The following is a 134,270-nucleotide window of genomic DNA, read 5'->3' as shown; positions in this document are numbered from 1 at the left end:
CACAAGAGACTATATAGATTTTTTTTGGTCTAAATTAACGAAGTTTTTTTGTTATTTTTTTGTCTAGGGATAAGTCAAAGGCGGGTAAATTGATCTACAATCATCCCCAAATATTACAATTAATTAAATGTAGATTAAAATTAGTGAGTGAAATATTCCGACACTGAACCAAATGAACCAACCAATCAAAAACAATAAGAAGTCCCCAAAGTTGGTAAGTAAACAAATAAGAATTAAGTTAGGTAATAAAACTTTTGGGGACTAGTGTAATAAACAGCCCAATGAGTTCAAAATATTTATTGATTTTCATATTATATATTATAATATTGTTTTATATTTTGTACCATAGTGATTTCAAACAGAGATATCACGAATAAGTAAAGATATTCAGGGAGGGAGGGGACATTAGGCTGCTAACTACATTGGTACCCAAAGTTTTATAACTACGTTGACTCAAATACTTTGGGTACTTTTACGAAATTTTGTTTGGTTAGTTCAAACAAGTAATTTTCAAACCTTCCAACGAACAATTTTGATCTGCAGAAGGGGTAATCTTGTTTATCCTCATTGGAAATGTATTTTAGTTTTTCCTTAATTGTCTTATGCCTTGATATCACTGGAAATATTCACGAATGATAGCCCATATTCACAAAATGGCCCAAACTAATATCAAGACCAAAATAGATGTTTAATAATTCTTATATAAAAGTAATAGGATGTCTATCTGTCAGTGTGACTGTCTGAAGCTTAATATCTCGAGATAGCAGTTGGACCCATTTGGTTCTCCTTTACTTCTTAAAAGTCGAGGGGATACTTATAACTTTTTTTCTAGGGGTGGAAATTAGGGTTGGGCCGGATATCCGGCAAATATCCGGTTATCCGGCCAAATTACCGGATATCAGGCCGGATAACCGGCCAAATTACTACATATTAAAGTATCAAAAAAGGATATAGTCCCTTTCGTGGCAACGCACCTTAGGGGGCGATTCGTTGTATTTTTAAAATTGCTTTTAATAGGTTATTTTAGGTTAGGTTAGGTTACATTTGGTTAGGTGATTGCCCCGCAGGGTTATGCAATTGGCCCCGCAAGGTTAGAGTCCCCCGCGAGGGGCTAGAAATAGGAGGAAAGCTACTGTGAAAATACTAATAATCGCTCCTTCAGGGGCGTTGCCACGAAAGGGACTATTCCCGCAAAAAAATTTATTCATAAACTGGTGTTTTATATTATACTAGCGGCTGCGTTAGAAGGAACATGAAAGTGCAGAAAAATAACTTAAAACCTTACAACGACTTTTTTTATAAAAATTAAACAGCTTAAAACCATCCTGGGACCTATAAGAAGCTTCACTCTAAAGGAAAACCATATCGGTTCAGCGGTTAGCGAGATCCTTCGCTAGAGACAAAAAAAAAGCTTACTACTTTATATAATAGGATAAAATTAAGGTTAAAACTTAAAAATTAGGTAACTATTAAATAATCTTTCTTCTTAGCAAATAAATCTAATTAACTACTACCCTCAATCTTTAATATCAACCCCTAACGGTTGGAGGATGGGCGGGGAGGTGGCGTTGAATGCCTGCCCCCCCCCCTCCCTCTATTTTTCTATCCCATTTTCTGTGTATAAAAGGTAGAGGGATATAACTGAGTGACTTTCGAAAAATGGGTATGACACATATTTGAGAGTTGAAATTTTTTTAATATCTGCTTCCTGGCGGGCACAGGATGCCAGCAAATCTGGTAAGGTCATTCAGGTAAAAAGTAAAAATATTTTTTACTTAAACAAAGCATTTCATGTCATCTAATACTAAATTATCCTATAGTCCTACAGCCTCATATGTAATATAGGTGTTCAAGTCGATTTCAGGTTTCAGGTATAATCCTGCAAGTCCTGAACCTCCAGGTCTCCAGAAATCTTTAAACGGTTCCTGTGACCGCAAATTTTTACTTGAAGATTTCAAATTTTAAACTTTTTTATATATCTTCATGACATATTACAATTTCATAAAATCCGTTGCTGTTTACCTGCCAACCGTCGGTTTGCGGCTGGCAGCTGCCAAGTACTACTGCCACCGCCAAAATTTATGTTTGATATTTCTAATATAAAATTTACTTAAAGATAAACATATTCAGAAAAAATTGTTCTTCTAGCTTCAATAATAAGAAAATTACAGCCATTTGAGATAAAAATAAACAGAGATTTTTGTTGAAAAATATAAAAAGATTATATTGCCGGATATCCGGCCGGATAGTTTCAATATCCGGTATCCGGCCGGATATTGAAAATGGCCGGATATCCGGCCCAAACCTAATGGAAATCATCTTTTCAGATTATTTAATACACATAAAAAGGAGTCCGTTTATCTGTGGCTTAAGATTTCTATAGTCAATGAACCTATATGGTTCTTCTTTACTTGTTATCGAATAGAAATACTTTTTAAAGGAGACATAAACTTTTTTATAATTCAAACTGATTGAATAGCCGAATTCTTATTTCTTAATCTTGAGTTAATGCTAATTTAATGAAACCCCTTATATACCAAACAAATGACGTAATACAAAACAAATGAACAAAATTAGGCTAATACACAGACTAAATTACCAAAGGCAGGCCAGAACATTTTAATTGACAAATGGAAGGCAAGTATGCCGTAATTTCATATAGTCTTCAAAGCTTCAAATTTAAAGAATCGTGCCTGTATTTGATTACAAGGTGCAGGTTTGCATATTATAGAGTATAATACTATTTAACACCACTAGCGGCTTCGCCCCTAGCCTCTAGGGGCTTTGACCCAAGAGGTGATCAAAAAAAAATTTGGCGAAATTCGTATAAGGACCAAGGAAATCTTCAGCAAAAAAAATATGGTTTTTTTTTGTTTTTTGGGGGGTTAGGGGTGTCCCACCCCCCCCCCCCCCAAGAAAGTAGCCTAAAACCACCACAGGACCAGTAGGTATATTCCCTGAAGAGTAGAATCCAATCGGTTCAGTGGTTACAGAGATCTTAAGGGACGGACAGACGGACAGACAGACGGACAGACAGACAGACAGACGGACGGACAGACATCATTCTACTTTGTATTATAGATTGCATAGTTATCAAAATATGCGAGTTTAATGGATATATTATTACTTGGATGTTACACCAGATTCTCATGTTCTCTAATAAAGTGAAACTTGCGGTGGGCTAAAATAATGATTCCTCCCTTCCACCTCTTTTATTCCATCTTTCTCCCCTCCTACTGGATGAATGAATAAGCCAATAAACAAATTCCATGTTAGCAACCTAATTTGAAGACAATTTTCCCTCTGTCATAATATCCACGTATATAATTCGAGGATCTGATGTCAAACTATCTATAAGTGGCTAAAAAAATCATGGATAAAGAATTATAAAGAATGCCTAATCTACTATGAAGATCTGTGTGGCTGTCAAATATGCAGTAAGGGTCAAGATTGGGGGAAGATTAATTCGACAACAATTAATTGTTCTATATTCCTTATCAAAACTGATGACTTTACGTTGCTGTTAAAGCAGGGATAAAAAGATAGGACAATTGCCGATAAATTGATGTACATCCCCAAAGACAATACACAATCACTTCTGCAGATTAGAATTAGTGGTTGTAACGTTTGGACACTCAACCCAACAATCAAAACTCAATAAAAGTGCTCAAAGCCAATGAATAATAAAACGTTATTATAAAACTTTGGGGACTAGTGTAATAAACTGCCTATTAACCCCTCCCTCCTGACAAAACTACTTTAAATGTGTGTAGTGAAGGTGCATAATTATGGCAATAATGCAATTTTTGGCACCCTTAGAGCACTTTCTTATATACTCATTTCTTATAGTACACAGTGAAATTATTGTGAAGTTTTTAGATATAAATTTTCGGATCAAATATGGTATGCACAAAACGACTTAATTTTAACATTTTTATATCGCTATCCGCTGAAAGCTGTCTATGATACGATGCGATAAATAATTATAATTCAATGAGGTTTTATTTAAGTAATTAATTTTGGAATCCACAGATGTCCTCATTTTTTGGAAGACACTTTTACCAGATTTATAAGAAGAAAAAAATAGGAGGATACTTTTTTTCCATGGGAGATTTCTCTTGGGTGACTGGTTGTTTTCTCAGGACCTATGTGAAGCTACACTGCACAGGAGAATCATGTCGGTTTAGCGGTTAGCGAGATCCTTCGGTACAGACAGACATCTTGTTACCTATTAAAAATAACCTATTAAAAGTGTCTGACTCTGAGTATGACGTAAAAAAAATTAGCCAATGAGAGGACACTATAAATTTTACCATTGGTCAATTACAGTGTATACTGGCCTCTCATTGGCTAATTTTTTTACGTCATAATCAGAGTCAGACACTTTTACTAGGTTCTTTTAAAATCCAAAATTATTTGGGTTTTTTCGTAAGTGTTATCCTTTTAAAATTGTTTGCAATTATAATTTTGATAGCATGCTAATTTTCTAATTAACAAACACTTGTATTGCAAAAATGAGTTTGCAACTTCTTTGCAAATATAGAACACTTTTTAGATTAATGGATATAGAAAATACGTGGATAATATGACAGGTAAAAAATTGTCGTCAATTTAATTTGCTAACATAAAACTCAATTATTGGTCAGTTCGTATATCCAGTAAAAAGAGGTTGGAGAAACTGGGGTAAAGTGGTGTTTATATTTTAGTCAGCTGCGATTTCCACTTTATTAGAGAACATGATAATCTGGTGTAAGATCCAAGTAATAATATATCCATTTTAGATTCGACTAGTATAATCTTGAAATCGCCTCGAACCAATTAATATCCTCTGGATAAGAACCGGTTCTCAGCTATAATGAAAAATCATGTATAGCATCGTATTACAGACAATTTTTCACGAATATTAATATAAAAATCATTGATTTAATACCATTTTTTTATATGTTAATACCCGAGGAAAGCTGTCTATAATACGATACGATAATTAACTATTATAGTTTTATTAATTAGCTAGAACTGAGTTACTGGCCATTGTTTCCTATATCTATTGAATATTATTCGAGAAATGGTATATATGAAAACAAGAACAAAACTATTAGTAAGTAGCGCAGAATCATTTAACAGAACCATAACATTATATTGACATGCAGTAATAAATATCAAAACTAAATGACTTAATTTTGTAGATTTAATGAATTTTTATTCACGCAACCTCGACAAACAATAATTTATTTATTTTGAACCTAATCATTAAGTAAAAATACTATTTACAAAATGTACAAAAATTACATTGATAATAAAGATTATAAACTGTTATTGGTTTCAAGTACATTGATACAAATATCTGTTTCTTACAATAGAGGTAGAAAAGTAAATTTAGAATATATCCAAAAATGTATTTTTTTCCATTAATTAAAAGAACTAATTTTCAGGGAGTAAGGGAGGGGACAATGGGCAATTAATTCAATATAAGAGTTATCAAAAAAAGGGCATGAAATCCAGTTTAATCCAATAAATTTGTAGGAAATTATAAAGGGATTGTTAATTGAATAATATATTTCCATAGCGTCATGAAAAGTGAAATCACAACTTGTTTTTGATGAAATATATTGAGGTTTTTTGGTGTGATTTTTATATTAAAAGATTATTAGACCCGGCTAGCTGCTAGCAAGAATATGACTGCCCCTTTTTATTCTGTTTATTTCCCTTGCCCCCACCTCCCTTCTCCCTTCTCCCCGTCTGCTACATTCCAAACTAACACAACGAGTGTTTATTTCCCTTGCCCCCACTTCCCTTATCCCTTCTCCCCGTCTGCAATATTCAAAACATACATAACGAGTAGCGGTATTTCATGCGCAAGTCCCCAAACTCAGTCAGAAACTGCTAAATTCTTGCACATTCCCTTTAAGCCAGTACCCAAAGTCAGAGAATCCTGAAAATTGAATATTCGATCCATTGTCCTCTCCCTTACTCCCTGACTAATTTTGCTCTAAATTTAATGTATATGAATGGATGTAGAATATATTATTAGATGTTATGACATGGACTAGATAGTTGTCAATTTGGGTTGTTATTTCCCCTGTCATTTAATGATCAGTTCATTCTGTGTTTATATCTGTGCTTATAATCTTTAAAATCACAAAATTACTAAGACAGTTTTTTTTATAAAAAAAATTGAGTATTTGGTAGGTTTTTTATCTATTTTAGCGAAGAATGCAATATAAATATTACTCTGTTTAGTTATATATCGCAATGTATTATAGACAGCCTTCCGCGTATATTGAAATGATAAATTATAATTTTTAACCAGTTTTGAAAGCCCCGAGGTGCCGAAGACCATGGGCTATCAAAACTGGTATAAATTTAAAGGTTTTTACTTAAAATTGTGGAAAATTTTCTGTAATACAATGCTAAAAATAATTTTTCACTATGGCTTAGAAACAGTTCTAATCCAGCGGATATTGATCGGTTTCGAAGCTATAATAGAAATAATTTTCTTAGTATTTTAAAAATAATATAATGAACAGTCAAGTTCTGTAGCTCTATAGTCGTTGACAAGTAGCAAACTATACATGGTAAATAGGAGTGGAGTAATTTATACAGGCAGACAATTAATAATAATTTAGTAGTATATGTACTTATTATAGTCTAAACAATCTTCAAAGTCAATAAAAGTTTTTGGACGGTTTATATGAATGGTTATTATTGTTTACAAAATGTTCCATTTGGTCTGGTCAGGCTTTCTAGTGTAGAGTAAGATACTTAATGTACCTTTATAGATAACCTAGGAGAGAAAGAGAACAATATACAGAAGCAAATACTTTGTTCTAGTACAGAGTAAGATATTTCATGTACCTTTATTAATAACCTAGGAGAGAAACAGAGAGAAAGAGAACAATATACTAAGCATATACTTTGTTCTAGTACAGAGTAAGATATTTCATGTACCTTTATTAATAACCTAGGAGAGAAACAGAGAGAAAGAGAACAATATACAGAAGCAAATACTTTGTTCTAGTACAGAGTAAGATATTTCATGTACCTTTATTAATAACCTAGGAGAGAAACAGAGAGAAAGAGAACAATATACAGAAGCAAATACTTTGTGGTTTATTGTTTCATATAAACATAAACAGAGGGGTATTTAGGTTGATTTTCAATTTCTTGAGTGAAAGCTCTTTATAGTGCCTTTAAAAATGACGTCATACAATACACCAATGATAGGCCAATGAACAGATATATTTACCAATAAATATAAAATATTTAGATGAAGAAATATAGCCTAAAGCATGTATTAAAATTACAAATTGAATAATATAATATTTTAACAAAACCAAGGACTGTAAATTATCCAAAGCTTGGATATATGTTCTATCTTTGATAGGCTGTTTTAAACCTTGCTTTATAGATTGAAACTTTTCATCAAAAGAAAGACTAATTTTATAGTCAATTGTATAATACCCTTAAAGTAAAGAATAGCCGCTCAAATTAACATTAGTCAACCCATGTTCCTCACTATTATTACCAGAGCTCTATTTCTTTCGCAGATTTTAAAGTCCTAGAATTTTGATATATCATATCACTATGTCAAGCTATTTCTTTCCTAATCTAACTGTAATTATCAGAAATAATACAACTTTAGAAATCCTCTCTTGTGTTTTGTCACATTAGATTTTTAAGTATAGATTAGATTAGGTTAGGTTATATCAGGTATTTTGCAAAAAAAAAAAGTTTGGGGGAGTTATTGTGCTTGTTAGGCACTTTGAGTGAAAGTACCTAGAATTCTTTTTTTAATCATAAAATACGAATCTCGGTACGACTTCGCGTCATAACTAAAGACGTTAAAAATTGTTCCTACTGCTGCTAAGTCAGGTGCGCAACATAAATAGTTAGAGTAGGGGGAATGCTTTGGCCCAAAACAGGCGCAACTCACTACCAAGCACAGTTAAGACTTTTCAGACAAAGGTCGTGCAATCAAAGGGTTGATTGTCTGATTGGCAATTGGATGCATTACACCGCAATCATAGAGCTTAGGGCTGACAACTCTATCCCATATCCATAAAAAGCCACATAGTTACAGAAACACTGAAAAATTATCAGCGGCCTATGCACCCCCTGTGGAGTGAAAAGGGCTTGTTACTGTTTTTGTTTCCCCCCCCCCCAAAAAAAAAAGAGAAAAAATACAATGTCCCATCACCCAAGGTGACTAAATTTTAGAGTTGCTGCACTTTAAAAAAAATATGTCTAAACTATAAATCTATTATTAGCATATAAAGTCTCTTTTACATCATAGTCTTACCTATACCTCATACATTTTCTTTCATAATTTTGGTACCATAAATAAAAGGATGAAGAAAAGTTGTCTACAATTCATCTTGCAAACATGAAACTCATTTATTGGTCATCACGATCATCCAATAGGAGGGGAGGGAATAATGTAATCGCTATTTTAGCCCACTGCTTGTTTAAATTTATTAGAGAACATGAAAATGTGGTGTAATATTCAAGTAATAATATTCGTAAGTGACAATTTTACACGACTACTAAAATAATAATCATGATATTGATACAATTTTATTAGGCACGGCCTTCGGCAAACAAAACTGGTTTTAATCTTATAATTTTTATTTTAATGTCTGCAGAAACTGTCTACAATACGATGCTATAAACAACTAATAACATTTTCTCTTTTGAACCAAGATTAAATGTGAATGGTTCCAAAATGTTTTAAAGTTTGGAAAAGAGGCATCGTATTCTAATTTTGGTCTCTGGTCTATTTTCCCATATTTCATGCATTTCTTTACCCTCAGGCTCTGGCACAGCTAACTTTCAGGGATCTAAAGGGATAACATAATGGCCGATAAATTGATGTACTACTACATCACAAATGATGATTCACAATGATTTAAATTCAAAAGATTTACCGCTTACAATTAGTAGTTGAAACGTTTGGTCATTAAACTTAATGAACCAACCAATCTAAATTAATTTAAGAAGTCCCTTTTCTTAAAGTGGCCTAAATCATGAATTATCCCTGAACCTATGAGATGCTTCACTGTAAAGGATAGCCCAAGCGAGATTCTTTTTTACAAATACACACACAAAGACATATTTTTACTTTTATTTAAAGATCAAGACAATCAACGGAATAAAACCACTTTGATTTCACCAAATTTCGTCGAAGTGTAATAATCCATTCCCATACTATAAACCTCAAAAGTTTGATATAACAGTGCGCTGGGTCATGCTTACACCTAAACTTAAGGTTTGTAACTTTAGTTATCTATCGCATTGTATTATATACCTGGTTCTAATAAACAGCGGATATAAATCGGTTTCAAAGCCTTACTGGAAAATTAATTAAACTTTTCCTGTAGCGATAAATCAAATCTATAGATAACCACATTATTTTTATTTGACTACTTTTACATTTTCTTGATGAAATAGTTATGTATGGATAATAATATGTAGCTTCGCTTTGTAAATGATGGCATCCTTGTTTTCAATATCAAATCATATCAATAACACACAAAAATAACTTACATTACAATTAATATTATTACAATTATTTTAAAATATAAAGAGAACTATTATTTCAATTACTAATGTCACATAAATATCTTTACAAATATTCTTGAAATATACACAACATAATATAATATCACATACATTTATTAAATACTTGTATAAATAACTAGCGGCTACGCCCCTAGAGGCCTCTAGGTGCACTTTAGGTGGGGGAAGTCGAATTTGATAACCCAATTTCTTATTTTAGATTTAAAAAGAAAAATTTAAAAAAAATAGACCTATGAGAAGCTACCCTGTTAAGGAGAACCCGATCGGTTCAGCGATTAGCGAGATCCTTTGGTACAGACACACAGACAGACACACAGGCATCCTGTTACTTTATTTTAAGGATAGAAGCCTCTTGGGGGCACTTGAGTGAAGGGATGTAATTCTACCCTCCATTTTTAATTAGTAATTAAAAGTAACAAATAGTAAAATATGTGCCGTGTGACGTCATAAAAATGAGGGATGACAGGAGGGGGGGGGGAGGAAACCCCTTAAAAAGAGATTGATTTATATAAGTCACAAGGCTCATTTTTTAGGACAATTTGCAGAGCTTTAACAAAATTATTGTGTGGGGGTATCATAATGTATAACCTATTAATAGAAAGTAAATATTGTAAAAAAAAAGATTATTTCAAATTCATTTTTTTAATGATATTCATTATTTTTTTTAATATATCATATTTGATTTTTATTCTATAGTTATTTTCCTATTTTTAACATTATACACAAAAAAATTAAAATTATATTAAAACTAAATTTTCCATATTAATAGAAAGAAAATATTGATATTAATAAATTATTTTAAAACTTTGATTAATGTTTAATTAATTTTCTCTTCATAAATTTTTTTCATATATTTTCATAATGTTTAATAACAAAATTAAGAAAATTTAAATTCAGATAGTTGGGTAATTTTTATATATTTGGGACCTTTTACTTGCTCGTGTTAATTAACATCAGGTTCTACTTTGACAACAATTTGTATTTGGTCCATTTCACAGTGAGAGAGGCGTAATTGAAATTTTAATTACACTAAACGCCAAAGTTTTGTGATAAAGTTTTCGTATTCGTTGGCTCAACAACTTTAGGGGCTTTGATTCATTTTAATTGGTTGGTTCATTAAGTTAAGTGCATTTTTTTGTTTTTCACTGTTAATTTTGCTTATTGACATTGTCTTCGCTGCTATCAACAGTATATCTATAATTGCCTTATCCAATGAAAACCCCACCAAATTCATCACTATTTGACTCACCTACTGAAATACTAAAAACTCTAATTTCATTTGGTTTGTCCATAGTTATGCCCATGTTATTTGCATTTTGAGGTCCAACAAAAATTCCAAAATCATTGATATTGCCCATTTCTTGGTCAGGATTGATTCTATTTGTTCTTGTTAGATACTTTTTTGCTAATTCCAACGCATGATCTCTATATTTTAAAAAATAGAGAAATTGAAAAATAAGAAATGCCAAGGGTATCTTTATTCCATACATTGCCATACTTGACACTTTGATGGAGGAAAGAAGTAATCCAAAGCCCATTAATAAATGCCCAATTGTCACAGTTCTCAGACTACGCCAGGGAAGCTTTTTAAGCCGGATAGCAATATAACATTCTAATGCGAATGATGATGACAGGCAAAGGATCATTATTGGGTGACGTGTAACATGCTTGGTTAATCTAGCTTCTTGACAATATATCGTGGAGGTTAGGAAGACAGTATATCCTAAATAAATAGCTTTTTATAGTGCCTAAAAAATGACGTCATACTGGCCTACCATTGGTCAATTAAAATGTATAATGGTGATTTAGTTTGTATATTGACCTATCTTTGGTCATTTGTATTGTATGACATCATTTTTTATAGAGACTATAAAGAGCTTCCCTAAATGATCTTCACGATTGTACTTCCAGTAATAATTAAAAGTTCCGTAGGCAAGCCACAGAAAGAAAACTGTCGTTATTATTACCCTTGACATTTTTCTTTGATCCATTTCCATAAACCATCTGAATTCATGATAGATACAAATTCTACAGATAGACAGGATGACATAGATGACAACTGTATTTCCCAAACAGCCACCAGCAGATATAAAGGTTAGGATGGTTGCAACTTCCAGGTTTATGTCTCCGATTAGTAGCTTCCACATAACAGGTAATGTTGACATTATTATTCCTGCCTATATTTATCAAATCTTTTTAATTATTTTACAAGAATTAGATGACATATTTAACATTTAGCCAAATGTACCCAATAAAGGAATAAAAATTTATGTTAATATTCTTATTTTGAACTCTGCTGCAGTATGATTCTACAGGTGTTAGAGTATATTTTTGATACCTCTTTTAAAAATACTTCGAAACAGTTTAAATACCTATCAATTTGTCTAGTATTATTATAATACTAACGGCTTTGCCCCCTAGAGGCCTCTAGGGGCACTTTAAATGTTTGTTTTAAAAAAAATAATATGTAACATTTCTATGTTGCATTCAAGTCTCTACATAAAAAAAAAATATATTTTTTTGTGATTTCTTAGGAAGGTGTTAGTACCCTCTGACAAAATAGTTATATACCTACTGAGATGCTACCCTGTTAAGGAGAACCCAATCGGTTCTGCGGTTAGTAAGATCCTTTGGTACAGACAAAAAATAATTATTTAAAGGAATTGGATGTAGGAATTTAATTTTTTGAAGAATCTCCTTATTTAAGATTTAAGATATTTGTGATATTATAGATATTATAAACAAATGAAGAACTAAATTCTAAAATATATTATTGACTTGGGAAGTGTTTAATATATACATCAAAATAATGTTATGTTAGAAATTATTCAACTAAACTTTATCTAAAATATAAAAAGAACAGGTTTTTTCTTGCATTTAAATCCTATATATATTCTAAAATTTTAATTAAAGATTTTGAATTCCTGTAAATAGTTTGTAATAGCAATATCAAAGAAAACTACAATATTTTTTTCATGCACATCTAGAGAACCATGGTAATTTTTTATAAAAATTTCTAATACTAAAGAAGTCACCAGTATAGGTAGTGATAAAAAAGCTAATCTTAACTTTTTATCATCACAAAAGTTGGTAACAATACTAAAATTACTTTCCTTGGTATAACTTTTACTTAAATTTATATATAATGATTCATTTAATCCCTCATTTAAAAGCAAATCACTAAAGTTTAACAAATTTCCATAATCACTATAATTCATTTAATTTTGTTCTTTTACAAATTTGTGTTGTGCTCTTAAAAGTATCATATCTATACTGATGACAACATGAATAAGTTTGAAGTGGATTTCCAATAAAATTTCTTTATTAAAGGTTCTAAAAAATTATTATGTTACTCTTATTCTAACTCAAACCTAACTGTATGATCATTCTGGAAAATTTTTCTTATATTAATGAAAAGAGAAAAATATTTGAGTAAAGATAAAAATATTGATACAGGCTGGACCAGAAAACAGAGAATATTTATTGAACTATAAAATCCTTTTATATTTTTATTATTACCTAAATTTAGTTTTTGCCTAACAAAGAAAATAGTTTTGACTTTTTTGCAGGTTATTCTTATTAGTTTTTATTTTGAAAAATATTTGAATTTTTTACAGTTTCTTAAATCCAGGTATATATTGAAGTATAAATTCTTTAAGTGTGGGATTTTATATATAAACTTTAAGTCTTTTAATTTTACATCAAATTTTCGAGTTTAAAAGTATTATATGAGATATTTAACTTATTTTAGGGTATTTAAAAAATTCCTTGGAAATTTGACAAATATTGAAAAAATTAGAGAGTAAACAAAGAAATAATTTTGATAACGCATTCTACATCAACCAACAAGAATAAAAAGTTTAGAATCAAAAAAAAAGAAATATCAACTAACGTTCAATTATTTAAATTTTTTTTTCAAATTTGCTAAATTTTAAAAAGATAAATGACCTGTAGATAATCAGTGACTGCTTTATCAAGAAAAACCATAATATTTTTCTCATTGTGATTTAGAGATTCATGATATGACATGATTACTCCTCCAAAGACTAAAGATAGTATCAATATAGGTATTGTTATAAAGGCAATATTACTATCTTGGAAACTAGTAGCATTATATACCAAGTATGATATGAAAGCTTCACCAATATCCTCAATATCAATTAAACACACATCACTAAACATATTGTACTAATTTTATAACAAAATAATAAAGTAGTATGTTTATTCTGTCTCTAGCTTTTGCAGATTAACTTCAATTACTGAGATAGAAACCTTAAATTAAGTTAAGTAATCTCTTATTATTTCTCATTATGTTTGCTTTTTTCCCGTTTGTAGCTAATGCAGATTATCTTTAATTACTGAGATAGAAACATTAAATTAAGTTTTAAATTAAGTTAAATACCATTTATCTTTAGGTTTGCTTTGTTTGCACAAAAGAAACATTTTCCATAGTAAAAAATAAATAACAATTTTTCTACCAAAGTGGTTTGATACCATAAACTATTTTTTTTCAGATATATTTTACACATTTTTGAATCTTCTTTCCAGCTTCAAGGTCACAATAAGAATCTAGTTTATATCAATTTTAGATATGGCCCTAGCTGACAATACTAATTCTTTATCAAATAATGCTTGATTTTGATTTGACCCTGGATCACTGATTATGTTATTGATTTCTTTATTGTTGAAATTACTATGATTTTCATCTCCAATATACACATTACCAAATTCATTTGTTACATTGGTGTCTGATTCTAAGTCTGGAATATTGTAGATGTCCTTCTGGTGACCAATGAACACACCAAAATCATTTAACTCTAAGTCATCATCAACTGGGTTTATACTTCTAGGGGTTATAATGCACAATTGTCTCACCTGGGCATTTGCATATTTACGATACTTCAGTAAATATAAAAGTTGAAACATTAGAAACATTAATGGCATCTTTACGCCATACATTCCCATCTTACTGACTCTCATAGAAGAAGCAAATACACCAATGGTCATTATTATATGGCCAATTGTAATAGACCTAAGGGTTGACCATGGAAGCTTTTTCAATTTTATTGCAATATATACTTCCATTATGAAAGATAGTAAAATGCATGTTATAACAAATGGATGTCTTGTTACATTTTTTGTCAATTGGTTTAGGCTACACTGTCTAATAGATGTTAGGAATAAAGTATATCCCACATGATCAAACTTATGATAGATAAACAAATATCTTGGAATTCCATAAAGAAAGAAAATTAAAAGTGTTATAATCCAAATTCTCTGATACAGTTTTCTTTGATCAATATCCATGAACCATTCAAATTCATGTAAAATACACAATCTGCAAAATGAGAGGGTAGCATAGAAAAACATAGTAAACCCACCACAGCCACCCAAAGTTAGTAAGGTAAGGAATGTTGCAACTGGTAAAGGTATGTCACTGATGATAAGCTTCCACAAGATTGACATAGATGAGATGATAACTCCAGCCTTTAATTTTAATCTTTCTTTAAAATATTTTAAACACAATTTAAAAAAAACATATCAAACTAAATACTATCTTAAGGAATATAAGATTGAAAGGGATAAGAACAGCTTGTATTAGTTATTCAGTTATGACACTGCTTGATAAAGCTTATTGAAATCCCATGACTGAATTTTATTCTTTACCTAGTCGGATACCTTGCTGTTTGTGATCTCAACTAGTAGCATACCTAAATAGACATTATATTTTGGGACATTTTATTTCTGAGATAAACGCGGGGACCTGCAAATGATTTTTATGAGTATAATACACCTCTGGATGATTTAAAATTTATTTATTTAAGTTTTAAAACCGCTGATGACCAGACATTCTATTGTATAGCTATTTGTAAATAAGAGTAAAAAAAATATTAAATCAGAAGTATGGCTTTATGGTTTTCCCACAAAAGGCATTGAGGAGTAGAATCAGGAACTTTTGACTGTTTCAAAATTTTGTTCCTAGCCTGAAGAATCTCAAAAAATCTTCTTTCTTATTATTTTTAAATTTTAAGATATGACCTACCTTTATCTGTAAGCAAAGTTCTTGGGAGCTTAAAGCCAAGCCACTAGTTTTTGATCAAAGTATAAGAAAGACTTTAATTTCCTGAAGAAAATTTGTAATAGCAATATCAAGAAATACAATTATATTTTTCTCATGATTATCCAAGTACTTATGATAGGATCTTAGGATTTGTCCGTTGACTAATGCAATTATAAGTAAAGGAAGAGATAAATATGCAACATTAAGATCAGTATCACAGCAAAAATTATTATCATCAGTAAAATTCAACTGGGTTGTGATATTGTTTAATTTTGGGTCATTTTTTGAAATCACTATAATAATTTGTTAAAGTATTCTTTATTGATGTTGAGTTATCTTTTAAACATTGTCATTTAAATCAAATTTGAAAGAAATATTTTTAAATATTGAAGTTTATTTGAGTAAGTATGTGATAAAACTATCTAAAAAATTATTATTGATCTAAAAAGTGCTCTTAATAAATAATCCCTTTTTACTTTACAATGATATTTAAAATACCAACACAAAATATGCTAAAATTATTTTTATGGGAGACAAGGGGTAACTACCTGATATGTTTATCTTTAAATATTTTTAAATGGATTCCTTTTGAGGGCTGTATTTATAAGGATGGTATTATATCCAACCACGACCTACCAAATACAACCCTCCCTGGACCAATGCAAAACTGAAAATTGTCAAACAATCAGCCCAAGTGTTTACTAAATCTTACTAGACATACAGGTAAACTGACAACCTGACATATGATTTGATATGATATAATGTGAAAGTGTGTTCTTATGCCCCCCTCCTATGTATCACAGCTTATGACATAATTGTTTACCATTACTTCATCAAATCTTAAAGTACTTCCAATATTTTCTAAAATTTTCCACCAAATATAAAAAATATTGAAAGCCACTCTAAATAAGTTTTTAGATTGTAAATAAAATTTTTAAATTTATCATCAAAACGAAACAAATAAATTTATGACAGTTCATACACCAAATTAAATATTTTTATTTCCCGAATTATTTATTGAAAGAAATCACCCCAACAAGAAACCTTCCCTTCTTCTACTGAGATTTTACACTGCATCATTCCCCCAACTTCCCTCCCGAAAATTAAACACTTTAACTGCAGTAGAAATAATCCTATATAATTTTTTTTGCTTTGTACTATAATTACTACTTTATATATTAGGATTGGCAACTAAAAAGAAATAGAAAATAAAGTTGTCTGTCTTTTGAATATTATTCAAAATAAGGTTTTGACCTTGTCTATCATATTCAGGACATTGATAATATGAAATACCATATTTATTGACAATTAAAAAATATAGCAACAATGAAATATTGATATCAAAATAGAAATAAGACAAAGTTAAGAAATTTGTATACTATATTATGAATCTAAAATCACTGATGGAAATATATTAAACAGTAAAAATAGAGCTTTAGCTGCTTTAAAACTTTTTTTTTCTTTTCCTAGTAAAAAATCATATTTTTGAACACAAATTTGTCTCCCTAATAAAGTTTTTAAAAACTATGGATTGTTTGAAAATATTAACAGAATGTTCTTTCCAATTTCATGGACACACTTTATATCTAATTTGCATAAATTTCAGTCATGGATTTGGCTGATAACACTAATTCTCTATTAAAACCATCTTCACTTTGGTTAGACGGTGTATCACTTTTAACTTCTCGGTTTATGTTTTTGATTTCTTTGTTGATTGTTGCCAGACTTTCTTCCTCAATTCCAATATACACATTTCCAAATTCATTAGACATGCTGGTTGGTGTTTCGTGGTCTGGGATGTTAGAAATCTGTTGACCAACAAAAACACCAAAATCATTCAATTCTAAGGTAGCATCATCTGGATTAACTCTTCTATTATTATTAATACACAATCGTTTAATTCTTTCAAGTACAAATTCACGATTCTTTAGTAAGTATAAAAGTTGAAACATGAGAAATGATAATGGCATTTTAATTCCATACATAGCCATTCTGTTCACCTTAATTGAAGAAGCAAATAACCATATACTCATTATAATATGGCCAATTGTAATAGACCTAAGGCTGGACCATGGAAGCTTTTTCAATTTTATTGCAATGTATACTTCCATTATGAAAGATAATAAAATGCTTATGATAACAAATGGATGTCTTGTAGCATTTTTTGTTAATTGATTTAGATTACAATTTCTTATGGAAGTTAAGAAAATAGTAAATCCTAAATGATCACATTGATAGTAGATCATCAAGTATTTTGGGATTGCATACAAAATAAAAAGCAAAGTTGCTGTGAATAAAATTCGTTGAAACAACTTTTTCTGGTCAATATCCATGAACCATTCAAATTCATGTAGAATACACAGTCTACAAAATGAGAGAGTTGCATAGAAAAAAATAGTTTTGCCAGCACAGCCACCTATAACCATGTAGGTAAGGAATGTTGCAACTGGTAAAGGTATGTCACTGATAATAAGCTTCCACAATATTGATAGAGATGAGATGATAACTCCAGCCTGCAATTCAAATCTTTTTTAACATATCCTATTATATAAAGTAGTGAGCATTTTGTCTGAAGCAAAGGATATCGCTAACTGCTGAACCGATATGGTTCTCCTTTACAGTGAATCTTCTTACAGGTTCTGAGATGTTATTTATATTATGAATAAGTCTGGGTAGGTTTGAGGATATTTTTCTGCTCATTCATAACCCTTTGAATATAGAGCCCTTAGATGCTAGAGGCTTAGCCTCTTGTCATTAATAAAAACTGTTAAAAACACATATCTAATAACCAACTATTCATCTCTTATGTGATAAATCATTACCTAAACCAACCTTTTATTAAAATAATTCCTCAATTTGTTAGTGTTAGGTAGTAGACAATAGATTAAAAAGTGATAGAAAAGAAAAGTAGAAAAGACATAATTTCCTGAAGATAACTTGTAATAGCCATATCAAGAAAAACAATTATATTTTTCTCACAAGGATCTAGGGACTTGTAGAAAGATCTTATAATTTGTCCAGTAACTAATGAAATGATAAGAATAGGAATGGATAAATAAGCAAGATTAAGATCATTATCACAGCAGAAACTGTTATCATTAAAAGTAAAGTTACAATGACTATTGTTATAGGTCTCCTTTAGATCATTTTTAAGAAAATAACATGTATTATCTATTGTGACATTTTCACTGTCTGTTCTATTATCATCCAAATTAATTGCCATATTTATTACAAAGGAATTTGTTTTATTATTTATGTCCTGTTTAAGGTTTCCTAAAAACTGTTTTCAAAAATTTGAAAATGATAACAACTCTCAATTTCAAAACAGTAAAATATACTAGGTAAAGTACTTTTGTTTTGGAATATAATGTTTCATAGGAAGGGAATAAATACTTACTGACTAAATAACTAATACTGTATTTATAACCAATAAAACTAGTCCACACTACTAGAGTAGGTGGGGGGGGGGGGGGACTAAAATTAATATTTCAAATTCCTAAGTTTATATTTGCTTCTTTTACACTTTTATTTAGATCATAGATCTTTTTCTCATTTAAATTTTCAACAAGTAAAAATATGATCACATAAGCTAAATGTACAATTTTTAAAAAAATATTTTTTTAATAGAAATTTTAATATATTTTTTAAGGCAAAGTTTTTGTGCAGGCTATGGATCTTGGAGGATCTATACCTGCAGAATAATACCAAGAACCTGGTTATAGATTTTTATCTATGATAAAACTATTTAGTATTTAAAATCTAAACATTCTTAGAATTTTAAAACATCTGCCTCCCCCGCCCCCCACCACTCGCTACATTTAGGATTAAATATATATTTTTGTTATGCTCTCTCACTCAATCTTTTTTGTGTAAATGTTTTTAAAATTTTTTAAAGAGGTTTTAGTTTTATAAAATATATTTTAAATTGTATGTAACTAAAAATGTACACCAACAAACTTACTATAATTGGACAAAAATTGTAAAAAGAAAAGCAGCTTAGAAGAAGTCAGACTATAAAATGTTGGAACCGAAAAAAAATATGTTGTAAAAGAATTTTGAGCCTTCTATCTTTTACAGGAGCCAAGAAAATTAGTTGTGAAAAATAGAAGCGGGTAAAAAGCTGCTTAAAAGCAGTCCTACCGCTACGGATGTTTAATAATTTATTGTGCCCCATTTTGATGGGAATGTTGACAAAAAGTTTCAGCCTTCTACCTTTGTAGAAGCTAAGAAAATCACGTTTCCCCAAAACGTACTGGACTTACGTACTAGGGGAACATTTCTAAAGTAGAACGTACATGAATTTCAAAAAATTGTCAATTTAACCCATAACGGTCGGGGGGGGGGGGGGCGTTGAACGCCCCCTCATCCGGTTTTTCTATCTCATTTTCTGTGTGTGAAAGATAAAGAGGCCAAACTGCTTGACTTTTTAAGTATGGATATGACACACAACTGAGAGTTGGAATTTTTTGAATATCTCCATCCTGGCGGGCACAGGATGCCAGCAAACCTGGCAGGGTCATCCAGGTGAAGAGCAAAAATATTTTTTTGACTAAAACAAAGCATTTTATCATACCAAAATACTAAAAAATCCTCTAGTAGTACATCCTTTTATGAAATACAGGTGTTCAAGTCACTTTCAGGTTAGAGGTATGATCCTCCAGGTCCTGATCCTCCAGGTCTCCAGAAATCCAGAAATCAGGTCTCCAGAAAAGCCTCCTATGGCCGCAATTTTTGACTTAGAGACTTCAAATTTGAAACTTTTCTTACATGTCTACATAAGGATTAAAATTTCATGAAGATCCTCCGCCGTTTTTCCGCCGACCGCCGACTGCGGCGGCTGGCAGCTGCCAAGTACAGCTGCGGCCGCTGAAATTTATATTTTGATACTTCTAATGTAAAATTTACATAAAGATAAACATTTTCTGGAATAAAAATTTTCTTCTAGCTTCAAAAATAAGAAAATTACAGCCGTTTGAAATTTTTAAGTAAAAAAAGACCTAAAAACAAAGGTTGTTAAATAAAAGGGTGAAGGAAGCAAAAATTGACTTAGACTTGTAAAAGGTCGGAAATTCATTATCAAACAGCCCTCTAGCTCTAATAGCTCTAATAGCCTCCCGACCGATTAAGGTGCGGCAAGGAGCCCGACTGTAAAGAGTTAAAGACTTTTTAAAATCTTCCAAAATTTGATAACATAAAAGATTATAATATAATTCTTGTCTTGATCTCGTTCTCTCCTTAAAATAATGTCATTCTTGTTGCACTCAACAAATAATAAAATTATCAAATATTAACAATAGTGCTTATTTTGATCGATAAAGCTTTTCAAAAGCTATAATTATGGTTATTCCATCCGTATGCCCTTCTAAAGGACAGCTCTTTTTTAGTAATTTAGGCATGTCCTATCGATTTCACACTGTCTCAACCTCTTTTCGAGGAAGCCTTGTGTTTATCAAGATCGAAATTAATTTCCTTATTCCATAATTCCAGTCCAGAAAAATTGTCGTCTTTGCTTAACTTTCCTAAAGAGTTGCCGCATTTTAAGATTGTTTATGTTTTGGTGACGCCATGCCACTTCTGATTTATATGTGTGTGGATAAAGACATTCAGAGAATTGAGTCGGGCCTAACATTGGTCTCAGAGTGCGTGTATAACCCTAGTATGCCAGGTGCTTAAACCTAAAGAACTTCAGGTAGTTTTTTCTTCGTTTTCATATATAATTGTATGGCATATAGGACGGATTTATTAAGTTTTAAGGCTCTAGCCAGCTACACAAGAAACTTTATTATGATTCAAATATTATGTTTTAGTAATTTTTATGTGCTTATATTTATGCATTTAACAATGGTCTATAAACCAAATAATTTTCCTTTAAAGCCAAAGTACCCAAAGATTCTTTAACCATAAGAAAAAAAAGATTTTTTTAGTGCTCAAAGTTTTAAGTTAACGAGTAATATTTTATTCTGTTTATTAATTGATCTTGTAATTTCAGGACTTTGAAATAGTTTGTGTCAATAAATCTATACTCAAACCTGCTGTTGAACTTGATGGTCCTGGTATTGGGGGTTTTGCCTTGAAAGACTAAGATCTCTAGAACTTCCCGCAAATTCGGAAGTCACACTTAACCAAAGTGTTATGGTTAAGACACACACTTTGCATTGTGATTCCTAGTTAGATATGGTTAAGAAGCGTAGCAACTGTATCTACAAAATTTTTCTTAAACTTACAAATAATGTTCTACTTATTGAGTTCGCTTTTATGGATGTTCATCATTGTTCAATTAAATTCAAAATATACATTTTTCTAATATAAAAGTATTTCATCTTTTAGATATTATAAATTTATATTTTAACAAGGAGAGAAACTGCCAAGAGCAGCTCTGCTTCTAAATATTATGTTAGAGTATATGTTACAAGTCAAAGCTTTTACTATTTTGTATTTGTATCAGATTGTGCAATACACATTTATTCATTATTTCTCTCGCTCTATGTATGTCTATCCTTATAATAAAGTAACAGGATGTTTGTTTGTCTGTGTGTATATCTGTGTGTCTGTACCGAAGGATCTTTCTAACCGCTGAACCGATCGGGTTCTCCTTAACAGGGTAGATTATCATAGGTCCTGGGAAGGTTTATAACTATTTTGGGGGAGGGTACCACCACCCTCCCACGAGAAATCACAATCAAATCGAAAAAAAATTGAAATATTCCTGCCGCATAGTGTCGCTAGCGTATGAATGTCTCTACGTAGCGTAGTTGCGCTGCGTAGATACATGAATTTATTATTTAACAGCTGATTGACCATAGACAAATTATTTCTTAAATTAGATATTTAAAATAAAAAAAAACATTTAAATGCCACTAGAGGCCTCTAGGGGCTTCGCCCCATGATGGGAAGTTCAACCCCAACCCATCTTTTTTTGTTTTGTGTGTCATAATCTGCGTAATATTTATTTAATACCTATATGTGCGACAACTTTTTGCTGCCGAGAAACGTCAATTTTTAACAATTACAATAATAGTAATATTTTTTTTTCATTAGGGCTTCACCTCAAGGTGTGGTTGGGGTTTTCCCATCCCCCTTACTTGTTTTTCTTTTTAAAAAGGAGAAAAAAATTGGGGGGGGGGATTTTTTCTCTTGGGGAGGAAGGGGGGGGTAGGGGTGTCCCACCCCTCAACAAAATAGCTGAAAACCACCACAGGACCAATAGGTATATTCCCTAAAGAGTAGAGCCCATTCGGTTCAGTGGTTACCGAGATTTTACGCTACAGACGGACAGACCTAAAGCTACTTTGTATTATAGATTTATTTGTATTATAGATTTTTCGGTCTTGTTATTTGATAGAATTGTTAAGTGGATATAATATTTTCAAGTATGTGCTGCAAAATCAGAAAGTAAAATTTTCAAATTTTATGTGATAATAGTTATTTCTCGCATCGTATTATAAACGGCTTTCCGCGGATATAGAATGTATAATTATAAGATTAAAACTAGTTTTTTTAGCCCCGAGGTGCTGGAGGCACCGGCTAAAAAAACTGGTTTTAATCTTATGATTGTACATTTCTATATTCGTAGAAAGCTGGATATAATACGATGCTAGACATAGTTTTTTCGTATGGATGAGAACCGGTTCCTATCCACCGGATTCGAATGAATACGAGAAAAGCTTTTAGGTAATTTTTATTTAATCTAATCCTCACTTAACTTGTTAAAAATGTAAGCATCAATAATTCATCATTTAGAAAAATGAATATTTAGTGGTTTTTCTCAAAGTGTTAGTAACAATTAATTTATCCTCATAATAAAGTAACAGGATGTTTGTATGTCTATGTGTCTGTTTGTCTGTACGAAGAATCTCACTAACCACTGCACCGATCGGGTTCTCCTTAACAGGGTAGCTTCTCATAGATCCCGGGAAAGTTTATAACTATTTGGGGGGAATGTACCACCACCCTTTAAAGAGAAATCACATTTTTACGCATAGAGACTTGAACGCAAGAAAGATAGGTATCATAGAGACTTGAACCAAAAAAAACATTTAAAGTGACACTAGAGGCCTCTAGGGGCGTAGCCGCTAGTTTTTAAATAAATTGATAATATTATAGATGGGTGGGGGGAGGGTTTTTGGTTTTTTTTTCTTTTCAGCGGGGTTAGACATAAAACCCCTCGCAGGGGTTACGTAAAGGTTAGGACAAAAATACCAACTTCCTTATTTTCAAAGTATTTTTAAAAGCGAAGCTTTTCTAAAATTATGGCCCGTCAGTCCGTCACGGTTAGCTATTTTCGTTAATTTAATCATGTTAGAATTATCCTATCGATTACAAACTTTGCATGGTTATTCCTGTAGTAGTTAGGTACTATATAAAAAGCGTAGCAATTGAATGGTCATTACCAAAATGTTCGTATGTCCATTTTAAACATGTAGATTATTTAATTTGACATCAATTTTTTTATGTTAGAATTATCCGATTCATCTGATTTTTGGAATACTGATTCCTAATACAACAAGGTATTATTTGCGAAGCATCTCTATAATCAAGTACTAAAAATGTAAGTCCTTGAACAGTATTATATATTTGTGCAGTTTCACAACAAATTTACTTTAAATTTTGTTTAGAATTATGCAATAAAAATCTGCTTATTCAGTTCTGACACTCTACAGGTGTTTATGTTCGTTTGTCCTTCAATTTCAGAGCTTCGATTTTGTGGATGTTGTCGCCCTTGTTTTTCAAACAACAAATCAACTTATACAGTAATAACTACTCATAAAAAGATCAAATTTAAAAAAAAATCTATGAAAATCACTTGAAAATCTCAATTTTAATTTTAACAAATTCTATACTTCAATACATAATTAAATTGTAAATATAATACAATATATTATTACAATGCAGCTACTCTGTTTTATGTCAATTTTTGTGTTTATCATGACGTAATATAAGTAAAATGATCCCAGTTTAAGAAGGTACTATAATTCACTCTGTCTGTCCGTCAGTCTGTCAGTCCGTTTGTAACACTATGGGGGAAATGGTCTGTCGGTCATGCATAAAAGACATTGAAAATATTTCTCATTTTATTTCAGAAATGTTTCGTGATTTCTATGAATTATTGCATATTTATAAATTGAACATCTTCTCTGTAATTCAATTTGTCTGTTTGTCCTTCCATGAATTTTTAGTACTTTGCTACTTATGAATGTTGTCATCACTGTTTAAGTTTTGTATATTTCTCAAAATATAATAAATATATCATAATTAGTATCTTTTTGGCACTACCTGCGTTAATTTATTAATTCCTTTGTCAAACATTTTCCAGTATGGCTTCGAAACCGATTATTATCCGCTGGATTAGAAACGGCTCTCAGCCATACTGAAAAATCATACAAAGTGTTACAGACAATTTTTCACAAATAATAAAATTAATACCAGTTTTGTTAACCCGGGCCACAAAAAAGCTAGAGGCGCAAACATTGGGCTGTCTGCAAATTGATATCTGTCTGTCCGTCCCTTAAGATCTCGGTAACCACTGAACCACTGGATTATACTCTTCAGGGAATATACCTACTGGTCCTGTGGTGGTTTTAGGCTATTTTCTTTTTTTAAAGATTTCCTTGGTCCTTTAACAAATTTCGCCTTATTTTTTTTTCACCTCTTGAGGCAAAGCCCCTAGAGGCTAGGAGCGAAGCCGCTAGTAGTTTTATAACAGCTTATTCTTATCCATGGTGAACATTTTTGGGGACTTCTATTGAATTTTAATTGGTTAATTGATTCAGTAAATTGAGTGTCCAAACGTTTCAACAACTAAATGTAATCTAAACATTGATTTATCGGCCATTGTCTTATCCCTTTAGACCCCTGATTTACCAGGCTTGGGAATTTTCCGTCTAGCCATTTCAGGGATCTTAATAAGCTGGCTACAGTTACTTTATACTTATACTTTGCATTTTAGTCAATTTAATTATCTCTAAATGGCCTAAAACCTTTATTTTTCCTGCACTAGTAAAGATATAAAAAAAAATGCACAATCTTTTGCAATATATTTTATGCTGTCTAGATTGATATGTTATTACTTGGATGTTGCACCAGATTTTCATGTACCTTAATAAAGTGACACTCACAGCTAGCTAAACTAACGAGACCCCCAATCCATCTCCTTTTCTCCATCCCCTCGCGACCTACTGGATAAACCAACTTACCAATAAATGAGATCCATATTAGCAACCTAAAATGACGACAAATTTTCTCCTGTCAATATATCCACTTATTCTATATCCATTGCTGTCTAGAATTTTGACGAACAATACCAAATAAATTTACATGCTCCGTTCTATATCAGTGTGACGTCATCATGTCGTTACATCGGAAGGTTTTTCCCACCCCCCTTCTATTTTCATTCTAATTCATATCCCCTAAACCACCCCCCCCCCCCTTTCTTAATTTAAAGATTCTAATAATAGGACAGTTGCTATATGCACCTCTTTTTTTCCTCGCCACATAGAAAATTTATCTAAAACTCCGCGCTCCCTCCCAGGGATCAAAGGGATAAGACAATGGCCGATAAATTGATGTGCATCCCCAATGATGATACAAATACCTCTTTTATAGATTACAATTAGTGGTTGAAAAGTTTGGAAACTCAACTAAATGAACCAACCAATCAAAATTTAATAAAAGTCCCCAAGTCAACAAATAAGATAACTATATTATAAGACTTTGGGGACTAGTGTAATAAACAGCCCAATGTCCCCTCCCTCCCTGGCTCCCTCCTCTGTTATTCGTTTCCAATGCAAATAACATTTAAACAGCGCAAACAATGGATATATTATTACATGGATGGTGCACCATATTTTCATGTACTCTAATAAAGTGATACCTGCAGCTGGCGGTACCCTTATCAATCCCCTTCTACTTAATAAATGAACTGACCAATAGATTAGGTCTATATCAGCAACCTAAATTAATGACAAATTTTCCCTTATTAATATATCATCCACGTATATTCCATATCCATTTAAAGCGCAATCGTCTGGTTTTCCCTCTAACTCACCCCACCATCCCCCTCTCCTCACTCAGACTTTTTTAGCGCCACTCCGACCCTTTTTTCCCCACACTCCGGTGGTGCGAGAATGGTATTTTACCCAATTAATTTCAGTGTAAGCTTCTCCCTTGCAGTTGAGAAAAGAACTTTATGCAGATAACTTGTGACAGTGAAAAAAAAGTAAATGCTTTCGAAAAAAAAAAATTACTTACAAAAATATGTATATTAAAAAGTAATATATATTTTATGGTTTGTTTAAAAAAAGAAACAAAAATATTTACACATATCAGAATATTTAGTATAGATATCGAATACAAATTTTAAAATTTTTGAAAATTTTAAATTATAAATAAACACTTCAATACATAAGCTTATTTTTTTTAGATACATTTTAAGAAAAATAATTTCTTGAGTTCAGAAAGTATCTTAGAATTTGGACAAAGCTTCTAAAAATGTAATGTATTTATGATTTTTCTCTTAGATAAAAATCTTCTAAAAACATTAGCTTGGCTGAGTTATCCTACCTTGGAGATTAGGATATATAAGTTGAAAGGAATTTTAATGTTAGGGGGAAATTTGAAATCTGCATCAAATTTTAAGGATTTTTTTATAAAATTCGTTTTTTTTGTATAATTCTTTATCTAAAAGCGGAAATACAATTTAAGTTAATTAATTTTGACCAATAGGATAGGTGGATTGGAAACTACCTGCGCTCTAATTGGTTGAATGATGTACGTCACTTAAGCTTCTCCAATCAGGGCGCAGATAGTTTTCAATCCACCAATCACAGATGTCAAAATTATTTAACTTAATTTGTATTTGCCCTTATAGATAAAGAATTATACAAAAAACGAATTTTTTAAAAATTCCTTAAAATTTTATGCAGATTTCAAATCTATTATATTCATTAAAATTCTTTCCAATTTTTATAGCTTAATAGCTAAGACAAATAAGAGAAAAATTGATGTACATCCCCAATTATGACACACAAAATTATCCCTTCTGTAGATTAAAATTAGTGGTTGATTGTTTGAACACGCAACTTAATGAGCCAACCAATCAAAATTCAGCAAAGTCCCCAAAGTTGTTAAGCCAACCGAATAAGAAGGAAACGTCATTATAAAACTTTGGGGACTAGTTTTAAAACATCTCTCTGAAGAAATGGAGTTTTTGTAGATATTTGTTTTTATTTGAATCTATATACTTCCCGCTATTTGTAAAAATTGTGTATTTGGTACAAAACATCAAAAATATTTTTTAAGACACTTAAAAATTTAAAATAAATAAAATTTGTAGTTTTAAAATAGATTAAGGTACAAAAACCAAAGAATACGTATTTTTTTTGAGGGGCTGAGGGGCTGGGAGGCTTTTTTTCTGAGGTGATTAGATTTCTCTTGGGAGGTTGGTGGTATTCTCCTTTAAGTTATTTATAAACCTTCCCAGGACCTATGAGAAGACATACTAATTTTTTGTGTTCATCATTGGTGATGTCCATACATTTATCGGCCATTGTCTTATCCCTTTAGATCCCTGGAAAATATGCTACAAAAGCAAAAAATTCTCACTTTAGCAGCTTCCATTCAGAGCGTTTTACCCCTTCACCCTGATTTAATTAATTGTAATTGTAACGTAAAAATGTCTTTTATAATTTTTGATAAGAATTAAAGAATTAAAATGTTCTATTTGATAAGTTGGGAGTGGTTTTTCATTATTTCACATGTCAAAAGACTTGTTGTTTCATCACTTCCACTAAGAAGACATTTAGAATTGTAAATAATTGCAACATCCAAAAAATACTGATTTATTAAGATTTTTTGGGTGTAAAAGTTTTCACTTAAACTCTACTTTCAATATTAGTTATTAAAAGAAAAAGTTAAAAATTGGGGGACTACATTTTGTGAAGTTACCCTCCCCTAAACCTACCCTAGCCTGTAAGAAGCTTCACTGTAAAAGAGAACCATATCGGTTCAGCGGTTAGCAAGATCTGAAGCTACAGACAAAGAGACATCCTGTAACTTTTTTAACATGATTGTGATTTTGAGAATATGAAACACTTGGCTGACATGATAAAACACCCATAACATTTCTCAATGTTGTTTTCTTCATTCATTTATAAATTAAGTTTTTGTTCATAAAGTTGTGTGGATGAATATATATCTAGATTATTGAATAATTCATTTATAAATTAAGTTCTTGTTAATAAAGTTGAGTGGATGAATATATATCTAGATTATTGAATAATTCATTTATAAATTAAGTTCTTGTTAATAAAGTTGAGTGGATGAATATATATCTACATTATTGAATAATTCATTTATAAATTAAGTTCTTGTTAATAAAGTTGAGTGGATGAATATATATCTACATTATTGAATAATTCATTTATAAATTAAGTTCTTGTTAATAAAGTTGAGTGGATAAATATATATCTACATTATTGAATAATTCATTTATAAATTAAGTTCTTGTTAATAAAGTTGAGTGGATGAATATATATCTACATTATTGAATAATTCATTTATAAATTAAGTTCTTGTTAATAAAGTTGAGTGTATGAATATATATCTACATTATTGAATAATTCATTTATAAATTAAGTTCTTGTTAATAAAGTTGAGTGGATGAATATATATCTACATTATTGAATAATTCATTTATAAATTAAGTTCTTGTTAATAAAGTTGAGTGGATGAATATATATCTACATTATTGAATAATTCATTTATAAATTAAGTTCTTGTTAATAAAGTTGAGTGTATGAATATATATCTACATTATTGAATAATTCATTTATAAATTAAGTTCTTGTTAATAAAGTTGAGTGGATGAATATATATCTACATTATTGAATAATTCATTTATAAATTAAGTTCTTGTTAATAAAGTTGAGTGGATGAATATATATCTACATTATTGAATAATTCATTTATAAATTAAGTTCTTGTTAATAAAGTTGAGTGGATAAATATATATCTACATTATTGAATAGTTCATTTATAAATTAAGTTCTTGTTAATAAAGTTGAGTGGATGAATATATATCTACATTATTGAATAATTCATTTATAAATTAAGTTCTTGCTAATAAAGTTGAGTGTATGAATATATATCTACATTATTGAATAATTCATTTATAAATTAAGTTCTTGTTCATAAAGTTGAGTGGATGAATATATATCTACATTATTGAATAATTCATTTATAAATTAAGTTCTTGTTCATAAAGTTGAGTGGATGAATATATATCTACATTATTGAATAATAACCTTAAATACCAAATATTCGTAAGGTTATATTGATGAATGGAGAATATACGTGGATTGGATATTTGACAGGGGAAAAATTATCGTCCATTTATGTTGATAATATGGACCTCATTTATTGGTCAATTCGTTCAACCAGTAGGAGTGAGGGGAGTTGATGAGGATATCTTTATTTTAGCCAGCTGCGAGTATCACTTTATTAAAGTACTTAAAAACCTGGTGCAACTTCCAAGGAATAATACATCAATTCTTATCATCTTACTTTGTGTTTGACCAAAAAAAGGCATCATCAAGAATAAGATTTAATATTTTAAAAATTAACCTGAATTCTGGATGGCTCCTGTGGCCGCCAGGATTAATGGATCCAAGTTTTCACGAAACGTTGCATAATTGTGCCATTTGAAATGTCATAAATTTTGTAACTGTACCTTTCACACAATTAAAATGAATGACAAAAACTTTGTTTTAGGGAGGGGGGGAGTTGTTACACGCCAAAAATAGCAACAGTTAATATTATCTATAGTATCTCAAGTTTAAATTCATTTTTGTATTAATATGAAAGGTATCTTAGATTGAAATTATATTGAATACCTTTTATAAAGTAACATTTCAACCACTTTTCTGTCATAACTTTAATTTTTTTAATTTTTACGTTGTGATTTATTGATAAAAATTTGAAGTATGCACTTTAATTTGAAAATTTCTATAATCTTAAGAGCAAAAAGATTATAGTAATGGATATGTAATTACTTTGATGTTTGTACCAGATTTTCATGTACTACAATAAAGTGATTCTTCAAGCTTGCTAAAATAACGATACCCCTCATCTATTTGTCCTTGTTTAATAGTTAGTTAGTTGCATTGATAAATGGGTTAATAAGAAGAATACAAAGAATAATTTGTTACTCCGGTGAAATCAGGGAGGAAGGGATAGGAACATAAAAGATATTTTTGCATTATTCATATTTTTCTTCCCAGGCTAAGACGCATTAACATTCTTATATAGAATACTTATTCCAGTATAGCTTTGAAACTGATTGATATTCGTTGGTTCTCAGCCATACTGAAAAATCATATATTGCATCGTATTATACACAATTTTCCACTAATATTGGAATATAAATCATAAAATTAATAACAGTTTTGTTAGCCCGGGACTTTTGACTTTGGAAGCTATCTGTATTAGCCTTTACCATTATAAGTTTACTAGCCGCTTCGCCCCTAGCCTCTAGGGCCTTTGCCCCAAGAGGTAAATTTAAAAAAATGTTGTACATGTGGTGCAGCACCAAAGAGTTGGTATCCAAGAAAATAGCCTAAAACCACAACAGGGCTAGTAGGTATATTCCCTGAAGAGTATAATTCAATTGGTACAGTGGTTACCGAGATCTTAAAGGATGGACAGACAAACAGACAGACAAATAGACATCCTGTTACTTTAGTATAAAGGATTATGGTAAATTTAAATAGATGTTGAGAAACCTAAACCTTTATCCCTGGGATAATGTGGCTTACTAAGACTACCCAACTTACTTGATGAAAATTTCCTGTTGACATCTATTCAGAGATAAGTTTTCGTAAATAAAATCTGTAGAAATGTAAATAATGGAAATTTAATATATTCAAATTTGATTTAAAATGAAGTTACATAGGACACTTTAAAAAAAAATATTTTTTATTCTAATATTTTCAAGCTACCCAAGACAGAGTTGTGTTTAATGAATAATTAGGAAGAGAGTAAAGCAACCAATGAATGGATTTATTAATACTTGGATCTTACACTAGGTTATCATATAATCTAAAATTTTTCATTATGTTTATCCCCATCCTTGAGTTTAATGTTTTATCTTTGTTTATCTCTAGACTTTTGGTTTGGAATAGATCAAGAACGATCGTGTACAATGTTCATAACATTGGGATCTATTTTAAAATGTTTATATATTTTTACTTGCGACTACGAACCTAAAGGCCTAGATACTAGATACAAACCTTTCCGCGACCTATGAGAAGCTACGTTGTAAAGGAGAACCATATAGGTTCAGCGGTTAGTAAGATCCTTCGGGACACACAGACATCCTGATCTATGACAACATCCTATTTAAAAAGACTAAATAGGTAAAGCACCTTTTAAATTATGCAACCGAAAAGCTAAGTTTAATTTAAGTTTCTTACATTTTGATTAATTTGACAATAAAATTTGTAAATGTTTTTCTCTCGTATTCATTCGGCACCTCGGGGCTAAAAAATCTGGTTTTAATCTATTAATTGTACTTTCTATATCCGCGGAAAGTTGTTTATAATACAATGCAAGAAATAACTATTATAATGTTTAAGTTTTGGAGAAATGTTTTTTTCTTCAGAAAATACCGTCGCTTTACTTAAAATGCCGAGTAAGGCAAATAATCCCCTCCCCCTTAATTCAAATAAATTGAAAGTAAGAAATAGTTTCTTAGATTGTTTGTTCATTACTTTACGGGAGGTTAGGTCAGGTTATATTGGGTAATGGATAGCCCCTGAGGGTTTAGATCAGAGGTGGATTCTTAAACAAAAATTTGTCCCACTAATCGCTTAGTGGGGCAAAATTGTTTTCGTGAAAAATCCTCTAAAATCACATAAAAAATCTACAAAAATTAAATAAAATCTTATGTTAATAACTATTTTATGATTTTGTTTAATTTTTGTAGATTTTCAATGTGATTTTAGTGGATTTTTCACAAAAACAATTTTGCCCCACTAAGCGATTAGTGGGGAAAATTTTTTTTTAAGAATCCACCTCAGATATAGGTCCTGTCCTGATTTTTAAAAATAAGTAGTTGGGGAGGTTCAGTAATTGATGGGAACTATTTCATTGGCTTAGATTCATTAAAAGCTTAAAAAGAGGAAATATTTTTTTTATATCTTTCTATTTTTGGAAGTTTGCAAGTAACGTTGAGACATCATTAGGGATTTAAAGGGATGAGAAAACGGCCGATCGATGTAAATACACAAAACTAGCCTTACTTTAGATTATAAAAAGTTTTTGAAACGTTTAATGAACACTCAACATGATAAAACCAGCCAAGCAATATTCAATTAAAGTCCCCAAAGTTAAGATAAGACAATGGCCGATAAATTGATGTATAAACTCAATAATGATACACAAAATTACCCCTTTTGTTGATTAGTGATTGTTGAAAGACACTCAACTTAATAAACCAGCTATCAGAATTCAATTAAAGTCCCCAAAGTTGTTAAGAAAACGTTATTATTAAACTTTGAGGAATAGTGTAATAAACAGCCAAATGACCTCTCTCTCCCTGGACTACAAGATTTTTATTAATTAATTTATGACTGTATGACTATTAGGGATGTACATAAATTTATCGGCCATTGGCTTATCCCTTTAGATCCCTGAGGATAAATCAAAATCGTGCTTATCCTTAAACAGTTGTACGATGACCAATTATAAAGATAACAATGCAAAAATTAACAAGGATGACAACATCAATTAAATAAATAAAAAAAAACTTAATATAAAACTTTGGGGATTAATATAAAAAAACAAATGTCCACTCCCTTTCTGATTTTGGGTAACCTTCACTTATGTCCTGAGAAGGATTAAGGCTACTTGTATGTACTTTCTTACAACATCGAATAAATGAAACCTATATACTAGGGGAGCAGATGCTAGTTTTTCTTAATCAATGAAAAATGATTTGATCTAAAAAGTTTTTCAAGTAAAAATACATCTTTAAGACAAACTGTAAAATTTTAAGATTTTTAATTACTTGGATTATATTAAGGTCCCAAAGGATAAAGTAATATGGGAAAAATAGACTGTAAGTTACACTGGTACCCAAAGTTTCAAAACTACGTTATCTTATTCGTTTGCTCAAAAACTTTGGGTACTTGAATTGAATTTTGATTGGTTGGTTTTTAAACTAGTAAAGTCAAAACTTTTCAACCTATAAATTTTCATGTGCAATTAATGTTACCTAAGCTTCACTGTATAATTATGTGTGATATAAAAGTCAAAAAGATATATATGATAAGTCATCATAAATCTTTATTAGGTAAAAATGACTAGCGCAAATAAACCAACACTTGCTGACAGATACCAGGGAACTAAAGGGATAAGACAATGGCCAATATATTGATATACATCCTCAATGAGTAAACACCAATTGCCCCTTATCTAAATTAAAATTAGTGGTTAAACTTAAAATGGACACCTAACTTAATTAATCAACCAATCACAAGTTCCCAAAGTTGTTAGGCTAAAATAACAAGCACAAACAACTTTACACTTATTATTCCAAGAATGTACGAAACTTTAAAAAGTGCAAGAGCAATTGATCACTAAAATATTAAGGTACATAAAGGGAAAATACCGATAAATTGATGTACATCCCTAATGATGATACACAAAATTAGCACTTCTGAAGATTATAATTAGTTTAGAACTTTAATTATGGAGATAAATGCTTGTTAACTTTGATATTTGGCAACAAAATGCAACTATTTATAAAGTCATCAAAACACTATTTTATTACAATCTATTTATAGTTATCCCATGGATTAGAACCGGTTCTAATCCATACTGAAATATCATGAATGGTGTCGTATTAGAGACAATTTTCCACAAAATCAAAACCAGTTTAGTAGACTTGGCTAAACTTAATTATTATTTGTATTATTTCTATCCGCGGAAAACTGTCTATAACACGATGCAAAAAATAAATCTGTAAGATCTATTTTAAAATGTAACAGTAAAAAATTAGACAAAACAAGATTCCAGCTGGGATTTGCAGGGATCTAAAGGGATAAGACAATGGCCGAAAAATTGAAGTACATCCTTAATGGTGATACACAAAATTACCCCTTCTGTAGCATAAAATTAGTGGTTGAAACGCTTGAACACTCAATTTAATAAACCACCCAATCAAAGTTACTAAAGTCCCCAAAGTTGTTAAGCCAACCAATAAAAAACGTTATTATAAAACTTTTTGGACTAGTGTGATAAACAATGTCCCCTCCCTAGCTAATTCCAGCTGTGATTTGTTAATGTTATGTTATGTTATGTTGTTTGATCATTGCAAAATTTATTATTTGCTTTTCACAATTTCCCCATGGGGGGCAAAAGACGAGTACACATCCCTCTTCCTGTAAATTTTGTATGACTTTTTGTAAAAAGTGGAGAGATATTATGTTTTTTAATGATTTATCTTAAGTATAGAAGTATAGAGATAACCTCGACCAGAATAGATTCATAAAAAGGACGCATACCAACTATCCCCAACAAGGACGAAAAATCAACACATGAGGCACCAAATATTTTCGTTTATTAGCATAAACTTCATCAGGGTATGGTTATTTATATACATTTTGTCACAAAAAAATAGCAGTCTCTTCGTGCAGAATCTTCACAGTAAAATATAACCATATTGGTTAAGCAGTAATAAGCAAAAATATTATTTTAATAAAGCAATCAGCCACCCCTCCCCTCACTTAAAATACATGTTACGCCCCCATAAGGCCCCCTCTACATTCTGCATCTTTACTTACACAGGGGGGGATAGGACAATAGCGTAGCAATTAATCTACAACTCTGTCTTCCCAGGGAGGGAGGGGACATTGGGTTGTTTATTACAATATTCCCCAAAGTTTTATAATAACGATTTCTTCTTCGTGAGCTTGGTTGGCTCTTTAAGTTGAGTGTTCGTACGTATCAATCACTAATTATAATATACATAAGGGATAATTTTATGTATCTTTTTTGGGGATCTATATTAATTTATCAGCCTTTATCTTATCCATTTACATTCCTGCTGTCTTCCCCTACAAACATTTAGGCCATTTAGTCATAAATTTAACCATTAAAGTTGCCAGGAGAATATTTTATTGGTAATTAACCTATCCTTACAATCTCTGAGCTTTATTAACCCTTTACAGTCGGGCCCCTTGCCGCACCTTAATCAGTCGGGGGGGGGGGGGCGTTCAACGCCTTCCCATGTTATCTCAGTTCCTATTAGAGCTAGAGGGCTAAATTTTTTTGTGTAAGTCCCCTGTGTTATGATGAATTTCCGACCTTAAGTAAGTCAAGGTCAATTTTCGCTTCCTTCACCCTTTTATTTAACAACCTTTGTTTTTAGGTCCTTTTTTACTTAAAAATTTCAAACGGCTGTAATTTTTTTATTTTTTAAGCTAGAATAAAAATTTTTTGCAGAAAATGTTAATCTTTATGTAAATTTTATATTTCAAATATCAAAATATAAATTTCAGCGGCCGCAGCTGTACTTGGCAGCTGCCAGCCGTCGCAGTCGGCGGCAGGGCGGCGGATCTTTATGAAATTTTAATACGTTATGTAGACATGTAAGAAGAGCTTAAGTTTTAAATTTGAAGTCTCTAAGTCAAAAATTGAGCCCACAGGAGCCATTTAAAGATTTATGGAGACCTGGAGGATCAGGACCTGCAGGATCATACCTGGAACCTGAAATTGACTTGAACACCTGTATTTAATATGAGGATGTACTACTAGAGGATATTTTAGTATTTTGGTATGATAAAATGCTTTTTTTAAGTCAAAAAAATATTTTTGCTCTTTACCTGGATGACCCTGCCAGGTTTGCTGGCATCCTGTGCCCGCCAGGATGGAGATATTCAAAAAATTCCAACTCTCGGTTATGTGTCATACCCAAACTTAAAAAGTCACGCAGTTTGGGTTCTTTATCTTTCACACACAGAAAATGAGATAGAAAAAACCGGATGGGGGGGCGTTCAACGCCCCCCCCCCCCCCCCGACCGTTAGGGGTTAAAGTTATGAAAAACATGATTTCCCACGGCTTACCCCACCTTAGCCTCCCCTCTCCATGCTTTTTCATTTTTACAAGGATAATAATCATATTTGCTTTTATCGCAGTATCAAAAGCTAGAGATTTAAAGGGATAAGACAATGGATGATAAATTAATGTACATCCCCAATGATGATGCACAAAAAAAAACTTCTGTAGATTGTCATACACCCCCCTATTACGATAAACAAAATTAGCCCGCCTGTAAATTATTATATAGGGAGAAAAACTTTTGACTCTTTAGATTGTACAACCCAATCAAGATTTGATAAAGGTACCCAAAGTTTTTGAAGCCTAAACTTTGGGTACCAGTATAAATAACAGTCTTCAGACAATTGCTCTTATTTCTTTAAGGATAAGTGAAATCAAAAGACAACTTTGCATGGATCTTACGTTAGACAGATAATCAAATGAATGAACAAGCTGACATAAATTGATTATATAGTTGCTATGCTACCAAAAACTAAAGTCTACACAATTTTTTTCTCCCGCCTTTTTGTTGCTACGACACGGTTCATAGGCTAGGATAATTTCATTAAGTAAGCAATAATTGTATAAGAATAGATGTATAATACAGACAACTACCTGGTTCAAGTTGTAACTTGACTGTGTTAATATTTCCGACGCTTTTGGCTGATATTCAAATACCCAATTGAAAGTCGGCACAAGGTCACCACCCCATAAACATACAATAATTTTTACCCGTTCCCCCTCTATTCTTTTACTTTAATATTTAAGCACAAGCTGACACCCCTCTACACCCCCTACCGCACACCACCACTGAACTTATTCAAAATTACATAACTATTAATCTATTATCAATTAGAAAAAATTATTCATTTTGGCTTCGAAACCGATTAATATCCGCTGGATTAGACCTGATTCTCAGTCATAGTGAAAAATCATGTATAGCATCTAATTTCAGACAATTAATAACGAATACTGAAACAAAAGTCCTAAATTTAATTCAGTTTACTTACCCGGCTCTTCGGCCTCTGATTCTAACAAAACTGGGTTTAATCTTATTTTTCATTTTAATATCCGCAGAAAGCTGTCTATAATACGATGATATAAATACCTATTCTTTCTTTCTAAATGTAATCATGTAAACAATTCTGTACAGAAATCGCATAAATTTGAAGTATTTATGACGCACATATGTTTTTTTTATGGTTTTATTGAATTTTTAAAATTTATCTTCTTTATAAGTTTCCCTTTATTGATAAAAGCGAAGCTTTTCTATAAAACTTTTTATTCTTTTTTTTTTTGGGGGGGGGGGGTTATTTTTTTCAACGTCTCTCTTAGATGGTTGGTGGTACCCTTCTCTAAATAGTTAAAAACATTCACAGAACCTATCAAAAGCTACCCTTTAAAGATGAAATATATCGGTTCAGCGGTTAGCAAGATCCTTTAGTACAGACATACAGAGATCCTGTTACTTTTATTTAATGATAATTTTATGATTAAATAAATGAGTAATTACAACATTTTTTCGAATAATTATCAAATTTAAAAAAAAAATTTATACACACAAATTTATCAATGTCTTTAAACTTTATTAATCAATCAAAAATGTATTTATCTATAATACAAAGTAGTATATAAATAATGGATGTAGAATATACGTGGATAATATAACAGTCATGTTGCTAACATGGACATCATTTATTGGTCATTTATAGGACATCCTGTATAAGGGGAGGGGATGGGTTAATGGGTGTGGATAAGGTGGTCATTATTTAAGCCAGCTACAAGTTTCACTTTATTAAAATACATGATAATCTGGTGTAATATCCAAGTAATAATGAATCCATTATATTAATATTTGATAATCATTTTACGGAAGTTTATATTTTGTCATTTGGTCTCACAAATATTAGAAGTTTATGCAAAATCGTAAAAAAGAGGTACTCTATCTATTTACTGGCGGCTACCTAGAAGCCTCCATGGGCACTTGAGGAAGGGGGAGTTGAATCCCAAAACCCATTTTTTAATTTTAGTTTTTTAAAAAAATATTTTTTTTGAAAGGGGTTATTTTTTCTGGGGGCGATTTCTCTTGGGAGGGTGGTGGTACCCTCCCCCAAAATAGTTATACCCCTTCCCAGAACCTATTAGAAGCTAACTGTTCGGAAGAATTCAGCAGGTTTGATATTTTTGTGGGGGGGAGGCAGTTTTCTAGGGGTGATTTCTTTGGGGAGGGTGGTGGTACCCTCCCCAGAAATAAATCTGTAATGGACCCTACTTTTACATTACATTATATTTATTGAATATATCAAAATTAACTTCATAATTTTTACTAAATTGCAATATGCTGTTGTTTTTTTAGTAGTTTCTTTTCCTTTTTATAAAAACTTATATTTCGCTACTTTAAATTTTTTGCTGTATTAAATTCTACCAATCTATTTTAACCATTCAGGGTCAGACGAGGGAAAATTTATTCTTACATTCTTCTTTAGTAAAAGAAGCGAAGCTTTATAGTATGATGGTCTGTGCGTCAGTATGTCTATTCCACTAATAATTCAATCTACAGAAGGGTAATTTTGTTTATTATAATATACATGTACTCACTAGAGATCTAAAGGGATAAGACAATGGCTGATAAATCAACTACATTATCAATGACTATACACAAAATTACTCCTTTTGTAGTTACATTTAGTGGTTGAAAGCTTTGGATACTCAGTGAACCTACAAATTATAATTCAATAAATTTCCCCAAAGTTATTGAACCAACAAATATATAAGAAAACGTTATTATAAAACTTTGGGGACTAGTTTCATAAACAGCCCAATGTACCCTCCCTTTATGGGTACTCTCAATAATTTAAAGTTCATTGTTCAGATCGCATATAAATTAAAACGTTTATGGATGCTGTCATCCTTGTTTATTTTATAGCTTCCAAGGTTTTTTTTTACATGATTTAATGCAATTAAAAATGCATAAACATATAAGGATAATTTAGGAAATAATCAGAAATATGCTTGTTTGAATTAATTAGATGAATGTTTGTCATGTAATATCGCTACAATTTTTTTAAAAAATATTTCCTAAGGTTATTCTAGATCAGCGATTTAGACGTGCAAGGCGGGTATATAAAGGAATAAGACAATGGCTGATAAATTGATGTTCATCCCCAATGATGATACACTACATTATCAATTCTGTGGATTAAAGTTACTGTTTCAAACGTTTGAACACTAATTTTTAAGAATCAAAACTCATTAAAGTCTCCAAAGTTATTAAGCAAACAAATAAGAAAATGATATTATAAAACTTTAGGGACTATTGTATTAAACAGCCTATTGCACCCCCCCCCCCCTCGTTTTCCAAAATATTACTTTAATTTTTTCTAGGTATAGGTTATATAAATTTTGACTACCAGACGTTTAAAAAGAATAAAAAAGTAGATGCATTTCTAAACTCTTAGACATAAAAAGAAATAGGATTAAAAGAAAATTATTTATGGTGCTTTGGCTAAAATGTATTATAAATTATCCTAAAGCAATGGATTTATTATTACTTGGATCTTACACCAGATTATCATGTATTCTAATAAAGTGAAACTTGTAGCTGGCTAAATTAACGACCTCCTTCACCCCATCCCCATCCCTTCTAATGGCTGAACGAACTTACAAATAATTAATGTCCATGTTAACAAGATAAATTGGCTACAATTTTTCCCCTGTTATAATATCCACGTATATTCTATATCCATTATCTGGAATTGTAAAGATCTGTAATTAAATAAAGTGTGTTACTTTATTTTATGTTTTATTATTATTTGGCCACAACTTGGTCAAAAATGCTCACAAATCAGACCTTTTTCGACCAAAGATACTCAAATGGTTCCTTTACAAGCCCAATCAATCAGTTTTAAGATATCTTTATATTTCAAGAAAAATTGATGAAAATACTAAAAAACAGCAAATTTGGGTGTTACCTTTTATATGCACAGATACCATAAAATCAACAGAAAAAATACTTATTTTTACTTTTCTGTCATTTTAAAAGTTTGATTCTGTTAAATTGGCTATTCTTGAAGGGATTTATGCATTGAAATATACTGAAACATAATATTGGGCAGAAATTAATGTATTTCAAAGAAAGAAAATTTTAAAAATAAGAAATTCGACCTATATAACTTCAGATGACAGCTGCCAACCTCCAGTTGACAGGATTTAGTTTAATACTTGTTAGCAATAATAATTAGCCCAAAAAGTAAAACAAAAATTTTTTTATAGGGTAAAAAAAATGATAATCTAAATCTTAATTTTGGGGATGATGATCTGAAGGACGCTCTTACTGGTGGTGATGATGACCCAGATCGTATCCAAGTACATGAACATTATGACAACTCATCTATTAAACAATGGTCCATTTTTTGTATTTGTAGCAGCCTCCAATTAAAAGTTGTAACAAGAAATATAACCATCTTTTAAAAACTACTATATTTACCTTATGAATTGGAGAATTTAAAAACCATGATTGTATGTTTTGGGATTTCTCTTGATTGGAGAATGCTACAAATACAAAAATCGGACCATAGTTTAATAGATAAGTTGTCATAATGCTCATGTATTTGGATACTATCTGGATCATAATCACCAATAGCAAGAGCGTCTTTAAGATCATTATCCCCAAAATTAAGATTTAGATTATCATTTTTTACCCTATTAAAAAAATTTTTGTTTTACTTTTTGGGCTAATTATTATTGCTAACAAGTATTTAACTACATCCTGTCAACTGGAGGTTGGCAGCTGTCCTCTGAAGTGATAGAGGTCGAATTCTTATTTACCAAAATTTCTTTCTTTGAAATACATTAATTTCTGTCCAATATTATGTTTCAGTATATTTTAATGCATAAATCCCTTCAAGAATAGCCAATTTAACAGAATCAAACTTTAAAAATGACAGAAAAGTAAAAATAAGTATTTTTTCTGTTGATTTTATGGTATCTGTGCATATAAAAGGTAACACCCAAATTTGCCGTTTTTTAGTATTTTCATCAATTTTCCTTGAAATATAAAGATATCTTAAAACTGATTGATTGGGCTTGTAAAGGAACCATTTGAGCATCTTCGGTCAAAAAAGGTCTGATTTGTGAGCATTTTTGACCAAGTTTGGGCCAAATTATAATAAAACATAAAAAAAGGTAACACACTTTATAAATAGCTAGTTCAATATTTTAGTCTACCAATGCTTTTGTAAAAACGTAGCGCGGATACTCTGTGGCTCTAAATGCTCGTCTGTCACGTTTCAAATATGATAGATAGATTTCTCGAAATTTAATAAAGTCGCCAAAGTTTTTACGGCAACTAATAAGAAGATGATATTATAAAACTTTGGGGGGCTAATGGAATAAACAATCCAATGTCCACTCCCTCGCATAGCTCATCTCTCTCTCTCTCTTCCTATCCTACTCCATATCTCAAATTTTTAATTATGTTTAACTTATGGACATATAAGTTCTTGTGTAAAATAACAAATACTATTTTTATTTCAGATATTGTAAATATAAAATGTACCTTTCCTTTTAGTAATCTATACAATTCTGGATATATTAAAAACATAAATAAACCATATCCAGCAACCCCAAATATAGATAAAAAATATGAAAGTGTACAGAGTTCTAGTTCTGACCGGCGCGCTATGCGTCATGACCGCGCATGCTGGCCTGCTTGGCGCAGGCAAGGGACAAGGTAGCTGTGCTGCCCCGCCCTTCCGCGCATACGAAGTACAGTGGGCATATGGGTGCCCCTCGTTTGCCCCCTGCTGCTCAGAGTATGGGTACTGCAGGCCCCTGGAGGAATGGGAGTATGGAAAATTCAGGTAAAAAATTAAAGTTACCTAGGGAGGCAGGGGACATTGTGCTGTTTATTTCACTAGGAACCAAAGTTTATAGTATCGTTGTCTTATTAATTGGCTTATCAACTTTGGGGACTTTGTTCAATTTGATTGGTTGATTAATTGAGTTAAGTGTCCAAACGTTTTAGCCGCTCATTGTAATCTACAGAAGGGGTAATTTTGTGAATAATTATTGAGATGTATCACTTTAGATCCCTAAAAGTTGCCAGCCCAGGGACATTTAAGCTTCTTATTTTGTGGGGGGTTAAAATGAGGGGTTTCTAATTTAATATTTTTTTTTATTTTGAGGGGAGAAAAGAAGGGAGTAAACACCCCTTTACCCTACCCATGGACGTCAATGTAACAGCCTAAAAGTTTTTTTATCTTTCAAAAATTTCAACAAATCAATTCATCAAATATTTTCATATATTAATTTCAAAACTATATAATTAAATCAAAATTATAATATTTGCTGTGCTTATTGCACAAGATATTTCTCCTTGATTAATTTATATTAAAAACTTAATATTTGTAGGGACTGCAATGGAGTAAGCAATGGAACCCCACTGCCTCCAGAAACCATTGAAGCCGAGGCTGCTCAACCACCCTACGAGGGCAAACCCGCTGGCAAAATAGGACCGCCACCAGATGTTATTCGTGCCAGCTATCCAGCGCCCTACCATCCTGACCCTCACCACCCCGACCCCTATCACCCACAACCACACCCTGCTGCCCATCATGCTGCTCTACATCACCCTGATCCCCATCATGCTGCTCTGAAGCATCATCCCGAAGCCCATCACGCCGCCCTGCACCATCAGGCCCCACATCACGCAGCCCTGCACCATCCCGCACCTCACCATGGTGCCCCTCACCACCCTGCTGCCCTTGTCAATCATCACGCGGCTGCCTCTGTTGATCATCTTGCCAAGAGCTATCTGCCACCGGTCAATGATGGTCATCATCCAGACCCATATCAAACAGCGCATCCATTGAAGGTTGCAGAACCTTATCATGCACCCCCTCCCCCACCTCCGGCCCCCTACTCACCCCCACCTCCACCAACTCCAGCCCCTTATATTCCTCCTCCTACACCAGCACCCTACGCCCCTCCCCCAACTCCAAAGCCTTACCATCCTACCCCAGCTCCTTATCATCCCACCCCAGCACCTTATCAACCAACCCCAGCCCCATATCAGCCAACCCCAGCTCCCTTCCTCTCCTCCCCCACACCACCACCCTACTCCCCACCAAATACCCCAGCTCCATACAAGCCCTATGTATCACCTCTCAAAGACTACCAATACCCCACAGTGAAGTATGATCATCCAACCCCATTACCCCTAGTCCATCACTCTCCAACTCCTCATCATGTCCTCCATCACTCTTCTACCCCCCATCATGTAGTAGCAGCACCGCATCATGGCTTGGTCCACCATGCAGGTCCGCAGTACCCAGCAGCCTCGCATCATGTTGTACATCACCAACCTGAACTGCATCACGCCGCCCCAGCTCAGCCCGTATTTGCCGCGGTCCACCATCATGGCTCACCATTTACTGCTTTCGGTCCTACTCAAGGTAGTTTTTATTTCACTACAAATTTTCCAAAATAAAGCAACTTTAGAGTAGTGTAGATGCTTCAAAATTAGGGTATGTATGATCGTTTGGTTCATGCATTACAGTGGAAGCATTGTCTGTGAAAAGTGAACGTTTGACAATATCTGTGAAAAATTAGCTGGTATTTGTAAGTTGCTTTATTCTATACAAGCATCTACGCTCCTTGAGTCATCTAGGGTGAGGGGGGGGGGGGAGTGTGGAGGCGTGAATTTAAATCCAATTTCTATTTTAGAAATTAAACGAAAAAGTAAAAGTCGAAATCCACATTTTAATTTTAAAAAGAAAATTTAAGGGATGGGTGTTAATTTTTAAAAAATAGTTATGAACCTTTCCAGGACCTATGAGGAGCTACTCTGTGAAGCAGTGAGATCCTTCGGTAAAGACAAACATACAGATAGACAGACATAGATCCTGTTACTTTTTTATTGTAATTTGATATTATTATAATGGCAAAAGTTGAAATTAAATATTATACCAATATATTAAGGTCCATCAACCCCAGCCGGTCCAGAACTAGAACAGCTGCGTGTAGCTCCAGCTGGCCCAGCTGCTGCTATCCCAGCCCCGCCCCCACAACACAGAGAAGTGAATCACCCCGCCCCTACTCCCTCCCCCTTCCGCCAGCACAGTACAACCAGCCGACCCATGCCATCACATTTTGTGACAACCCTGGCGCCGCTAGCCAGCACAGCTCTGCTAGACACGATGGTTGCAGATGACTCAAATGTGATGGAGATGACGTCTGGTGAACAACGCGCCCCCAAGGCTCTCGACACTGATGTTTCCTTCGTTAGATTTAATGATATTGATGAAGAATCATTTGCTGCTGTATCCTCCACAACTGCCAGACCTATTCAAGCTTTTACACCCATACCTGTAACAAGCACAGAATCGTTTAGATCAGTTGTAGCCTCAACCACTCCAACCTCTGTAGTGTTTCCCACCTCAACACTATCAGCACTGCCATCACCCAGCCCACGACCATCATTCCCTTCAAGCACATTTTCACCTGTAACAGCAGGAAGGCCGTCACCATTCACAGCCTCAACTACTACGCCCCGACCATTTGTGAATCAAAATGTATTTAGTACAGTGTCACCCTCATCAAGTCCACTGGTGGTAGCCACAGGCTCACCAAGACCAACTCTTCCGCCTTTCACCATCAGGAATGTGTAGCCTAAACTACATTTAATATAATTTTTTTAGAATAATATAATAGCTATTTATCGCATAGTATTATATAAAACTTTCCGGGAATATTTAAAGGAAAAATTAAAGGATTAACTGGCATTGATTTTATCATTTTTATTTTAATATTCGTTTAAATTGTCTATAATTCAATGCTATACATGATTTTTCAGTATGACTGAGAACTGGTTTTAATCCAGCTAATATTAATAAATTTTAAAGTAAAATAATATTATTGGTAGAAAAGTTAGGACACTGTTTTTTTTTAATTTTAAAAGTAAATTAATGCACACGAATTTAGTCCATCAATTGCACCTGTGGCTGTAACCCCTGCCAGAACACCAGTCCCAGCAGTCACCAGGATACCAGTAACACCCGCCAGACAACCTGTGGCCGCCGCTACCAGGATCCCTATTAATGGCCCTGCCCTTCAGGCCCTGGAGGCAGCTGCGCCCGGCAACCCGCAACAGTTCCGTCCTGTGCTCATTGAACAGGTAGGCAGTTGTTGATCTTGAAAACTTAACCAACACTTAAATTCATTTATAGTCAATTATTTTTCAGATATCTGAAATTGTAAATCAAAGAATAATCTTTTAATGTCATTTTGTAGCATTTTTCTCATATTTTATGATAGAAATTTGTAAGATTTTTTGGCTGTAGCTTAAAGTCTCTTTTAGGCTATGTTTTACCCATATTATTGACTAGGACTGGGGCTAAATATTTAGTTCTTTATTCTTTTACAAATTATTTGATCTAATATACAGTCATATTAAACTAAAATTAAATTCGACATAAAGTTTTATTTTTGAATAATATAAGATCTATTAAATTTTTTAAATGTAATTAAAAAGGTCATCTAGAAAAATTATTACAAAAGTTTAAACTTTCCAATATCCAGGTAAGAAGTGGAAATCAGCCGTCAGCTCCTGCCCAAGCTGCCCAACAGCCAGCTGTCATCCAACCAGCCTTCGAGCAACTGCGACTCGCACCAGCCCAACCAGTTCAGGCGGCAAGTGGCCCAGCACGGCTGGTAGTAGGACCGGCTGTTGCTAGCCCGGCCAGTCTCGGCATCCCGGTGATTGTAGGGAAGCAGCTTATAGTGCATAATACAAAATGACGTCATAAAATACAATTGACTAATGATAGGCCAGTAAACATTTTATCACTGATATAAATGTATAAACTGGCCTATTATTGGCCAATATAAATGTATACTGGCCTACCATTAGTCAATATAAATGTATACTACCTATCATTGGTCATTTTTATTAAATGACGTCATTTTTTCATTAGACACCATAAGCTACTTTGATTGTAGGTCATACAGGCGGCGGTCAGAAGGTAGATGGCATTTGTAATTACCAGAACCGCGGCGGCAGCTATGCCTGTCTGTCGTTTGGCAGCCCGCACAAACCAATCTTTTCTTACCATCATATTCTTGGAGATCCTAGCAAGGTAGGTGACACATAAATAAAATAATTTTCCAGTATGGCTTCGAAACCAATTAATATCCGCTGGATTAGAACCGGTTTTTAAAAAGAATAATACCGCAGTATAAAAGAGATGCATATTTTTGGTAGGTATAGTAAAAGTAACTTAATACTAATACTATTTTGTTAGAATTTAATTTCAAATTTAATTTCATATATTCTAAATCTGTCAATAAACAAGAAATTTTTAACATAGTGACGATATGATGGACGTACGAATATGTCCTAGTTATTCAATAGCTACGCTACTAATTTGTTATCAGAGAAGGTTAATCAGTGAAATGTTGATGAAACAAGGATAGCAACATCCATAATTATCGAAGTATTACAGAAATTAAAAATCAGACAACTGTTCTTACAGAAAAAAATACTTTGTAGATTAGAAATAGCTTTAGAAAAAGTATTTAAATCAGAAAACAAGGATGACAACATCCATTAAAGCAAAGCTCTAAAATTAGAAGGAAGAACAAACGAACAATAACTCTAAATAGAGTGTATGAACTTAATATACAGAATATGAATTTGTAAGTCTAAAGTGGTAAATAAAGTAAAGTATACTACCATCGATAGATAAGAACTTTTCACCCATACTCTTTCATTCACATAAACAGGAGGATATTCTAAAAAAAGAGTAGCTTCGCTACTATACAAATTGTTATAATAACATATTTTGGTATTGGCTGCGATTTCACGAGCAGTGAATGTAAAATTGACAAGGGTGACAATTGAATGGTAATGGATGTATAATACGTGGATATATTGACAGGGGGAAAATATGTCCTCAATTTAGGTTGTTAATATGGACATCATTTATTGGTCAGTAGGGCAAAGTGGGTGGATGGGGGATATCGTTATTTTAGACAGCTACGAGTTTCACTATATTAGAGTACATGAAAATCTAGTGCAACATCCAAGTACTAATATAGCGATTGTGTCAATTGAATGGTATAGTACTAAATTAAAAGCCATTTAAAAGCTATGTCTGCTCGAGTTGTATTAGTTTTCAAATGTATGAGATTTTGGTACTTCAAAATTTGGAAATTAGAAAGCAATAACGTTCAAGGAGTGAGAGCACATTGGGCTGTTTCTTACACTAATCCCTAAAGTTTATGATAACGTTTTCTAATTCGTTGGTTTAATATTATTAAGGACTTTTCTTGAGTTTTGAATGGTTGTTTCATTTAGTTGAGTTTTCAACCGTTTCAACCACTAATTGTAATCTACGAAGGGGTACATTTGTTTATCATCATTAAGGATGTATATCAATTTTAATCGGACATTGTCTTATAACTTTAGATCCCTGATAGTAGTACAAAACGAAAATCTTTTTTAGTACCAATATCTTGTGTATCTTGTATTTGTAATGACGAATATAAAAAATAAACAAGGCCTAGAATTATAAATTATATAGCTAGAGGGGGCATTCTAGCTATTATTGTATTATATACACAGTTAAACTTATATTTGTTTTATTCTTTTAAATTAAGAAATTATTTTGTTAAAAAATAATTTTTTGGTGCATTTTGAATTTTGGTCTCCAATGTTTTATGATAACGTTTCTTATTCGTAGGCCTAATAACTTTGGGAACTTTGATCGAATTTTGATTAGTTGATATATTAAGTTGAGTGTCCAAACGTTTCAACCAATTATTGTAATCTACCAGGTCTTGATTTACAAATGTAATAGCTAGAAAGGTATTCTAGCTAAAATGTATTATATACACAGTTAAACTTATATCTGGTTTATACTTTTAAATTAAGAAATTATTTTGTTGTAAAAAATATTTTTGTGCATCTTGAAAATAAAAACTGAAGGAATTTTGCAAGGAAACCCATGGGGAGAGAAGTTTAATTCCCCCTTCAGTAGATTAAAATAAATGGTTGAATCGTTTAAACACTCAACTTAATGAAACAACCGAACAAATGCAAAAAAAGTCCCCAAAGTTGTTAAACAACCGAATAAGAAAAGGTTATTATAAATCTTTGGGAACTTGTGTATTAACCAGCCCTATGTCCCCTCCCTCCCTGCAAAAGTAAAAAACGACGTTTTGATTGTAGCGATGAAGTCACTTTGAAAGATTTTAAATGTCTTTAATATGGCACTTAATAAACACAGATTTTTAAGAAACTTGTATATAACTTACAATTAATTAAATACACTTAAAAAAAAAATCAAAAAACAATAATAAAAACGAAGCCCATAGATCTAATGGCGCAGCCCACTAGTAATATTTTATTTTATTCCAAATTTCTTAGTTTGATTGAGTCAAAATTATTTAATATTAGATATTGCCCCGCTACTAGTGGACAAAATTAACTTTTTACAACATTAAAAAAAACATGATTTTATAAATTAAATTTTAATTAAAATTTTATTTTTATTCCATTTATGTTATAACAGTTATTTTGAAAAATTAAGATTAATTTTTTGAAAAACTTGTTTGATATTATGTTAAAGCCAGCCTTGGGTGATATGGTGGCCCGTGGCGAAAATATCTTTCAACAAATACAAATTGCAATCTATAAGTATTTTGTTTCGTAGCATTTAGGGTATTTTGAATCAAACAAAAATTTGGTAGATTTAAAAAAATGATTCTTGTGGATTTTTCAATCGAGGAATGTTAACACTCGACTCTATCGTAATATGTAGCGCACCACGTCATAACTAAAGACGTTAACAATTATACTTACTGCTGCTAAGTCAGATGTGCGCCATTAAGATAAGAGTTGGGGTAATGCATTAGCCAAAAAAACAGGCGCAACTCATTGCCATGCACAATTCATTGAATTCGAAAAGACTAAAAGGAACTATTAAAAAATTAATTTATTAAACTATTTTTTAAATAATTTTAAAAATGTTTATATTCTTAATACCTATATCCTGTATGTATTGTAAACAATATACATATAACTGACACAGAATTACATTTATATATATTTTGCAGTTATATTTCGGTAAGTATACTAGAATGCATTAAAGAAAATTGGGAGTGGTGTAAACATCTTAATTTTGTAAATAAAAAATTATTAGTTTGTTTGCTAACACCCAGAGAGAACAATGGGCTGTTTTTTACACTAGTCCTCAAACTTTCATATTAACGTTTTCTTGTTCGTTCGCAAAGTTTAATGTTCAAACGTTTTAACCACTAATTTGAATCTACAGAAGTGATAATTTTATGTATCATCATTGGGAATCTACATCAATTTATCAGCCATTTTCTTATCCCTTTAGATCCTCCAATTACGCTAACCTTTGTCTAATCAAGATGTCCCTAAAAACTCAGGCGTCTTAAAAAAAGAAATATAAATTGGTATACATCCCAAATTATATTAAATAAAAATATCCCTTTATATAGATCGAAATTTACGATGGAAAAGTTTTTAAGCCAATGAATAAGATAAGGTGGTTATAATAAATTGGGTACCAGTGTAATTTACAGTCAAATGTCCCCTCCCTTCCTGCTAAAAACCCCTAAAAGCACTGTATTTGAGAACGATACAATGCCTAGAGATCTAAAGGGATAAGACAATAGCCGATAAATTTATGTACATCCCAAATGATGATACATAAAATTACCCCTTCTGTAAATGAAAATTAGTGGTCAAAACGTTTAAACACTCAACAATAAATAAATCGATCAAATGTCCCTAAATTTGTTAAGCCAACGAATTAGAAAACGTTATTATAAAACTTTGGGGACTAGTTTATTAAATAGCCCAATGTTCCCAATACATTATAAGGTATTCGTTGACCTAACTATATTTATTTGTATTATTGTTTAAATAATTAATTATATTATGTCCAAAGATTGCACACAGAGAATTAGAAACATTAATTTCAAATATTTTAAGCTTTTTTCTTGTTATGTTGTTGACCATGTTAATGGATTTATTATTACTTGGATATATACTTGGATATATTAGCATGTACTCTAATAAAGTGAAACTTGTAGCTAGCTAAAATAATGATACCTACTTTACTCTCCTATTGAATGAACGAACTGACCAATAAGTGAGTTCCATTGCATTCAAAATTGATGACATTTTCCCCCTGTCATAATATCCCCGTATATTATACATCCATTATATTTGCCAAGTTTTCCTTAAAGCGTATCTTGACCTTTTTATAAGCGAAGCTACCCTATAATTCACTTTGTTTGCCATATGTCAGTCAGTCGAGACACTATAATATTGCAGGAATACAAAGGGATAACAATGGGCAAAAAATTTATGTTAAACCCCAATGAGGATACTCAAAATTACCCCTTCTGTAGATTACAATTAGCGGTTAAAACGTTTGCGGACAATCAACCTAATGAACAAACGAAAACAAAATTTAATAAAAGCCGCCAAAGTTGTTAGTACAACGAATAAAAAATGGTTATTATAAAACTTTGGGGACTAATGTAAAAAAATTGCCCAATGTTCTCATTCTCCCTGCCAATTTTAAGGGGGGAAAAAGATAAAAGAACTTTGCACAATTATATGATTAGTGTTTCATATACTCTGACTTAGCAGAATTTACGTATTAAATAACATTGTACCTTGTTATAACAGGAATCAGTAATCCCAAATCATTTGAAAAGACTTTCCGGTAACGATTATAGAGTTGCTACCTTACCTAACTGTTATAGGAATCATCACGGAAAGTTAAAAATCGATAGAACAATTCTAACATGTCCTATTTAACTAAAAGAGCTAATTACGGAGGACGTACGGACGGACGAACGGAATGACCATAATTTGAGAAAAGCTGCGCTTTTAAGCATACAAATTAGACACCCGAATATTGAGGAAAAAAGATAAAAGAACTTTGCACTATAATACAATTATTGGTTCCTATACTTCAACTCAGGTTTTAGTAGAATTCACGTTTGTATTAAAATTAAAACCTTTTGATATGTATCATTTCAAATTATGCTTTAAAGGACACTCTTAACGTTATAATTTTGTTATTAGATAGATAAAATGAAATAAATCTTGTCCGTTTATTGTCCGTGACAATGGTCCAAATGTAAGTAAAATAATAAAAACTTTTCTCGTATTCATTCGAATCCGGTGGATAGGAACCGGTTCTCATCCATACGAAAAAACTATACCCAGCTTTCTACGAATATAAAAATGTACAATCATAAGATTATAACCAGTTTTCTCGGGGCTAAAAAAACTGGTTTTAATCTTATAATTGTACATTTTATATCCGCGGAAAGACGTTTATAATTCGATGCGAGAAATAACTATGTTTGCTGCTTTTTCTATTGGTCTGTTAATAGTCTGTTAAAATTTTCTCTATTTTAAAACAACAAACCAAAGGAATAAGACAATAGCCGATAGATTTATGTACATCCCCAATAATGATACACAAAATTACCTTTCTGTAGATTACAATTATTGGTTGAAAAGGGGTGTTTGTGGGAATCTTAGTTTTAGCCAGCTACATGTTTCACTTTATTAGAGTACATGATAATCTGGTGTGAGATCCAAATAATAATAAATCCATTAGAACATAAAAAATTTAGGTGCACTTTTTATGTCATTAATATAAGTCAATCATTATTAGAAACGTGGCTACTCTGTAAATAAAGTTTGTCGATAAATAATTATAATCATTTATTTATTAAAGGACTTTCAAAATATAAAACAAAAAATTTGATAAGTTTTCCAACAAATACTTCTTTTAATCATAGAGGGAAGGAGAGCTGTTTAATACAATAGTCCCCAATAAAGTTCTCTAATAAAGTTTTTTTTCTTCTTTGGTTTAAAAACTTTTGGGACTGGTGTATTAAACGGCTCTCTTTCCCTCCCAGATTAAAAGATATATTTGTTGGAAAACTTATCAAATTTTTAGTTTTATATTTTGAGATAAATTATAATAATTTATCAATTAATTAATATTCCTTAAGTCCCCAAAGTTGTTAAACCAAAGAAGAAAAAACTTTATTATAAAACTTTGGAGACTTTAAGAAACTTTGATTAGTTGATTCATTAAGTTAACTGTTCAAACGTTTCAACCACTAATTTTATTCTACAGAAGGGGTATTTTTGTGTATTATCATTGGGGATGTACATCAATTAGTCGGCCATTGTTTTATCCCTTTAGATCCCTGATATGAAGTAGCTTTGCTAGTAAAGTACTTTGATAAAAATTAAAAAAATTGCGAAAATGAAAATCTTTACATTAGCACGATATAAACCAATTTTATACCAAAAACCAAAATATTTTGCAAATTTTTTCCACAGGCTTATTCAATCTTATCCACAAATACTTTTTGCCAAGTTGATTTTATTAGGAGCATAGCTACTCTTTGGACAGTGTTTGTTCGTGTCTCCTTGCATTAACTGCTTATTACATATGATAAATGTTTAAGTATAGATGTATAACCCAGAAAACTACCTGGTTCAAGTGGTGGGGACCTTTTTCGACTGCTAACAAATTGCTTTCTGCTCTTTAGTAGCGACATGGCTGTATTAATAATTCCGACGCTATTGCTCTATATTTGAAGACCCCATTAAAACGCGTCACAAGGTACCACCCACCCCCTGGCTAGAGTTACATATTGCCCTTGCCCCCTCTATTCTTTACTTTACTTTAAAAATATCAACTGAAAAAATATTTTATATTAGGGAAAAAATCTGTATATTTTAAAGATTTCAATTGGTGTGCTATTGTCTAAATTTAGAATCTTATTAATGCTGCGCCACTAATGTACACTATTAGTCCTGTTTACTTGTCAGTAGGCCATGAAGAAGGAAATAAAGTAGCATAGATTGATATTTATAGATCACTTTATTGCATCAAACAAAAAAAATAAAATTAAAAAAAGGATAGAACTGCCCCGATTGTTACATTTTAATTTTAGATGATTCTCAATTTTTTTCAAAATAGGAAGTGGGGTGGTTCCAATGCTCGATAGAAACTTGAAAAGAAAGTACCCTTAATTTTTTACCTTTCCTTTCTGGGACATATCCCACCCCAACCTGCGTCCGTCGTCATAAACACAACATATTTGATAATAAACAATCAGAATTGCAAAATATTGATTGCTATCACCATCACATACACAAAATGGATATAGAATATACGTGGATATATTGACAGGGGAAAATTTGTCGTCAATTTAGGTTGCTAATATGGACATCGTTTATTGGTCAGTTGGTTCATCCTGTAAGAGGGGAGAGGAAGTGAATGGGGGATACTATTATTTTAGCCAGCTGCGAGCTTCGTTTTATTAGAGTAGATGAAAATCTGGTGCAACATCCAAGTAATAATATATCCATTACTACAAAGTGACATATATGGCAAATTAAATTGCATTTTTTAAGTCACGCGACTTGCAGTGCAACTAACCAGGTATCTAAAGGGATAAGACAATGGACAATAAATCAATGTACAGTATATCCCCAAAAATGATACACAAAATCAACCCTTCTGTAGATTACAATATGTGGTTGAAACGTTTGGACACTCAACTTAATCAACCAACCAATAAAAATTTAAATAAAGTTCCAAAAGTTGTCAAGCCAATGAATAAGAAAGCATTATTATAAAACTTTGGGGACTAGTGTAATAAAAAGCGCAATTTTGTCAGTACAAGCAATTCATCAACAAGCTAAAACAAGGACGACAATAGGCAAGAAGGCGAAGCTTAAATATCAACAAATCTGCAGAAAGTGATATCTGATATCAGGTATCAGGGATATTGGGCTGTTATTTAACAAATAAAAAACGTTTTATAATTCGTTGTCTTGAGAACTTTGGGTAATTTTGATTGGTTGATTCATTAAGTTGAATGTCCAAACGTTTCAACCACTAATTGTAATCTACAGAAGGGGATATTTTGTGCATCATCTTTAGAGATGTATATAATTTTTCGACCATTGTCATAGATCATTGTATAGCTACATTTTGTAGAAACTTAGTATTGAATAAAAGTCTGAAAATTAATCGTTATTGTCCCAGGAATCTCAATTTCAAAAAAAAAGTTTTTTTGCATAATTTGCATATCTGAAGTGGTGCTCTGATTGCAAAAAAAAAGGCATCGGTTGAAAGAAACAATCATTGCTAAAAAGAGCCTCGCAACTACTAAACCATATCATCCTTATTTTTTTCCAACATTTTTTATTAATTATGTGTTTTTTCTTTTCCAAAATCTACAACTAAAATCTTTAATACTTTAATAAATTAGGGCGTAAACGGGTTTTTTAATATAATTTTATTCATAATGAGTAAAACTGTTGCATTGGAAGTGTTATTTATTATTTTTGCGCGTGTTTAGTTGACCTATAACAATATTAACAGGGATGACAACATCCATCTAGAAAGCCAAAGGTCAAAGTTTCTTATTTTCAAACTAGTTTTAATAGCACAGCAATGAAAAGCCATCATTATTTTAAAGAGGAAAAGAACAATAAACCGTATTACAGATTGAATTTAGAAAAATTTAAATTTTGTCTTTAGATCTCTTTTAGATCTCTTTTAACCACCAGTTTTTTGTGTGAAGGATAGAGGGCTATAACTAAGATTATACATAATAATAATATTATGTCTTCTGTAGATTACAATTAGTGGTTGAAATGTTTGGACATTCAACTTAATGAACCAACCAATCAAAATTCAAGAAATGTCCCCAAAGTTGTCAAGCAAACAAATAAGAAAATGTCATTATAAAACATTGGAGACTAGCGTGAGAAACAGCCCAATGTTTCCTCTCTCTCTGCATATAATAGTGCAACTTAGAAAGTCAGACTCAATATATTTATTAGCTTATAGTAGCACAATTATTTCAAACCGACATTAATTTGAAGGGTAAATAAATGTAATACAGAATTGAGAAAATTATAAAAATTTTGTTTCAACTAAATTGGAGGTATAGACTTGCCTAGCTGTAGAAGAAGGGCAAAGTGAACAAATAAAGTTTAATGTTAATCAGACGATTTTATCATAAACGTGGCACGAACAGAACTTGATAATGAAAAGCTTTGCTGATAATAATGTACAGTGTGTTTTTTTTATGAGAACTTTTTTGAAAGCAATTTTACCCCACTTATAGTTATCAAAATTTAATGATTAACGGCTTATTTTCTTCGTTTTTTATAACCATTTATAGAACATCAAAAAAATATTTCAGTTTTTATTTAAAAAGTACAGTAAAATCAAAAATTCAAAACTTGGGTGTCACATCTAAAAATGGTTTTAGCGCATTTTTCTTAAGCTCAAATCTTCTACCCTTTGCAAGAAAAAAATTGGAATTTTAGTAGTCGACTTTGCGGGGCCAGTACTCCCTTCTTGGTTGAGATATGGCCTTCAAACTTTGATATGTTCTAGTACATGTCCCAAAAAGTATCTGTATCAATTTTTAACTCTGTATATCAACGTTGACAGGGCAGGAGGTACTTCTTGAAGTACTGGGGGATATTGACGTCCCTCCCCTTACCAGTCACCCTTCCTTCCAGGGATATGAAAGGTTTGCGTAGGACTAACTATCCTACCTGTAAAAAAATCTGTTCAAGAAAACACCCACAGAACCTCAAACACTTATGGCTTTCACACAGCCAGAGGTGTACATGAAACAAGAACTGTTGGAACTGATGCTCAGTTTACTGAGAATATGAAAGATGATGGTCAAATCCGAAAGGAAGCTATCAACTTGATGACAGGACCAATAAGTTCTAAGCAAAGCTGTAAGATAGGAACCTGGAATGTTAGAACAATGTATGAGTCAACTAAAACAGCCCAAGTAGTTAAAGAAATGACAAGTTACAATATTGGAATACTTGGAATTGCGGAATGTAGATGGACAGGACAAGGACAAACTACAACCAAAGATGGCCACCTAATACTTTATTCTGGTCATGAAAGCCAACATATGTATGGTGTTGCTATAATTATTCAAAAACGACATGTCAATTCACTAATAGACTGGAAACCTATATCAGACAGAATAATTAAGGCTAGATTCCAATCAAGGCACTGCAAGTTGACCATTATCCAATGCTATGCCCCAACAAATGACAAAGATAGAGAAGTAAAACAAGAGTTTTATGATCAACTGCAATCAATCAGAAACTCAGTACCCAAACATGACATGTGCCTAGTTCTTGGAGATATGAATGCTAAAGTAGGAACTGACAGGACTGGAGTGGAGAATGCAATGGGACACTTTGGCATAGGTACAAGAAATGAAAATGGAGAACTTTTACTTGAATTCTGTTTAAATAATGATATGGTTGTAGGAGGTACATTATTCCAACACAAAAACATTCACAAATATACCTGGACAACACCTGATGGACAAACAAGAAACATGATTGACCACATTATGATCAATAGAAAATGGGTCAAATCAATGCAAGACTGTAGGAGCTATAGAGGAGCCGACATATTTAGTGACCATGAACTAGTTGTCAGTAAGATTAAATTAAAGCTGAAGCGTACTGGCCATGATAAAAAGAGTGAGATTGGTAGACAATATGATTCTTCAAGATTAAAGGACCCTGTGATAAAGAATGAATTTGTTTTAAAACTCAGAAATAGATTTCAAGTCTTAGAGGACCTAAATGACGAGACTGAGATCACATGGACTTCAATTAAAGAAAACTTTCAATCTACTGCTAAGGAAACCCTAGGACACAAGAAACCAGAGAAAAAGGACTGGATCTCTGAAGAAACATGGATCAAAATAGAAGAGAGAAAGAAGCTCAAAAACAAAATCCATAATGCTCAACACTTGGCTGACATGAGCAATTTAAAAGCTGAATATACTGCTAAAGACAAAGAAGTCAAAAAGTGCACAAGGAAAGACAAGAGAGATTTCATTGACAATCTGGCTGAAAAGGCCCAGAGAGCAGCTGACTTTGGTAACATGAAAACAGTATACAACATAACCAAGCAATTAAGTGGCAAATATAGCAAAAAGAGTGGTGAAACTATCAAGGCTAAAGATGGTAAATTACTCACTACAGAAAAAGAAATTGCTGAAAGGTGGAAATCACATTTTGAAGAAGTGTTGAACAGACCTGAACCAGAAATTACTGCTGAACCAGAACCAGGACATGAAATAGACATAGATATAAGACCACCAACTATTCAAGAAGTTAAAGCTGCTATACATAGCCTAAAGAATGACAAAGCACCAGGACCTGACTTGATAACTGCCGAAATGCTTAAGGCAGACATAGATCTTTCTGCTAGGACTCTAACTGATCTTTTTGATAAAATTTGGAGGCAAGAAAAGATACCAACGGACTGGTCTAAAGGTATAATCATAAAACTACCTAAGAAGGGAGATTTGAACAATTGTGATAATTGGAGAGGAATTATGCTGCTTTCTATCCCAAGCAAGGTCCTATGTAAAGTTATTTTAAACAGAATTGATGAGAAAATTGACAATAAACTGAGAGAAGAACAAGCTGGATTCCGTGCTGGAAGGGGCTGTGTTGACCAAATTTTCACCCTTAGGACAGTTATTGAACAATGTGTTGAATTTAACAAGCCACTTCACATGAATTTTGTTGATTTCTCTAAGGCCTTTGACTCCATACACAGACAAACACTCTGGAAAATACTAAGAAGTTATGGTATACCAGAAAAGATGATAATTATGATAACTAAATTTTATGACAACTTCCAAGCCTGTGTTTCAGTTGGAAACAATAAGACATCTGATTTCTTTAAAATAAGCACTTGAGTTAGACAGGGATGCATTTTATCACCTATTCTATTTATATTGGTCATTGACTGGGTGATGAAGAAAACCACAGAGGACAAAAAACGTGGTCTCCAGCTGGGCATACTAGGACACCTAGAAGATCTGGACTTTGCTGATGACCTGGCACTGATTTCAGAAACAAATAAACATCTACAAGCTAAGACAGATAGACTAGTCAAATATGCAGGACAAGTCGGGCTCTTTGTTAATGTCAAGAAGACTGAAATTATGAATATACCTACAAACCCTGATCAAACTATAACAATAAATGGTGAACAATTGAAACAAAGCAACAAATTCACCTATCTGGGGAGTGTTATCAGCAGTGAAAATGGCTCAAAAGCTGATATTAAAACCAGGATTGATAAGGCTAGGGTTGCTTTCAACAGTCTACATAACGTTTGGAATTCAAAGAAACTTGCTCTGAAAACAAAAATCAGACTTTACAACAGTAATGTGAAATCAGTTCTTCTCTATGGAGCGGAATGCTGGAGAACTGTGAAAACTGAAACAAATCAACTTAATGCATTTCACAATAGCTGCCTAAGAAGAATTTGCAAAATATTCTGGCCAAACAAAATATCAAACCTTGAGCTGTATGCTAAGACCAAGTGCAATAGTATTGAAGCAGAAGTGAAATATAAAAGACTAAGGTGGCTAGGACATGTGCTCAGAATGGAACAAAATAGGTTTCCAAAAAAGTGCTTAAAATGGAACCCCACCACTGGTAAACGTAATCGGGGACAACCAAAAATGACCTGGAGGCGGAGCACTGAAAAGGACCTCTTTAATTTGGAATTAACATGGGGAGAAGCTGAGAAACTTGCCAAAGACAGCAGGAATTCATGGAGGAACAAGGTGTCCGTATTCTCTGGCCTTCACAGTCAAAAAGAGAGATGCGTCTGATGATGATATCAACGTTGAAGCTTTTTGCAGACATTCTTGCAAAGGGTAGAAGATTCGAGCATGAGAAAAATACACTAAAACCATTTTTAGATGTTGACACGTAAGTTTTGAATTTTTGAATTTTCTGCACTTTTTTAATAACTGAAATATTTTTTTGATGTTCTATAAATGGTTATAAAAAAACGAAGAAAATAAGCCATTAATCATTAAATTCTGATAACTATAAGTGGGGTAAAATTGCTTTAAAAAAATGTTCTCATAAAAAAAAACACTGTATATCCGTATTTGCAAAACACTTTAAAAACTGGTAAATCATCACGGAAAAAGGAATTTATAATGTTTATAGCATAAATTTAATATCTTCCATTAGACAAAAATTTGTGTAGCAAAGTTACTCTATGATTCGATTTGTCTGTACGTACGTCAATCAGTCAGTCAATCCGTAACGCTATTGGGGAAATGTGATGTTCTCGACTGCTATTTAAAATAGATACCTGAAATTTACAGCGAAGATTCCTAGAACGTCTTGGCATCTAGTCAATACAGTGTTTGTCCGTCTGTTTGTCGTTTTATGCTTCAAAAGAAATAACAACGTTTTCTTGTTTGTTTTCTTAGCACTTACAAGGACTTTAGATTAGTTTGTTCATTAAGTTGAGTGTCTAAATGTTTCAATCGCTTGTTTTAATCTACAGAAGAGGTAATTTTGTGTGTTAATTTATTAGCCACTGAATTTTCCCTTTAGATTCCCGATTAATTAGTCCTTTAGCTTTTCCTTTATTTTTTTATATTTTTCCATATTCCTATATCCCAGATAGCTACATATAATGCGCCCACCTAAATCATAAAAATCACTTTTCTCATTAACTACCTCGGCCATTGGGATCGGAGACATGTATACCCAAAAAAATAAACAGATCAATGAAGCATTCTTTAAAAAGTCTGTCTTTCATACATTTTAAAACATTTTCTTGCATGGGCCATAGAAGTTTATCTTCCTATTATATAAAGTAGTTTTTTTGTCTGTAGCTTAAGATTTCGATAACTACTGAACCAATTAACTTCTCCATTTTAAGGGGGTTTCACATAATGATGGTTTTAGGCTATTTTTATAGGTTGGATGGTTTATGGTTCTTTTTCACCGCTTTCCCTACGAATACAATGCCCCTAGATGCTAGGGGCTCAGCAGCTAGTATATTACATAGTTGTATTAAAACTTTGTTTTAACGTTTATTATATATTTTTATAAAAACCTTTCCTCATCCTATATTGAGCCTGATGCTACGTGTGTGCCAATTTTTTGCATACAGCGTCGCCACTGGCGAAATTTAGACCAGGCCAGCGCAAAACTTGGGATATTTAGTGGTGAAAAATTATTGCAAATATCAATCAATATATCATGCAATGTTTGTTATCAGCGAGGCTGTTCTATATAAGAAGGGTGTGGCCGTCTGTACTTCTCTCTCTTTACTTCCTTATAACAATGGATTTATTAATATTGTTCTTACACAAAATTATCATGTACTCTAATAAAGTGATACTTATGGCCCCTCCCTCCACCCCCTTTACCCCATTCCCTTTCCTCCTACTAGATGAACGAACTAACCAATAAATCATGTCCATATTAGCAACATAAATTGACGACACAATTTCCCTTGTCATAACATTCACGTATATTCTGTACCCATTCACCTTAAAACCCATAGAGGCAAAGGCTAATTGTAATGGATGTAGAATATACGTGGATATTATGACAGGAAAAATTTTTGTGTCAATTTAGGTTGCTATTTCCCATGCCATTTATTGGTCAGTTCGTTCATCCAGTAGGAGGGTAGGGGATTAGGTGAAAGGGGTGGAAGGGCGAATCGTTATTATAGCCCGTTGCGTGGTTCACTATTTTAAAGTACATGAAAATTTGGTGTAAAATCCAATTAATAATATATCCATTAGGCAAAATTTTATACAAATACGAAAAATAAAATAAAAACTTTAGTAATGATTAAAAGCTTCGTTTTATGGATGATATCATTATTGTTTGATTTAAATGTATACTACTTTACATACAACATTTAAAAGGTGAGGGTCATTTTTTGCAAATTGCAAACTCTAAAAAAGCTGAACAAATTGCATTTTTGAAGCCTGTGTGTATATAGAAAGCCAAAAGTTGTATGCATTTTGCATATGAAAGCAAATCAGTAAATAAAATGGATATATTATTACTTGGATGTTAAACCAGATTTTTTTGTACTCTAATAAAGTGAAACTAGCAGCAGGCTAAAATAACGATACTCCCCTTTACCCCGTCCCCTCCCAGTCTACTAAACGAACTGGCCATTAAATGAGTTAGCTATGAACCTGGGCTAACAAAACTGGAATTAATTTAATGATTTTCATTTTAAAATTGATGCTATACAAGATTTTTTAATATGTTTGAGAACCGGTTCTAATCCATCGAATATTAATCGATTTTGAAGCCATACTGGAAATATATTTCTTTGAACATACCAACAATATATTGATTTTTACTTCAGATGCTCTCTCCATGTCTTTGATATGATAAATATTATTATTATTTAGAACACATGCCCCCAAGTTTTTAATCGCCAGACTATAATTCACAATGGTTTATTTAGGTATAAAATTTAGGGTATTACACTAGCCAATAATGTTTATTATAACGTTTTTTATTTGTTTGAAGAACAATTTTGGGATGAATTTTGATTGGTTGTCTAATTAAGTTAAGTGTTTAAACTTTTGAACAACTAATTTTGATCTACAAAAGGGGTAATATTGTCTTATCCCTTTAGATCCCTGCTGATTCACAATGGTTTATTTGGGTATAAAAATAGATTAGTTGGTTTCCTCAAAGTGATTAGTTGGCCACAGAAACCCGCTCCTTTATGAATAACTTTACAAAGTGTCTCAAAAAATCAGCCACGTGACGTCATAAAAATGTGGGATGAGAGGAGAAGTGGGAAGGAAAACCCCTAAAAACTAGATGGATAATCTCTCTTTTTTATGACGTCACATGGCTTATTTTAGAAATACTTTGCAAAGTCACTTTTATCATTATAAGGAGGGGATAGTTTCTTGTTTTTTGTGTGTGTTGTGATTTAGGCCAGGTAAGGTTAGTTTATATTGGGTACTGCATAGCCCCGAATGATTATAGGTACTGCGGTTATGGGGCACGTAGGATAAGTGCAATGATCAGGCATAATTCAAAGAGTAATTCATGAGAGCACTTAGAGGGAAAGCACCTAAAAATCTATAATACAAAGTAGAACGATGTCTGTCTGTTTGTCTGTCTGTCTGTTTGTTTGTAGCAAAGGATCTCGCTAACCGCTGAACCGATCGGGTTCTCCTTTACAGGGTAGCTTCTCATAAGTCCCGGGAAGGTTTATAACTTTTTGGGGGGAGGGTACCACCAACCTCCCAAGAGAATAGGCCACTGTGGTTGTAGGCTAAGTAGGATTAGGGTCCCCTGACCAGGTAAATTCAAATGTGAGAGTGGATGGATTCTGTGCTCGCTAGGCACTAAGAGAGAAAGCACCTAAAAATCTTTATAAATTAGTACATATACAAATCTAAAATTAAAAACCTTTTTACTTTAAACAAAACCTGCAGCTGCACCTCTAGCATCTAGGGCCTCTTCAAGAGTTGGGGAAGGACTAGAAATCAATCCTAACTTAAATCCTTATACTAAAGTAACAGGATGTTTGTCTGTGTGTCTGTCTGTGTGTACCGAAGGATCTCGCTAACCGCTGAACCGATCGGGTTCTCCTTAACAGGGTAGCTTCTCATAAGTCCCGGGAAGGTTTATAACTATTTTGGGGGAGGGTACCACCACCCTCCCAAGAGAAATGACAAAAAATCAAAAAAAAATAATTTAGGGTAGACTTCAACGTCAAATAAGGTGGTATCGTACATAAAAAAATTAACTTTAACAAACATCAACATTTAAAGTGCCACTAGAGGCCTCTAGGGGCGTAGCCGCTAGTCTATAAATAAAGTAGCATAAAACCATCCTATGTGAAGATTAATTAAAATAGAAAACCTAATTGGTTCAGTAGTTATTGGGATCTTAAGCTTCAGACAAAAAACGTTTACTACTGTTCACAATAGGGTAAAAATATTGTTCATGATTTTTGTTTGACATATTTGTCATTGATCTTCGCATTCGTGATTGTTGTCATCCTTGTTAATCCAATACTCAAATTGCTTTTGTTAACAGATTTGTTATTAATTTGGTTGTTATTTAAAATAGTTCCTAGGGCCACTTGACGGTACAACCCCCGCCCTTTCCTCAAAAGTATTTTTGTTGAGAAATGAGAATAATATTTTTAAAAGCGAAGCTTTTCTATAATTAGGGTCGGTCCGTACGTCCGTCCGTCCGAGATAGATAGCTTTTATTCGTTAATTTAGGCATGTTAGAATTGTCCTATCGATTTCAAACTTTGCATGATGAGTCCTGTAGTAGTTAGGTACGATTTAGAAAGTGTAGCAACTCTATAATCATTACCAGAATGTCCGTACGTCCATTTTAAACATGTTGATTTTTCTACTTTTTTAAAAGCAAATTTTTATGTGAACTAATTATCCGTTTGATCTGATTTTTGGTATATTGATTCCTGTGACAACAAAGAACAATATTATAAGCGAAGCAACTCTATAATCAAGTCCTAAAAATGTAAGTATGTCCATAAACATTATCCTGTATCAAGCAGTTTTTCAAAAAATTTACATACAATTTTGCGTCGACTCTTATACTTTTATATTCTGATTATTCAGTTCAGACACTATACAGGTGTTGATGTCCGTTTGTCCTACCGTTTCAGTGCTTCGCTTTTATGGATGTTGTCATCCTTGTTTGTTTGAAACCACCAAGGGAGGGATGGGGCATTGGGCTGTTTATTACACAAGTCCCCAAAGTTTATTAAACGTTTTCTTATTTGTTGCCTTAAAAACTTTGGTGACTTTAATAATTAATTGAATTTTGATTGGTTGGTTCTTTGAGTTGAGTTTTAAAATGTTTCAACCACTAATTGTAATCTATACAAAGGGTAATTTTATGTACAATTACAATTTTTTAAAAAGAAATTAGTACTTTAATTTATTTTCAAGTGCTTTCCCTTAAAGTCCCTATCGAGCTCCGTAGCTTTAAACAATATAACCAAACCTAATCTGGTTTTAAAATAATAAACAAACAAAAAAAGAACTACCGCCTACCCCTTTATTTTTGATTTTTTTTATAAATAATTTGGTTTTTCAGGGTTATCCAAGACATGTTTAAGGAAATTGCGAAATTTCTTTTGTAAAAGAGAAAAAAATTTACATCACAGGACCTATGTGAAGGTTGCCTAAAAATAAAATATCAAACCCAGTAGGTGCAGTAGTAATTGAGATCTTAAGCTTTATACAATTTTTTTTGGCTCAGTTAATAATTCGTTTATGCTGACATTTGTGATTAATGTATCATGTGAACCTAGAGATTATATTTGAAAAGCTGATTGATTCCTAATTCTAGAACTGTTATACACCAGGGAGGAAGGATACATAGGGCTGTGTATTACACTAGTCCCCAAAGTTTTATGATTATGTTTTCTTATTCGTTGGCTTGACAACCTTGGGGACTTTAAAGTTTTGATTGGTTGGTTCATTAAAATAAGAACAAACGTTTCAACCACTGATTATAATCTACAGAAGGGGTAAATTTGTGTATCATCATTAGGCATGTACATTAATTTATCGGCGATTGTCATATCCCTTTAAATCCCTGTTTATAGATAGATGAAGTAGTTAACTTTAAATAAAAGTTCAAAATTGCTCTGGGGAAGGATTTCATCATTTTAAATTATCATTTAGAAAAATATTTATTTGATCAACTGTACATATGTTTTTTTAATCGATTGATATCATTTTTAATAGCGCAGCTATTCTTTAACTATAGAAATAATTTGTTGTTTACACCTTACCTTTACCAGGTATATAAAGGGATTAGACAATGACCGATAAATTAACCTTATAAATTTATGTACATTCCCAATGATGATACACAGAATTACCCCTTCTGTAGATTAAAATAAGTGATTGAAATAATTGGACACTCAACTTAAAGAACCAGCTAATCATAATTTTATAAAAAAGGTTCCAAAGTCAATATAAAAATGTTGTATATCTTTGGGTACTGGTGTGATCACCCCCCCCCCCCCTCTCACCCCTATCTCTTGTAAATATATCCCAAAAAATATTTAAAAGATATTTGAGGGGTAAAATCCAAGGAGGAAGGGGACATTGGGCTGTTTAGCACACTGCACTGGTCCACAAAGTTTACTATATTTATGTTTATTACGCTTTACTAATATTTTACACAAATGTCAACCCCTTATAATAAAGTAACAGGATGATTGTCTGTATGTCTGTCTGTTTGTACCGAATGATCTCGCCAACCGCTGAACCGATCGGGTTCTCCTTAACAGGGTAGCTTCTCATAAGTCCCGGAAAGGTTTATAACTATTTTGGGGGAGGGTACCACCAACCTTCCAAGAGAAATCACCCCTGGAAAAAAATTCACCCCCTGCAAAAAAAATTTTCATTCTATTTTCTAAATTTTATAGGGCAACCCCCCATTTTTTTAATTTTTCTTTAAAAATCTAAAATAATAAATTGGGTTATCAAATTCGACCCACCCCTCCTCAGTAGCCGCTAGTATTTATTAAAGCACTAGGCGCTTTCACACAAAAAGGGGATATCGTTATTTTAGCGAGCTGCGATTATTATTTTATCTGAGTACATGAAAATCTGGTGCAACATCCACGTAATAATATCAATTTTAACGCTACAACGACAAGTTAATCATTATTATCCAGTATTTTTAATAGATACACATAAAAAAGTGCAATTTATTTTTATTTAATTTTAATTCTTATTGCATCTAAATCTTCTTGCTGTACTTTAATGTTTAATACAGGGATGAAGGGAAATGACAATGAGAAATAAATTAGGCTTCCCTCATTTTTTAGGCTTTAAATAAAGAAATCAATTTTTCCCTTCTTTACAAACTAAATAGCTCGACTGGAAATTGTTTTCTCGTATTCATTCGAATCCTGTGGATAGGAACCGCTTCTCATCCATACGAAAAAACTATGTCTAGCATCGTATTATATCCAGCTTTCTACGAATATAAAAATGTACAATCGGCACCTTGTGGCTAAAAAAAACTAGTTTTAATCTCATAATTGTACATTCTATATCCGCGGAAAGCCGTTTATAATACGATGCGAGAAATAACTATTCCAGTATTGCTTGGAAACCAAATATCATCGCGGTTTTCAGTCATACTGAAAAATCAAGTATAGCCTCGTATTACAGAAAATTTTTCACGAATAATAAGATAACAATCATGAAATTGATACCAGGACATCTGGCTCTTTTTTTATACTTGATCCCAAAGGTTTACAATCACTTTTTCTTATTCAACTTTGGGGACTTATATTGAATTTTGATTAGTAGGTTTATAAAGTTGAGCGACCCAACTTTTCAACCACAAATTATAACCTATAGTAGGGGTAATTTTGTGTATCATCATTGGGAATCTACATCCATTCATTGGCCATTGTCTTATCCCTTTATATCTCTGGTGTTTAATAGCTCTATGATGTGTAGACATTTACCATTTCATTGCAATTAAATTTATACTTATAATATAATAATTGGTGGGCCGACATTTTAGCTAAATTATTAACAGCTAGGCAATAAGCCACAGAATATAAATGTATAAGTTTTAACAAAATTGTACGAAAATTTTGCGGAAAACTGTGAAATTTTTAGGACTCAATTATAAAGATGCTCCTCTTATTGTACTTTGTTCTCCTGGAAATCAGTATTCTAAAAATAAGACATAAAATTGAAAAGACGCACGGACGTTATGGTAACAATTGTAGAGTTGTCACGCTTTTAAATCCTACCTAACCGTTTTATAGGAATCATCATGCAAAGTTTGAAATCGATAGGAAAATTCTAACATGTAAAAATTAATGAGAAGAAATAATCGTTATGTACGGATGGACATACAGACGGAGCGACCCTAATTAGAAAAGCTTCTCATTCAACAATTAACTGGCAACTCTTGCAATTAAAAATCAGGTTTATTTGCTGAAATATGACCACACCCTACTCTATAATATTATTGTTTTACAGTTGACTAACCAGAGGCATTTAAACTATTTATATCCACTAAATTACAAGCCAAGTTTTTTTTCATTGATATTATTAGTACAGGGATAATGGATGTAGAATATATACGTGGATATTATGACAGGTGAAAATATGTCGTCAATTTAGGTTGCTAATATGAACTTCGTTTATTGGTCCATTATGAGAAGAGGGGGTTAGGTAAAGGGTGTAGATGATGGATATTGCTATTTTAGCCAGCTTCGAGCATCACTTTAATAGATTGTATAATTACAAATGAAATAACTCTCAAAAACTACTAAAGGGTGTGCAAAAAAATGCGGACATTTTAAAATTAAAATTTAACACGTAGCTCCTAAACTATGCGTAGCACAGGAATCGTTTTTATATTTCCTAAAAATAGACTTCTAACGGTATGCGTAGTATTTTTCTACTATTAACACAAGCCGCGCAATTTCAATTTTAAAAATGTCCGCATTTTTTTGCACACCCTTTACCTCTTCCTTATTTTAAATATATGAAGAGGCTTCGTGCACGACTAGGCAATTTGAGGGAAACCACCGTATTATTTTATTTTCTAGTAACTTATCTCTGGAACTAATTATTAAAATCCACCATTTATTTTTTATATTTCTTTTTGATGATAAATACTGTGTACTAGTAGTTTGTTCGACAAAGCCCAAATTGTGGCAAAGTTGTGTCAAATGATCCATGTGACGTCATAAAAATGAAGGAGATGAGAGGAGAAGTGGAAAAGAAAACCCCTAAAAAAAGATGGATAATCCCTCATTTTTATGACGTCACATGGATGATTTTTGACACATTTTTACAACATTTGGGCTTTTAATAACAACACAATCGCTAAATCAGCCTATAGGATAACAGTAGAAGAAAAATCCGGCCATGTTATTGGTTGTAATGTGTACAACTTTTGTTTCAATTCATTCGCAATATAACGAGTCAGCCATAAAAAGTCGAATTTTGCAGAATAACGCTATTCTTGGGTAAATTATATCGTGTAAAAATATCGTCGCTCGTATTATACAAAATGCACAAAAAAATATTGTTCACTATTGTTCATTTACTGTTAATAATTAAGCTAATTAAAGCATATACGAATAAATTAGAAAGATGTACACATGAAAAATAATTTTAATCAAATCATAAAAATACATAAAAGTACAACCAATAAGAACTACCATTTTCGAGGTCTTTAGCTTCAGACCAAAAAAAAGCAAAAACCTTACTACTTTATATCATAGTATTATATAAGTTATTTTAGGTTGTCGACGCCCCCCCCTTATTTGAAATATTTTAATATTTTAAAGATAAAGGGGGGAGATTTTTCTTGTGCTAATGTTCTACTGTAGTTCAGGTTATACAAGGTATCCTTGCAGGGTTAGGACACCACGTGTGTAGTCAAAAGAAACTAAATTTACATAGAGGGGTGGGGGTGCTGGCTTTGTTCGCTACGCATTTTGATGGAAAGCACCGATAATTCATCGTAATACGCAGGGATCTAAAAGGATAAGACAATGGGCGACTAATGTATGCACATTCCCAATGATGATACACAAACTTACCCCTTCTGTAGATTAAAATTATTGGTTGGAACGTGAACAATCAACCTAATAAACCAACAAATCAAAATTTACTAGAGTCCCCAAAGTTGAATAAGAAAATGTTATTATAAAACTTTGGGGACAAGTGAAATAAACAGAGCCCATTGTCCCCTCCAATCTCTGGAAATTCGACAATTAAAATAGTCAAATTATTTTATTTTCAGTTATCCCCAATCCCTGGAGGAGGAATACCTTTGTCCGCCCTGGTAGCTGGAGGCCTGCCTGTATTCCCTGTAGGACCAACCACTGGACCAATTGGGCCTGACGGAGCAGCAAGAGTTGTGAGACGGAGGCGAAAGTCAAAGCAGGGAGCTGCCACCAGCAGTGAGGGAGCGGCCACCAGCAGCGAGGAAGCCACGCAGTATAGGGTTGCCAAGAAATATCAGGTAATTATCATTTGATTATGTAATGATTATATACCTAACTCTGTTATATAAAACACCATGCAAAGTTTAAAATATACAAAAATAGCTAACCGTTAAGGACTCACCGATCCTAATTATAGAAAAGTATCGCTTTTAAAAGAATTATTTTAGAATTAGTGCATTATCTTTAGTAGTGCAGTTATTCTTAAAACTGTTATTCGTCTGTTTGTCTTTAACAAACAAAAAAATGGGTAGGTATCATAATAAGTTATCAATAGACTATGGGTAAAGAAAATAGTTATTTATCGCATCGCATTATAGACAGCCTGCGGAAAAAATGCAAGATTTAATCAGTTTAGTTTATTTTAATAGTCGTGAAAAAAATTCTGTAATACGATGCTTTGCACAATTTTCCCCCCAAGTTTAATAATATTTTACTTATTCGTTGGCTTAACAAACTTAAGGACTTTCATTTTGATTGGTTGGTTAATTCAGTTAAGTGTTTAACGTTTTAACTACTAATTGTAATTTACAGAAAGGGTAATTTTGTGTATTAACATTGTCTTATTCCTTTAGATCCCTGTTAAGAATATGCTGCATATAAATTGACATAATTTGATTTGATAAACTTAATCCTAAATGCAAGTGTTAAAATACCCATAAAACAAAAATAAAGTTAAGGATGAAAAATCTCCAATGATCCAATAATATATTCAAGGTTTAAATAGGTATAAAGGTAATAATACCAATGCTTTTAAAATACCTTTCTAGTAGAGAAGCTACTCTATAATTTACTTTGTCAGTCGGTCAGTCTCTAACGCTCTGGGGGAAATGTGTTTTATTCGGCTGCTATGAAAAATAGAGAGCTAGAATTTTGAGTGGAGATTCCTATGTGCATCTAAAATATACATTGTTTTGTCTGTCGGTCATGATTCAAAAGATGTAAATGTTTATCTTTTAAGGTTTCGTGATCTTAGAGTTTTTGCATATCCTCTCTTCCATAGACGTCCAAGCTTTTTTTTTATCAGAGATTTTTTATTTTTTTGGGGAGGTATTTACCCCCCTAAAATTGTTTGGGGGGGGGGGGTAAATACCCTTTCTAAATGGTTGGGGGTGCATACGGCACCCTCAGGGTAGGGGTAAATTTTAAATTGGGGGGGGGGTAATCGCCCCATTACCCACCCCCCTTGGACGTCTATTCTCTCTTTTTATATTGTTATGAGAACTGGACATCTGCTTTATAATACAATTTGTCTCTTTGTCCATTCCGTGATTTTATGTGCTTCGCTAATTATAAATGTTGTCATCCTTGTTTAAAAATCAATGCCCGAGAAAATTAATATGTACATGTTATGAAATGTATAGAGTCTGGCCGTGAATTAGCCTGTCACCAAGAAGGGCGTATAGGGGAATAAGGTTTAATTTGAAATGATCTGATCCTAGGACAAGTGCATTATTTTTATACCATATTAATCAACAATTTAAAGCAAGGACTTTTTTCAAGGATCCAAAGGGATAAGATACTGGCCGATAAACAAATGTATATTCCCAATGATGATGATCAAATTCTTGCCATCTTTAGTATCAAATAGTATAAGAATAGTAGTATATCCTATTATATAAAGTAGTAGGCGTTTTTTGTCTGTCCCGAAGGATCTTGCTAACTGCTGAACCGATATTGTTCTTCATTACAGTGAGGCTTCTTATAGGTCCTGGGAAGGTTTTAAACTATTTTTGGAGAGGGTGTCTTCACTCCCCTTCCCCCCCAAAAAAATATATTTTTAAAACTCTTTTGAAATTCAAATTTAAAATGGGATGAGGTTGACTTCCCCCCTTCCCCTATCAGTGCCCCTAGAGGCTTCTAGGGGCCGTAGCCGCTAGTCTATAATACAAAGTAGAATGATGTCTGTCAGTCTGTCTGTGTGTCCGTCTGTCTGTCCGTCCTTTAAGATCTCGGTAACCACTGAACCGATTGTATTCTATTCTTCAGGGAATATACCTACTGGTCCTGTGGTGGTTTTAGGCTATTTTCTTGGGGGGTGGGACACCCCCAACATCCCCAAAAACAAAAAATCCTCCCCCCTTTTTTTTTTGCTGAAAATTTCCTTGGTCCTTATACGAATTTCGCCAAAAAAAAATTTTTATCACCTCTTGGGTCAAAGCCGCTAGTATCTAATAAGCAGCTATGTTCCTTGGATAAATAAAATTTTTAATTAACATTATTAACATAAAAACTATATCAACATTATCTATAATTACGTTTTTCTATATGGCTTCGAAACCGATTTATATCCGCTGGATTTGAACCAGTTATCAACCAAACTGAAAAATAGTTTATAGCATCGTATTACAGCCAATATTACAACAAAAATCATAAAAACATTCGGCCCTCTAGATCTAACAAAACTGGTCTTAATCTTACAATTTTTTATTTTAATATCCGCGAAAAGCTGTCTATAATACGATGCGATAAATAAATATTAAAAACGTTTGATCTATAGAATTATAATCAGAATTGACATTTATATGATACATTTCTGAATAATTTTCTAAAGAATAAGTTTCATTAAACTTTATTGATTCCAGGGACTTTAAGGGATGAGCCAATAGTTGACACATTTATATCCATCCACATTAATGATAAAATAAATTAAATCATTGTGTTAGACACTTTAACTTAACAGTGGAATTTTAAAAGTAACCAAGCCAACAAATAAGAAATAGTGTTTACAAAATACGTTTTCTCATTCATTTGGGGACTTTTATTTTTTTTTTTTTGATTGGATGGTTTATTAATTTAAGTGTTCAAACGTTTTAACATCTAATTGTAATCTACGGTAGGGGTAATACTAATTGTATATTTGATCATTGAGGATGTACATCAATTTATTGGCCATTGTCTTATCCCTTTAGATCCCTGATTAATCCTCTTATTGTTAAAAGTAGATTTTTCTGAATTTTCATTTTTGTTTAACTGGTGATATTTTCCATAGTACAATAGATTTTAAGTTTTATAACATACTAGCGGCTACGCCCCTAGAGGACTCTAGGGGCAATTGAGGAAGGGGGAATTGAATTGGATAAACCCCCCATTTTAATTTTTTTTCTCTTTGGAGGGTGATGGTACTCTCCCCTAAAATAGTTATAAACCTTCCCAAGACCTATGAGAAGTTGCCCTGTTAAGGAGAACCCGATCCGTTCAGCGGTTAGCGAGATCCTTCGTTGCAAACAGACTAACAAACAGACAGACAGACAGACATCGTTCTACTTTGTATTATAGATTACTCATTTATAGGTTTCAACCATTAACCGTTAACTTCAGAAGGGGTCATTTTGTGTATCAACATTGGGGGATGTACATTAATTTATCCTTATCGGCCCTTGTCTTATCCCTTTAAATCCCTGCCCCTTATAACAGGATGTCTTTACCAAATAAACAACATCATAAATTTTGTGTGAAAACAATATAACACATTTTAGAGAATAAAAAAGCAAAAATTGTGTAATTTTGTTGTTGGTTTCTATCATGTTTGCTTATTCAAAGAATTTTCCAGTATGGCCTAAAAATCTATTAATAACTGCTGGATTATAACCGGTTTTCAGGCATATTAAAAATCATGTATAGCATCGTGTTACAGATATTTTTCAACGAATATTAGAATGAAAATCATAAAATCCAAACCAGTATTTTAAGCCGGGACCTCCGGCACCTCAGGGTTAGCAAAACTGGTTTAAAAATTACTTTCTTTAATCTAAAATCCACGGAAAGCGTATTTTTGTTTAAGTGTCAGTAGAAGCTAGTCATCATATAAATAAATCATATGAAACATTTGCTTTTTTAACAAAATTATTTTACATTTTTGGATGAGCACTCATATATATTGGTCAAGACAAGATTTCTATCAAAATAAAATGTGTAACAACAACAAAGCCTTTGAATGCAACTTGGACACAGGGATCTAAAGGGATAAGACAATGGTTAATAAATTTATGTACATCCTCAATACAATATTGCTACGCAAAATTACCCCATCTGTAAATCTCAATTAGTGGTTAAAAAGTTTGGACACTCAACTTAATGAATTAACCAATTAAAATCCAATAAAAGTCTACAAAGTTGTTAAGCCAACTAATAAGAAAACGTTATTAAAATACTTTTGGGACTAGTGTAATGAACAGCTCATTGTTACCTTCCTTCCAGCCTTTGATAGGACGAAGGGGGGATAATAGTTATTTATCGCATATTATTAAAGACAGTTTTCCGCGGATATTGAAATTAAAAATTATAAGATTATAACCAGTTTTGTTAGCCCTGACTGAGGCTACACTAGAAAAAAATTTCTTTCATTCTACCCTTTTCTAAAAAACTAGCAATTTTTAATATTGCCCTGATTACATTTAATCAACCTATTCCTTTATTTTTGAAGCATAAAAAGTGATTCTCATAAAATGCATACATTTAAAATGCGTATCAAGATAAAAGAGGGTTGGTTTTGCAAATAAGATAAAATTCTGGATTTTTTTGTTTTTTATTACCAAGGAAATTACAACATTTCAAGTGCTTATAAAGATAAAATTCTAATATAACTTGTACAAAAATAGTAATTGTTGCCAGGGAGGGAGAGGACATTGGGCTGTTTATTACACTAGTCCTCAAAGTTTTATGAAAACATTTTCTTATTCGTTGGCTTACCAACTTTGGGGACTTTTACTAAATTTTGATTGGTTGGTTTATTAACGTTTAATCTATAGAAGAGGTAGTTTTGTGTTTCATCATTTGGGATGTACATCAATTTATCGGCGATTGTATTATCCCTTAGAACAAACAGCATAAAAGGTTCAAAGAATTTTTATAAAGTGTATCCTTACATGAAAGTAACAGAACGGCTTTGAGTATGTATGTACCGAAGAATCTCGGTAATAGCTAAACCGATATGGATCTCCTTTACAATGAAGCAACTAAAAGGTCCTGGAAAGGTTTATAACTATTTTTGGGGAGGTTACCATATTGATTTTATTTTAAATTTTATTTTTATTTTTAGGAAGGGTGAAGGTACCCTCCTTTCAAATAGATTAAATCCGTCCGTAAGACCCATGAGAAGAATAACTACAAATTAGAACCTTATTGGTTAAAGATCCTTCATTAAAAACACACAAAGACATTCTGTTTATTTTATACATTACTAGCGGCTTCGCCCCTGGCCTCTAGGGGCTTTGCCCCAAGAGGTTTGATCAAACTAATTTTTCTTGTTTTAGATTGTAAAAATAAATATTTTTTTTTTTTGGATGGGTATTTTTCATTTTTTTTGGGGGGGGGGTTAGGGGTGTCCCACCTCCCAAGAAAATAGTTATAAACCTTCCCGGGACCTATGAGAAGCTACCCTGTTAAGGAGAACCCGATCGGTTCAGCGGTTAGCGAGATCCTTCGGTACAGACACACAGACAAACATCCTGTTACTTTAGTATAAGGATTAATTTAGTTCCGTGTCTTTAGTTATCAAAAGATTATCTTATTAAAACCTAAAACATGTTTTTTTCTATTTTGTTTGTATCGAAGCTTCTTGATAAAGTTTTTTGTCTGTGAGGGGACATATAAATAGCCTATTACTATTCTAAAACCTAAATATAAAATACAATGGTCTAAAACCATCTCGGGACCTCTGTAAAGATTCCCTAAAATAGAGAACTCTTTCAGTAGTTATTGATATTTTAAGCTTCAGACGAAAAAAACCTTACTGCTTTATATAATAGACACTAGCGGCTTCGCCCCTAGCCTCTAGGGGCTTTGCCCCAAGAGGTGATAAAAAAAATTATTGCGAAAATCGTAAAGGACCATGGAAATCTCCTTCAAAAAAAAAAAAAAAAAAATAAAAAAAATGGGGGGGGGATTTTTTGGTTTTTGGGGGGGTTGGGGGTGTCCCACCCCCCGAGAAAATAGCCTAAAACCACCACAGGACCAATAGGTAGATACCCTGAAGAGTAGAATCCGATCAGTTCAGTGGTTACCGAGATCTTAAGGGACAGACAGACAGACGGTCAGACGGACAGACGGACAGACAGACATCGTTCTACTTTGTATTATAGATATAATAGAAATAATAAAACTTTGAAGTGTTTCAGAATAAAAAAAAATTTCGAATCTGTAAAAAAAAATCTAAATTTAATTTTGAACATAAGCTTACTTGTGTTGTTATTTATTTTTGCATTTTTTTGAAAGGTTGTATTTTTGCGTCTGTCCAAATAAACTACAGAAAACTTTTCTTGTTTTTTTATCGTGTCAAAAAAGGACAGGAATTGATTTTCATTAAGGCAGTTGACTAAATATCCAGGTTATGCAAAACATTTCGACAAATAATTTTAATCTAAATCAAAGGTAATTTTGTTAATCATGATTGGAACGATAAGAAATTTTTCGGGGGACAGCGGAAAGTGTCATGTGTGACGTCATAAAAATACGTCTATTATCTATTTTTTTTTTTAGGGGTTTCCTTTCCCGCTTATCCTCCAAAGTCTTATCCCTTAATACCACTGATAGCAGTAGTTAATGGTTATTTCTCGTACATATTATAAACAGCATTCCGCGGATATAAAATGTACAATTATAAGATTAAAACTACTGTTTTTGGCCCCAAGTTGCCAAAGGCATGGGCTAAAAAGAATTTTATATTCGTAAAAAACTGGATGTGATACGATGCTAGACATAGTTTTATCGTATGGATGAGAACTGGTTCTAATCCACCGGATTAGAATCGGTTTCGAATTAATACGAGAAATATATATCCTAACCTAAGTTCTTATCCATGACGACAAAAGGCGGATTAAAGAAATATGAGAAAATTGCAACTTTAACAACACTTTTATGTTTGCAGAATTCTTGATTTTGCGATTGGAGCAACCTACCCTCCATTTTTTCAAGTTATTATGTAAAACTGATGAGCTGAATTTGAATTTCCGAATGTGTACACAGTTTTCTCGGTGATTCCTCATCCCATCTCAATATTTACTAATAGCTAAAAAATTAAAACTTAAAAAAATCAAATTTGAATGTATAAACGATTTATGCATTATACATTTTTTGGAAGTTTGAAGCTTTTTTAGCTAGTTTGGTAAATATTGAATCTATTTCAATTGACCAAAGAAATTTCTTCTTGATTTTTTTTCCATATAAAAGACTAATCAAAGTGGAAAATTTAACAAACAAAAAACAGTGATGGATATGACAAATATAAAATATGGATTTATACATACAGCAACATCTTAATCCCAGGTTCTACGAAATACCAGAAAAAAACAGTCGTTTTACCAGAAAAGTGGTAAAGCTGGTCAACCTGGTAAAATATACCAGTTTCGTGGTAAATTTTACCAGCAAAAATTTTAGCCAAAAAATTAGTCAAATTTTACCATTTTTTTTGTAAAATTTGACGAAACAAAAAAACCCGTTTTTTGTGTTTTAAATAAAAAACAGCTCTTCATAATTAGTTGTAGTACTTTAAAATAATGACTTCTATACAATGAAGCCTAAATTTAAATTTTTTTTTTTTTTTTAATTTTACCACTTTTGGAAGTTTTACCAAAAATGTGGTCAATTTTACAACTCTATTTTTCAGGTTAAGTCCGAATTTTCGGACTTAGACAAAAAAACGCAATTTGGTCAATTTTTACCAAAAAGTTAGTAAAATTTGACAAGGTATTTTTTTAGGCTAAGTCCAGATTTTTGGACTCTGACAAAAAAAATGAACTTGGTAAAATTTGACCAACTTTTTGGTAAAAATTGACAAGGTAAATTTTTAGGCTAAGTCCAGATTTTTGGACTTTGCCAAAAAAAAAAACATGGTAAAATTTGACCAACTTTTTGGTAAAAATTGACAAGGTAAATTTTTAGGCTAAGTCCAGATTTTTGGACTTTGCCAAAAAAAAAAACTTGGTAAAATTTGACCAACTTTTTGGTAAAAATTGACAAGGTAAATTTTTAGGCTAAGTCCAGATTTTTGGACTTTAACAAAAAAAAAAACTTGGTAAAATTTGACCAACTTTTTGGTAAAAATTTTTACTTTTTATTGAATTTTTTCGCATAAAAGAAGCTAACTTTTTTTTAAAACCTTGAAAATTATTTCATCATTTCTTTTAAAACATCCTCCCGCATCGTCAAAAATATATCAAATTTAATATTTACTTATTTGAGCTAGCTTCATACGAATTAAAATTAAAAGAAAAAAAATCCAGGTCTGTGTGTTTACGCAGATGTGCCGTGTGCATTTGAATTTATCGATTTTTCATCTTTAATATAAATATAAGCTTTCGTATATTCCCCTGAATGTTTCTAAAAGAAAGACAGAGATTTCGAATTATAGAGTAATTTCGCTACAAAACTTATATTTTTAAGTTTTGAAATTTATGGCACCTCTGTGCACGCATGCGCACTATTGATAAGCTTATGATTATTTGAATATAGAGTGCCAAAAATAATTATTAGTTTTGATTCAATTTAATCAAATATTTTGAATCAAGAAGTAAATTACTACTCAATTTTCTCTAAATATTTAAATTTGTAGAATTTACAATTTGTTTGGAAGATTTTTTTTAAGCAAGATGTTTAAAAATGTGGCAAAATTGTGGAACAACAATGTTTCATGATTTCTATATTTATGTTGTCTTTGCCAACCGGAAATACCACCGAGATGGGTTTTTAAAAGATGAATGCCACATTTTTTCGGCGTTTTTTAGACATTAATTGATTGAACGTTGACGATAGAATTTCAAACAGAGTATATAACATAAAAATACTGAATTTTAAATTATTTTTTTAGCAATTTTTCTAATGTCTAACACAGCTCTAAAAAGATGCATTAATTAATATGCAGCAAAAATGGATTGAAGATAATCTTTTTTTTTCTATGAAGGCCGTACCATCAAAAGCGAAATAATTAAATAAATCATTGTATACTCTTTTAGATTTCGCGAATGTCGCGCTTGTTATTCATAGCGTAAAAAATGTCGAAAAAACGCGGCAATATCTTTTAAGAACCCGGCCGGAAATAGATTCTATATGGTTAACAACTATATATATATTTAAATATTTTTTTTTAATATTGAATGCACTATATTTTTTTATATTCTATCGAATATATATTTTATATGTCATTACAAAACTATATTACATTTAATATTAACATTAAAAAAAAAAACATCAATTTAAACTTTCGTAACCCTGTAATTAGGTATTGGCGTTAGAAGTACAGTTCACCACGGTCCACGCTTGGGCTAGCATCACTCACCAGCATGGCTCTGCCTAGGCTTATAATGAGAAAGGCCAGGGTATTATTATTACAGGTATTGTGTCTTTAAAGGGACTGTGAACGTAATTTTTTCTCATCTTAATATCAAATCTTAACATTATCTTATTCATAATATCTCACAGATAGAGCAAAACGCGCTTTTGTTTGCTTAAAAAACGGCTTTTTCCGACGATTTTTATTTGTTTCCTAAAGTGGCACCTCCGCCCCAACCCTTCCTTTGTTACCTACATTTTATTGTGTTTTAGTCAAAATTTATTATAGGTATTAAAACTGTGGCAGTTTACAGTGACAGCGACAGAAACTCTATGCATGTAGCCATGGCGGACGAAGCTGTTAGAATTGGTCCAGCTGCCTCACAACAGAGCTATCTCAGGGGAGATACTATTTTAAAGGTATATTATACCAGAGAGAGGAGATACTGTTTATTAAACTAGTGCCAAAAGTTTTATAATTACGTTTACATTTTCGTTGGTTTACAACTTTCGACATCAGGACTTTAGTGAATTTTGATTGGTTAGCTCAATAGGTTGAGTGTTCGAACGTTTCAACCACTAATATTAATCCAAGGGGTAATTTTGTTAATCATCATTGAGGATTTACATCAATTTATCGACCATTGTTTTGTCTTATCCCTTTATATCTCTGACATTATACTGTTAGGTATTAGTTTTAGATGGACATTACAAGAATTGATTGATTAAAATAATCCTTAAATAAAAGTAACAGGATGTTTGTTTGTCTTCGTTTGTAGCGAAATATCTAGCGTACGTACACGTCTCTCCTCTACATTGAAGCTTATTGTATGTCTCGGAAAGGTTTTAATTTATACATGGATTTTTTTATAGGCCTAAGAAAAATTACCCCAAAAATTTTATTTTTTAAAAACTTTGAAAAATTAAAATTCAAGGTAGTGGGTCGGCTCTTTCCCAGCCCCCCCCCCCCTCCCCACACCTTTCACATTGCAAAAAAATGGGTGTTGTTTTTTGCTTAATGGTGTGATTGATAATTTAAATTGAAACTTGGAAGAATCTACCTATTAAGATTTAGAATAACTCTTATATGCATCATCCTATTATATAAAGCAGTAAGACTTTTTTTCTAAATAACTACTGATCCGATTGGGTTCTCTATTTTAGGTAGGCATCACATAGGTCCTGAGTTGGTTTTATTCTATTTTCTGATCATATTTAAGCCTTAAGATGGATTTTTTACTTTTTCTATTGAAACTAAAATAAAAAAATGTTGGGATCTATTTCAACTCACCACTAACTCAAGTGCCCCTAGAGGCCTCTAGGGGCTTAGTTACTATTGACCATACACTGTATTATCTTAGGTTGCGGCGGAAACCGGCTCCGATGCTGTACATCCTGGCTATGGATTTCTCTCCGAGAATGTCGAGTTTGCTAATCTTTGCCAGGTAAATGCAGGGAGGGAGGGGACAATGGGCTGTTAACTACACGTGTCCCCAAACTTTTATAATAACGTATTCTTATTCGTTGGCTTAACAACTTTGGGGATTAAGTGATCTCTGATTGGTTGGTACATTAAGTTGAGTGTCCAAACGTATCAACCACAAAAGGTAATCTATGTAAGGGGTAATTTTGTGTATCATCAATGGGGTTGTAAATGTACAGTACATCAATTTGTCGACCATTGTCTTATCCCTTAAGATTCTTGGGTAAATGGATATATTATTACCTGGATGTTACACCAGTTTTTCATGTACTCTAATAAAGCGGTACTCACAGCGGGCTAAAATAAAGATACACCCTTATTCCTCCCTTACAACACCCCCTTACCTCCTTCTGGGTAAACGAACTGACCAATATATGAAGTCCATGTTAGGAACCTAAATTCATGACAACAAATTTCCATGATATGTCATTAATAATATCCACGTGTATTTTATATCCCTGGACAGGTAATATTTTCCATTTGACTGCAGGGAGGGAGTGGATATTAGACTGGAAGTTATACTGGTACCCAAAGTTTTATAAGCACGTTAGCTCACAACTTTAAATCTTGATTGGTTCATTCAAACTAGCAGTGTCTGAACTAATCTAAGGTGTTGTTTTGTTCAATATATTTGGGGATTTATATATGTATATTTCGTTCATTATCTTGTCCACGGTCATTAGTGTGAGGAATGGGGTTGACAACACACCCCTTAAAATTAAAATTATGTAGATTCCCCCCCCCCGTTTTTTAAAAACCTCTAAGATTACATCCCTTCCCGTAAAAACCCTGTGCACGCCACTGTACTGCTTACATTTTTTTCTGGTTAATTTCAAGAATGTAATATTATATTAATAAGAATGATACCTACCTTTTAATTTAAATTTTTTTTTTATCAGGAGAAAGGAGTTATATTTGTTGGTCCACCGTCCACTGCCATTAGAGATATGGGTATCAAGTCTACATCTAAGGTAAATGATAGAGTAGCTACTCAGGAACTTATTTTGGTTGATTTCAAGTAGAAAGAAATAACACTCTATACTATACCGGAGTAACAGGATGTCTGTTCATTTGTCCTCTACGATCTCAATCTTCTGGTCTTCCATAATTTTCAGGGAATGTTTATGCTGTTTTTTTGGCGGGGGGGGGGGGGGGGGGGTATGACACCGCTTCTTGGAAAAATGACCTCGAATATTTTCATTGGTAAAAACCCTCCAACCATCCTCTTTTAAGACGAAACACAAGTAGGCTCTAGGAAAAGCAACTGTGTATTTAAAAGAAGTCTGTCGTTACAATTTTTCTAATATTTAACCTGTTTTTTAGATGATCATGGAAGCCGCTAACGTACCTGTAATCCACGGTTACCACGGAGAGGACCAGAGCCTGGACATCTGAAGGCGGAGGCAGACAAGATCGGGTTCCCTGTTATGATCAAGGTGGGAACAAGGACAAGTATGTCCACATGTACCGCAATAAAATAGTAAATAATATAAATATAAAACAGGATGTTTAATATGGACAATGACATAATATATTTCAACTTCAAGGCTCGATTATAACATTATACCTTAGGTATAATTCTGGGAATCAATGTTAAAAAAAAAAGGAATATGTAAGTTATATAAATTATATATATGTATGTAAAGAAATGTAGTGTTATATTTTTCTACCATTGTGTAATGATATATAGTACAGTCAGACGGAGTGACGGCATACCTTATTGTAGAGTAGCTGCTAAATTTTATATTGTTTTTATTTTTCTACCTGTGGAAAACTGTTATTTGATATTGTCATAGGCTGTCCGCGGAGGGGGTGGCAAGGGTATGAGGATTGCCATGACCGCTGGCGAGTTCGAGGCCCAGCTGGAGTCTGCCAAGCGCGAGGCGATGAAGTCCTTCGGTGACGAAGTGATGCTCCTGGAGAAGTTTGTTGTTGACCCCAGACACGTAGAAGTTCAGGTCAGTTTTGTTCCAGGGGAAATTATCAGGAACGCATGGGCTTTTTATTTCACTAGTCCCCAAAGTGTTATAATAACGTTTCCTTATTCGTTTGCTTAACAACCTTTGAGACTTTTATTTAATTTTAATTGGTTGCTTCATTATGTTGATTGCTAAAACGTTTCTACCACTAATTGTAATCTTCAGAAGGGGCAATTTTGTGTATCATCATTGGGGATGTATATCAATTTATCGGCCATTGTCTTATCCCTTTATATCCCTGGGAAATTATACTTGATTAATGCCTATGGAGAGAGATGGTTGATTTAAAACGTAGTTAGACATTTGTATAAAGTTCCAAACATTCTTACTGCCTTGCTAAAATCTTCTAACAACCTATCTCTATTTAGGATGTACCCAAGCCTGGTTTTCACTGCCTACCCCAGCGGGCTGCCTTGCTAAAATCTGTGCTCAACTTCTTAAAGAAGGCTATTCAGGAATGGGTTATTAAATGATTTAAGACGAAGTAAAATATTGTTTAAGTTAAAAAAAACATTGTACTAAAATAATTTACGTTTCTGTAGACTTGATTAATCAACCATTCAAAATTCAATAAAAGTCCCTAGAGTTGTTAAAGCAACGAAGAAGAAAATAAAGCTTTGGGGACTAGTGTAATAAACAGTCCACTTCCTTCCTTCATTTAATCCTCCATAACTTAGGACCCCGCGTTCCACGACTCCATACGCCACGTGAAGCATATAATCAGTAATGCCGAGTACTATCCTGTTCTTGTTAGCCACGGATGTTGTTACTGATTATGTTTTCCAGGTAAGCTTTCCCTTTATTTTTTCTCGTTCTGCGTTTTCAAAGATGTTTAGTTAGATAAGTTTGCTGATTTTTTTGCCACGTGTCAAGATGCCTGTAGGAAATGAATGAGGGGGGAGAGGGGGAGTCGAACCTACACACTTTTATTTTTGCTTTCAAAAGAAAAAATTTAGGTGTGAGAGTAAGGGGGGGGGGGGAAGTTCTGACACATTTGCGTAAACAGTGAGTATAGGCTTTATCTTTGGGACGGACGGACGGACGGACAGACATCGTTCTACTTTGTATTATAGATTAGATATTTAGTAGGGAGGGATGGGACATTGGGCTGTAAATTACACTAGCCCCCAAAGTTTTCAAATAACATTTTCTTATTCTTTGGCCTAACAACCTTGGGTACTTTTATTGATTTTTTATTGGTTGGTTCATTAAGTTGAGTGTCCTAACATTTCAATCACTTATTGTAATCTACAGAAGGGGTAACGATGTGTATCATCATTAGAGATGAACATCAATTTATCAGCCATTGTCTTATCCCTTTATATCCCTGTACTTATCTAATTAACTAATGAGCAATTTTATTCCAGGTTGAATATCAGTGATACGAGGTCGAATGGGGCCGGTGCCCAGCAAATCCAGGAGGTTGCGCAACAGTTTTCTTCGGCCAGAGCAGTAGAATCAAGAAAAATATGTTTAAGTGTTTCAATCAATAAAGATAAAAATGAAAACAATTTTTTTTTTATTTTTGCGATTTGTGTACAAGCGATGTTTTTCTATAATTAAGGTCGTTTTTTACCACTTTCTCGTGATTTTTACCACCCGTTTTTACCACAATTTTTGGTAAATTTTTACCATATTTACCCTATTTCTGGTAAAATTTTACCAATTTAGGGCAAAAATATTACCAGGTGTTGAACAGTTTTACCACTTTTTCGGTAAAATCTTACAGAAATTTGCGGTAAATTTTACCAAAAAAGTGGTAAAAATTGGTCAAAATCTGGTATAAATTTGCGTCCTAAAATGGTAATATTTTACCGGAAATCTGGTAAAATTTTACCGATAATTGTGGTAAAAATCGATGGTAAAAAGCGTCTCGCTATACCACAAAAAGTGTTTTTACCACGGTTACGGTAAAATTTTACCACCTTTTAAATCGTATAGGCTGGTAAAATTTTACCATAAAAGTGGTAAAAACTAGGTTTTTTTATGGTATTAATTCCGTCCTGGGATATTTACATTTATTTTCACAGTTCTTGGCTCCCTGAAAAACACATGTGATGAAATTGGGGAAGGGACTGGGATATTAAAAAGGGATGTAGGTATTAAATATCATTATACATACATGGGCTGCTTTTTAGCCAATTAATTTCAATTGAAAAGGCCGCAAAATTTAATATTTTGTTAGAGTAAAGTTGGAGTAAAACTTGGGTTTTTTTTTCTCAATAACTGAAGGAAAGTGGGTAAGAAGGGGGGAAAAGAGTTGGGAAATTATCCTGTAGAATAGTTTATCAGAATCACATTTCCTTATCCCTGCATTAATCATTATTTCTTATCAAATTTTAAAACAAATAAACAAAACAATATTAGACAGATTTTAGTTCGTAACAGAGCCAAAAGGGGGACAAAAATAGTTAAAAATCTTTTGTATATGATTCCTATATGCATATAATATCCCCAATATATATTTTTTTGAATAGTAATTTTATTCAAATTAATTTTCTTATAACGATAAATTTAATATTATTAAAACTAATTTAAAAGAAAAAAAATTAAATTTAATCTAAAATTATTATACATGAGGTCTTTTACTTCATTACCTATGTTCAATGGTAGTAATAGGGCTGCTATTTGCCGATTCAAGAGTTTCTGTAAAGGTCATAGTAGTGTAACTACATTTAGACCTTATTAGAGTCAATAGGAAATTTATCAAATAAACATGAAACGAGCTATGTAGAGAGAAACACAAGGATGACATGTCACCCATAAGTAGCAAAGCCCTAAAACTATTGATGGAAATCTGGAATAAATGAACGTTTGAGGAGCGTCATAAAAAATTAACATTAAACTAAATTAAATCACGAAACCTTATAAATTTATAATCTTGTAATCGATCTAGCACCCTAATTTAATGACACATCTTAATGAAACTTGATGAAAATATGAAGAATGTGAACTTATTTAATCCCTAAAACCTTCATGAATCTATCTTGAAAAGAAACCGAGAAAATCACGTTTCCCCAAAAACATTTCAAATTTTAGAGTAGTAGATTCATATAGAGTGATCTTCATCATATGGGATTCTCTCTTGATATCATAAATTTAAGTCTGATAAGTAACAATGAGACCCACCCTCAAAATAGCTATAAACCTTCCCAGGACCTATGAGAAGCTATGAGTAAAGAGGAAACATATCTGTTCAGCGGTTATCGAGATCCTTCGGTACAGACAAACATCATGTTACTTTATTATAAGGATCCAAGAATCCCTGGATAAACCCAAAGTGCATTTAAACACAAAAAAAATGAAAATGTTTACTTTTTTTCCGCTACGTTTAACACGTATTTTTCTTGTTCAAACGGATTACAAATTTAAGCCAAATAGATAAGTATTTAATATGAAAGGTCATTATAAAAAGAACCATTTTTAAAAATACAAATGTTATTATAATTAGAATTTGTATGTCCCATTATCAGGTTTTCGAGTGGGTTTATGAAAACTGTAATTTATCGGCAATTGTCTTATTCCTTTAGATCCCTAGTGTGTTTGCAAGTAAACCAACCAATCGATGGAATTTTATAGTAGCTTCACTCAGAGAGAGAGGGGACATTGGGCTGTTTTTATTACACTAGTCCCCAAAGTTTATAAACGTTTTCATATTCGTTAATAAGCTTAACAACTTTGGGGACTTTTAGTGAAGTTTCATTAATCGGTTCATTAAGTTGAGTGTTCAAACGTTTCAACCAGTAATTGTAATCTACATAAGGATTAATTTTGTGTATTATTATTGGGGATGTAAATCAATTTATTGGCCATTGTCTTATAACTCTAGATCCCTGGTTTGTTTACAAGTAAACCAACCAACCAATGGAATTTTATAGTAGCTTAACTTCTAAAAATTCTTTGTTAACAAATATGTCAAAATCAATTATAGATTAATCTACTAGTTTCATTAAAATGGATATAGAATAAGTACGTGGATATTATGGACGAAGAAAATTGTCATCAATTTAGCTTGCTAATATGGACCTCATTCATTTGTCAGTTCGTTCATCCAGTAGGAGGAGAGTGATTGTGGTAAAGGAAGTGAATGGGGGATATCGTTATTTAAGCCAGTTGCTAGGATAACTATATCAAAGTACATAAAAATCTGGTGCAACATCCAATTAATATTATAACGACTTTCATAAATTTACATAAAAACAAACTTTTTAGTAACGTTTTTTTTTTGTCTGAAGCTAGATATCTCGGAAACTGATGATCCAAAAGGATTGTACTTCTCAGCGAAGCTTCATAAATGTCCTTTTTGAAATACTAATTTACTTTTAGTTTTTTTTTATATGACACATTATTTTTTTTAAAGCGAAGCTTTTCTATAATTAGGGTCAGTCTGTCCGAACGTCCGTTACGAATAGGTTTTTTCGTTAATGTAGGCATGCTAGAATTGTCCTATCGATTTCAAACTTTTCATGATGATTCCTGAAGTAGTTAGGTACGATTTAGAAAGCGTAGGAACTCTATACTCGTTACCAGAATATCCGTACGTTCATTTTAAACATGTTGATTTTTTACCTGTTTTAACAATAATTTTTTATGTGATAAAATCATCCGATTGATCTGATTTTTGGAGTAATGCTTCCTATTACAATAAGGTATAATATTTTAAGCGAGGCATCTCTGTAATGTCCTTAATCAGAATTCTGTATTTAAGAAGTTTTGCAACAAATTTACGTATAATTTTGTTAAAGCAATTAAGAGTTAATATTCATCTGTCATACTGTTCTAGAGCTTCGTTTTTATGGATGTTGTCATCCTTGTTAGATTACAGTTTTATACAAAGGAAAGTACGTATTTAAATGACGCACACATAAGTATTGAATATTGATTGGTATATTATGTTGTCACTCATAACAATGGATATAGAATATACGTGGATATTATGACAGGGAAAAAATTGTAGTCAATTTAGGTTGCTAACATGGACATCATTTATTAGTCAGTTCAATTATGCAGCAGGACGGGAGGGGACGAGAAAAGGTGGTTGATGGATGAATCGATATTTCAAGCTACAAGTTTCTATTTATTAGAGTACATGATAATCTGGTGTTATATCCATTTAATAGTAAATCCATTCTCCATAATAATGTGTAATAGATCAAAATTAGAATAGATAATTAATTTTTACTTCGTCGTACAGTTTTTAGTTTCAGCTGCCAACTTTCAAACAATAAAAGAATATTAGTATTTTTTTACAGAATTTTTTTTTATTTAAATTCTGCACTGTGAAATAAAATTTTTAGGGAAATATATCCTTTACCAACCCTCTCAAAAATCTTAAAACCATCGACATGATTTTGGCATTTCACACCAAAATTAGAACGATTTCTGTCTAAATTGATGTATTGATCAGATTTCTACGTACTCTAATAAAGTGACTCTCGCAGCTTGCTAAAAGAACGATACCCCCCACCCCTTCATCTCCTCTTCTCCTACTGGAGTAACAAACTGAATAATAAATAATGCTCATGTTAGCAACCTAAAATGACGACAAATTTTCCCTGTCTATATATCCACGTACATCCTATCTATAATACAAAGTAGCTTGATGTCTGTCCGTCCGTCCGTCCGTCTGAAGCTTAAGATCTCGGTAACCACTGAACCGATTGGATTCTACTCTTCAGGGTATATATCTATAGGTCCTGTGGTGGTTTTAAGCTATTATTTGGGGGGTAGGACACCCCCAACCCTCCAAAAACAAAAAATCCCCCCCCCCCTTATGTAATTAATATAGAGCGATTGCTCTAACAAATATTATCCATATTATCCACAGGTTATTTTTTTTTGTAGAAGATTTCCTTGGTCCTTTTTTTTGAAGGAGATTTCCTTGGTTCTATACGATTTACGCCTTAATTTGCCCCCCCTCACCTCTTGGGGCAAAGCCCCTAGAGGCTAGGGGCGAAGCCGCTAGTATTCATTAATGTAACACAATCTCTCACAAATAATATTTTTTTCAGGACATGGTGATAAAATCCTTACCCCTGCAGTACGCATCCAGTGGGCATCCAGATTTCCAGAATAATTACATCAACTCTGTAGCACTAGGAAACTACATCTTTGCAAATTAAAATTACAATTTCCAGTATGGCTTCAAAACCCGATAGATATCTGCTGGATTAGGATCGGTACTCAGCCATATTGAAAAAACATGTATAATACCGTATTTTTTTACAATTTTTCACGAAGAAAAAAAACATAAAGTTAAAAGCAGTTTTTTTCATTTTAATACCCGCGGAAAACTGTCTATAATACGATACGGACAAAAAAAATATTATCTAATAGAGGGTATTATACTCAGTTTTTAAAAATTTATCAAGAGGAGGTTGGGATTTTAAAGTAGAGTATAAAATTTAGTCATAGTCCAAATATTTGATTGCAAGAAATTTTTGAAATGTCCTAACTGTACAAGGTAATTCTTCAAACCTGTTTGTAGGCCAAGGTATTCTTACAAATATTAATACACAAATGTCATACATAGCATATTAGTATGCCTGTTTTTATAGTCTTGAGTTATTAAGCTTGGTCTGCTGCACAGTAAAACCTAACAAAACCTTAAGCTAAAACCAAGACATAACTAAACAAACAAAATTGAACATTGTATTTATGATAAAAAGTCAAGGGATGCTTTGGTCCTATTAAGGTCATTGAGGTGTAATATCACTCCCAAAGGATTGTGATTTAAAATTTTAGTTTAAATGTAAGAAAAAAATACAAATGAGATATTTTTTGTTGTCTATGATTAATTTAAAAAGGAAATAACTCAAGATGACTCATTTCTGTTTGGCAATGTTTTATTTTTAGGGTGGGAAATTCAACATTAGTAAGTTACTCATTTTGCTTTGTCTAAAGATATTAATATCAGGAAGGGAGGGGACATTTGGCTGTTTATTACACTAGTACCCAAAGTTTTATAATTATGTTTTCTCAATTTTTGGCTTAACAACTTTGGGAAAATTTTATAGGTTTGTTCATTAAGTTACGTTTTAACCCCTAAGTGTAATCTATTGAAGGGGTAATTTTGTTTAGCATTATATGTCCAATTATGCATGTTTTAAACAATTTGAGACTCGGCCCTTAGCCTACAAGGGGCTTCGTGTTGATACCTACCTCCAAACATTGTTAGAGGGTTATTTTTTTATGGTTTAAATCAATTTGCTTTGCCCATAGCATTGAGGATCTTCGTTTAGGGCTATATATTATTGATGTTTTAACAAAACACCCATTATGACTAAACTGGAACTGATATCTTTGAAAATTGTAGGATTTTAATTTTATTTTTGATAGTGGTCAAATAAAATTTTTAAATACATGTTACTAAGACATATAAAAAAAGATAAAACTCATGTATGTAATCATCATAATCTAAAGGGTTTGGTAATCGACAAGTCTGTGATTTATTGGCATTTCTCCTTAAATTACACTAATCAAACAACAAATACTTTGATAACAAAACCTTTATCCATAAGTGGAATTAACAAAATTAGGCTATGTAAAACAGGGAGGGAGGGGAAATAGGACTGTAAATTTTATTGGTACTCAATATTTTAAAAACACAGTGTCATGTGTATAGGCTTAACAACTTTTATTAAATCATAATTGAATTGGTTCAAATTAAAAACTTTTCAATATCAATAATTTAATCCATAGAAATATGTCACCATTGCATTGGAGTAAATAATTTTCATTGTCTTATCCCCTAAGATCTCTGTAGTATATCCACAATATTAAAAACACACATCTTGCATTGCAGCAACTTTATCAAATTGTGCCTATCAAAAATGACATCAAACAATAAAAATGACCAATGAAAGGCCAATACAAAGACTAAATTACCAATAGCAGGCCAGTATACATTCTAATTTACTGATTGTAGGCCAGTATACATTCTAATTGACCAATTGTAGGCCAGTATACGTTTTAAATGACCAATTGTAGGCCTGTATACATTTCAATTGACTAATGGTAAGCCAGTATGGCGCCCTTCTTGTGGCCTTGGCATTCCTTCATTTGTATTTTTTAAAGAAAAAACAATTCATAGATAATATATAAATTTACCTGCATTATGATGTGGTTAGATGAGAACGGCAACCTTTTCTACCTGGAACAGCCACAAGAATACTACACAGATGAACACATGCAAGAACAGCCACAAGAATACTATACTGATGACCACATGCAAGATCAGCCCCAGGAATACTATACTAAAGACCACTTACAAGAATACTTCAATAATGACCAATCAAATGAGGAAAGCTTCCAAACCTCAAAAGTTGTAAGCCTCTTAAGTGGCACTGAAGACCTTAACAGTCAACAGGACGTACTGCTACCCTCCAAATCAACCATATTTGTTACCCCAGCTCCCGTTGAACCTACTGCCGAAGGACTTGTGCTGGCCAATGATGATGGTATGCTACACAAGATGATTGAGAATGATAATATTGACGATGTTGTAAATGAACCTGAAGCTGAATTGAATGATGATACTGATGTTGTAGCCACTGACACTGATCTAGGTAAGAATAGTTATTTATCATGTCGTATGATGACGGCTTTCCGCGGATATTGAAATAAAAAATTATATGGTTAAAACCTGTTTTGCTAGACCTGGGGGGACAAAGGATCGAGCCTACAAAACTGGTATTAATTTTGTCATTATTAATTTAAAGTTTGTGGAAAATTGTCTAAAGTAAGTTATTATACATGATTTTTCAGTATGGTTGAGAGCCGGTTCTAATAATGCAGAAATTAATGGTTTCAAAGCCTTACTGGAATATTTATTACACAATAACCAATGAGACACCACTAAAATTATATTGTAAGGCAAATTCCAGTATTAAAAATGGACACAGTAATCCATACTTTCTCGTATTAAATACAATAAAATTGTTTTTCAAATTTTCAGATATTTCAAAAACTGAAAATATAATTCATGATTGTTGGTTGGTCAGGGAGCAGGGGCGTCCAAGCTTTTTATTTTTTTGGGGGGGGGGTAAAATTTTTTAAGGGGGGGGGTGATTCGGTTTTTTTTGGGGGGGGGGTAATCGCCCCATTACCCCCCCCCCCCCCTTGGACGTCTATGTCAGGGAGGGAGGGGAAATTGGACTGTTTATTACAATAATAATGTTTCCCTATTTCTTGACTACATACTTTTGGTGATTTTGTTGAATTTTGATTAAGTTTTTTTTATTAAGTTCAGTTTTAACCACTAAGTGTAACCTAAAGAAGGGGTAACTTTGTGTATTATCATTGGTGATGTACATCAATTTATCGGCCATTATCATATCCCTTTAGATCCCTATTTCAGATTTAGTATATTTCACAAAAATTATATGTGAATAAACTCTGTGGAAAATTTTTTTTGTATGTTGCTTAAAATTATATCAATTAGCTTTGTTCTTAATTGATATACTACTAATAATTAGGGATCTAAAGGGATAAGACAATGGCCGATATACATCCTCATTGATGAAACACTAGCTTACACCTACTTTAGATTACAATTAGTGGTAAAACATTAAGACACTCAACTTAATAAACCAACCAATCAAAATTTAAGTTGTTAAGCCAAGAAAACATTATTATAAAACTTTGGAGACTAGTGTAATAAACAGTCCAATGTCCCCCCCCCTTTCCTGGCTAATAATCATTAAGTTTTTAAGAAGTTTAATGGCATTATATGTTTCCTAATCAAATTACAAATAATGAATTATTTAGTCAACATAAATTATTTATAAGTCAGTTGAATTTGAATTGCCGAATGTGTACACAGTTTCCTCGGTGTTTCCTCATACTCAACATTTACTACTAGCTAAAAAAAAGCTTCAAACTTCAACAAAAAAATCAAAATTTGAAAAATTAAAATTTCGAGTGTATAATGTTTAAATCGTTTATATACATTCAAATTTAGATTTTTTTAACGTTTTTTAGCTAGTAGTAAATATTGAGATAGGATGAGGAAACACCGATGAAAAGTGTACACATTCGGCAATTCAAATTCAACTGACCATAAATTAGGTAACGGGAAAGGTACATTTGTGCTGAATAACTCAAATAACTTGTACTATTTAATTAACCCCTTTATCAGTAAACCATATGATTTTTAGATGGGAAGTTTTTTTAGCCAGCTACGAGTTTCATTTATTAGTGTACATGATAATCCAAGTAATAATAAAACAATTATTATTAGTCAGTAAAATATTTTTTGTCCTTGATTCAGGGAGGGAGGGGACATTGGGCTGTTTATTACACTAGTCCCCAAAGTTTTATAATAACGTTTTCCTATTCGTTGGTTTAACAACTGTGTGACCTTTTATTGAATTTGGATTGGTTATTTAATTATATTGAGTGTTCAATAGTTTTGACCACTAATTATAATTTATTATTGATGATGTATATCAATTTTTCGGCCATTGTCTTATCCCTTTAGATCCCTGGTCGTTGATTATAGATTCACATTCTAATCACATTATAATTGCTACAAATCATTATTTTAACATAAAATCATTATTTTCTTACAGAATTTGTTGTAATTTTAATAGATAATTCTTTAAAATATTTGAATTAATTCTTTAATGATCTTAATGACAAACTGTACAAAAAATGTTATTGTTATATATTGAAACTGTAATGAGAGGGAACACCCATCTTAAAATTGAAATTAGTAAGGCCTGTCTTTCCTTTTTTTCACCTTCTCAAGAAATTCACCCCCTATGTAAAATCCTGTGCATGCCATTGATGAGGCAATAGATTTATGATTAATTTGATCTTACACCAAATTATCATGTTCTCTAATAAAGTGAATCTTGTAGCTGGCGTCAATTTAGGTTGCTAACATGTTATTTATTGGACAGTTCATTCATCCGATTGAAGGGGAAGTGATGGGGTAAAGGTTTCACTTTATTATAGGACATAAAAATCTGGTGTAACATCCAAGTTATAATAAATCCATTGTCAGTGTGGATGGCTTACACATTTTTGTGGTTTTTACAAGTGTTGAAAACTTTTGTGTGAAAAATATTGGATGGTTCTAAAAAGTTTATCTTTTTAGTGTCACATCTTTGTTCTAGAGTGTAATTTAATTGTAAATACGCTTTGATTTTAACTTTAGAAATATACTAAAGAAATTTTTGGCGAGCTAAACATAGACTACAGTTTTGCAAAAATAGTAATTACGGATAATATATTATTATATGCATTTATAAATTACATTTTGTTTCTAAATTTCATAATTTTCCACGGATTTTTCTCTTTGTGGCGCGCCAAAAATTCTAACAGTAGTGTTGATAACTTGATGTTAACCCCCGCGGGGGGTTTTTAGTAGCGACGCTACTCTATAATTGGTAATATTCGTCTGTATGTCTGGTTTTCTCGGCTCTTATTAAAGATAGAAGACTGAACCTTCTTGTCAACATTCCCATCAATATGAAGCATAATTAGGTATATAATGCATGGCTTTTGGACCGCTTTAGGTCAGGTTTTAGCTACTTTTCCAATTTTACATATTTCCCGTTTAGATTATAGTATCAAAATTAAATTTTTCATTGTTTTAAGCATCCAGTATGTAATTTTCTTTAACCGCCAGTCTGTCAGTCAAAAGATTGAAATATAAATATTAAAAGGATTCGTCATTTTTTATATTCTTAATTTTGACAATTGCTCTTTAAATTCCTTGTCCGAATTCTTATACATTACTTTTTGTGTGCTTCGCTACATATGGATGTTGTCATTCTTCTTTAGTTGTACTTAGATTATTAGTAGCGCAGCTACTATATAACCTTTGACTTTGTCTGTACGGTATGTGTCTTTTAAAGCTCTAATATAGACACTATAAGTCGATACATAGTTTTTTTTAAAGAATATATCATTACTCGGATCTTACACCATATTTTCATGTTCTCTTATAAAGTGAGACACTTGATGGGCTAATATAGCGATTCTTTTCATTACAACTCTTTTTACCCCATCACTACTACTCCTACTGGATGAACGAACTGACCGAGAGTCATGTTGGCAACTTAAATAGACGACAATTTTTGCCCTGTAATAATATCCATGTATATTCTATTTCCATTCTGTATTTCAGATTTTTAAAAATACATTCGTAAAATTATGTTTGCTCAAATTCTATAAATAAACTAATCCTTGTTTAACAGTTAGGGAGTTGAATCCATTTTTATAGAAGCAGAAATATAATCTATGATTACGGTTTGGACCCTCTAAAAAACGAAATCTACCATTCCACTTTCAACTCTCTTGGTCATGATATTATCAACGCCGATATGATTTTTGTAATCTACCATTCCAATTTTGCCTCTCTTGGTGATGATATCATCAATTCCGATACGATTTATGAAATGTACCATTCCACTTTCAAGAGAGGCGAAATGGAATGGTGGTTTACACTTTTAACATTGACATAATTGAAATCATACATACTATTTTTAGATTATGTTAATCATAGGAATGTATAAAATACTATTTATAATTTTTAAAACATTATGTAAAATAAAAATAATAACTAGAGTATACTATTACTATTATGTCGATTAAAATAAGGAAATCAATGTTTATGAATACACTGATATGTAAACATAAATGTACCATTCCAGTTTCGCCTCTATTGAATGTGGATTGGTACATTTCAAAAATCGTATCGGCGTTGATGATATCATCACCAAGAGAGGGTAAAGTGGAATGGTAGATTACGCTTTTTAGAGGGTCAAAAGAACCCGGTATTAGTGTCGGACTGATTATGACGTAACAAAAAAATTAGCCAATGAGAGGACATTATTGACCAATGATAAAATTCATAGTAGCCTCTCATTGGCTAATTTTTTTTGTTACGTCATAATCAGTCCGACACTAATGCCGGGTTCGGGTCAAAACCGTAATCATAGATTATATTTCTGCTTCTATAAAAATGGATTCAACTCCCTAACTGTTTAATATACATATGTAAATGCGTTATTATTAATGTACACGCTTTTCCTCAACAGTTTAGCGGATTTAAAACCGACACGCAACAAGCGGCCAATGGATCCTATAAATAGACACATTTGCTGAATCAAAACTGGTTTTACCTAAATTGTATCTGTTCCTTCTTCGCGATTATAGAATTTCAAAGATTTGAACAAAAATTGTGTGATGATTTGACTTTAAAATGGCCTTTGATGTAAAATATATATGCTGTATATTATCCTTAACACATGAAAGTAGTAGTTGTTTTAAAAACCTTTTTTTGTAGATTAATTATAACTTATAAAATTGTCGACGGGGGTAACTTCTGACTTTAATTAATGCTTGTTTTTCTTCAAATTATCTTGAAATTTTAAACTTAGAAAGTAAAAACAGTAATAAAAAATAAACATATCATTTAACTAAAAATACTGGCACAATTGATTTACAACATATACTTTTTTAAAAAATTGAAGCTTTTCTACAATTGGGGTCGGTTAGTCTGTCCGTCCGTCAGTAACAATTACCTTTTTCATTAACTTGGACATGTTTGAATTTTCCTATCGATTTCAAACTTTGCAAGGTTATTCCTGTACTAATTAGATACGGTTTAGAAAGCGTATCAATTCTATAATCATTACCAGAATGTCCATACGCCCATTTTTAATATGTTGATTTTAACTTTTTTAACAACAAATTTTTATGTGTAAAAATTATCTAATTGATCTGATTTTTGGAATACTGATTCCTAGGACAACAAAGTTCAATGTTTAAAGCAAAGCATCTTTATAATCAAGTCCTAAAATGTAATTATGTCCTTTAACATTATCCTGTATTTAAACAGTTTTTTTAATTACAAACAATTAAACAAATTTACTTACACATTTGTTCCGACTTTTATAACTTTATATTCTGATTATTCACTTCTTAAACTGCACAATGATAATGTCATTTTATCCTACGGTTTCATAGCTTCGCTTTTATAGATGTTGTCATCCTTGTTTACATAGAAACAATTAGCATTGACACTCGAATTTTGTATGTAAAAAAGACACGATAGTATTAAGTTATCAACCACATAAACAATAGATTGTTGAAGACATTAGGTCTTTAATTGAATATATCAAAGGACTGTTATTAATAAGTATACCTAGTCAAATTAGTTAACAACTTAATAGTTGATTATACATTAAATAACAAGGATGAAAATTTCCATAAAAGTGAATCTATGAAAGGGTAGGACAAAAATACATTAACAATTGTAGAGTGTCATAACTGAAAAAGCAAATATACATATATGTATATGTATAAGTCTAAAAAAATAAAAGTAAATTTGTTGCAAAATATAGGATACTGTTTACCGACATTCCTACATTTTTGATATGCTTTGTTTATAACATTCTACCTTTTTGTAGTAGGAATATAAAAAATGTTTCAAATCAACTTTTTATAAATAGACAACGATTGTAGAATTGCTATGCTTTCTAAATCGTACCTTACTACTACTACAGAAATAACCAACCATGCCAAGTATAAAAAAAATAGGACAATTATAAAATGCATAAATTAACGATAAGATCTATCCTTTATGGACAGACAGACGAACAATAAATATAGAAAAATAAAAGAAATTAAAATCAAGCAGCAGAAATGAGATGTAAAGGTTTTCTAATCTAACCTAATGACTAACCTTTATTAGTTTGTTAACGTAAAATCCTGCATTATTAAAGATACTTGTATGTATCTATCCTTTATTCTTTATCTTGAAAGAGTCTTGTTTAAAAAAATATAATTATAGATCAACAAGGACCAAAATCTTTGACCTATTTAGATTATGATCACATTTTAAAAAAGGTTTTGCAATGTCTTAAATAAGATACAAAATTAAATAATATTTTTTTTCAATTGCTAAATAATCTTAAATACACAAGACAATAATTTGGTGTTTAATTAAGATATACTAGCTCAATATAAAAAATAGCGATTGTGCCTATCGATTTCAAACTTTGCATGGTCATTCCTGTAGTAGTTTGGTACGATTATAAAGCGTAGCAACTCTATAATCATTACCAGAATGTCCGTACGTTCATTTTAAACATGTTGATATCTTAACAACTTTTTTAACAACAAATTTTTATGTGATCTAATTCTCCTTTTGATCTGATTTTTGGTATATAGATTCCTGGGACAACAAAGTACAATATTATAAGCGATGCAACTCTATAATCAAGTCCTAAAAATGTAAGTATGTCCATAAACATTATCCTGTATCAAGCTGTTTTTTTAACAAATTTACTTACAATTTTGCTTCGACTCTTGTACTTTTATATTCTGATTATTGAGTTCTGACACTATACAAGTGTTTATGTCCGTTTGTCCTACCGTTTCATTGCTTCGCTTTTATGGATGTTGTCATCCTTGTTCATTATATCAATTATTTTATCCATATAAAATTCAAAATGGTTTAGAACAAAAATATTTACTTTTGTGTAATAAATGGCAAAGTATCTAAACAATTAGAATTAATATATAAAAAGTACTTTTGATATGACTTTTTATATCACTCATAATGCATAAAATAACCATTGTTATAAATCCTAAATATGCAGTGTTGAATTGTCTATAAAAATATTGTTTTAAAACCTCAACAAATATGACAAACTTATATTACTAAGCCATGAACATTAAGATTAAATGCTATTTTAAAGTCAAATCATCGCACATTTTTGGTTAAAATCTTTGAAATTCTATAATCCTGAAGAAGGAACAGATACAATTTAGGTAAAACCAGTTTTGATTCAGCAAATATGTCTATTTATAGGATCCATTGACCGCTTGTTGCGTGTTGGTTTTGAATCCGCTAAACTGTTGAGGAATAGTGTGTTTACTTTGTAATTATAATAATACTATACTTAAAATGTTTACAAGTGTGACGGGAAAAAAGAATAATTATAGAAAAGGGTTCAAAATTCATTAAATATTTCTTTTTTTGTTTTTCAAAACTGTAGATTTTTAGAATACTTTTTTATAATTAAATTTAGGTTTAGAAATTTTATATAAAAAAGTCAGAAATGTAAAGGGCATGATTATACACAAAATTACACTAATTACCTAAATTCTTTAGATTACAATTAGTAGTTGAAATGTTAAAAAATACAAATTAATGAACAAACCAATTAAAAACAATTTAAATCCACAAAGTTCGTAAGCAACCGAATAAGGAAAACGTTAATATAAAATTTTGAGGACTAGTTTTTTATACAGCCCATTGTCCCCTCCCTCCCAGTAAAAAAGTTGACTTCGAACCTTCAAAAACATTTACTGGACAGTTTAAGAATATCATAAAAATAATCAAGAAACAATACATTTTCTCGTATTTATTCGAATCCGGTGGATAGGAACCGGTTCTCATCCATACGAAAAAACCATGTCTAGCATCGTATTATATCCAGCTTTCTACGAATATAATATTGTACAATCATAAGATTAAAACCAGTTTTTTAGCCGGTGCCTTCGGCACCTCGGGGCTAAAAAAAACTAGTATTAATCTTATAATTGTACATTCTATATCCGCGGAAAGCCGTTTATAATACGACGCGAGAAATAACTATTATCTTAATTAATATTTTTTTCTTTTAAGATGGATTGTTTGATTATATTTGGAGAAAACAAGACGAAACAAATTTGGTTCTTCCAATGAGTGAGGTAAACTTTTATTTTTAAAATAATGGATATATTTATACTTGGATCTTACGCCAGATTATCATGTACTCTAATAAAGTGTAACTTGTCGCTGGCTAAATAACAATACCCCCTTTTAACCCCCTTCCATTAGCCCTCAAAGCAGATGAAAAAAGTGACCAAATAAGAGATGTCCAAGTATGCAACCTAAATTTACGAGAATTTTTCCCCTGTCATAATATCCACGTACATTTTATATCTATAATACAAAGTAGAACGATGTCTGTTTGTTTGTCTGTCTGTTTGTAGCGAAGGATCTCGCTAACCGCTGAACCGATCGGGTTCTCCTTTACAGGGTAGCTTCTCATAGGTCCCGGGAAGGTTTATAACTATTTTCTTGGGGGATGGGACATTCCCAAACCCCCCCCCCAAAAAAAAAAAAAAAAAAAGTTTTCCTCCCCCAAAAAAATTTATTTTTATTTTTCTTTTAAATCTAAAATACGAAAAATCTTAGGGCAAAGACCCTATAGGCTAGGTGCGAAGCCGCTAGTCCATTATAAAATGTATAAGCATAATATTATTGTCAATTTTAAAAAGTCACAAACAAACCGAAAGACATTCCTATCATAACTCATAACATACGTTAATTTGATATAATTAAAATTTAAATCTTTTAGATTTTAGAATAATCTTTTTTTGTTGTCGTTAATTAAACTAAAACTTATTAGAAATAATCCTTTACCATTGTTAAATATAGACTTTTTGTTTTAAACTAAATCTAATTACACATGAAAACACAAAAAAATCCTTTTTTCGTGTTTTTTTAATGATTCATTATTCTGATACAATTCTTGATTAATAGAGTTCAGGATTGAAAGGAAAAGTAATATGGTTAAACATTCAAAACATTTATTTAAGCAAGGCATCTAAAGGGATAAGACAATGGTCGATAAATTGATGTACATCCCCAATGATGATGCACAAAATTACCCCTTTTGTAGATTACAATTAGTGATTCAACCAATCAAAATTCAATAAAAGTCCCAAAGAAATGTTATTATAAGACTTCGGGGACTAGTGTAACAAACCTCTCTGACTGGTAAAAGGGTTAAAAATGTATTAAAGCCATGCTTAACAAGAGACACAACATTATACTAGTATATCATTATCCAGTATGGCTTCAAAAACCGATTAGATTATATTAGAACCGGTTCTCAGCCATAATGAAAAATCATGTATGGCATTGTATAACAGACAATTTTCCTCTAATAATAAAATATAAATCTTAAGATAATTACCAGTTTTGTCAGTCCGGGCCTGGAGCTTCTTGGGGCTAACAATACTGGTTTTATTCTTATAGTTTAAATTTTAATATCCGCGGAAAATGTCTATGATACGATGCAAATAATAACTATTTTAAAATTAACAATATTGTGTTGGAGATCAAATTATTACGGTTTTAATTCAATAGAACGATTTTCAAATGCCTAAATATCTGCGTTATACTTTACAAATTAGATGGACATTGTATTGATTTACAGAATCCTATACGCCTGTATATTATACACAATTGTTGATTAATTGGTGGATTATCTGGTTGTTAATATCAAATAAAGCCCGGAGCCATATTTGATGAACCTATTAATTCACAGAGAAGCTTGTATTAGTAGTCAGGGATCTTAGGGATAAGACAATGGCCGATAATTTTATGTATATCCCAAATGATGAGACACAAAGTTACCCTTCTGTAGATAACAATTAAGGGTGGAAACGTTTAGACACTCAACTTTATAAACCAACAAAATAAAATTCAATTTAAGTCCCCAAAGTTTCTAAGCCAGCTAATAAGAAAATATTATTATTAAACTTTGGGGACTAATGTAACAAACAGCTCAATGTCTCCTCCCTCCCTGTATATAAAACTTGGACAATAAAAGTTATAAAAAATCTTGTTTATTTTACAACTTTAACTAATTTTATTTTTTGCATTTATCCTGCACTATCTAAAATCCAGGGATCTCAAGTGATAAGACAATGGATGATATATTTATCCTCAATTAACCCTAAATCATCCCTAAGTAGACTGCATTTATTGATAAAAAGTCTTTCAGATTTCATGAACGTCCCCAAAGTTTTTGAGCCACGAATGAGAGAACGTGTTAATAGAACTATGGGGACTAGTATAATTTGCTGTCTTAGATCCCCCTACTACCTGGAGTGCCGAGGGATGATTGATGTACAATATCCCCAATAACCCCTTCTGTAGATTAAAATTATTGGTTGAAATGCTTCAACATCCAACTTAACGAATCAATCAATCAAAATTTACTATAGTCCCCAAAGTTATAAAACTTGGTGTCAGTGAGTGAGGGGAGCGGATAATTATAGAGATGCATCAAGAAATAATAACATAATAGATTTTAATCTTTATATTTAAACATCTTAGATTTATAATGAAATAGCGGTATAATTAATGTTTTTAAATTAACATAATTTTATTCAGCGCAGCTCTAATCTATACCAAGGGTATGTCCGTCTATACGTCCGAATTTTCAACAAAGTACATTTTAAAAAATTATTTAATGGATTTAATATTATTTGGATCTTACACTTGATTAACATGTACTATAATAAAGGGAAACTTGCAGCTGGCTAAAATTGCCATTCCCCTTCCATCCCCTCCCATTCTACTGGATGAACGAACGGAACAATAAATGATGTCAATATTAGCAACCTAAATTGACGACATTTTTTCCCCTGTCATAATATCTACCAAGTATGTATTGTATAGTCTATATCCATTAAAGACATTGATATGATTATTAGATTTAAAAGAATTTTGAATACTTTGAATATATAAGTTGAGCTTATATTAACCAGAGATAAGACAATAGCCGATGAATTGATGTAAATCCCATGTGATTTTATACAAAATTAACTCTTCTGTAGATTAAAATTAGTGGTTAAAATGTTTCAACACTCAACTTAAAAAAATAACCAATCAGAATTCAATAAAGGTTTTTAAGTCAACGAATAAGAAAACAATATTATAAAACTTTGGGGACTAGTGTAAAAAACAGCTCATTGCCTGAATATTAACACATGTCAAATTTAAAGTCATTCTCAACTTATTATAAAAAGTAAATTTAGTTTGCTTTTATTGTGCTTCAAATGGACTTACTTGCTTCTTGTTCTATAAATTTAATTGGACAATCTATCTTAAATAAGATAGGTATCAACTGCATTTTAATCATATTAACTACCGACATAAAAAAAAACAAGGATGACAACATCCATGAAAGCGAAGCTCTAAACCCAGAATATTGTGAAAGTAGAATAATTTTGATTCAGTTAGTCGTAATACCTGGAACGAGAAATACAAAATTAAAAGCTAAAATTAAATTGTTTATTACTTACCCGATCGTCAGCAATTATTTCTATCACAGGACAAATAAACAATAACTCTTGTAAAGTGTCAGAAATAAATAAGCCGAAAATTGTTCATAAATTTGTTGCAAAATTGTGTAAATACAGGATACAGTTACTTGATATACTTTCATTTTTAGGATTTGATTATAGATCGAGGCTTTGCTTATAATATTGGACCTTGTTGTTTTAGGAATCATCATTATAAAAATCAGATGAATAGGATAACTAACTAACTATAAGAATCATCATGCAAAGTTTAAAGTCGATAGGACAATTATAACTTTTCTAAATTAACGAAAAGAGCTAAATGTTATGGACGGACGGACCCAAATTATAGAAAAGCTTCGCTAAAAAATTTTTTGGCATACTGTTTGAAATATAATACTGTATTTATGAAAATAAATAGTGTCGGCGCATTTTTTATTATATTTCGCCTTAACATAAAGTGACTGTAAATGTTTGGTCATAAATTATACAGGGAATTAAAGGGATAAGAAAATGGCCGATAAATTAATATACATTCCCAATGATGATACACAAAATTACCCCTTCTATAGTTCACAATTAGTGATTGTAACGTTTGGACACTCAATTAAATAAACCAACCAATAAAATTCAAGACTTTGGAGATTAGTGTAATAAACATCATAATGTCCCCTCCCTCCCTGTAAATTATACGTAAATCATCCCCATTTATTTTGTGTTGCGAGGCTACTCTGTAATCATTTTTCGTAAGTCTAAAAAGCAAGGAAATGGGGGGGGGGGGCAATGGAACGTTTATTCTACATAAAATCCCCAAAGTTTTATAATAACATTTTCCTATTAATTGGAATAACAACTTTGGGGACTGTAGTAAGTTTTGATTGGTTGATTCATGATGTTGAGTGTTCAAACTTTTCAACTACTAATTTTAATGTACATAAAGGGTGATTTTGAGTATCACCATTGGGGATGCTTATCAACTTATCGGCCATTGTCCCGTCCTTTTAGATTCCTGCACAATTTCTATGTCAATGAGTAACTACCTTATGCAAATTAACCTGTAGAGGAAGGGATACACCATTAGGACTTATTTTGGTGCATCTCTGGGCCAAATCTTGCTAATGTAATGCATGATTTAATGACTTAACCTACTAAAGTAATTAAACATTTGATTGCACGACTTTTGTCTGGAAGATTTAACTCTTGGACAAGTGATTATCCTAATCTATCGCAGATTAGAACCTGCCGTGCACAAAATAAAATCAATTTTTTTAGCTTAAAGGACAAAAATTACAACACAATGTTTTTAAAATTCGTGAGCGTTAGATTTTTTCATCCTTGTTAATTAATAATGTGAACAAACGTAAATAAATGCAATTACACAGCAAATTTAACAATTAGGTTGCGGCTTCTTTGTAAAATTATGATCAAGCAGAATCTTTGAGAAATTTTATTTTTCTTAATTTTTAAAACATGATTATTTAAACTTAATCAATTTAGACACAAAAAAAAACAGTTAATTAAAATGTAATTTTTCTCGCAGCTAAAGCTTAGTGGTAAAATCTAGAGAAAGAGGGGACATTGGGCTGTTTATTACACTAATCCCCAAATTTTTATAATAACGTTTTCTTATTCGTTGTTCTAAAATTTTTATTGGTTGAGTGTTCACTAATTGTAATCTACAGAAGGGGTAATTTTATGTAATATCATCGGGAATGTACATTAATTTATCGGCCATTGTCATATCCCTTTAGATCCCTGCAAACACATACATACAATTACTTTATTATTTACTGGTTGCAGTGCCTCTATATCTTTCACTACAAATAGATATACTACTAGCTTTTCTATAATGTCCCCAAAAAAAATTAAACATAATTTCTTTAAATACCTTTGCGAGCTATGGATTATTTCATTTTTGTTAAAAGCGAAGCTTTTCTATAATTAGGGTCGGTACGTCCGTACGTCCGTAACGGATAGCTTTTTCGTTAATTTAAGCATTTTAGAATTGTTCTATCGATTTCAAACTTTGCATTGTGATTCCTTTAGTAGTTAGGTACGATTTAGAAAGCGTAGCAACTCTATAATTATTACCAAAATTTCCGTACGTTTATTTTAAACATGCTGATTTTTTTACTTTTTTTAACGACAAATTTTTATGTGATCTAATCATCCGATTGATCTGAATTTTGGTATATTGATTCCTGGGACAACAAAGTATAATGTTATAAGCGAAGCAACTCTATGATCAAGTTCTACAATTTTGCTTTGACTCTTATACATTTATATTCTGATTATTCAGTTCTGACACTATACAAGTGTTAATGTCCGTTTGTCCTAGCGTTTTAGTGCTTCGCTTTTATGGATGTTGTCATCCTTGTTTTTATATGATGATAACATATTCTTTAAAAATGGATTTTTTATTACTTTGATGTTACACCAGATTTTCATGTTCTATAATAAAGTGAAACTCGCAGGGGGCTAAAATGAAAATGCCCCCAACAACTCCATTTACCCCATGCCCTGCCCTCCTACTGGATGAACGAAATGACCATTAAATTTGTTTCATGAAAGCAATCTAAATTGACGACAATTTTTCCTCAGTCATAATATCCACGTATATTTTATATTCATTTATTGAGATCGATAAATTCTTACCGAGACAAATAAAAATAATAACAAACAAAGAATTTTTTTATGTTTATGTTGTAATTATTATTTTTATATCCAAATAATAACAAAATTGTATTTATGGTTTATGATTACATCATTTTTGCAAACTTCAACAACCTTTTTGCCCTTTATGCACTATAGAAAAAATATTTATATTTTGGATGTTTATTAGATTTTTTAAAAATTGGCTATTTTCAGAGACAGAAGGGACAATAGGCTGTTTATTTCACTAATCCTCAAAGTTTTATGATAAAATTTTCTTATTTGTTGGCTTAACAACTTTAGAGATTTTTGGTTGATTCATTAAATTGAGTGTTCAAACGTTTCAACCACTTATTTTGATTTACAGAAGGTGAAATTTTGTGTATTATGATTGGGGATGTACCTAAATTTATCGTTTATTGTCTCATCCCTTTAGATCCCTGTAATTCATCACCTTGAAAAATTTTGAACTTTATAAAACTTTGAATACTCGTACCTAAAGTTTTATAAACACATCCTCCATAAATTGGTTTGCCCATTCATTCTTTTTATCTTGATTGGGTCGTACAAAACTTCAGTGTCCAATCTTTTCCACCAATAATTGTATTCTACTGGAGGGGTATTTTTTGTTCTATAAATAGAAAAAAAAATTTCTATGGCTTCGAAACAGATTGATATCCGCTGGATTGGAACCAGTTCTCAGTTTCATAATAAAAAATCACGTATAGCATTGTATTACAGACAATTTTCCTCGGATATTAAACAAATCATAAAATTATTACTTGTTCGGCCAATTTTGTCTAACAATACTGTTTTTATTCTCATAAGTTTTAATTTTAATATCCGCAGAAAGCTGTCTATAGTACTATGCGATAAATAACTATTATAAACTCTCATATTATTTCACTGTTTCCTAGCTTTATAGCCGGATGAGTTGTGGTAATTTTATTTTTTAATTGCCAGCTTAACATAAAACATTAAACCATCATCTATTTCACAACAGTTAAGGAGCTGTATTTGAAAACAGAAATCTAAAGGGATAAGACAAAGGCAGATAAATTGTGGTAATTTTTTTTAATTATCAGCTTAACATAAAACATTAAACCATCATCTATATCACAACAGTTAAGGAGCTGGATTTGAAAACAGGGATCTAATGGGATAAGACAAAGGCAGATAAATTGTGGTAATTTTTTTAATTACCAGCTTAACATAAAACATTAAACCATCATCTATATCACAACAGTTAGGGAGCTGGATTTATGAACAGGGATCTAAAGGGATAAGATGATGGCCGATAAGTTTTGGTATTTTTTTTAAATTACAAGCTTAAAATTAATCATCATCTATATCACAACAGTTAAGGAGCTGTTATTATTATTTATCACATCGTATTAGAGACAGATTCCCGCAGAAAATAAAATGAAAAAATAATTTTGCGTGTTAAAGATTAACACTTCACTTCAGTGAATTTTGATTGGTTGGGTCATTAAGTTTAGTGTTCAAATGTTTCAACCACTAATTTAAATCTCCTGAAGGGGTAATTTTGTGTATCATAATTAGGGATGTACATCAATTTATCGTCCATTGTCTCATCCCTTTACACCCCTTCTTTTCTTACTGTTCAAACTTACACAAAAAAAGCTCTAATATCTTCAAATCCCTAACTTCAGAAAAATGAACTAGAGAGACACAGTTAAGATTATATAAATAAACCCGCATTATATCTTACCTAAGGAGGGAGGGGACATTTATTCCAGGGATAAGGGATAGGAAACCTGGCCATTAATTAGGTCCCGGCCTAGATTCTAAAGGGATATTGCAACTATTACAAATTCCTATCAAACTGGGGGACGCTCCCAAGTAGCTACCAATAAGAATCGGCCTGTTTTTAACAACCAATAAAAGGTGTTAGATCACATTAGCTTAATTATTAAATCTGCTTAGAGTTAAACATTAAAAAAGGGCCATATAGAAAAAACAAAAATAACGGGATTATTTTTTGCAAAGAAGGTAGCTACGAATTTTCATTTGGTAGTTTATAAATTAGATGTTGTATTTTGAATTTTAAAATTTAATACGGAATTGATACAACACCTTAACCCTAATATATGTACAATACAACACAGTACAAATCTATCACTACATAATAGTATCCAAAGAACTTGATTAGAGTGTCACCCAAGTGCATATTAATTTATTTATTTTGAATTTTAATTAGCAATGAAATTTTCAAATAAAATTTTTACTCATTAATAAAAATGCAAATAATACAAACTAAAATCTGTCTGAGGGAAACCCAACGATAGCTTTCTGACAGTTCAAATTACCAAAGTAAAAGAGAAAAAAAAATTGGGAGAGAAAAGACTTCAATTTAAAAAAAGCCATTAATATATATTTTATAAAAAGTTATGTTTTTTACTTTAAACTAGCTACCTGAATTTGATTCTATACTTTATCTACACACACAAACACAGCTTTTTCATTAGCGTTTTATACGAACCACTGCGCCATCCCAAAACTGGTTTATTAGGCTAGAAATAGGCCTAGGCTTGAAATAGGCCAGAAATAATATTTTCCTACGTTTCCCATCCCTTATCCCTGCATTTATTCCTCTAGTCCCCAAATTTGTATAATAATGTTTTCTTATTTGTATGCTTATCAAATGTTTCAACGACTAATTTTAATCTGCTGAAGTGGTAATTTTATGTATCATCATTAGGGTTGTACAACAATTTATTGGATATTGTCTTTACCCTTTATATCCTTGACTTGGTATTCAAACTACCTTCAAAAAAGCACAAATATCTTTCAAGTGCCTAACTGTTGAAAAAATGAACTAGAGAGACACAGTTAAGATTATAAATAAACCCGCAACATATCTTAGTCACAGATATATTTCAGGGGCTGTATCCACAAAATAGAGTTTCAACCAAGGAGGTGGGGTGGGGGGGGGGCAATGGGCTATTTATTACACTGGTCCCCAAAGTTTTAAAATAACATTTTCTTATTCGTTAGCTTACAACTTTGGGGACTTTATTGAATTTTGATTAGTTGGTTTATTAAGTCGAGTGTCTAAACTAAACCACTAATTGTAATCTAGAAAAGTGAAAATTTTGTTTATCATCATTTGGAATGTACATTATCTTATCAGTCATTGTCTCACTTTAGATCCCTTATAATATTCACAAAATAAAGCTAGATTGCAAAAAAAACATAATAGTTATTTATCATACTATATTATGAAGTAATTTGAAAAAGTACTCAAAGTTTTAGAAAACGGGAATGTAAAACCTTGGGTACTAGTGTAATTAACAGTCCCATGACCCCTTCCTGCTCGACTATAAAATGTAAGAAATAAAAATAATGAAAACAAAATTAAAAATTTCATGAATGACTCCCAATTTTTGCAAATAGTTTACGAAACATAACAATACCGTGATAAACAATTAGAATTCTAGCTGTTTTTAACATTAACTTTTTTATCCAAAAATAAAAATCACTCATGGAAATCTTTATATAGAGAGTTAGATCCATGAAAGCATTACTGTATACTAATAAGGCTAAATAATTATGATCTATTATCTGTAAATATCAGGGAGGGAGGGGTCATTGGGCTGTTTATTACACTAGTCCACAAAGTTTTATAATAACGTTTTCTTATTTTGGATTAACAACTTTTGGGACTTTTATTAGATTTTGATTCATTGGTTTATTTAGTTGAGTGTCTAAACGTTTCAGTTACTAATTATAATCTACAGAGGGTAATTTTGTGTATCATTATTTGGGATGTACATCAATTTATTGGCCATTCCCTTGTTTCCTTGGTTTGTTCGTGTACCTAACTGTTTGTAGATGATTTATGATGTTGCACATAATTTCACTCCCATAACACAGAAATCTGTTCGTGTACCCAACTGTTTGTAGATGATTTATGATGTTGCACATAATTTCACACATTATTTTAACTTTTAATTCTAAATGATATTTATATTTTTATGTCGGGGGTAAGGTGGTAAGTCATTTATTTTATGATATGTCCATAGATCAAACAAGGACAGCCAAATCATGCTCATATAAAGACCAATAAAATGTTATACCAGTTATTCAAGAGCATTTATTCTCATTTTAACCATAGGAGTAATATTAACATTTTTCATTGCCAATCCAATTATATAAAATAGTTTGTTTGTCTGTCGCGAAGGACCTCGCTAACCGCTGAACCGATATTGTCCTCTTATATAGGTTATGAGATGGTTTTAGGCTATTTTATTTTAAAGATAAGTCTGAGTTTGTACCTTAGATGCTAGGGGCGCAGCCGCTAGTGATCAAAAAGATATTTAAATCTTCTCAAATTGGGTGAAAGATTAAATATTCTCTCATTTATATATCCCTGTAGTACAATGCAATAATTTGATATAATAATTACAAATAATTCAATACTTTTTTTAAAATGTATTTTTTGGAACATAAAGAAAAATAGTTTATTGTGATTTAAGTCAATTTTTAAATACTCAGAAAGAGAACGAAAAATAATGCTAAAAAAATGAATATAGGATATACGTTGATAAAATGGAAAATTTGTCGCCAATTTAGCTTGCTAATATGGACCTAATATATTGTTCAGCTCGTTCATCTAGTAAGAGGGAATTGATTGGGTTTATCGATATTTTAGCCAGCTGCAAGCATCACATTATTAGAGTACATAAAAATCTAGTGTGTCATCCAAGTAATAATATATTCGAATATGTACAAATCTAAGAGCTATCCGTTACAGACCAAGACAGACGTACGGAACATAAATGTAAAAAAGCTTAGCTTTTTATAAATGATTAATCTTTTTTTTATTTTAGGATTTGAGCCCATCACTGTACGGTATAGGCCAAATTGACGAAAATAATACTGAAAATATTGACAATCAAAACATGAATGAAGAAAATCTGGGAGTTGCTGAACAGAAAAATCCTTGAAAAATATTCTTTATTGTATATTTGGGCATAAGTGATCTATTTTTGTATTATTTTTATAAAAGTTTTTGGGGGTTTATTTTATCAAAAAAGTATGACTTAAAATTTTCTCTATTAGGAAAAAAAACTATTTATTTTAAGGCTTATTTGAATCAAATAAGGAAATTAGACTTAAATGGGTGATTTTTTTTGATTTTTTAAAAAATTATAATTGATAATATATGTATTTGTGATATTTGCTCAAAAAAAGTATTTATCTATTTATTTATTTATTATATATGCATTATTTTTTGGGCATTCCAATACCATAGACAAAGAAATTATTTAATAAGACTTTATTCTTTTTTAATGAACTAGATTGATTTTTAATTAACGCCGTTAATTTGTCAAGAAGAAAAAAAAACAGTTATAAATTCTAGGACTGTATTAATTTTCATAATTTTTAGGTATATTAATTACTGAATGACACTATACTGTTCTATTTTGTCTACAATGATTGATTTGCCGCGCTATTTACACATATATTTTAAATAGTTATTTATTGTACTGTATAATTATGGACAGCTTTCCGCGGGTATTAAATTAAAATTGTGAGATTAATATTATCATTATGATTTTCTTTTGTATTATTTCTGGAAAATTGTCTGTAAAACGATGCTATACATGCTTTTTCAATATGTTAGAGAACCGGTTCTTATCCAGCGGATATTAATCTGTTTTGAAGCCATTCTGGAATATATCTTTCTAAGAATTTTATTGAAAATTCATGAGTAACCGACTAACAGTAGCAAATTTATTTTTAGATAAATCAAGATAATTTTGACAGCTATCTTATTAGACGAGTTCGTTAGATTTATATTTTAAATTATTTTCGAGTGTGGCTTCGAAACCGATTAATATCCACCGGATTAGAACCAGTTCTCAGCCATACTGAAAAATTATTTATAGTATTGTACTACAGACAAATTTCCACGAATATTAAAATCAAAATCATAAAATTAATACCAGATTTGTAATCGATCCTTGAGGGCTAACTAAACTGTTTTTTTCACATTATTTTTCATTTTTCAACTGCGGAAAGCTGTTTATAATACGATGCGATAAATAATTATCAGTTCTTTAAAAAGTAATAAAGTCTTATTTTTTACTTACTGCCGTTTTAAAGATCTTTAAATGCTAGTCGGTTAATTAAATTTAAGTTTTATTGAACTTTTGCAGGAAGGGAGGGGACATTTGGCTGTTTATTACACTAGTCCACAAAGTTTTTATAATAACGTTTCTTTATTCGTTGGCTTAACAAGTTTGGAGACTTTTATTAAATGTTGATTGGTTAAATCATCGGGTCGGGTGTCCAAACGTTTTAACCACTAATATAAATCTACAGAAGGGGTAACTTTGTGTATCATCATTGGGAATGTATATCAATTTATCGGCCATTGTCTTATCCCTTTATATCCCTGAATTTTTGCCACCTAATGAAACCTGTATGTACCGAAAAGTTCTCATAGCGAGTGACAGAATTAGCAAAGACTAATTTATATCTTTTTATAATTTATAACAAATTGCTGTAAAAAATCAAACCAGGGAGGGAGGGGACAATGAGCTGTTTGTGATACTAGTCCTCAAAGTTTTAATAATGTTTTCTTATTCTCAACTTTTGGGACTTTAATGAATTTTTAATGTTTCAACCAATAATTCCAATCTAAATTGTTGGGGATGGACATCATTTATCTGCCATTGTCTTATCCCTTTAGATCCCTGAAATCCAACACTCTCTTTTTATTTATGCTTCACATTGTTAAACTATTACAATCACAATTCTACTTAAATAAATGTTTTATTTATTGAACTCTGTATTTTTTTCTGTAACTAGCGGCTTCGCCCCTAGCTTCTAGGGGCTTTGAGGTTTGATCAAACTAATTTTTCGTATTTTAGATTTTAAAGAAAATTTAGAGAAAAAAATTTTTTGGGGGGGTAGTCGACCCCACTATTTTAATTTTATTTTTAAAAAGAAAGAAAACAATTTTTGTGGGGGGGTATTTTTCATTTTTTTAGGGGGAGGGGGGGTAGGGGTGTCCCACCCCCTAAGAAAATAGTTGTAAACCTTCCCGGGACCTATGAGAAGCTACCCTGAAAAGGAGAAACCGATCGGTTCAGCGGTTAGCGAGATCCTTCGTTACAAACAAACAGACAGACAAACAAACATCTTTCTACTTTGTATTATAGATTAAATCAATAGTTATTTATCGCATCGTATTATAGACAGCTTTCCGCGGACATCAAAATTAAGAACTATAAGATTAGTGCCAGTTTTCTTTGTTACAAAAATGGTATAAAAGCTGTGATTTTCGTGAAAAATTGTCTGTAATACGGTGCTATACATGATTTTTTAGTATGACAAAGAACCGGTTCTAATCCAGTGGATATTGATCGGTTTCGAAGCCGTACTGGAAAACATAGTATTTCCAAAACTCCAAGCTCATCAATCTTACTAGAAAACAATTTATTTTCTCCAGCAAAGAAAAACGACAAATTAAATAAATTGAAATAAGGAAAATTCTTTGTTTTTAAAAAGTTAACTTAAAATACTGTTATTTAAAACTTATTTATAATATATATTTATTTATTTATAAGTATTCATTATAAAAGAAATATATTTTCTTGCTAATGAATTAAATAAAAGGTTTATTCCTGATATATCTGGGTTTTTTTATTCAGCTTTAATTTTTTTTAAATATATTTTTTATTTTTTACTTTTATGTCTGGAAAATCCAGTCCTCGGCAGTCGCGCGGCTATGTTCAATAAGCCTCACTGTCAGCTGCATGACTTTGTTCGCCATATAATCAGCCACACTGCTTACTAAGCCACCTAGTAAGCCTCAGCAATAATCAGTAAGATATATAAGTTTTCCGGAATTTTAATGTTAGGGGGAGATTTGAAATCTGCATCAAATTTTAAGGATTTTTTATAAAATTCGTTTTTTGTATAATTCTTTATCTAAAAGCGGAAATGCATTTTAAGTTAATTAATTTTGACCAATAGGATAGGTGGATTTTAAACTACCTGCGCTCTAATTGGTTGAATGATGTGCGCCATCCAATCAAAGCGCAGATTTTTTAAATCCACCAATCACAGATGCCAAAATTAATTAACTTAAATTGCATTTCCGCTTTTAGATAAAGAATTATAGAAAAAACGAATTTTATAAAAAAAATCCTCAAAATTTGATGCAGATTTCAAATCTCCCCCTAACTTTAAAATTCCGGAAAACTTATATATCTTAATAATCAGCCTTACTGTCCTAAACAAGTCTCAGAAAGCCTATAGGTCACCATCAGCTGCAGTCACCTTCAGAAGTAGCTGTCAAGCATAATTAAAGGAAGAAGAATGGTTTTCCCAGCTGCTATAAAGATAAACGGCTCAATTTTTATTTGGTGAAGAGTCCCAGTAGCAAGGATCCAGTATGTAATTTAATTAATTTGTCAGTCTTTTGGTAATGAAATATAGAACGAAATATAAATATTCATATTGTTATCAAAGATCCTTCGCTACACATAGACAGACAGACACAAAACAAACAGATATCATGTTACTTTTATATAAAGATACGTGTTTAAATTTACTCACAAATGAACATATATAGAAATTCATATATCAGTGCATATTCTTGATAGCACAGTATTAAAATTATTTTTATTCATTAAGTTCTGGTTATTCAAATTAGAAAAATAAATTAATATACTTCATACTAATTCATTTCATAACATGAGATAAAATCAACCTTATTCGACGTTTACTCAAAGCCCAAAAATAATGGACTTAAAAGTGTATTAAACTGTATATAAGACATTTGCGAATATATTGATACCATTAATTTGCCTCTTAGATAGAAAAAAGTATGTTTTTTTAATATTTTTCTCTTGCTACAAATCAAATTTCAAATTTAAGTCACCAAAAATGCTAAACTAATTTTTGCTCTAGAAGAATCAATTTTTGGAGTTAGAAAGTGCTTAATACCTCATTTTAATCGCCTGGCATTGCTTTATAATATACAGGTAATGACTTGATTTTTTATGGAACAGCTGACTAATAAATCAAGGTTTTGTGATAAACCCACTTTTGTTGTTGCTCCATAAATGATATTTTTTTCCCAATTTTTTTGGCTGTAAAGAAGCTTTATATATTCATATAACATCCACCTAAATTTGACTTTTGATATTTTATTTATAACATCACCAGAGTGAATTAAATTTTGGAAAAAAATATCAATTTATATTTTACACTGCTATGCATTGTTCTTGTTCTTGTTTTTAAAAAAAATTTACATTATAAAAAAGAGAATTATTTAACGCTTCTATAGGTATGTTTATCATTTTTCTAGGCTAAATATAACTATAATTAGACCATTTTAAAGTTAGACATCTTAACATATTAACACAATTATTGAATTGGTCTGTATTATTAAGCTGGCAACTCTTAAAACAGCTGCATTTCATTATTTACTAAGTATATTTGCGATTACTTTTATTTAATGAAATCTTCCAATTTTTAACATGTACAAAACGGCCTGCTTAATTGCTTCAAGATCCATGTCAGATCTATATAGGAAATAAATGTCTATAAACGAGCTCAAGTTTTCCAAGGAATATATGATTAAAACTCATAGTGCTCCAATAATCCATAATAAACTCTCATTGCCCAGAACGATAAGACCAATTATTTTACTTTATTAAAAATAAATTCATTTTTTTCATTTCATGTTGCTATTTATCTTATATTGATGTATTTAATTTCTAATCATAAAAAAGAAAATTTAAATTTATAATATGATAAATTTAAGAAAACTATGTTTTAAAAGAATTCGATTGTGGCGACATTTTGTGTGTTCAAATATTAAACTAAAATTGTAATCATCATCATTAACCCTTTGGTGATGGTAATGTAAAGAAAAAAATATAATTTAAAAAAAATCTTTTAAAAATCATTTAAATTATTAAATATTTACTTTCTTTTAGATAGTAATGCCGGGTGAGGAAAATAGATTTATTGAGAAATAGATATGCATATAGAAAACTAGCCAATAGGGAGATAATTATATCGAGCCAACTCTAGTCCTATTATATAAAGTAGTATCTTTTTTGTCTTCAGCTTAAGATTTTGACAATTACAGTACCTATTGAGTTCTGTGTTTTATGGATGCTTCTTATAGGACCCTGGATAGTTTTGGAATTTTGAAAAAAATATCAATTTATATTTTACACTGCTATGCATTGTTCTCGTTCTTGTTTATAAAAAAATATTTTTATAATTAAAAAGAGAATTATTTAATGCTTCTATAGGTATGTTAATCATTTTTCTAGTCTAAATATAACTATAAATTCAGCATTTTTTAAACATCATTATATTCAAGTTATTGTAACTTTTAAATAAAATATCAATATCAAGAACTATTGGAACAATTTTTACCATGCAAAACAAGGTGTTATAAAGTGTAGGATCCCTCACAATATCTATCTGTCTGTCTATAATGCATTACACATGTAATGCTAATAGAGAGGATGCTATAAGAGTGCTCTTATAATGTGAATTTCTCTTAATTGAATGGGCTTCCTGAAACCAGAGACCATAAAGTTGGCCTAGTGCAGGAGTATCTAGGGGGAGGTGATTGTAAAAGGGTAATTTTTTTAGTGATGGGGGTAATCACCCTCCTTAATATATTATGGGGGGTATAAACCCAGCCTTTTAAATTTTTTTTAATAGGAGTAAAGAAAATCCTTAAAACTTACAAATCTAGGAATCAAACTAGCACCCCAACCAATAATCGGTTCCATGCCAAATGTAGGAGTGGAAAAACATTGGAGGGACAAATGCATGAGTCCCAAACGTCAGAGTGGAACAAACGCAGGAGTGAGACAAAAGTTGGAGTGGACAAATGCAGGATTTTTGGGACAAACGTCAGAGTGGACAAACACAGGAGTCCCAAACTTTTTTTTCAATTTTGAATTTTTTTTATACAAACACAGCCCCCCCTACCTTCGTCCTGTTACTTTTCTTAGTTAGGTTAGGTTAGGATATAGGCTAGGAGGCTGAGCGCTGCAGCCATAGTCATTATTTTGTAGACAGGGGTATAAAAAATTTCAAAATTGTAATATTATTAAAATAGTAGACACTCCTAGGTTTTATTTAAGCAATGTCCACTCCAATGTTTTCCACTCCGATGTTTGTCCACCTTGATGTTTGTCCCATTCTTACGTTTGTCCACTCCAATGTTTGGGACTCCTGCATTTGTCCACTCCGACATTTGGGACTCTTATGTTTGAGGTAGAACCCCAATAAGTAAATCTCAATAAAACTTCATAAAATTATGCAAAATATCAAAGTATTCAATCCCTGAATTTCAACCATCTATCTTGAATAGGAGTTGAGAAAATCATGAAAACTTGAAATGTAGGAATTGATATAGCCCACCCCAGTTTTTTGGCAAATCCTAATGAAACTTGATGAAAATATGGAGTATTGATAAAGAGAGAGAATATTCAATCCATGAAAATTTCAGCCTTCTATCTTTTATAGAAGCCAAGAAAATCTCGTTTTCCCCTTTCTGTCTCAGACAGACAGACATACCAATGTACAGACATACAGATGAATGGACAGACAATCGACGGACAAATATTTTGAATTATAGAGTAGCTTCACTACTAAAAAACTAAATAGGATAATTGTTGTACACAAATTGATTTCAGTATGTTTTAAATGAGCTTACATAATCAAGGACGTCCAAGCTTTTTGATTTGGGGGGGAAGGGGGGGGGGAAATTGAAATATCTAAATTTGGGCATCCCCATGTTTATTTTGTGGGGTAATCTTTATATTATAGAGGCAAGGACGTCAAAGCTTTTTATATTTTTTTTTTGTTGGGGGGGGGGGGAGAGGGGAAGATTAAAAATTAAAAATTTAAAAATTATGGGGTTGCCCCAAATTAATTAATAACCCTTAACCCCCTAACCCCCCCCCCCACCAGGACATCCCATTACATAAAGTAATGATTATAAAATTGCTAAGTACCTTACTGCTACAAAAATCATCTTCCAACATTTAAGATTAATTCTAACACGCCTGAATTAACAATAAGAGCTAACCATGGCGTGGATATACACATCCTAATTGTAAAAATATTTTGCTTTTTAAAATTGTAAATCAATTATTCAGGAATTGTTTTATTTTGTTTGTTTACTAGCAGCTGCGCTCCAAGCATCTAGGAGCTCTGTAATTAAAGGAGTAAGGAAATTAGTAAAATAGCTTTATACTTTACCGAAATCTTAAGCTACAGACAAAAAAGCTTTATATAATATGTATTAATTTGTAAAACTGCAAATGATAAAATATGACCTATTTTTTTCTCTTTAAAAATTCTCTTTAAACACCTCCCCCTTTTTATATAAAGATGCTAATTCCCCCCCCAACCCCAAGAGGATATAAGCAGTAAAAAATCCCGCAGGGGGCACAATTTTCTAACACTTCTTTCTTTTTTAGTCTTTTAAAATGATTCAAAATGCATTGACATATATATGTATATTTTTTTTAACTCTTATTTTATACATCTTAATTGGAACTGATGATCTATTTTTATAGAGAAACATATGTATTCCATCAATAAAAAGTTAAAAAATTAAGTGTGTTTATACATATAATAATTACTATATATAATAGGATAATGAAATGCAGCTGTTTTAAGGGTTGCCAGCTTAATAATACAGACCGATTCAATAATTGTTTTAATATGTTAAGATGTCTAACTTTAAAATGATCTAATTATAGTAATATTTAGCCTAGAAAAATGATAAACATACCTATAGAAGTGTTAAATAATTCTCTTTTTTATAATATAAATTTTTTTTAGAAACAAGAACAAGAACAATGCATAGCAGTGTAAAATATAAATTGATATTTTTTTCCAAAATTTAATTCCCTCTGGTGATGTTATAAATAAAATATCAAAAGTCAAATTTAGGTGGATGTTATATGAATATAAAAAGCTTCTTTACAGCCAAAAAAATTGGGGAAAAAAATATCATTTATGGAGCAACAACAAAAGTGGGTTTATCACAAAACCTCGATTTTTTAGTCAGCTGTTCCATAAAAAAACAAGTCATTACCTGTATATTATAAAGCAATGCCAGGCGATTAAAATGAGGTATTAAGCACTTTCTAACTCCAAAAATGGATTCTTCTAGAGCAAAAATTAGTTTAGCATTTTTGGTGACTCAAATTTGAAATTTGATTTGAAGCAAGAGAAAAATATTAAAAACACATACTTTTTTCTATCTAAGAGGCAAATTAATGGTATCAATATATTCGCAAATGTCTTATATACAGTTTAATACACTTTTAAGTCCATTATTTTTGGGCTTTGAGTGAACGTCGAATAAGGTTGATTTTATCTCACATAACAAAATACATTTATAGATATTTAAATATTGAATGCTAATATATTTTACATTTAATGAATAATCTATATTATAATTAGGTTAACTAGGAAAAAAGTCATTGCTTTAAAGATTACTAGCTGCTTCGCCCCTAGCCTCTAGGGGCTTTGCCCCAAGAGGTGATCAAAGAAAAAATTTGGCGCAATTCATAAAAGGACCAAGGAAATCTTCAGCAAAAAAAATGGAGGGGATTTTTTTGTTTTTGGGGGGGCTGGGGGTGTCCTCCCCCCCAAGAAAATAGCCTAAAACCACCACAGGACCAGTAGGTATATTCCTTGAAGAGTAGAATCCGATCAGTTCAGTGGTTACCTAGATCTTAAGGGACGGATAGACAGACATCATTATTATAGAATGCACTAAAATGTTAGCATGTCGTTAGTTTTCTGTTATTTAGCTCAACATAGATCCAAATTTTTACTCCTATATAAAAGTAGCAGGATGTCTATGTGTCTGTCTGTACCTAATACTCTTGTTAGCCGCTGAACTGATATGGTTCTCCTTTGCAATGTAGCTGGGAAGGTTTATATCTATTTAGGGGGGGGGGGGATTAACACAATCTCCAAAGAGAAAAATCCCCTAGAAAAAAATGATTTCCCTTCAATTGACCCTAAAGGCATCTAGAGGCGTAGCCAATAATGTAAGATAATCTGGAAGCATCAAAATTATAAACAATGAGGTTTAGTGATGAATCATTACTTTTAAGAAAATTAAACAACATATTCATCAAACTAATGGTTTACTTTTGGAAATTATAAAGAACTAAGAGTTCAAACGATATTACGTTATGTTAAAACTTTGGGGGCTAGTGTCATAAACAGTCCATTGTCCCCTCTCTCTCTGTTATTTTCCCCACTCTCGATTCCTGTGGAAAAAAGACTACCTTGTTGCTTATCAAAGCATTAACTGACAGAGAGGGAGTGGACATTAGGCTGTTTATTACACTAGTCCCCAAAGTTTTAAATGACGTTTTCTTATTCTCTAGCGTAACCGCCTTTGGGACTTTTATTGAATTTTAAAAGGTTGGTTCATTAAGTTGAGTGTAAAAACTTTTCAACCGGTAATTGTAATCCACAGAAGGGGTAATTTGTGTATCATATAAGAAATAATTGGGGATGTACATCAATTCATCGGCCATTGTCGTATCCCTTTAGATCCCTGTGAACATCTTTTCCAAGTACTAACTGTGCATAGCTCAGGGACGCAGGGTTGGACAATAGAAGATTTATTTTTCTTCATACAATTTCTAAGTTTCTAATCATATAGAGTTTACAGCAATTTTTTATCAAAAAGCATGAATTAAATTTGTCTATATATTTTTTATATGTGTATGTCAGTCTGTTATAAAATCTTTCTGTAGATTTTATTATTATTTTTTTTTTTGGGGGGGGGCAGCTTTTAACAGAGAAATAGCCCCCCCCCCCCCCTCGAAAAAGAAATTGGTGTCTCATTTTCATTCCCACTTGAGACTATGAGAGGTAATATTAATTACCTTATTATCTTACATGGATTATTTTTAAATTTCATACAAGATTTATTAACCTGCCATTACCATATCTCTGTATCTCTGAGTAATACAGACCAGGGAGGGAGGGGACATTGGACTGTTATTACACTAGACCCCAAAGTTTTAAATGACGTTTTCTTATTCGCTAGCGTAACAGCCTTTGGGACTTTTATCGAATTTTAATTGGTTGGTTTATTTAATTGAGTGTCCAAATGTTTCAACCACTAATGTAGTATAAATAAGTGGTAGTTTTGTGTATCATCATTATGGATATACTTCAATTTATCAGCTATTGTCCTAACTCTGTATTCCTGACAGCAATACAGACAGATGCAATTTAGTATTAATAGCATCATTCCATAACTACATTCATAACCAATCTTAGATCAGGGATAAGACAATGGCCGATATATGGATATACATCCCCAATGTTGATGCACAAACTTACCCCTTCTGTAGATAACAAGCAGTGGTTGAAACGTTTAGACACAAAACTTAATGAACCAAATAATCAAAATTCAATAAAGTCTGCAGAGTAAATGAGGCAATGAATTAGAAAACGTTATACCAAAACTTGTGGGACTAGTGTAATAAACAGCCCAGTGTCCCCTTCCTTCCTGATTCATAACCCATCTTTGATGGTGTTCAAGCACTTATGCGAAAAATGTATCAAATTCGCAGATAGTCTAAAAATATGTGTTAAGCATGGTCTTACCCCTTGGGGATGTACATCAATTTATCTGCCGTTGTCTTATCCCTTTAGATCCCTTTAATGATAACTTAAATTTTAGTTTTTTTTTAATCATTTGACAATGATTATAAAGAAAAGGATATATTATAAAGTGGATTCTACACCAGTTTTTTATGTTCTCTATTAAAGTGAAACTTGCAGCGGACTAAATTAAGGATGTTCACCTTCCATCCCCTTTACCCCATCCTCTCGGCTTTTACTGGCTGAACGAACTGACCAATAAACGAGTTCCATGTGAGCAAGTTAAAATGACGAAAAATTTTCCCCTGTCATAAAATCCACGTATATTCTGCAACCATTTATAGAGAATCTATGTTACAAATTTTGTATGTGGACATGATGCAATAACATCTTTGGTTAGGGATCTAAAGGGATAAGACAATGGCCGATAAATTGATTTACATCCCTAATGATGATACACAAAATTACCCCTTCTGTAGATTATATTCAGTTGCTGAACTAACCAATCAAAATTTAATTAATCCCCAAAGATGTTAAGGCAACAAATAAAAAAACGTTATTATAAAACTTTGGGGGCTAGTGTAATTAACAGCCCGATGTCCTATGCCTCCCTAATTTGACAATGATGAAACACCATCTAAAGTGCATTAATTATAATCACGAGGAAGAGAACATTTAGAAACGGTGAAGCTTATCTTTTTTTTATTTTACAGTAAAGTTTCGAAACAATGCGCAATACAAAGGTGAACGATGTCTGTCTATCCGTCTGTCTGACTCTCCCTTGCAGCAATGGATATACAATATGTAAATATATGTATTATTGAAAATTTTTCCTTAATTTAGATTGCTAATATAGTTTTCATTTATTGGTTACTGGGTTTCTCTAGTAAGAGGGGGAGGGTATGACGAAAAGGGGATGGATGTGAGGTATAGTTATATTAGCCTGCGGGAGGTACTATTTTATTATGGTTGGTAAAAATATTAAGCAATATTCATTAGTTATATATCGATTGTTGCAGCTATAATATATTTTTTTGACCAAACATGGCTCTGACAACTGAACCAGGCAGGGAGGGGACATTGGGCTGTTTAATATACCAGTCAACAAAGTTTTATAATATCGTTTTCTTATTCGTTGGCTTGACTGTTGTTAATTTTTATTGGCTGGTTCATTTAGTTGAGTGTTCAAACGTTTTAACCATTAGATTTAATCTACAGGGTTTATCTTGTGTAACATCATAGATGATGTACATCAATTTATCGGTCATTGTCTCATCCCTGTAGATCCCTGCCATGACATGTGAACGCTATGAAGTTACTTATACACCTATAATAAATTAAGCCTTCTTATGATTAGGGATATAAAGAGATAAGACAGTGACCGATAAACTGATGTACATCACCAATTATGATACTCAAAATTACCCCTTCTGTAGATTTCAATTTGTGGTCGAAACGTTTGTACACTCAACTTAATGAACCAACAAATAAAATACAATAAAAGTCCCCAAAGTTGTTAAGCCAACGAATAAGAAAATATTATCATAAGACTTTGGGGACAATTGTAATAATCAGCCCAATGTCCCCTCCCTCCCTGATAGTATCACATTTTTAAACATTTAAATAAATCATAAAAAGTGCAAAGCTATACTACAACTTTTAAGTGTCTGTTATGTATTTTTATAACTACTTTGTAAGTTGCCATCCTTGCTTTGATTCAAATAAAACTGCTAGTAAAAAACCAACCAATCAAGATTCAATAGATATACCCAACGTTTTTAAGCCAACCGAAATGGGAAAATGTTTTTTTTTTATAAAACTTTGGGTATTACTATAATTTACATACTAATATACATATATTGTCCCCTTTTTCCAGAAAGGGGGCAATAGGCTGTTTATTACACTTGTCCTCAATTTTTTTTTATTCGTTGGCTTAACAACTTTGGTGACTTTTGATAAATTTGTATTGTTTGGTTCATTTAGTTCAGTGTCCAAACGCTTCAACCACTAAATGTATTTGGTGTATCCACATTGGGGATGTACATCAATTATCGTCCATTGTCTTATCCCTTGAGATCCCTGCCTTTTCCCTGTGTTAGTTGTCCAGTTTGACCGTTTTGTGCTTACGCGCGCACCTCATTACAAATGCGCGGAGTAGCATTTGACCGCCCCACGGCAAGCACGCTATTGGTGCAGCGCGCCAATTTGACCGCCACTGCTCGTGCGCTTACACCGTTTACATAAAATAATGGGTATATAAAGAAAGAGAATATGTTAATAATCAACATAACGAACTTTTATAAATTTGGAAGGTCTTTTTGCAGGGAAAATATCCCATTAAGGTTATTTGGTAGTGATATATGTTTTTATTTTCTATATCACAGTCGAATGACCTTTATGGATTTTAAATCAACAATCAAGAAACTCCCCAAGAAGACTTGTGAATTTGGAACTTTAATTTAATTGTTTTACTTCGAGGAACATGATTTAGTGATTGTTAAAAGTTTAATCACTGGTTATTGTTCTTTGAAATGCTTCAATATAATCAACCATTTAGTTAGAAATCTTTCTCAACCCAATTTGAAAGGAAACAATTATCAACCATCTACACTTTATATTCAATATAAATATAGATAAGGTAGTGTTTCTATAGTCCTGGTTATATAATATACATGACTAGAGTAGACACTGCTTTATTATCAACCATCTACACTATATATTCAATATAAATATAGATAAGGTAGTGTTTCTATAGTCATGGTTATATAATATACATGACTAGAGTAGACACTGCTTTATTATCAACCATCTACAATATATATTCAATATAACTATAGATAAGGTAGTGTTTCTATAGTCATGGTTATATAATATACATGACTAGAGTAGACACTGCTTTATTATCAACCATCTACACTATATATTCAATATAACTATAGATAAGGTAGTGTTTCTATAGTCATGGTTATATAATATACATGACTAGAGTAGACATTGCTTTATTATCAACCATCTACACTATATATTCTATATAACTTTAGATAAGGTAGTGTCTTTATAGTCATGGTTATATAATATACATGACTAGAGTAGACACTGCTTTATTGTCAACCATATACACTATATATTCTATATAACTATAGATAAGGTAGTGTCTTTATAGTCATGGTTATATAATATACATGACTAGAGTAGACACTGATTTTTTGTCAACCATATACACTATATATTCTATATAACTATAGATAAGGTAGTGTCTCTATGGTCATGGTTATATAATATACATGACTAGAGTAGACACTGCTTTATTCGATTAATTTGCATCAGATTCTCAAGTTAAGGCTAAATCAAAGTCTTTGATAAATAATTTATTGGCCTTTTAATTAACGTCAAACTTAGTGTCTAACAAATATAGTGAACAGGAAAGTGCAGAAACATAGCCAAAAACCATCTTATGTGTAGCTTCCCTGAAATAGATAACTCTTACAGTTCAGCAGTTATATATATCTAAAGCTACAGACAAAAGAAAAAAAAGGATACTACTACTATAATAGTACTAGCGGCTACGCCTCTAGGGGCACTTGTAAATGGGGGAAAAGAGTTTAAAAATATTTTTTAGGTGGGAGGGGGGTGAAGACACCCTCTCCAAAAATAGTTTAAAACCTTCCCAGGTCATATAGGAAGCTTCACTGTAAAGGAGAACTATATCGGTTCAGCGGTTAGCAAGATCCTTTTGGACAGACCAAAAACGCTTACTACTTTATATTATAGTATAGATGCGCTCCTAAGATTTGGTATTTATGGCAATAGTTATTCAACTGTTTAAAGCAATTATGATAACGTTACCACCTCCTCCCGGGGATCCAGGGACAAGACAATGGACGTAAAATTAATTCTCCCCATCCAACAATTATTGTGTCAAAACTATAGACTGTATTAGCTTTAAATATTTTTATATGGTAGATTAATTTAGTTCAGTTCTTCTCTCCCTTCCTGCAACGTTTACATATAGTTTCTATAACTTTATAAATTAAATAACAATAAGGTTACAGACTGTGTACAGCCTTAATATTACTGTAAAATTCTGTATTATTAAATTCTTAGAACCTTTATAGCTATTATTTAGTTAGGCTCATGTCTCAGTGAGGGAGGGGACATTTGGCTATTTATTACACTAGTCCCCAAAGTCTTGTAATAACGTCATCTTATTCGTTGTCTTGTCAACCTGGGGATTTTTTTTGGTTGGTTTATTAAGTTGGGTGTCCAAACGTCTTAACCAATAATTGTAATCTAATGTGGGGGTAATTTTGTGTATCATCATTGGAGATGTACATCAATTTATCGGCTATTGTCCCTGCTTGCGTCTACTTTTGCAGTTGTTTAGTGTTCATACGATGCTGCTTTTTGTGATAAAATAGCAAACTATGGTAATAAATTTTATATAAACTTCCCAGTTTTTTTTGTCTACAGCTAAAGATATCAATAATTAATGACCAAATTGGATTCTTAATTTTAGGTAAGCTTCACTCAGGTCCTGTAATGGTTTAGGTTTTTTTTTCAGAAATAAGTCTTAAGATGGTTTAAAGCTATTTTTTTCTTCAGATCTCTCGGCCTCTTCGAATACTAGATGATAGAGGCGTAGCCCCTAGTATATCTACAAATGAGACCGAGAGATCAAATAAATATCAAATATTTAAATGTTTAGAATACCTCACACAGGGACTAGCTTCCCTTTTTGAGCAATAATCGTGAGCATGCCATTTACTCAAAAGGTGCGTAATTCGTATTTTTAAAAGCAAAGCTTTTCTATAATTAGGTTAGGTCCGTCCGTAACGGATAGCTTTTTTCGTTAATTTAGGAATGTTAGAATTGTCCTATTGATTTTAAACTTTGCATGGTGATTCCTGTAGTAGTTAGGTACGATTTAGAAAGCGTAGCAACTCTATAATCATTACCAGAATGTCCGTACGTCCATTTTAAACATGTTGATTTTTTTACTTTTTTAACAACAAATTTTTATGTGATCTAATAATCCGTTTAATCTGATTTTTGGTATACTGATTCCTGGGACAACAAAGTACAGTATTATAAGCGAAGCAACTCTATAAAAGTCCTAAAAATATAAGTATGTCCATAAACATTATTCTGTACAAGCAGTTTTTCAACAAATTTACTTACAATTTTGATTCGAATCTTATACATTTATATTCTGATTATTCAGTTCTGACACTATATAAGTGTTAATGTCTGTTCGTTCTACCATTTCAGTGCTTCGCTTTTATGGATGTTGTCATCCTTGTTCTTATTAAAATTACTTTTCAAAATAAATAATTTGCTACATTGTATTAACTGCATCTGTAATGGTTTATTAATGTTGTGTAATTAGAGAATATAATTGTGTATGCAAAAATACAGGGATCTAAAGGGATAAGACAATGGCCGATAAATTGATATACATTTCCAATTATCATACACTAAATTATCCCTTCAGTAGATTAGAATTAGTCGTTGAAACGTTTGGACACGCAACTTAATGAACCAACTATCAAAAAAGTCTCCAAAGTTGTTGAGCCATCGAATAAGATTATAAGTTATTATAAAACTTCGGGGACTAGTGTAATAAAAACTTAAAAGCCCAATGTCTCCTCCCTCCCTGAAAAATATATAAGGATAATAAACTTAAATTTTGCCATAACAATTCGCAATTCTATAACTACAGGGAGGGAGGGGACAATGGGCTGTTTATTTCACTGGTCCCCAAAGTACTATAATAACGTAATTTTATTCGGTGGCCTAACACCTTTGGGAACTATTTTGAATTTTGATTGGTTGGTTTATTAAGTTGAGTGTTCAAACTTTTCAACCTCTAATCGTAACATACAGAAGGGGTAGTTTGTGTATCATCATTGTCTTATCCCTACAGACCCCTGAGCAAAACTACATAAGAACAATAAACTTAAATTTTGCCAAAACAATTCGCAATAATCTTTCTTCTTATCTAAAGGGTGTTTAAAAAAAAACCAATCGCTTCACTCTTTTCAATATAAACCCTACAGTTTTAGTCATAAACTAAAAAAAAATGACACAAATCATGTCCAAGTAATGACAATGAGAAAGCACTATTGAATTTTGATTTCTACTCACCTATCCTGAGCACTACTGCTCGAGTCCTAGCTCTTGTGGAGAATTTTTCCTTACATGGAGATTAAAAATCAACAAATCGTCTTAAGTACTTAAAATCTTGTAGATAGACCCTATAATGTTTAGAATTTTTGATGGAGCATGTAAAAACCTTTCTATAGACACCTTAACTAGGTTTCTAACTCAATCCTAGCCAATTTGGCATAAAAAAGACAGACCCATCAAACATTTAGACATGATGGGTCTCTCTAGTTTTTGATGTTTGACAGATCTTTCTTTTTGATGTAAAAATGGCTAAGATTGTGTTAGAAATCTGGTTAAGGTGTCTATATAAAGGTCTATATATGCCCCATCAAAAATTCTAAACATTATGGGTTCTATCTACAAGATTTTAAGTATTTAAGACGGTTTGTTCTTTTTTTTAACACAGAACAGTCATGTCTCAATGTTTGATGGATTTGTCTTTTTTATGCCAAATTTGCAAGGATTGAGTCAGAAATCTGGTTAAGGCGTCTATAGAAAGGTCTTTATATGCCCCATCAAAAACTTTAAACATTATGGAGTTTAACTACAAGATTTCAAGTACTTTAGACAGTTTATTCTTTTCTTAAAAAAGACAAAACTGACTTAATTTGTTATAAAATATGCACCCTAAACGTAGAGAAAAATTTTCAACAATGGCTAGGCCTCGAGCTGTAGTGCTCAGGAGAGGTGAGTAGAAATCAAAATTCAATTATGTTTTCTCATTGGCATTGCTTGGACATGATTTGGGTCATTTTTTGTTAGTTTTTGACCAAAACTGTAGGGTTTATATTGTAAAGAGTGAAGCGATTGGTTTTTTTTTAAACACCCTTTAGTTTAGTTTTATTATATGGAATAATTATGCTATCAAATAATTATATTTAAAAACCTAAACTTATTATGGGATTCCTTTACAGATTAGTTAGTTATTTTGTGATAGGGGACCACCACCATTCAAAGAGAAATCGAGAGAAAAAAATAGACCCCCCTTCTAATTTGTTACTTTTCCTGTAAAATAAAATTTTAACAAGGATGACAACATCCATAAAAGCGAAGCACTGAAACGGTAGAACAAACGGACACTAAAACTTGTATAGTGTCAGAACTGAATAATAAGAGTCGAAGCAAAATGGTAAGTAAAATTGTTGAAAAACTGATTGATACAGAATAATGTTTATGGACATACTTACATTTTTAGGACTTTATTATAGAGTTGCTTCGCTTATATTATTGTACTTTGTTGTCCCAGGAATCAACATACCAAAAATCAGATCAATCGGATTATTAGATCACATAAAATTTGTTGTTAAAAAAAGTAAAAAAAATCAACATGTTTAAAATGGAATTACGGACACTCTTGTTATGATTATAGAGTTGCTACACTTTCTAAATCTTACCTAACTATATAATAAAGGAATCACCATGCAAAGTTTGAAATCAATAGGACAATTCTAACATGCCTAAATTAACGAAAAAAGCTATCCGTTTGTGACGGACGGACGGACCGACCCTATTTATAGAAAAGTTTAAAAAGTAGATGGTCGACGCCCCCAACCTCCCTCCACCTGTGCCCCTGGCTTAGAGTTGTAGTTAAAATAAAGTAGAAATAAACACAATTATGAAAAAATTTATATTATGGATAAATGTACATTTTTAATGACGAACTAATTATTTAAATCCAAATTTAATACGTCGCATTAAAACAAGGATGACAACGTCCATCGATAGTGAAGCACAAAAATGAATGGAAATACGGACAAATTGATTTATAGAGCAGAGCTGGATCTTTAAATGTGTAGCCGTTGCCGTAGCCGTGGTCGTAGTCGAAGCCGTGACCGTCGCCACTGCCAGTGCTGCCAATAAAACATGGATTTTTAAATGTTTGAAGTTTTTACTGAAAATTCAAAAAGTGGTTGTGATTTAAAGATTTAAAGCCTTGGCTACTCGTAGTTAATTTGATTCTAAGATCGCTATAAGGTTAGTGGCTGTACCTCTGGCAGCGGCAACGGCTACACATAAGATCCACCTCTGATGTTCAGTTACACAGACCCAGTGTGGTTATAAGCCCTCCACACATACTGGATGAACGTACTGACCAAAAAATAACAGGGGGAATAGCAACCTAAATTGACGACAAACTTTCCCCTGTCATAATATCCACGTTTATTCTTTATCCATTACATTGTTAATTCAAGATAGCTGATATGTTGGGGATTTATACAAGTTGGTCGGACATACGCTAATTACAGAGAAGCTCCGCTACTTATAATAAAAGAAAAACATTCATAATTTGTGTGAAAAGCACAAATGTCATTTGTACATTACATATTAACAAGATAAAGTTTGTCCATAAAGAGTGGAGTGGTTATCAGGGAACTGAGTGGATAAGACAATGGCCAATAAATTGATGTATATCCCCAATGATGATACACAAAATTAAGCCTTTCTTTAGAAACAAGAAACAAACAATCAAAATCTAATAAAAATTCCCAAAGTTGTTAAGCCAACGAATAAGAAAACGTTATTTTAAAACTTTGGTGACAAGTGTAATAAACAGTCTAATATCCCCTCCCTCCCTGATTTTTTATTAGTGACGACTTGACGTACAAACGAACAATATCTAAGTATAGATAAGCTTGGTATGAACTAGAAAGGATCCATCTTTCAAATCCAATTATCTTGAATGATTTCCATCTAATGAGTTGAGACATTGCAATGGATTTATTATTACCTGGATCTTACACCAGATTATCATGTACTCTAATAAAATGAAACTTGTAGCTAGCTAATATAATGATTTTCTCCATCCACCCCTTCACAACATCCCCAACCCTCCTACTAGATGAACGAACTGACCAATAAAGGATAGGGGAAATAGCCACCTAGAGTGACAACAATTTTCTCCTGTCATAATATCCACGTTTATTCTATATATATCCATTGTTGAGACTTAAGCAGTCAAAAAATTAAAATGATCATAATTGATCTCCTTTGTCATTGTAACATCAGGTATGCAGGGAGAGGTTGATAGAGAAGAAATATTATTTTCCAGTATGGCTTCAAAACCGGTTAATATCCGCAGGAAAAATTATGTTTATAATCGTATAACAGACAATTTTCTACGAAAATTAAAATGAAAATCATAACAAAACTGGTCTTAATTTTATAATTTTAATATCCGCGGAAAGCTGCCCATAAATATTCTAGGTCTGTCCATCCGACCATCATTCCGTAACACAGGGAAATGAGTTTGTTTTGGCTACTATTTAAGATATACGTCTGAATTATTTGATAAGATTCCATCAACCAATGAGCATTGAGTAGATAAATTACTTGGTCCGTCAGTATGTCAGTTATATAGTTATTAGAATATACAATGAACGTTAATAGTTATTTCTCTCATCGTATTATAAACAGCTTTCCGCGGATATAGAAAGTACAATTATAAGATTAAAACCAGTTTTTTAGCCCCCGGGTGCCGAAGACACGGGCTAAAAAAACTGGTTTTAATCTTATAATTGTACATTTTTATATTCGTAGAAAGCTGGTTATAATACGATGCTAGACATGGTTTTTTCGTATGGATGAGAACCGGTTCCTATCCACCGGATTCGAATGAACACGAGAAAAATGTTTATCATTTTGAAAACTAGAGGAAATAAGCTTTCCGTTGTCTAACATTTTTTTAGTATAACTATGGGCTGAGCAATAACAGTTTTAAAAAGTCTACCCAAACATTTTGTACCTTATTTTTAGAGGATTTTAGGCAAAAATGAAAAAAAAATATTTTGCGGATTTTCTCAAAAAGCGCAAAATAGAAAATTTGATTGTTACCTTTTCTAGTATACCAAGACATGTGACTTTAAGGCTGTGCAATCCGCTTAAATGGGTATTAGCCTACCCGTGTTGTGAAAATCCAACAAATTGATTTTTTTATGTCTAAAATGTATCCCATAATCTCTGCGTTAATATAAAATAATCAGGGATCTAAAGGGATAAGACAATGGCCAATAAATTGATGTCCAACCCCAATAATAAAAAAAATGTCCATTATAATTACAATTAGTGGTTGAAACGTTTGGACATTTAACCTAATAAACCAACCAATCAAAATTCTTTAAGGTTCCCAAAGTTGTTAGGCCAACGAAAAAGGAAACGTTATTAAAAACTTTGGGGACAAGAACTCAATGTCCCCTCCCTCCCTGGAAATAATGTAGATTTATCAAACTATTTTTTTGTGAATTAATGTTTATAAAATGAACATTAATGTCATACATATATTCTAATTTAAGAGTAATTAAAAGTCATAAAAATGTTTTAAATGAATGACAATTGAACGGCTAGGTTAAAAAAATACAAAAAAAGCTTAAATGTTTGTTTAAACAAATCCTTATGATAAAGAAACAAGATCTCTGTCTGTCTTTACCAAAGGATCTCGCTAACCACTGAACCTTTATGGTTCTCCTTTAAAAGGTAGCTTCTCATAGGTCTTGTGAAGGTTTATAACTATTTTTGGGGAGGGTGCTATCACGTTCCCATGTATTTTTTGTCTTTCCGTTAACCACAGGATAGCGATTTAGTTTTAAATTCGAGTACTAGATGCTACGGGTGAAGCCACTAGCGCTTTGAATTTAAAAAAAATAAAATAATAAAGTAAATATTGAAATAATCTTAATCTGTAACATAAGATAGTAGAAATGTTTTTTATCTTAGGAAAGTTAGGCTAGCTACATATAGGTCACATGATGATTTTGGGCTGTTTATTTTAAATTAGAATGATTATGTTTTGTCCACTGTCCACTAAGGACCTAGCTACGGACTCAGCTCCCCATTTAAGTGAAGCTTTAAATTGGTCATGGGCTTTATTTTTTTTGTTTCAAATTTAAGTTCCTAAAGTCTATTGTTATTGTTAGTCTTTCTTTAGGTCGGGGCTAAGAAAGGCTTGTTGATTCATTTTCATTGAACTCTCCCTTCACATGCATAAGTTGTAAAGTTTATTTATTAATCTGAGAAATTGTGTACAATGACGTCCGCTTAAAAAACAGTATCCGGCCATAAGTAGCGAAGCACAAAAAATCAGGAATTGCTATTTTATTTTCAAAACTAAAAAAAGTGAGAGTCGACTCCTTTTACTCAAGTGCCTCTTAAGTTAGTTAAACCTATTAGAATTAATATATTCATAAAAAGGACTCGTACCAACTATCTCGATCCCCAACACGGATGAAAAATCAACACAAGAGACACCAAATATTTTCGTTTATTGCTTAAATTTCGTCAGGGTCTAAAAAAAAGTATAAGATATGTTTATATACACAATAACATAACAAATCATTTAAGTAAAATGGTCAAATTTAAAGCAACAAGGACAATCATATCAACAAAAAGCGTAGTAACATCAGGGCTATGTGAATTTAAAAATATGTGCAATAATGATTTTCATTTATAATTAACTATAAAAGCTTACATATTATCGATATAAGTAAATGACAATTTGGCGAGAGTGATAGCACACTGTTGTAACTTTATCGCGAAGTAAAGGAAGTAATTTGAGGAAATCAAATGTCGTCTTCAATTTATGTTTTTTTGGACACGTCGTCTTCTATTAAAAAATAATTCAAATATTTTAAAAAAAGGACACTCCTCTTTATATTTTTATTTCAACAAGGATAACAACATCCATAGAAGCAAAGCTCTACAATCAGAAGGAAGGACAAACAAACAATAACTCTTATAGTGTGACAGAATGAAATATGTACTTAATTCTTTTTGCAAAATTAATTCAAATAGCAATCAATAAAAGGATAGCAATCAATCAATAACGAATTATTCACATTATATGTATATATGAATGATATATATTAAGGATTAAAAACTAATAGGGAAATTTTGCGGGCATGGAGGGGATAATTACTTTAGTCCCCAAAGTTTTATAATAAGGTTTTTCTTAAAAATTTGCATTAATATATCAAATTGATATAATAAAGTATCTTATTTATTGGCTTAAATGTCCTATTTTACTAAGCAGGTTTTTTTTGTATATTAAGATCTCAAAACTACTTAACTATGTTTTCTCTTTTAGGTAAGCTTATAAACTTCGTTTTAAGCGATTTTTCTAGCCCCTTGATTATACAGAGCTCCATTATGCTTGGGGTATAACCGCTAGTATAAAATACAGCATGATTAAATTTGCATTAATGTTGTGGGAATGTCATTAGGATTACGACATAGTTGAATACTTAATAAAAAATAAGGTAAAACTAAATGTTCATTTATGTTGTAACTTAATTATCAGCAGCCTCTATAACCTATCAAACTAAATAAAAACATAGCTTTAGCATTTTTCCTCTTTCATTTTTTATCTGCAACAATAGTAAATATTTGGAGTGTCCTTTCAATCTCCTTTCTTTTAGGAATTTTTATGTCTGTTTTTATGATTATTAACCAAAACAAAACTAAAAAAAGACAATAATGTCGTCTTCAACTTGGGAATTGAAGACGACATTTGATTTCCTCAAATTAATTCCTTTACTTCGCGATAAAGTTACAACAACACCATGAGAAAAAATGTTCCTACTATTAACGACATAATTATAAATTAATGATAATTACCCCTTTTTTTTACATGTGATCATGGAATTTGGATAAAAACTATTAAAAAAAAGATTGTTTGATGAAATTTACCCAAGGATCTAAAGGGATAAGACAATATGGTAGACAAATTTATGTATTCCCTAAATGACGTTACACAAATCTTCTAACATTGGATATTGAATACGCATGGATATTATGACAGGGAAAAAATTGTCGTTAATTTAGGTTGCTAAAACGGAACTCATTGATTGGTCAGTTCGTTCATTCAGTATGAGGGGAGGGGATGGGGTAAAGTGGGTGGATGGTGGGTATGGTTATTTTAGCCAGCTGCAAGTTTAACTTTATATATGTATATTTTGAAAATCTTGTGTAACATCCTGCAAGTAACAATAAATCCATTCTTCCAACTTTTCTTGTTAATTTATTAATTTAATTTAGTTCATTATATTTCAATGATGTTCCAAGTAGATTTTAAGTTTTTTGAAATTGTTAGTAGTGATGCCTCTCTATAATTCAATTAGTTTGTCCGTCAGTCCGTCTGTAATTTTATAGGTGATTTTATAAAAGATACAGAGTTAAAATTTTTATGATAATTCATGTACTGATGAGCATATCTTATAAATTTTACTTCTGTCGGTTAGGTCATGTCAAAAGACTTAAAACTAATCTTTTA

The 134,270-nt window shown here is 31.9% G+C and overlaps 2 protein-coding genes across 2 annotated transcripts; both read left to right on the top strand.

Annotated features, from left to right (window-relative positions):
• Positions 1–42,270: 42,270 nt before the first annotated feature.
• Positions 42,271–110,332, top strand: LOC145327155 (uncharacterized). The gene is made up of 11 exons (XM_080170722.1): positions 42,271–42,592; positions 43,143–44,185; positions 44,712–45,390; positions 45,714–45,906; positions 46,311–46,498; positions 46,732–46,867; positions 69,490–69,711; positions 88,432–88,519; positions 90,550–90,987; positions 99,069–99,133; positions 110,029–110,332. The coding sequence occupies exons 1-11, from the start codon at positions 42,375–42,377 to the stop codon at positions 110,143–110,145; spliced, it is 3,387 nt and encodes a 1,128-aa protein (XP_080026848.1). The 5' UTR covers positions 42,271–42,374; the 3' UTR covers positions 110,146–110,332.
• Positions 81,799–83,930, top strand: LOC145327154 (uncharacterized). The gene is made up of 5 exons (XM_080170721.1): positions 81,799–81,877; positions 82,238–82,399; positions 82,789–82,877; positions 83,100–83,206; positions 83,788–83,930. The coding sequence occupies exons 1-4, from the start codon at positions 81,869–81,871 to the stop codon at positions 83,191–83,193; spliced, it is 354 nt and encodes a 117-aa protein (XP_080026847.1). The 5' UTR covers positions 81,799–81,868; the 3' UTR covers positions 83,194–83,206; positions 83,788–83,930.
• Positions 110,333–134,270: the final 23,938 nt, after the last annotated feature.

This window comes from Acartia tonsa, chromosome 8, assembly GCF_053477335.1.
Source record: "Acartia tonsa isolate MP-2025a chromosome 8, ASM5347733v1, whole genome shotgun sequence".
Taxonomy (NCBI): Eukaryota; Metazoa; Arthropoda; class Copepoda; order Calanoida; family Acartiidae; genus Acartia; species Acartia tonsa.
Note: the sequence above shows the minus strand (reverse complement) of the source record. Positions and strands in the feature narration are given on the sequence as shown.

What these genes read in the sequence shown, in the direction of transcription:
- LOC145327155 (XM_080170722.1), top strand. Translation starts at nt 42,375, where the DNA reads ATGAAAGTGTACAGAGTTCTAGTTCTGACCGGCGCGCTATGCGTCATG. An exon ending in GGCATCCCGGTGATTGTAGG is followed by an intron (nt 46,499 to 46,731) that starts GAAGCAGCTTAT and finishes TTTGATTGTAGG; the next exon opens with TCATACAGGCGGCGGTCAGA. An exon ending in TGGTTCTTCCAATGAGTGAG is followed by an intron (nt 99,134 to 110,028) that starts GTAAACTTTTAT and finishes TTTTTATTTTAG; the next exon opens with GATTTGAGCCCATCACTGTA.
- LOC145327154 (XM_080170721.1), top strand. An exon ending in CCAGACACGTAGAAGTTCAG is followed by an intron (nt 82,400 to 82,788) that starts GTCAGTTTTGTT and finishes ATCTCTATTTAG; the next exon opens with GATGTACCCAAGCCTGGTTT. An exon ending in TTAAAGAAGGCTATTCAGGA is followed by an intron (nt 82,878 to 83,099) that starts ATGGGTTATTAA and finishes CATAACTTAGGA; the next exon opens with CCCCGCGTTCCACGACTCCA.